The 136,741-nt window shown below is 44.5% G+C and overlaps 2 protein-coding genes across 3 annotated transcripts; one reads left to right on the top strand and one right to left on the bottom strand.

The window, feature by feature from the left end:
• Positions 1–15,379: 15,379 nt before the first annotated feature.
• Positions 15,380–17,621, bottom strand: LOC129861277 (nuclear factor 7, brain-like). The gene is made up of 2 exons (XM_055932557.1): positions 16,972–17,621; positions 15,380–16,713 (listed from the first exon to the last, which is right to left on the bottom strand). Exons 1-2 carry the CDS (start codon positions 17,221–17,223, stop codon positions 15,487–15,489), a joined length of 1,479 nt encoding a protein of 492 aa, XP_055788532.1. The 5' UTR covers positions 17,224–17,621; the 3' UTR covers positions 15,380–15,486.
• A 7,030-nt stretch (positions 17,622–24,651) lies between these two features.
• Positions 24,652–108,009, top strand: LOC129861276 (solute carrier organic anion transporter family member 4A1-like). Of its 2 annotated transcripts, XM_055932555.1 has the most exons (13): positions 24,652–25,227; positions 71,654–73,207; positions 76,101–76,191; positions 79,172–79,293; positions 79,412–79,523; positions 81,713–81,867; positions 84,810–85,059; positions 87,451–87,613; positions 92,481–92,659; positions 93,108–93,172; positions 93,490–93,638; positions 93,827–93,988; positions 105,211–108,009. In XM_055932555.1, exons 2-13 carry the CDS (start codon positions 72,289–72,291, stop codon positions 105,307–105,309), a joined length of 2,466 nt encoding a protein of 821 aa, XP_055788530.1. In that variant the 5' UTR covers positions 24,652–25,227; positions 71,654–72,288; the 3' UTR covers positions 105,310–108,009. The 2 variants fall into 2 exon arrangements, with proteins under 2 accessions (XP_055788530.1, XP_055788531.1); XM_055932556.1 differs by lacking the exon at positions 105,211–108,009 and having other exon boundaries at positions 24,656–25,227; positions 93,827–101,445.
• The last annotated feature ends 28,732 nt before the right edge of the window (positions 108,010–136,741 follow it).

Genomic DNA, 136,741 nt, shown 5'->3' with positions numbered 1-136,741 from the left:
GACAAAGGGCTGTCCTGAGTAGTCTGTATAGTGAGAGGATAGAATCTGTTATCAGTAGTAGTAGTAGTAGTCTGTATAGTGAGAGGATAGAAGCTGGTATCAGTAATAGTAGTCTGTATAGTGAGAGGATAGAAGCTGTTATCAGTAGCAGTAGTAGTAGTCTGTATAGTGAGAGGATAGAAGCTGTTATCAGTAGCAGTAGTCTGTATAGTGAGAGGATAGAAGCTGGTATCAGTAATAGTAGTAGTAGTCTGTATAGTGAGAGGATAGAAGCTGGTGTCAGTAATAGTAGTCTGTATAGTGAGAGGATAGAAGCTGGTATCAGTAATAGTAGTAGTAGTCTGTATAGTGAGAGGAGAGAAGCTGGTATCAGTAATAGTAGTAGTAGTCTGTAAAGTGAGAGGATAGAAGCTGGTATCAGTAATAGTAGTAGTAGTCTGTATAGTGAGAGGAGAGAAGCTGGTATCAGTAATAGTAGTAGTAGTCTGTATAGTGAGAGGATAGAAGCTGGTATCAGTAATAGTAGTCTGTATGGTGAGAGGATAGAAGCTGGTATCAGTAATACTAGTCTGTATAGTGAGAGGATAGAAGCTGGTATCAGTAATAGTAGTCTGTATAGTGAGAGGATAGAAGCTGGTATCAGTAATAGTAGTAGTAGTCTGTATAGTGAGAGGATAGAAGCTGGTATCAGTAATAGTAGTCTGTATAGTGAGAGGATAGAAGCTGGTATCATTAATAGTAGTCTGTATAGTGAGAGGATAGAAGCTGGTATCAGTAATAGTAGTAGTAGGTTGTATAGTGAGAGGATAGAAGCTGGTATCAGTAATAGTAGTCTGTATGGTGAGAGGATAGAAGCTGTTATCAGTAATAGTAGTCTGTATAGTGAGAGGATCGAAGCTGGTATCAGTAATAGTAGTAGTAGTCTGTATAGTGAGAGGATAGAAGCTGTTATCAGTAATACTAGTCTGTATGGTGAGAGGATAGAAGCTGGTATCAGTAATAGTAGTCTGTATAGTGAGAGGATATAAGCTGGTATCAGTAATAGTAGTAGTAGTCTGTATGGTGAGAGGATAGAAGCTGTTATCAGTAATAGTAGTCTGTATAGTGAGAGGATATAAGCTGGTATCAGTAATAGTAGTAGTAGTCTGTATAGTGAGAGGATAGAAGCTGTTATCAGTAATAGTAGTAGTAGTCTGTATGGTGAGAGGATAGAAGCTGGTATCAATAATACTAGTCTGTATAGTGAGAGGATAGAAGCTGGTATCATTAATATTAGTAGTAGTCTGTATGGTGAGAGGATAGAAGCTGGTATCAGTAATAGTAGTAGTAGTCTGTATAGTGAGAGGATAGAAGCTGGTATCAGTAATAGTAGTCTGTATAGTGAGAGGATAGAAGCTGGTATCAGTAATAGTAGTAGTAGTCTGTATAGTGAGAGGATAGAAGCTGGTATCAGTAATATTAGTAGTAGTCTGTTTGGTGAGAGGATAGAAGCTGGTATCAGTAATAGTAGTCTGTATGGTGAGAGGATAGAAGCTGGTATCAGTAATAGTAGTCTGTATAGTGAGAGGATAGAAGCTGTTATCAGTAATAGTAGTCTGTATGGTGAGAGGATAGAAGCTGGTATCAGTAGTAGTAGTCTGTATAGTGAGAGGATAGAAGCTGTTATCAGTAGTAGTAGTAGTAGTCTGTATAGTGAGAGGATAGAAGCTGTTATCAGTAATACTAGTCTGTATAGTGAGAGGATAGAAGCTGGTATCAGTAATAGTAGTAGTAGTCTGTATAGTGAGAGGATAGAAGCTGTTATCAGTAGTAGTAGTCTGTATAGTGAGAGGATAGAAGCTGTTATCAGTAATAGTAGTAGTAGTCTGTATAGTGAGAGGATAGAAGCTGGTATCAGTAATAGTAGTAGTAGTCTGTATAGTGAGAGGATAGAAGCTGTTATCAGTAGTAGTAGTCTGTGTAGTGAGAGGATAGAAGCTGTTATCAGTAATACTAGTCTGTATGGTGAGAGGATAGAAGCTGGTATCAGTAATAGTAGTCTGTATAGTGAGACGATAGAAGCTGGTATCAGTAGTAGTAGTCTGTATAGTGAGAGGATAGAAGCTGTTATCAGTAATAGTAGTAGTAGTCTGTATAGTGAGAGGATAGAAGCTGTTATCAGTAGTAGTAGTCTGTATAGTGAGAGGATAGAAGCTGTTATCAGTAGTAGTAGTCTGTATAGTGAGAGGATAGAAGCTGGTATCAGTAATAGTAGTCTGTATAGTGAGAGGATAGAAGCTGGTATCAGTAATAGTAGTCTGTATAGTGAGAGGATAGAAGCTGGTATCAGTAATAGTAGTAGTAGTCTGTATGGTGAGAGGATAGAAGCTGGTATCAGTAATAGTAGTAGTAGTCTGTATAGTGAGAGGATAGAAGCTGGTATCAGTAATAGTAATAGTAGTCTGTATAGTGAGAGGATAGAAGCTGGTATCAGTAATAGTAATAGTAGTCTGTATAGTGAGAGGATAGAAGCTGGTATCAGTAATAGTAGTAGTAGTCTGTATAGTGAGAGGATAGACGCTGGTATCAGTAGTAGTAGAAGTAGCCTGTGTAGTGAGAGGATAGAAGCTGGTATCAGTAATACTAGTCTGTATAGTGAGAGGATAGAAGCTGGTATCAGTAATAGTAGTCTGTATAGTGAGAGGATAGAAGCTGTTCTCGGTAATAGTAGTAGTAGTCTGTATAGTGAGAGGATAGAAGCTGTTATCAGTAATACTAGTCTGTATAGTGAGAGGATAGAAGCTGGTATCAGTAATAGTACTCTGTATAGTGAGATGATTGAATCTGTTATCAGTAGTAGTAGTCTGTATGGTGAGAGGATAGAAGCTGGTATCAGTAATAGTAGTCTGTATGGTGAGAGGATAGAAGCTGGTATCAGTAATAGTAGTCTGTATAGTGAGATGATAGAAGCTGTTATCAGTAGTAGTAGTCTGGATGGTGAGAGGATAGAAGCTGTTATCAGTAATAGTAGTCTGTATAGTGAGAGGATAGAAGCTGGTATCAGTAGTAGTAGTCTGTATAGTGAGAGGATAGAAGCTGTTATCAGTAGTAGTAGTAGTAGTCTGTATGGTGAGAGGATAGAAGCTGTTATCAGTAATAGTAGTCTGTATGGTGAGAGGATAGAAGCTGTTATCACTAATACTAGTCTGTATGGTGAGAGGATAAAAGCTGGTATCAGTAATAGTAGTCTGTATAGTGAGAGGATAGAAGCTGGTATCAGTAATAGTAGTAGTAGTCTGTATAGTGAGAGGATAGAAGCTGTTATCAGTAGTAGTAGTCTGTATAGTGAGAGGATAGAAGCTGGTATCAGTAATAGTAGTAGTAGTCTGTATAGTGAGAGGATAAAAGCTGGTATCAGTAATAGTAGTCTGTAAAGTGAGAGGATAGAAGCTGGTATCAGTAATAGTAGTAGTAGTCTGTATAGTGAGAGGATAGAAGCTGGTATCAGTAATAGTAGTAGTAGTCTGTATAGTGAGAGGATAGAAGCTGGTATCAGTAGTAGTAGTCTGTATAGTGAGAGGATAGAAGCTGGTATCAGTAGTAGTAGTCTGTATAGTGAGAGGATAGAAGCTGTTATCAGTAGTAGTAGTAGTAGTCTGTATAGTGAGAGGATAGAAGCTGTTATCAATAATAGTAGTAGTAGTCTGTATAGTGAGAGGATAGAAGCTGGTATCAGTAATAGTAGTAGTAGTCTGTATAGTGAGAGGATAGAAGCTGGTATCAATAATAGTAGTAGTAGTCTGTATAGTGAGAGGATAGAAGCTGGTATCAGTAATAGTAGTAGTAGTCTGTATAGTGAGAGGATAGAAGCTGGTATCAGTAATAGTAGTAGTAGTCTGTATAGTGAGAGGATAGAAGCTGGTATCAGTAATAGTAGTAGTAGTCTGTATAGTGAGAGGATAGAAGCTGGTATCAGTAGTAGTAGTCTGTATAGTGAGAGGATAGAAGCTGTTATCAGTAATAGTAATAGTAGTCTGTATAGTGAGAGGATAGAAGCTGTTATCAATAATAGTAGTAGTAGTCTGTATAGTGAGAGGATAGAAGCTGGTATCAGTAATAGTAGTAGTAGTCTGTATAGTGAGAGGATAGAAGCTGGTATCAGTAGTAGTAGTCTGTATAGTGAGAGGATAGAAGCTGTTATCAGTAGTAGTAGTCTGTATAGTGAGAGGATAGAAGCTGTTATCAATAATAGTAGTAGTAGTCTGTATAGTGAGAGGATAGAAGCTGGTATCAGTAATAGTAGTAGTAGTCTGTATAGTGAGAGGATAGAAGCTGGTATCAGTAATAGTAGTCTGTATGGTGAGAGGATAGAAGCTGGTATCAATAATAGTAGTAGTAGTCTGTATAGTGAGAGGATAGAAGCTGTTATCAGTAGTAGTAGTCTGTATAGTGAGAGGATAGAAGCTGTTATCAATAATAGTAGTAGTAGTCTGTATAGTGAGAGGATAGAAGCTGGTATCAGTAATAGTAGTAGTAGTCTGTATAGTGAGAGGATAGAAGCTGGTATCAGTAATAGTAGTCTGTATGGTGAGAGGATAGAAGCTGGTATCAATAATAGTAGTAGTAGTCTGTATAGTGAGAGGATAGAAGCTGGTATCAGTAATAGTAGTCTGTATAGTGAGAAGATAGAAGCTGGTATCAGTAGTAGTAGTCTGTATAGTGAGAGGATAGAAGCTGTTATCAGTAATAGTAGTCTGTATAGTGAGAGGATAGAAGCTGGTATCAGTAAAAGTAGTAGTAGTCTGTATAGTGAGAGGATAGAAGCTGTTATCAGTAATACTAGTCTGTATGGTGAGAGGATAGAAGCTGTTATCAGTAATAGTAGTAGTAGTCTGTATAGTGAGAGGATAGAAGCTGGTATCAGTAGTAGTAGTAGTAGTCTGTGTAGTGAGAGGATAGAAGCTGTTATCAGTAGTAGTAGTCTGTATAGTGAGAGGATAGAAGCTGTTATCAATAATAGTAGTAGTAGTCTGTATAGTGAGAGGATAGAAGCTGGTATCAGTAATAGTAGTAGTAGTCTGTATAGTGAGAGGATAGAAGCTGGTATCAGTAATAGTAGTCTGTATGGTGAGAGGATAGAAGCTGGTATCAATAATAGTAGTAGTAGTCTGTATAGTGAGAGGATAGAAGCTGTTATCAGTAGTAGTAGTCTGTATAGTGAGAGGATAGAAGCTGTTATCAATAATAGTAGTAGTAGTCTGTATAGTGAGAGGATAGAAGCTGGTATCAGTAATAGTAGTAGTAGTCTGTATAGTGAGAGGATAGAAGCTGGTATCAGTAATAGTAGTCTGTATGGTGAGAGGATAGAAGCTGGTATCAATAATAGTAGTAGTAGTCTGTATAGTGAGAGGATAGAAGCTGGTATCAGTAATAGTAGTCTGTATAGTGAGAAGATAGAAGCTGGTATCAGTAGTAGTAGTCTGTATAGTGAGAGGATAGAAGCTGTTATCAGTAATAGTAGTCTGTATAGTGAGAGGATAGAAGCTGGTATCAGTAAAAGTAGTAGTAGTCTGTATAGTGAGAGGATAGAAGCTGTTATCAGTAATACTAGTCTGTATGGTGAGAGGATAGAAGCTGTTATCAGTAATAGTAGTAGTAGTCTGTATAGTGAGAGGATAGAAGCTGGTATCAGTAGTAGTAGTAGTAGTCTGTGTAGTGAGAGGATAGAAGCTGTTATCAGTAGTAGTAGTCTGTATAGTGAGAGGATAGAAGCTGTTATCAATAATAGTAGTAGTAGTCTGTATAGTGAGAGGATAGAAGCTGGTATCAGTAATAGTAGTAGTAGTCTGTATAGTGAGAGGATAGAAGCTGGTATCAGTAATAGTAGTCTGTATGGTGAGAGGATAGAAGCTGGTATCAATAATAGTAGTAGTAGTCTGTATAGTGAGAGGATAGAAGCTGTTATCAGTAGTAGTAGTCTGTATAGTGAGAGGATAGAAGCTGTTATCAATAATAGTAGTAGTAGTCTGTATAGTGAGAGGATAGAAGCTGGTATCAGTAATAGTAGTAGTAGTCTGTATAGTGAGAGGATAGAAGCTGGTATCAGTAATAGTAGTCTGTATGGTGAGAGGATAGAAGCTGGTATCAATAATAGTAGTAGTAGTCTGTATAGTGAGAGGATAGAAGCTGGTATCAGTAATAGTAGTCTGTATAGTGAGAAGATAGAAGCTGGTATCAGTAGTAGTAGTCTGTATAGTGAGAGGATAGAAGCTGTTATCAGTAATAGTAGTCTGTATAGTGAGAGGATAGAAGCTGGTATCAGTAAAAGTAGTAGTAGTCTGTATAGTGAGAGGATAGAAGCTGTTATCAGTAATACTAGTCTGTATGGTGAGAGGATAGAAGCTGTTATCAGTAATAGTAGTAGTAGTCTGTATAGTGAGAGGATAGAAGCTGGTATCAGTAGTAGTAGTAGTAGTCTGTGTAGTGAGAGGATAGAAGCTGTTATCAGTAATAGTAGTCTGTATGGTGAGAGGATAGAAGCTGGTATCAGTAATAGTAGTCTGTATAGTGAGAGGATAGAAGCTGGTATCAGTAATAGTAGTAGTAGCCTGTGTAGTGAGAGGATAGAAGCTGTTATCAGTAATAGTAGTCTGTATGGTGAGAGGATAGAAGCTGGTATCAGTAATAGTAGTCTGTATAGTGAGAGGATAGAAGCTGGTATCATTAATAGTAGTAGTAGCCTGTGTAGTGAGAGGATAGAAGCTGTTATCAGTAATAGTAGTCTGTATGGTGAGAGGATAGAAGCTGGTATCAGTAATAGTAGTCTGTATAGTGAGAGGATAGAAGCTGGTATCAGTAATAGTAGTATGTATAGTGAGAGGATAGAAGCTGGTATCAGTAATACTAGTCTGTATAGTGAGAGGATAGAAGCTGTTATCAGTAGTAGTAGTCCATATAGTGAGAGGATAGAAGCTGGTATCAGTAATAGTAGTAGTAGTCTGTATGGTGAGAGGATAGAAGCTGTTATCAGTAATACTAGTCTGTATAGTGAGAGGATAGAAGCTGGTATCAGTAATAGTAGTAGTAGTCTGTATAGTGAGAGGATAGAAGCTGTTATCAGTAGTAGTAGTCTGTATAGTGAGAGGATAGAAGCTGTTATCAGTAGTAGTAGTCTGTATAGTGAGAGGATAGAAGCTGGTATCAGTAATAGTAGTAGTAGTCTGTATAGTGAGAGGATAGAAGCTGGTATCAGTAATACTAGTCTGTATAGTGAGAGGATAGAAGCTGGTATCAGTAATGGTAGTAGTAGTCTGTATGGTGAGAGGATAGAAGCTGGTATCAGTAATAGTAGTCTGTATAGTGAGAGGATAGAAGCTGGTATCAGTAATAATAGTAGTAGTCTGTATGGTGAGAGGATAGAAGCTGTTATCAGTAGTAGTAGTCTGTATGGTGAGAGGATAGAAGCTGGTATCAGTAATAGTAGTCTGTATGGTGAGAGGATAGAAGCTGGTATCATTAATAGTAGTAGTAGTCTGTATAGTGAGAGGATAGAAGCTGGTATCAGTAATAGTAATAGTAGTCTGTATAGTGAGAGGATAGAAGCTGGTATCAGTAATAGTAGTAGTAGTCTGTATAGTGAGAGGATAGAAGCTGGTATCAGTAATAGTAGTAGTAGTCTGTATGGTGAGAGGATAGAAGCTGGTATCAGTAATAGTAGTAGTAGTCTGTATAGTGAGAGGATAGAAGCTGGTATCAGTAATAGTAATAGTAGTCTGTATAATGAGAGGATAGAAGCTGGTATCAGTAATAGTAGTAGTAGTCTGTATAGTGAGAGGATAGAAGCTGGTATCAGTAGTAGTAGAAGTAGCCTGTGTAGTGAGAGGATGAAGCTGGTATCAGTAATAGTAGTCTGTATAGTGAGAGGATAGAAGCTGTTATCAGTAATAGTAGTAGTAGTCTGTATAGTGAGAGGATAGAAGCTGTGATCAGTAATAGTAGTAGTAGTCTGTATAGTGAGAGGATAGAAGCTGGTATCAGTAATAGTAGTCTGTATAGTGAGATGATAGAAGCTGTTATCAGTAGTAGTAGTCTGTATAGTGAGATGATAGAAGCTGGTATCAGTAATAGTAGTCTGTATGGTGAGAGGATAGAAGCTGGTATCAGTAGTAGTAGTCTGTATGGTGAGAGGATAGAAGCTGTTATCAGTAATAGTAGTCTGTATAGTGAGAGGATAGAAGCTGTTATCAGTAGTAGTAGTCTGTATAGTGAGAGGATAGAAGCTGGTATCAGTAATAGTAGTCTGTATGGTGAGAGGATAGAAGCTGTTATCAGTAGTAGTAGTCTGTATGGTGAGAGGATAGAAGCTGTTATCAGTAATAGTAGTAGTAGTCTGTATAGTGAGAGGATAGAAGCTGGTATCAGTAATAGTAGTAGTAGTCTGTATAGTGAGAGGATAGAAGCCGGTATCATTAATAGTAGTCTGTATGGTGAGAGGATAGAAGCTGTTATCAGTAGTAGTAGTCTGTATGGTGAGAGGATAGAAGCTGGTATCAGTAATAGTAGTAGTAGTCTGTATAGTGAGAGGATAGAAGCTGGTATCAGTAATAGTAATAGTAGTCTGTATAGTGAGAGGATAGAAGCTGGTATCAGTAATAGTAGTAGTAGTCTGTATAGTGAGAGGATAGAAGCTGTTATCAGTAATAGTATTCTGTATGGTGAGAGGATAAAAGCTGGTATCATTAATAGTAGTAGTAGTCTGTATGGTGAGAGGATAGAAGCTGTTATCAGTAATAGCAGTAGTAGTCTGTATAGTGAGAGGATAGAAGCTGTTATCACTAATACTAGTCTGTATAGTTAGAGGATAGAAGCTGGTATCATTAGTAGTAGTCTGTATAGTGAGAGGATAGAAGCTGTTATCAGTAATAGTAGTAGTAGTCTGTATAGTGAGAGGATAGAAGCTGTTATCAGTAATAGTAGTAGTAGTCTGTATAGTGAGAGGATAGAAGCTGTGATCAGTAATAGTAGTCTGTATAGTGAGATGATAGAAGCTGTTATCAGTAGTAGTAGTCTGTATGGTGAGAGGATAGAAGCTGGTATCAGTAATAGTAGTCTGTATGGTGAGAGGATAGAAGCTGGTATCAGTAATAGTAGTAGTAGTCTGTATAGTGAGAGGATAGAAGCTGTTATCAGTAATAGTAGTCTGTATAGTGAGAGGATAGAAGCTGGTATCAGTAATAGTAGTCTGTATAGTGAGATGATAGAAGCTGTTATCAGTAGTAGTAGTCTGTATGGTGAGAGGATAGAAGCTGGTATCAGTAATAGTAGTCTGTATGGTGAGAGGATAGAAGCTGTTATCAGTAGTAGTAGTCTGTATGGTGAGAGGATAGAAGCTGTTATCAGTAATAGTAGTAGTAGTCTGTATAGTGAGAGGATAGAAGCTGGTATCATTAATAGTAGTCTGTATAGTGAGAGGATAGAAGCTGGTATCAGTAATAGTAGTAGTAGTCTGTATAGTGAGAGGATAGAAGTCGGTATCATTAATAGTAGTCTGTATGGTGAGAGGATAGAAGCTGTTATCAGTAGTAGTAGTCTGTATGGTGAGAGGATAGAAGCTGGTATCAGTAATAGTATTCTGTATGGTGAGAGGATAAAAGCTGTTATCAGTAATAGTATTCTGTATGGTGAGAGGATAAAAGCTGGTATCATTAATAGTAGTAGTAGTCTGTATGGTGAGAGGATAGAAGCTGTTATCAGTAATAGCAGTAGTAGTCTGTATAGTGAGAGGATAGAAGCTGTTATCACTAATACTAGTCTGTATAGTGAGAGGATAGAAGCTGGTATCATTAGTAGTAGTCTGTATAGTGAGAGGATAGAAGCTGGTATCAGTAATAGTAGTAGTAGTCTGTATAGTGAGAGGATAGAAGCTGGTATCAGTAATAGTAGTAGTAGTCTGTATAGTGAGAGGATAGAAGCTGTTATCAGTAATAGTAGTAGTAGTCTGTATAGTGAGAGGATAGAAGCTGTTATCAGTAATAGCAGTAGTAGTCTGTATAGTGAGAGGATAGAAGCTGGTATCATTAGTAGTAGTCTGTATAGTGAGAGGATAGAAGCTGTTATCAGTAGTAGTAGTCTGTATAGTGAGAGGATAGAAGCTGGTATCAGTAATAGTAGTCTGTATAGTGAGAGGATAGAAGCTGTTATCAGTAATAGTAGTAGTAGTCTGTATAGTGAGAGGATAGAAGCTGTTATCAGTAATACTAGTCTGTATAGTGAGAGGATAGAAGCTGTTATCAGTAGTAGTAGTCTGTATGGTGAGAGGATAGAAGCTGGTATCAGTAATAGTAATAGTAGTCTGTATAGTGAGAGGATAGAAGCTGGTATCAGTAATAGTAGTCTGTATAGTGAGAGGATAGAAGCTGGTATCAGTAATAGTAGTCTGTATAGTGAGAGGATAGAAGCTGTTATCAGTAATAGTAGTAGTAGTCTGTATAGTGAGAGGATAGAAGCTGGTATCAGTAGTAGTAGAAGTAGCCTGTGTAGTGAGAGGATAGAAGCTGGTATCAGTAATACTAGTCTGTATAGTGAGAGGATAGAAGCTGGTATCAGTAATAGTAGTCTGTATAGTGAGAGGATAGAAGCTGTTATCAGTAATAGTAGTCTGTATAGTGAGAGGATAGAAGCTGTTATCAGTAATACTAGTCTGTATAGTGAGAGGATAGAAGCTGGTATCAGTAATAGTAGTCTGTATAGTGAGATGATAGAAGCTGTTATCAGTAATAGTAGTAGTAGTCTGTATGGTGAGAGGATAGAAGCTGGTATCATTAATAGTAGTAGTAGTCTGTATGGTGAGAGGATAGAAGCTGGTATCATTAATAGTAGTAGTAGTCTGTATGGTGAGAGGATAGAAGCTGTTATCATTAGTAGTAGTCTGTATAGTGAGAGGATAGAAGCTGTTATCAGTAATAGTAGTCTGTATAGTGAGAGGATAGAAGCTGTTATCAGTAATACTAGTCTGTATAGTGAGAGGATAGAAGCTGGTATCAGTAATAGTAGTCTGTATAGTGAGATGATAGAAGCTGTTATCAGTAATAGTAGTAGTAGTCTGTATGGTGAGAGGATAGAAGCTGGTATCATTAATAGTAGTAGTAGTCTGTATGGTGAGAGGATAGAAGCTGGTATCATTAATAGTAGTAGTAGTCTGTATGGTGAGAGGATAGAAGCTGTTATCATTAGTAGTAGTCTGTATAGTGAGAGGATAGAAGCTGTTATCAGTAATAGTAGTCTGTATAGTGAGAGGATAGAAGCTGTTATCATTAGTAGTAGTCTGTATAGTGAGAGGATAGAAGCTGTTATCAGTAATAGTAGTCTGTATAGTGAGAGGATAGAAGCTGTTATCATTAGTAGTAGTCTGTATAGTGAGAGGATAGAAGCTGGTATCAGTAATAGTAGTAGTAGTCTGTATAGTGAGAGGATAGAAGCTGGTATCAGTAATAGTAGTCTGTATAGTGAGAGGATAGAAGCTGGTATCATTAATAGTAATAGTAGTCTGTATAGTGAGAGGATAGAAGCTGGTATCATTAATAGTAGTAGTAGTCTGTATAGTGAGAGGATAGAAGCTGTTATCAGTAATAGTAGTAGTAGTCTGTATAGTGAGAGGATAGAAGCTGTTATCAGTAGTAGTAGTCTGTATAGTGAGAGGATAGAAGCTGTTATCATTAGTAGTAGTCTGTATAGTGAGAGGATAGAAGCTGTTATCAGTAATAGTAGTAGTAGTCTGTATAGTGAGAGGATATTTGATTTGATTAAGATTGCTTTTAGTCCACCAAAGGCTAGTCTTCCAAGACTCCCCAAAAAATTAAAATAAATTTTAAAAAGCTAAGTGAAAACACAAACAGAGATCCACGTTCCCAAAACGTTTACATATTACGAGTTACACCCCCTAGCTAGGATAGTGGCTGGTTTCTAACAGACAATTCATGTATGTGTCCAGTCATAAGTTATTAAAGGGGAATATCAGAACAATCTTTTGGTATTTCAGTGATGATGTGGCCGGAGACATGTTGCTTCTTGAAAGTCCAATATCTTGACAACTTGACTGCTGACATGCAACACATTTTGAGACTATGTTAACAGTGTCCAACCGGCCTACTGGAACTATCTCACAGTAAATCAAATTGGCTTAAAGGCACATAACACCAGTAATGCAAAATCAGGGTAAAATAATAGACCATTTTATTTGTCAAGTTCTCTGCACACAAGCTATATTAAATGTGTGAAGGTGAGGAAGATGATAAACGTTATGAAAAGCCTCACCCTAATCCTAAAATAGAAATTGTTCATTATAAAAACAAAAGTCAACAAGTATGAAATAATTTGATATATGTACAAAATGCATATTTACAAGATAGTAAAGCGTTAAACCCACAAAACATACACTGTTTAAATCACAGGGTTGTGGTGATGTAAAATCTCAATAACTCAAATCTGAATCCTAATCATAACATCTGCTTCCTAGTGTCAATCAGTAATTCCCTTAATGCGGTTTTGAAAAGTGAAAGGATTTACAAGTAAATGTACAGGTGGCATGTCAAATAAAATGTGAGACACTATGATGTGTGTTTAACTAAAGCATTTACAGAGCGTGTCAAAACTCCCTTTGATTCTGATCAATTTCGTGTGTCAAAATTACGTGTAGATTGTTTTACTTTGATGTGACTGGAACTATGATAAGCAGATCAATACCAGCAGACTGTCAGGGGGTCTGTGATAAGCAGATCAATACCAGCAGACTGTCAGGGGGTCTATGATAAGCAGATCAATACCAGCAGACTGTCAGGGGGTCTGTGATAAGCAGATCAATACCAGCAGACTGTCAGGGGGTCTGTGATAAGCAGATCAATACCAGCAGACTGTCAGGGGGTCTATGATAAGCAGATCAATACCAGCAGACTGTCAGGGGGTCTGTGATAAGCAGATCAATACCAGCAGACTGTCAGGGGGTCTATGATAAGCAGATCAATACCAGCAGACTGTCAGGGGGTCTGTGATAAGCAGATCAATACCAGCAGACTGTCAGGGGGTCTGTGATAAGCAGATCAATACCAGCAGACTGTCAGGGGGTCTATGATAAGCAGATCAATACCAGCAGACTGTCAGGGGGTCTGTGATAAGCAGATCAATACCAGCAGACTGTCAGTGGGAACTATGATAAGCAGGTCAATACCAGCAGACTGTCAGGGGGTCTATGATAAGCAGATCAATACCAGCAGACTGTCAGGGGGTCTGTGATAAGCAGATCAATACCAGCAGACTGTCAGGGGGTCTATGATAAGCAGGTCAATACCAGCAGACTGTCAGGGGGTCTATGATACACAGATCAATACCAGCAGACTGTCAGGGGGTCTATGATAAGCAGATCAATACCAGCAGACTGTCAGGGGGTCTGTGATAAGCAGATCAATACCAGCAGACTGTCAGGGGGTCTATGATAAGCAGATCAATACCAGCAGACTGTCAGGGGGTCTGTGATAAGCAGATCAATACCAGCAGACTGTCAGGAGGTCTGTGATAAGCAGATCAATACCAGCAGACTGTCAGTGGGTCTATGATAAGCAGATCAATACCAGCAGACTGTCAGTGGGAACTATGATAAGCAGATCAATACCAGCAGACTGTCAGGGGGTCTGTGATAAGCAGATCAATACCAGCAGACTGTCAGTGGGAACTATGATAAGCAGATCAATACCAGCAGACTGTCAGGGGGTCTGTGATAAGCAGATCAATACCAGCAGACTGTCAGGGGGTCTATGATAAGCAGATCAATACCAGCAGACTGTCAGGGGGTCTATGATAAGCAGATCAATACCAGCAGACTGTCAGGGGGTCTATGATAAGCAGATCAATACCAGCAGACTGTCAGTGGAACTATGATAAGCAAATCAATACCAGCAGACTGTCAGGGGGTCTATGAAAAGCAGATCAATACCAGCAGACTGTCAGTGGGAACTATGATACGCAGATCAATATCAGCAGACTGTCAGGGGGTCTATGATACGCAGATCAATACCAGCAGACTGTCAGGGGCTCTATGATACGCAGATCAATACCAGCAGACTGTCAGTGGGAACTATGATACGCAGATCAATATCAGCAGACTGTCAGGGGGTCTATGATAAGCAGATCAATACCAGCAGACTGTCAGGGGGTCTATGATAAGCAGGTCAATACCAGCAGACTGTCAGGGGGTCTATGATAAGCAGATCAATACCAGCAGACTGTCAGGGGCTCTATGATAAGCAGATCAATACCAGCAGACTGTCAGTGGGAACTATGATACGCAGATCAATATCAGCAGACTGTCAGGGGATCTATGATAAGCAGATCAATACCAGCAGACTGTCAGTGGGAACTATGATAAGCAGATCAATACTAGCAGACTGTCAGGGGGTCTATGATAAGCAGATCAATACCAGCAGACTGTCAGGGGCTCTATGATAAGCAGATCAATACCAGCAGACTGTCAGGGGGTCTATGATAAGCAGATCAATACCAGCAGACTGTCAGGGGGTCTATGATAAGCAGATCAATACCAGCAGACTGTCAGGGGGTCTATGATAAGCAGATCAATACCAGCAGACTGTCAGGGGGTCTATGATAAGCAGATCAATACCAGCAGACTGTCAGGGGCTCTATGATAAGCAGATCAATACCAGCAGACTGTCAGTGGGAACTATGATACGCAGATCAATACCAGCAGACTGTCAGTGGGAACTATGATAAGCAGATCAATACCAGCAGACTGTCAGTGGGAAATATGATACGCAGATCAATATCAGCAGACTGTCAGGGGATCTATGATAAGCAGATCAATACCAGCAGACTGTCAGGGGGTCTATGATAAGCAGATCAATACCAGCAGACTGTCAGGGGGTCTATGATAAGCAGATCAATACCAGCAGACTGTCAGGGGAACTATGATAAGCAGATCAATACTAGCAGACTGTCAGGGGGTCTATGATACGCAGATCAATACCAGCAGACTGTCAGTGGGTCTATGATAAGCAGATCAATACCAGCAGACTGTCAGTGGGAACTATGATACGCAGATCAATACCAGCAGACTGTCAGGGGGTCTATGATAAGCAGATCAATACCAGCATCCTGTCAGTGGGAACTATGATACGCAGATCAATACCAGCAGACTGTCAGTGGGTCTATGATAAGCAGATCAATACCAGCATCCTGTCAGTGGGAACTATGATACGCAGATCAATACCAGCAGACTGTCAGGGGGTCTATGATAAGCAGATCAATACCAGCATCCTGTCAGGGGGTCTATGATACGTAGATCAATACCAGCAGACTGTCAGGGGGTCTATGATAAGCAGATCAATACCAGCAGACTGTCAGGGGGTCTATGATAAGCAGATCAATACCAGCAGACTGTCAGGAGGTCTATGATAAGCAGATCAATACCAGCAGACTGTCAGGGGGTCTATGATAAGCAGATCAATACCAGCAGACTGTCAGGGGGTCAGAATCTACTCCATCACATTCACCAATGTTAAAATAGGCTGACACGTCTTTCCAATTACAGACGAGAGTATAGATAAGCGACATGTCATCTGCATTGTAGAAAGAGAGTTCCTTGGTAGCACAATTTAGGTATAGCCCTATCTTTCGAGGTGTATCACTAAAAGTGATTTGTTTTTCGGTATCCATACCGTGAATAGTATATTTTCGATTTCTGTACCTGAGACGCATTGTTTTTGAACCAAAAAGTTCAAACCAAAACCCCCCCTGAACATTTTTAACTCCCAGTTCCCAGAAAGCCCCAGTTCCCACTTCTATTTCCCAGCAGTGTTGTCCAGTGCTGAACCTACTGTTACTCACTGCTTTTGATTGTTGTGATTGACGTCGAGCTGAATGAGCTAAAAAAGCTGATTCCGCATTTCTGGGAGTACAAAACACACTGCGTCTGTCATTGGAGATCGTCAGTTTCTGACTCACTGTTTGTAGTGTGAGTCTCTCTGGTAGAGGGTTGATTACCTGCAGCATCTCCTTCCACACAAAGAACTGCAGGTGAGACTCATAGGGCCCCAGAGAGAAGGAGACCGGTGTCACCTTGAGGTCATCTACCCTGGACTTGTATGGACGCTCCTTGGTGGCGTCCTCAGTCGTGTCCTCCCCATGACGTTCTGGTGGTGGCATGTCCCTGTCCTTCAGTGCCTCAGATAAGCCCATGTCATTCCACCACTGAAGGAAACCCTCACTGTCTGGGATGTCTCGAGCAGATTTCATCATCACCTCCTTCTCTTTCCTCTTTGACAGTATCAACTCCATACTCTCTAAATTCCCTCTCATCTTCTTCAAGGTCTTCTCTTCTTTCTCCTGCAACACATTCTTTATCTGTTCTTCCCTCTTCTTCAGAAACTGCCGCATCTCTTCAAACTGGCTGCTGATTTGACTCCTCAGCCGACAGGACTTAGTCTTGGTTTTTGTCATCTCTTCTTCCTGTTGTTTGGCCAAGTGCTCCACGGAGCTGTTGTCACGAGTGAGGAACTGAATGGCCTCATCTAGTTCCCGCCTCCTAGCTAAGGCTGCCTCTTTGATAGGTTTAAACTTATGCCCGTCATGCTTCTCCCCGTCCCGGCATATGATGCAAACCAACTGTTGGTCTTCCTCACAGAATAGTTTCAGTTTCTCGTCATGGTCATGACACAACCAGTCAGTCCCCTTTGAAAAAATAAGCGTAATGAATTATAATGATATTATTTTCTCCATAACATCCCGAATAAAGCATACAAAACACAGGTAGTAAATGAAATGTACAAAAATGCTGACTTATAATATATTTTCCGTAAAGGTTGCTGGTTCGAATCCCCGAGCCGACTAGGTGAAAAATATGTCCATGTGCCCATGAGCAAGCAATTTTCTCCTGTAAGTTTATCTGGATAAAAGCATTTGCTAAAATGTGAAATGTAAAAAACTCACCCCTGTCCTCTCATCGCATACTGCTTCCTCTTTAGCTTTGTTGGCCAAGCTCTTCAGAATGTGGTTTGTTGAGAGGTTTCCCTCAGCTGTTGAGATTCTAGCCCGGCAATGAGGACACATGTTCTGTGTTCTCCGAAAGTTTGTAAAACATTGTCGACAAAATGAGTGACCGCAGGAGAGGCTAACTGGATCAGTGAAGAGAGAGAGACACACAGAACAGGTTAGTTCCTCTATGTACGCAGTAGACGCCATCTCTCACACCGGATCCTTACCTAAGCCTGTGTTAAAATGAGGAAACAGCTTTCAGTTTCACATCTATCCATCGTGGTTGTGAAACACTTTAACCACACCCTCTATACGTGTACATTCAGCTCAACAGACACAGAGACAGACTAATCTACAAATCACCTTGCATCATAAATAACTACTCAATATTATTTGTAGATCATTCAGTCGGTCACAATTTACCCATGGTACATCACAGCTGTGACGCACAACCAGAAATTCTCCAGGTATCTGAAAGGAGCAACGAAGTAAAGAAGTCCAACATCACACCCTACTGGTTAATCAGTGCAGAGATATGAGATAGGCTTCAGGCCTTGGTGTTAATGTCTAGGCTTCAGACCTTGGTGTTAATGTCTAGTCTTCAGACCTTGGTGTTAATGTCTAGGCTTCAGGCCTTGGTGTTAATGTCTAGGCTTCAGGCCTTGGTGTTAATGTCTAGGCTTCAGGCCTTGGTGTTAATGTCTAGGCTTCAGGCCTTGGTGTTAATGTCTAGGCTTCAGACCTTGGTGTTAATGTCTAGGCTTCAGGCCTTGGTGTTAATGTCTAGTCTTCAGACCTTGGTGTTAATGTCTAGGCTTCAGGCCTTGGTGTTAATGTCTAGTCTTCAGACCTTGGTGTTAATGTCAAGTCTTCAGACCTTGGTGTTAATGTCTAGGCTTCAGGCCTTGGTGTTAATGTCTAGTCTTCAGACCTTGGTGTTAATGTCTAGTCTTCAGACCTTGATGTTAATGTCTAGGCTTCAGGCCTTGGTGTTAATGTCTAGTCTTCAGACCTTGGTGTTAATGTCTAGGCTTCAGGCCTTGGTGTTAATGTCTAGTCTTCAGACCTTGGTGTTAATGTCTAGGCTTCAGGCCTTGGTGTTAATGTCTAGGCTTCAGACCTTGGTGTTAATGTCTAGGCTTCAGACCTTGGTGTTAATGTCTAGGCTTCAGGCCTTGGTGTTAATGTCTAGGCTTCAGGCCTTGGTGTTAATGTCTAGGCTTCAGACCTTGGTGTTAATGTCTAGGCTTCAGGCCTTGGTGTTAATGTCTAGTCTTCAGACCTTGGTGTTAATGTCTAGGCTTCAGGCCTTGGTGTTAATGTCTAGTCTTCAGACCTTGGTGTTAATGTCAAGTCTTCAGACCTTGGTGTTAATGTCTAGGCTTCAGGCCTTGGTGTTAATGTCTAGTCTTCAGACCTTGGTGTTAATGTCTAGTCTTCAGACCTTGATGTTAATGTCTAGGCTTCAGGCCTTGGTGTTAATGTCTAGTCTTCAGACCTTGGTGTTAATGTCTAGGCTTCAGGCCTTGGTGTTAATGTCTAGTCTTCAGACCTTGGTGTTAATGTCTAGGCTTCAGGCCTTGGTGTTAATGTCTAGGCTTCAGACCTTGGTGTTAATGTCTAGGCTTCAGACCTTGGTGTTAATGTCTAGGCTTCAGGCCTTGGTGTTAATGTCTAGGCTTCAGGCCTTGGTGTTAATGTCTAGGCTTCAGGCCTTGGTGTTAATGTCTAGGCTTCAGGCCTTGGAGTGTGGTGTCAGGAAAATAACCTCACACTCAACGTCAACAAAACAAAGGAGATGATTGTGGACTTCAGGAAACAGCAGAGGGAGCACCCCCCTATCCACATCGACGGGTCAGTAGTGGAGAAGGTGGAAAGTTTTAAGTTCCTCGGTGTACACATCACGGACAAACTGAATTGGTCCACCCACACAGACAGCGTTGTGAAGAAGGCGCAGCAGCGCCTCTTCAACCTCAGGAGGCTGAAGAAATTCGGCTTGTCACCAAAAGCACTCACAAACTTCTACAGATGCACAATCGAGAGCATCCTGTCGGGCTGTATCACCGCCTGGTACGGCAACTGCTCCGCCCACAACCGTAAGGCTCTCCAGAGGGTAGTGAGGTCTGCAGAACGCATCACCGGGGGCAAACTACCTGCCCTCCAGGACACCTACACCACCCGATGTCACAGGAAGGCCATAAAGATCATCAAGGACAACAACCACCCAAGCCACTGCCTGTTCACCCCGCTATCATCCAGAAGGCGAGGTCAGTGCAGGTGCATCAAAGCAGGGACCGAGAGACTGAAAAACAGCGTCTATCTCAAGGCCATCAGACTGTTAAACAGCCACCACTAACATTTAGCGGCCGCTGCCAACATACTGACTCAACTCCAGCCACTTTAAAAATGGGAATTGATGGAAATTATGTAAAAATGTACCACTAGCCACTTTAAACAATGCCACTTAATATAATGTTTACATACCCTACATTACCCATCTCATATGTATATACTGTACTCTATATCATCTACTGCATCTTGCCATCTTTATGTAATACATGTACCACTAGCCACTTTAAACTATGCCACTTTATGTTTACATACCCTACAGTACTCATCTCATATGTATATACCGTACTCTATACCATCTACTGCATCTTGCCATGCCGTTCTGTACCATCACTCATTCATATATCTTTATGTACATATTCTTTATCCCTTTACTCTTGTGTGTGTGTATAAGGTAGTAGTTGTGGAATTGTTAGGTTAGATTACTTGTTGGTTATTACTGCATTGTCGGAACTAGAAGCACAAGCATTTCGCTACACTCGCATTAACATCTGCTAACCATGTGTATGTGACTAATAAAATTTGATTTGATTTGATTTGATTTAATGTCTAGTCTTCAGACCTTGGTGTTAATGTCTAGGCTTCAGACCTTGGTGTTAATGTCTAGTCTTCAGACCTTGGTGTTAATGTCTAGTCTTCAGACCTTGGTGTTAATGTCTACGCTTCAGGCCTTGGTGTTAATGTCTAGTCTTCAGACCTTGGTGTTAATGTCTAGGCCTCAGGCCTTGGTGTTAATGTCTACGCTTCAGGCCTTGATGTTAATGTCTAGTCTTCAGACCTTGGTGTTAATGTCTAGGCTTCAGGCCTTGGCGTTAATGTCTAGGCTTCAGACTTAGGGGTTAATGTCTAGGCTTCAGGCCTTGGTGTTAATGTCTAGGCTTCAGGCCTTGGTGTTAATGTCTAGTCTTCAGACCTTGGTGTTAATGTCTAGTCTTCAGGCCTTGGTGTTAATGTCTAGGCTTCAGGCCTTGGTGTTAATGTCTAGTCTTCAGACCTTGGTGTTAATGTCTAGGCTTCAGACCTTGGTGTTAATGTCTACGCTTCAGGCCTTGGTGTTAATGTCTACGCTTCAGACCTTGGTGTTAATGTCTAGGCTTCAGGCCTTGGTGTAATTGTCTAGTCTTCAGACCTTGGTGTTTATGTCTAGGCTTCAGGCCTTGGTGTTAATGTCTAGGCTTCAGGCCTTGGTGTTAATGTCTAGTCTTCAGACCTTGGTGTTAATGTCTAGGCTTCAGGCCTTGGTGTTAATGTCTAGGCTTCAGACCTTGGTGTTAATGTCTAGGCTTCAGGCCTTGGTGTTAATGTCTAGTCTTCAGACCTTGGTGTTAATGTCTAGGCTTCAGGCCTTGGTGTTAATGTCTAGGCTTCAGCCAGAGGCTGTGTTACACAGCAAACATACAGGAGGACGAGCTAAGACTTTGTTTTGACCCCAAAATCCTTTTACCAGTGTGTTCCTTTCATGTGTAAACCTACCTAACTAACAGGACAGTGATAAGGGTGAGATAATTAACATGACAGTGATAAGGGAGAGATAATGTACATGACAGTGATAAAGGGATAGATAATTAACATGACAGTGATAAAGGGAGCGATAATTAATATGACAGTGATAAGGGAGAGATAATTAACATGACAGTGATACGGGGAGCGATAATTAACATGGCAGTGATAAAGGGAGAGATAATTAACATGACAGTGATACGGGGAGCGATAATTAACATGGCAGTGATAAAGGGAGAGATAATTAACATGACAGTGATACGGGGAGCGATAATTAACATGACAGTGACAAAGGGAGAGATCATTAACATGACAGTGATAAGGGAGAGATAATTAACATGACAGTGATAAAGGGAGCGATAATTAACATGACAGTGATAAGGGAGAGATAATTAACATGACAGTGATACGGGGAGCGATAATTAACATGACAGTGATAAAGGGAGAGATCATTAACATGACAGTGATAAGGGAGAGATAATTAACATGACAGTGATACGGGGAGCGATAATTAGCATGACAGTGATAAAGGGAGAGATAATTAACATGACAGTGATACGGGGAGAGATAATTAACATGACTGTGATAAAGGGAGAGATAATTAAAATGACTGTGATAAAGGGAGAGATAATTAACATGACAGTGATAAAGGGAGAGATCATTAACATGACAGTGATAAAGGGAGAGATAATTAACATGACAGTGATAAGGGAGAGATAATTAACATGACAGTGATAAAGGGAGCGATAATTAACATGACAGTGATAAAGGGAGAGATAATTAACATGACAGTGATACGGGGAGAGATAATTAACATGACAGTGATAAAGGGAGAGATAATTAACATGACAGTGATAAGGGAGAGATAATTAACATGACAGTGATAAGGGATATATAATTGACATGACAGTGATAAGGGAGCGATAATTAACATGACAGTGATAAAGGGAGAGATAATTAACATGACAGTGATAAAGGGAGAGATAATTAACATGACAGTGATAAAGGGAGAGATAATTAACATGACAGTGATAAAGGGAGAGATAATTAACAGACAGTGATACAGGGAGAGATAATTAACATGACAGTGTTAAAGGAGAGATAATTAACATGACAGTGATAAAGGGCGAGATAATTAACATGACAGTGATAAGGGAGAGATAATTAACATGACAGTGATAAGGGAGCGATAATAAACATGACAGTGACACGGGAGAGATAATTAACATGACAGTGATAAGGGGAGAGATCATTAACATGACAGTGATAAAGGGAGAGATAATTAACATGACAGTGATAAAGGGGGAGATCATTAACATGACAGTAATAAGGGAGAGATAATTAACATGACAGTGATAAGGGAGAGGTAATTAACATGACAGTGATAAAGGGAGAGATAATTAACATGACAGTGATAAAGGGAGAGATAATTAACATGACAGTGATACGGGGAGAGATAATTAACATGACTGTGATAAAGGGAGAGATAATTAACATGACTGTGATAAAGGGAGAGATAATTAACATGACAGTGATAAAGGGAGAGATAATTAACATGACAGTGATAAGGGAGAGATAATTAACATGACAGTGATAAAGGGAGCGATAATTAACATGACAGTGATAAAGGGAGAGATAATTAACATGCCAGTGATACGGGGAGAGATAATTAACATGACTGTGATAAAGGGAGAGATAATTAACATGACAGTGATAAGGGAGAGATAATTAACATGACTGTGATAAAGGGAGAGATAATTAACATGACAGTGATAAGGGAGAGATAATTAACATGACACTGATAAAGGGAGAGATAATTAACATGACAGTGATAAGGGAGAGATAATTAACATGATAGTGATACGGGAGAGATAATTAACATGACAGCGATAAGGGGAGAGATAATTAACATGACAGTGATAAGGGAGAGATCATTAACATGGCAGTGATAAGGGAGAGATAATTAACATGACAGTGATAAGGGAGAGATAATTAACATGGCAGTGATAAGGAAGAGATAATTAACATGACAGTGATAAGGGAGAGATAATTAACATGGCAGTGATAAGGGAGAGATAATTAACATGACAGTGATAAGGGAGAGATAATTAACATGTCAGTGATAAAGGGAGATATAATTAACATGACAGTGATAAAGGGAGAGATAATTAACATGACAGTGATAAGGGAGAGATAATTAACATGCCAGTGATAAAGGGAAAGATAATTAACATGCCAGTGATAAGGGAGAGATAATTAACATGACAGTGATACAGGGAGAGATAATTAACATGACAGTGATAAGGGAGAGATAATTAACATGGCCGTGATAAGGGAGAGATAATTAACATGACAGTGATAAAGGGAGAGATAATTAACATGACAGTGATAAGGGAGAGATAATTAACATGACAGTGATAAGGGAGAGATAATTAACATGACAGTGATAAGGGAGAGATAATTAACATGACAGTGATAAAGGGAGAGATAATTAACATGACAGTGATAAGGGAGAGATAATTAACATGCCAGTGATAAAGGGAGAGATAATTAACATGACAGTGATAAAGGGAGAGATAATTAACATGCCAGTGATAAGGGAGAGATAATTAACATGACAGTGATAAGGGAGAGATAATTAACATGGCAGTGATAAGGGAGAGATAATTAACATGACAGTGATAAGGGAGAGATCATTAACATGACAGTGATAAGGGAGAGATAATTAACATGGCAGTGATAAGGGAGAGATAATTAACATGTCAGTGATAAAGGGAGATTTAATTAACATGACAGTGATAAAGGGAGAGATAATTAACATGACAGTGATAAGGGTAGAGATAATTAACATGACAGTGATAAAGGGAGAGATAATTAACATGACAGTGATAAGGGAGAGATAATTAACATGGCAGTGATAAGGGAGAGATAATTAACATGACCGTGATAAGGGAGAGATAATTAACATGACAGTGATAAGGGAGATATAATTAACATGTCAGTGATAAAGGGAGATATAATTAACATGACAGTGATAAAGGGAGAGATAATTAACATGACAGTGATAAAGGGAGAGATAATTAACATGCCAGTAATAAGGGAGAGATAATTAACATGACAGTGATAAGGGAGAGATAATTAACATGGCGGTGATAAGGGAGAGATAATTAACATGACAGTGATAAGGGAGAGATCATTAACATGACAGTGATAAGGGAGAGATAATTAACATGGCAGTGATAAGGGAGAGATAATTAACATGTCAGTGATAAAGGGAGATTTAATTAACATGACAGTGATAAAGGGAGAGATAATTAACATGACAGTGATAAGGGTAGAGATAATTAACATGACAGTGATAAAGGGAGAGATAATTAACATGACAGTGATAAAGGGAGAGATCATTAACATGACAGTGATAAGGGAGAGATAATTAACATGACAGTGATAAAGGGAGAGATAATTAACATGACAGTGATAAGGGAGAGATAATTAACATGACAGTGATAAAGGGAGAGATCATTAACATGACAGTGATAAGGGAGAGACGCTCGTTGATGCGCGAGCAGTGTGGGTGCAATAATTGAATAACATGGATTTCTAAATTTATTTTGCGAGCGGTGTAGTCAGGGTATGAGACTGGGATGCACTTGCTCTGCCTCTGACACGCACCCTACAGCTACTAAGGAGAGCCTAACATCCGGGGGAACATCACTTCCTGCAGAAGGTGCTACTGCAGACTGCAACCCTCAGATGGCCTCAACATAACAACCCAACGTGACATGGATTTAATTACACCCAGACAGGGTTGCAGACTAGCCTACTTCTTAGCCACAACACAACAGCAGTGAAAGAAAAATGTAAACTTGTAAATATTGAAAACCATAAACATATTGGTAGGCTAAAGTAGAAGCTTCTCCAAAATCATTCTCATTCTTCTAGTCTACACGTTCTCCCATTTAACATTGCATCATGTACACTGTTGAAATGAACGACATCTCCATGTAGCCTAGACTCAAAATGCGACAAAATATTGTAAAAAATAAAAGCCGCGGTGAAGCCACAACTCACTCATATCGACACCTCTCATTCGCGAGATCCTGCATCACGCCAATTGGTCCAGACGCGATAGCGCCATAGGGGGCCGAATATCATTGGGCGACATCAGCCTCTTTGAATTTACGGATCAAGCAGCGTTTAGCGGCCACACGAAGCTGCCGCCATAGACCTAGAATAACTGCGAGGACCAACAAACAACGAAGGACGTTCCGAATCAATGTAGCAATTTGAATCATGATTTCATCCACCCGAAGGCATCAAGGTCGAAAGACAACGGTTGGGTACCTAAAAGAACATTGACATGTAAGTATCTTATCTGACACATCAGTGTTTACAGTTCCGTTTATGGATGCTCTCAGGGGGTTCTGTATCCGGATGGCCAGCATCATCAGCATGCTCGCGGTCTATGGCTGTCACTACTGTAGCCTAATGGCAATGTGGATGGCGTGGCGTTACCAAGTCGAGCACATGTTTTACGCCTACACATGAATGAAATATTCACTCTCAGCTCTACACAGCTTACATCGTTATCACGAATGATGAACTCCTTAATAAATCACTGTTGTTAATCAGTCGCATCTGGCTCAATGACGGTTGCTAAATAGACAAAAGGCTCGTTGCACTGCATCAACATCTGTCTGTAGTCTATGTAATCCCTTACAAGCCTGCTCTCTTTAATCCATCGGCTGCAATACAAAAGCATTCTGTGTATAGTTAGTTATTACAGCAGGGTTCCCCAATTACATACAACCTTGGGACGATTTCTCGTTGAAAGGATGGTCGGGGGACTGGAACATAGTTAAACAACAGAATCATTTCGAACCTTGATTACATGTGGATAGGATCACATACTTTACGTCTCTCTATGCGAGGGAATACTTGGGAACAGATTTCCTAAATTAAAATCACTATGAGTTGAATTCCTGGTGATTTTATGTCAATAGTCCTAATAAAAATTATAAAAAACGGTTTGATCGTTATTATTATTATTATTATTATTATTATTATTATTGACCGTTATACCATTAGATGCATCTGGCCAGCTGGGTGTTCAACCAGTCTTTGCTGGGAACACTGACATGTAACACTGCTACTATTTATGAGAGGATTTACGCTCATGATGTCTTGGTTATTAACGCATGGATTTGCCCATCGTGAGGGTGTGTTGAGGCGTCACACTGAGGAATACAATGGAGGAAAACGAAACGGAAATGTACATAGGACGACACTAAACAAACTGATGTCTTAATTTCTCTAGCTCGTTTTACAAACGAACGTGTAGGTTATTATTAGTCCGTTATAATAGTGCCACTGCCGCGGGGATTATTTGGTCTCACTGTCATAGTTTATAATAGCCTACATATATGCTCTTTGAGCGCGCAATATGTAGGCTATTTATATATATATATATATATATAGGGCTAGACGTTTTTGAATCATAGGCTACTGGATTTTCGATTCCGTTCGCCTCATTTGTCGACGCATTCGCGCAAAGAACCTATTTCCCGCGCGCAACATAGTTTCATGCATGTTATTGCATTAACTCCGGTTAAACACGGTGAAACAGTGACTGACACCTGCGTCTCTTGTGTGGCTTCATGTTATGTAGATCAACATCAAAGTATTACAACAATACATGCATGCAGTCGCAAAACGCTACTGTGTGTGTGGAGGCACTGTGCACCTGTCCTAAACTATTCCAAAAACACGTGATATAGGCCTAAATAGACAATGAGTCATAATACCTATAAGTACCCACAAGGAAATGGTTTTCCAATCGTTTTTTCACCATTAATTTTTCCCATAGGGGATTTCAGAAACACTTCCAATAAGGGCTGGGTTTCGTGTAGGTTTACCCTGGTGTGACGTTTTGATAACCATGTACATCTCTCTAGGACAAGGTGACTTTTATCAATATATTCCCCCGTATTTACATAGTGGGGAAATGATTGCAACCATTTCCCAGTTTGACCAATAGGTTTTATGGGTATTATGACACCTTCACAATGGGGCTCTATAGGGCGGGCCCAATGAATACATAGCCTATATACCAACCCTCTTAAAATATCAAACTCATACTTACTCGTGGTAGGTGAGTCATACACCATGCACCACTATCTAACTCAACACATATCTGTGATACAAAGTTGTATCCTATGGTCTGTATCCTAGGGTCTGTAGCCTAGGGTCTGTATCCTACCTATGGTCTGTATCCTAGGGTCTGTATCCTAGGGTCTGTATCCTAGGGTCTGTATCCTATGGTCTGTAGCCTAGGGTCTGTATCCTATGGTCTGTAGCCTATGGTCTGTAGCCTATTGTCTGTATCCTATGGTCTGTAGCCTATGGTCTGTATCCTATGGTCTGTAGCCTAGGGTCTGTATCCTAGGGTCTGTATCCTATGGTCTGTAGCCTATGGTCTGTATCCTATGGTCTGTAGCCTAGGGTCTGTATCCTATGGTCTGTAGCCTAGGGTCTGTATCCTAGGGTCTGTATCCTAGGGTCTGTATCATAGGGTCTGTATCCTATGGTCTGTATCCTAGGGTCTGTATCCTAGGGTCTGTATCCTAGGGTCTGTATCATAGGGTCTGTATCATAGGGTCTGTATCCTATGGTCTGTATCCTAGGGTCTGTATCCTAGGGTCTGTATCCTAGGGTCTGTATCATAGGGTCTGTATCCTATGGTCTGTAGCCTAGGGTCTGTAGCCTAGGGTCTGTATCCTACCTATGGTCTGTAGCCTATGGTCTGTATCCTACCTATGGTCTGTATCATAGGGTCTGTATCCTATGGTCTGTATCCTATGGTCTGTATCCTAGGGTCTGTATCCTATGGTCTGTAGCCTAGGGTCTGTATCCTATGGTCTGTAGCCTATGGTCTGTATCCTATGGTCTGTAGCCTAGGGTCTGTATCCTAGGGTCTGTAGCCTAGGGTCTGTAGCCTAGGGTCTGTATCCTATGGTCTGTATCCTATGGTCTGTAGCCTATGGTCTGTATCCTACCTATGGTCTGTATCATAGGGTCTGTATCCTATGGTCTGTATCCTACCTATGGTCTGTATCCTATGGTCTGTAGCCTAGGGTCTGTATCCTATGGTCTGTATCCTATGGTCTGTATCCTAGGGTCTGTATCCTAGGGTCTGTAGCCTAGGGTCTGTAGCCTAGGGTCTGTAGCCTAGGGTCTGTAGCCTAGGGTCTGTAGCCTAGGGTCTGTATCCTATGGTCTGTAGCCTAGGGTCTGTATCCTATGGTCTGTAGCCTATGGTTCCCATCATTTGTATATTTAAGCAATAAGCAATATACCACAACCCCCCAATAACATTGGGGGGTTGTGGTATATTGCCAATATACCATGGCTAATGGCTGTTCTTAACCACGACTCAACGCAGAGTGTCTGGACACAGCCCTTAGCCGTGGTATATTACCCTTAGCCGTGGCCATATACCACAAACCCCCAAGGTGTCTTATTGCTATTATAAACTGGTTACCAGTGTAATTAGAACAGTAAAAATACATGTTTTGCCAAACCTGTGGTATACGGTCTGATATACCGGCTGCCAGCCAATCAGCATGCAGGCCTCGAACCACCCAGTGTATAATAGCCTATATAGCATACTGAAATAAACTAAAATGTCCCTATACCTTGAACGTATACCTGGGGATATATTGTCACATATTACACTATAACTGCCAGACCTGGTTTGACACAGCTGTTTTAAGAGTGATTCCCTGCAACACTTGATCCCTTGTCCCTTATACATAGACCTAATTGACAGGGGTCTCCCATGTGAGCTCGTCCGCTGTTAAGTTCCCATTGACCGTGGTTTTAACCCCCCCCCCCCCATCCCACAGGAGACCACTACTCACTGTAAAAACCACATGAATCATTAATCGTGTTGACCGAATGACTGCATGGCTTGTAAGCATAGTGTGTTTTGTAGTAGTCAAACCAATCACATACCCCCCCCCCCCCCAGGACCTCGCGTGTCACTCATACTAGGTTTGGTTTTCTCCCCCAGCAGAACTCTGATTGGCCGAAGTGAGCGTCTGTGCCTGGCATACTGTTATGAGAATTTTGTTATCAATGTTCATAAACTTCAATTAATCTACTCAGTCTGCAACCCAGAGTTTGTAAGATTCTGGTTTAAATGAAACAGACAGATTTCTCAGCTTTACAATAGTCAACATGTTTATTCACGAGGACGTCCTAGTCCGTTGTACAAAAACCTCAATTTTATACTGGCTCTTTACGCATATACCTTCACACACAAACAGTAGGTATCCTACGCACACACATACAATTTCAAATCTTAAGCTCAGACAGTCTGTGTTTTTCCACTACACAGATACATTGTTTAATCTACAACATGTTTCATACTTTTCTGCAAGCCTAACAGTTTCTCCCCTCCACGGGTGGAGACAGAATGTCCTGTAAGGAACACAGTGGTCCAGCTCGTCTGTCGATAGCTCCTCTTATAATTTGTTTCACACTTGCACCATGCTTACATACTAAAAAGGAACAAAAGGTCCTTGTTCTAATTCTGACTAAAACTACACACATCATCAGATTATAGTTTTATGATTCTAATACATTTCATACAATTATATGGTTTCCGAGTGGAATTATTTAATCATTATCTTTAGACATATAAATGATTTTATCACATATTGACTTAATAGACATTTGCTTGAAAAACAAAAAAAAGCTGCAAATTTGACTGTTTGTCCCTCTCGAGACGCCGTGGGAAAAAATACACTTCCTCAAAATAGTCTGAATTAATCTTAGATAAATCAAGAAATCTATAATTAATTTAGACATTTTTGCAGAGGATGTCTTTGTCCCACAAGTTAACACCTAACTAAGATATTTGGTGCAGTATTTCTCAAGTGAAAAAATGTGCACGCAAACTAGTCGTCTGTCATCTAATTAAAGAAGCCCTACTGTTGACCAATCAACAACGAAGGGGCGTAGACTTCGGGCTACCGAACATCGACAAGCCTGAAGAAAAAAACAAACACTGCTGAACACCAAAACAAACAAAAATGTTGGCATAATATACTGGGAAGCATACGGTAAGCTTTGCTGTATGCCACTGTGGATGGAGAGGATATCCTCTGTGTGTCAGGATGTAATGGAGAGGGTATCCTCTGTGTGTCAGGATGTAATGGAGAGGGTATCCTCTGTGTGTCAGGATGTAATGGAGAGAGTATCCTCTGTGTGTCAGGGTGTAATGGAGAGGGTATCCTCTGTGTGTCAGGGTGTAATGGAGAGGGTATCCTCTGTGTGTCAGGGTGTAATGGAGAGAGTATCCTCTGTGTGTCAGGGTGTAATGGAGAGGGTATCCTCTGTGTGTCAGGATGTAATGGAGAGGGTATCTGTGTGTCAGGATGTAATGGAGAGGGTATCCTCTGTGTGTCAGGATGTAATGGAGAGGGTATCTGTGTGTCAGGGTGTAATGGAGAGGGTATCCTCTGTGTGTCAGGATGTAATGGAGGGAGTATCCTCTGTGTGTCAGGGTGTAATGGAGAGGGTATCCTCTGTGTGTCAGGGTGTAATGGAGAGGGTATCCTCTGTGTGTCAGGGTGTAATGGAGAGGGTATCTGTGTGTCAGGGTGTAATGGAGAGGATATCCTCTGTGTGTCATGGTGTAATGGAGAGGGTATCCTCTGTGTGTCAGGGTGTAATGGAGAGGGTATCCTCTGTGTGTCAGGGTGTAATGGAGAGGGTATCCTCTGTGTGTCAGGGTGTAATGGAGAGGGTATCCTCTGTGTGTCAGGATGTAATGGAGGGAGTATCCTCTGTGTGTCAGGGTGTAATGGAGAGGGTATCCTCTGTGTGTCAGGATGTAATGGAGAGGGTATCCTCTGTGTGTCAGGGTGTAATGGAGAGGGTATCCTCTGTGTGTCAGGGTGTAATGGAGAGGGTATCCTCTGTGTGTCAGGGTGTAATGGAGAGGGTATCCTCTGTGTGTCAGGGTGTAATGGAGAGGGTATCCTCTGTGTGTCAGGGTGTAATGGAGAGGGTATCCTCTGTGTGTCAGGGTGTAATGGAGAGGGTATCCTCTGTGTGTCAGGATGTAATGGAGAGGGCATCCTCTGTGTGTCAGGATGTAATGGAGAGGATATCCTCTGTGTGTCAGGATGTAATGGAGAGGGTATCCTCTGTGTGTCAGGATGTAATGGAGAGGGTATCCTCTGTGTGTCAGGGTGTAATGGAGAGTATCCTCTGTGTGTCAGGGTGTAATGGAGAGGGTATCCTCTGTCTGTCAGGGTGTTATGTCAGGGGGTAATGTCAGGGGGTAATGTCTGGGGGGTAATGTCTGGGGGTTATGTCTGGGGGTTATGTCAGGGGGTTATGTCAGGGGGTTATGTCTGGGGGTAATGTCTGGGGGTTATGTCTGGGGGTTATGTCAGGGGGTTATGTCAGGGGGTAATGTCAGGGGGTAATGTCAGGGGGTAATGTCAGGGGGTAATGTCAGGGGGTTATGTCAGGGGGTTATGTCAGGGGGTAATGTCAGGGGGTTATGTCAGGGGGTAATGTCAGGGGGTAATGTCAGGGGGTAATGTCAGGGGTTTATGTCAGGTGGTTATGTCAGGGGGTTATGTCAGGGGGTTATGTCAGGGGGTTATGTCAAGGTGTGGTTGCAGTAAATGAGATAGATGTTAGTCATATTACGCTATGATCCAAAGATCATCTTTTTTAGAGAAGTTGTGGGTATCAACAGTCATACAGCGTAACGTTTTATTTAATATGTGCGTGTTTGTGTGTGTGCGCATATGCTACGATTGTGTGTGTGGTGTGTGTGTGTGTGTGTGTGTGTGTGTGTGTGTGTGTGCTTTATCCCTTCTGCGCAAGGTCTCCAGAAGGCCTGGTTGGGGAATTCACAGGAAAGGATAGTGCCTCCAGTCTGCAGGTCCCTGCCATAAGCCCATGCAATAGAAACGGCAGCCATCTACTCTCTGGTTTTGGTTAGGGACGTTCAGTCTCCTCTCTCTCCCTGCCACCTGCTCCCTATTTGGGCCTGGCAAGCGGATATTGCAGAATGTTTTGAGCAGAATTTTTTCACAATAAGGAGAAGTAGCCACCAAAACAGGCCACTTATCAGTCATATGCTGTGGAGTGCAGGTCAGCTGTTTGTTCACCCACACCCGCTTTCAATTGTTAATAATCAATCAGCAACTGCCTGACTATATGTGATAAAGTGAAAACTTCAATTGTGCTGCTTTCGTGTGTCCCGTTAACAGCGTGCAGCAGATAGAACGTGTACAGACACAGGTGCCAAAGGTCCTAGTTATGCTACTAAAATGTTGCCGTCTGGCTTCATTTATTTATTTTTTTAAAGCTTGACAATTAATAACCAAAAAACAAAAGCTGCAACAAAATAGAAACATGTGGACCAATTACATTTGAGCTGAATGTCACGACTTCTACCGAAGATAGCCCCTCTCCCTCTCCCGATTCGGGCTGCGCTCGGTGTCGCCGGTTTACTAGCCGCCACCGATCCCTTTTTCCTTTTCTGTTTTTTTTGTCTGTGTTCATTTTCACACCTGGTTTCAATTGCGTTTATTTCTGTGTGTATATAGGGTACTTGTTTCCTGCCTTATTTCGTGCGGGATTAAGCTTGTGGGGGTTTTGCGCTCATTGATCGTTGATATTTCTTGTTCTTGTATTTACGCACGTGTAGTTTATTTTTCGGAACTGAGTTTGTTCCTCCATGCGTTTGGCACGAGTTTCGGTTTTGTTTTCACTGATCTGCTCTATGAACTGTGAGACCTTATATAGAGGGATCTGTGCCATTTTTGTATTGGTGGACTATATATATATTAAACACGCTTCTCAGTATCCCTGCTCTCCTGCGCCTGACTCCTACACCTCTCACCGAGACGCACCTTATCACAGAATCCCGCACCAGAAAATATGGAGTCAGCAGGAGCAGGCGCACTCCCAGGGTCCGTGGAGGAGCGAGTTCATCACCACACGGCAGTGTTACACCAGCTGGGGACCGCCATGGATCAGGTGATGGCAACGATGGAGAGATGGGAGAGAGGTGGCCTTCCCACACCTGTATCAGCCACACCCCAATCAGTACCACTACCCTGTCCTTCATTGCCTGAGCACAGTGGGATTCGACTCGTCCTCCCGAGGGAGTACGATGGGACGGCGGCAGGGTGCCAGGGGTTCTTACTCCAGATGGACCTATACCTGGAGACCGTTCGTACGGCTCCTTTGGGGCGTGAGAGCGTGAACGCCCTCGTCTCCTGCCTCTCAGGTAAAGCCCTGGAGTGGGCCAACGCGGTATGGAACGATCCTGACTCGGCGAGGGACAACTACCCAGAGTTCACCCGCCGCTTTCGGGCCGTGTTCGATCACCCACCTGAGGGTCGAGCGGCGGGTGAACGGCTGGTCCATCTGAGGCAGGAGAAGAGGAGTGCTCAGGACTTTGCTCTTGAGTTCCGGACCTTGGCCGCTGGCGCGGGATGGAACGACAGGGCCTTGATCGATCACTATAGGTGTAGTTTGCGTGAGGACGTCCGTAGGGAGCTGGCCTGTAGAGACACCACCCTCTCCTTGGACCAGTTGATCCACATGTCCATTCGGTTGGACAACTTGCTGGCGACCCGCGGACGTCCAGATCGGGCTCTGTCAGTTCCATTCCCCAGCTCCACCACTCCAACACCCATGGAGCTAGGTGGTGCTGCAGCGAGGGCGACCGGAGGAGGGGGCCTTTCCTGTGCCAACTGTGGTCGCAGAGGGCACACTGCTGACCGGTGCTGGGGGGGTCCTCCAGGGAGTCGAGACGCCAGGCCGAGCACTGCTCGGACACCTCAGGTGAGTCGGCACCAGGCTCACCCAGAGCCCCCTGTTGGTCACATGTATGTATGGATTGTTTTTCCTGAATTTTCCCCTCTTTCCCGGCATAAGGCGCTAGTAGATTCAGGCGCGGCGGGGAACTTTATTGACCGCGGTTTAGCGCACAGATTAGGGATTCCCCTTGTTCAGCTTGACAAACCCTTCCCAGTACATGCTTTAGATAGCCGACCATTAGGGTCAGGGCTAGTCAGGGAGGCCACGGCTCCACTGGGCATGGTCACGCAGGAGGGTCATGAGGAGAGAATTAGTCTCTTCCTCATTGATTCTCCTGCGTTTCCGGTGGTGCTGGGGATCCCCTGGTTGGCCCGTCACAACCCCAGGATTTCGTGGCAACAGAGGGCTCTACAGGGGTGGTCGGAGGAGTGTTCAGGCAGGTGTGTAGGAGTTTCCATCGGTGCTACAACGGTGGAGAGTCCAGACCAAGTCTCCACCGTGCGCATTCCCTCAGAATATGCCGATTTGGCTATCGCCTTCTGTAAAAAGAAGGCGACCCAATTACCACCTCATCGACGAGGGGATTGTGCGATATATCTCCTGGTAGGCGCTGCACTTCCCAGGAGTCACGTGTATCCCCTGTCCCAGGAGGAAACGGTGGCTATGGAGACATACATGTCTGAATCTCTGGGGCAGGGGTACATTCGGCCCTCCATCTCACCTGCCTCCTCAAGTTTCTTTTTTGTGAAGAAGCAGGAGGGAGGTCTGCGTCCGTGCATTGACTATAGAGGTCTAAATTCCATCACGGTGGGGTATAGTTACCCGCTACCTCTCATTGCCACAGCGATTGAGTCATTTCACGGAGCACGGTTTTTCACAAAACTGGATCTCAGGAGTGCATATAACTTGGTGCGTATCCGGAAGGGAGATGAGTGGAAGACAGCGTTTAGTACCACATCCGGCCATTATGAGTACCTCGTCATGCCGTACGGGTTGAAGAATGCTCCAGCAGTCTTCCAATCTTTTGTAGACGAGATTCTCAGGGACCTGCACGGTCAGGGTGTGGTGGTTTACATCGATGACATTCTGGTCTATTCCGCTACACGCGCCGCGCATGTGTCCCTGGTGCGCAAGGTACTTGGGCGACTGTTGGAGCATGACCTGTACGTCAAGGCTGAGAAATGCTTGTTCTTCCAACAGGCCGTCTCCTTCCTTGGGTATCGCATTTCCACATCAGGGTTGGTGATGGAGTGTGACCGCATTGCAGCCGTGCGTAATTGGCCGACTCCAACCACGGTAAAGGAGGTGCAGCGGTTCTTAGGGTTTGCCAACTACTACCGGAGGTTTATCCGGGGTTTTGGGCAGGTGGCTGCTCCCATTACGTCACTGCTGAAGGGGGGGGGCCGGCGCGTCTGGGGTGGTCGGCTGAGGCGGACAGGGCTTTTGGTCGCCTGAAGGCTCTTTTTACCTCGGCTCCCGTGCTGGCGCATCCGGACCCCTCTTTGGCATTCATAGTGGAGGTGGACGCATCCGAGGCTGGGGTTGGAGCCGTGCTCTCCCAGCGCTCGGGTACGCCACCGAAGCTCCGCCCCTGTGCTTTCTTTTCTCGGAAGCTCAGCCCGGCGGAGCGAAACTATGACGTGGGGGATCGGGAGTTGCTGGCTGTTGTCAGAGCTCTGAAGGTGTGGAGACATTGGCTTGAGGGGGCCCAACACCCTTTTCTCATCTGGACTGACCACCGTAATCTAGAGTACATTCGGGCAGCGAGGAGACTGAACCCTCGTCAGGCAAGGTGGGCCATGTTTTTCACCCGATTTAGGTTTACCATCTCCTATAGACCAGGCTCCCAGAACACTAAGGCAGACGCACTGTCCCGACTATATGATACGGAGGAGCGGGCCATCAATCCTGCGCCCATCCTCCCGGCTTCTTGTCTAGTGGCACCTGTGAGGTGGGAGGTGGACGCAGACATTGAGCGAGCATCGCGTGTTGAGCCTACTCCACCACAGTGTCCAGCGGGACGGGTGTACGTTCCGCTGGAGGTTAGAGACAGGCTAATTTGGTGGGCTCACACGTCCCCCTCCTCTGGTCACCCGGGGATTGGTAGGACGGTGCGATGTCTTAGTGGGAAGTACTGGTGGTCCACTTTAGCCAAGGACGTGAGGGTTTATGTGTCCTCCTGCTCAGTGTGCGCTCAGTGCAAGGCTCCTAGGCACCTGCCCAGAGGGAAGTTACAACCCCTTCCCGTTCCACAGCGGCCTTGGTCACACCTGTCGGTTGACTTCTTGACCGATCTGCCACCATCACAGGGCAACACCACGATCCTGGTCGTTGTGGATCGGTTTTCTAAGTCCTGTCGTCTCCTCCCTTTGCCCGGTCTCCCTACAGCCCTACAGACGGCGGAGGCCCTGTTTACTCACGTCTTCCGGCACTACGGGGTGCCTGAGGATATTGTTTCTGATCGGGGTCCCCAGTTCACGTCCAGGGTGTGGAAAGCGTTCATGGAACGTTTGGGGGTCTCGGTCAGCCTTACCTCTGTGTTTCACCCCGAGAGTAATGGGCAGGTGGAAAGAGTGAACCAGGATGTGGGTAGGTTTCTGCGGTCGTATTGCCAGGACCGGCCAGGGGAGTGGGCGAAGTACATCCCGTGGGCAGAGATGGCCCAGAATTCACTCCGCCACTCCTCTACGAACCTGTCGCCCTTCCAATGTGTGTTGGGTTATCAGCCGGTCCTGGTACCATGGCATCAGAGCCAGACCGAGGCTCCTGTGGTGGACGATTGGGTGAGACGCTCAAGGGAAACCTGGCAGGCCGCCTACGGGTACCTTAAACGGGCCGAAGGGCGGCAGAAGGCCAGTGCCGACCGCCACCGCAGCGAGGCCCCTGTGTACACACCGGGGGACCGGGTCTGGCTCTCGACCCGAAACCTGCCCCTCCACCTGCCCTGCCGGAAGCTGGGTCCGCGGTTTGTGGGGCCATTCAAAGTCCTGAGGAGAATAAACGAGGTGTGTTATAGGTTACAGCTCCCCCCTTATTACCGTATTAACCCCTCGTTTCATGTGTCTCTCCTCAGGCCGGTGGTGGCTGGTCCGCTTCAAGAAGATGAGGTGCGGGAGATCCCTCCGCCCCCCCTGGACATCGGGGGGGCGCCGGCGTATGCAGTTCGATCCATACTGGACTCGAGGCGTCGGGTGGGGGGTCTTCAGTACCTCGTGGACTGGGAGGGGTACGGTCCGGAGGAGAGATGCTGGGTGCCGGTGGAGGACGTACTGGATCCACCTATGCTAAGGGAGTTTCACCGCCTCCATCCGGATCGCCCTGCGCCTCGTCCTCCGGGTCGTCCTCGAGGCCGGCGTCGTCGCGCTGCGGGAGCCGCGCGTCAGGGGGGGGGTACTGTCACGACTTCTACCGAAGATAGCCCCTCTCCCGATTCGGGCTGCGCTCGGCGCTCGGCGTCGCCGGTTTACTAGCCGCCACCGATCCCTTTTTCCTTTTCTGTTTTTTTTGTCTGTGTTCATTTTCACACCTGGTTTCAATTGCGTTTATTTCTGTGTGTATATAGGGTACTTGTTTCCTGCCTTATTTCGTGCGGGATTAAGCTTGTGGGGGTTTTGCGCTCATTGATCGTTGATATTTCTTGTTCTTGTATTTACGCACGTGTAGTTTATTTTTCGGAACTGAGTTTGTTCCTCCATGCGTTTGGCACGAGTTTCGGTTTTATTTTCACTGATCTGCTCTATGAACTGTGAGACCTTATATAGAGGGATCTGTGCCATTTTTGAATTGGTGGACTATATATATATTAAACACGCTTCTCAGTATCCCTGCTCTCCTGCGCCTGACTCCTACACCTCTCACCGAGACGCACCTTATCACACTGAAGCCTAAGTTGGCGACTCAACTACAACAGCTACATTTTGAGTGCACCATTCAGCAATGCACCATTCAACCGTGAAAACATGGTTTAAGTTGACATGCTAATGAAAAAGGAACCATCGCTCCCAGAAGCTTGGCTGGTGTGTAAAACCCGCGAATTCAGACAAACAAAAAAGTTTCAACGTTACAACAACCTATAGCTCTGTTTGTGTTATTCGTAGTTATTAAATACTTTTTGGATTAGGGTTTGTCGCAGCATATTTCATCTGCAAGCATAGCAGCAAAGGACAAATATTATTTATCTCTTCTGTTTTAATATGTTCAAATGCTAAAATGTTAAAATGCAAATTCATTGTTTTTTTTTCGATATGGTTCGTGCGCTGATTGAGTTTGACACCACTAGGCTAGCGTATCTATTTATGTAGCTAGCTAATTATTTAGTAGGTGAGTGATCGACTTTTTCCCCTCGTTTCGTTTTTCAGTTTTGTGGCTTTTGGTGTGGGGGGGGGGGGGGGGCTGCCTTAATCGACATCCATATCATCGGTGCCCGGGGAACAGTGGGTTAACTGACTTGCTCAGGGGAACAGTGGGTTAACTGCCTTGTTCAGGGGAACAGTGGGTTAACTGCCTTGTTCAGGGGAACAGTGGGTTAACTGACTTGTTCAGGGGAACAGTGGGTTAACTGCCTTGTTCAGGGGAACAGTGGGTTAACTGCCTTGCTCAGGGGAACAGTGGGTTAACTGCCTTGCTCAGGGGAACAGTGGGTTAACTGCCTTGTTCAGGGGAACAGTGGGTTAACTGCCTTGTTCAGGGGAACAGTGGGTTAACTGCCTTGTTCAGGGGAACAGTGGGTTAACTGCCTTGCTTAGGGGAACAGTGGGTTAACTGCCTTGGTCAAGGGAACAGTGGGTTAACTGCAATGTTCAGGGGAACAGTGGGTTAACTGCCTTGTTCAGGGGAACAGTGGGTTAACTGCCTTGCTCAGGGGAACAGTGGGTTAACTGCCTTGTTCAGGGGAACAGTGGGTTAACTGCCTTGCTCAGGGGAACAGTGGGTTAACTGCCTTGCTCAGGGGAACAGTGGGTTAACTGCCTTGTTCAGGGGAACAGTGGGTTAACTGCCTTGCTCAGGGGAACAGTGGGTTAACTGCCTTGTTCAGGGGAACAGTGGGTTAAACTGCCTTGTTCAGGGGAACAGTGGGTTAACTGCCTTGTTCAGGGGAACAGTGGGTTAACTGCCTTGCTCAGGGGAACAGTGGGTTAACTGCCTTGCTGGGGAACAGTGGGTTACCTGCCTTGCTGGGGAACAGTGGGTTAACTGCCTTGTTCAGGGGAACAGTGGGTTAACTGCCTTGTTCAGGGGAACAGTGGGTTAACTGCCTTGCTCAGGGGAACAGTGGGTTAACTGCCTTGTTCAGGGGAACAGTGGGTTAACTGCCTTGCTCAGGGGAACAGTGGGTTAACTGCCTTGTTCAGGGGAACAGTGGGTTAAACTGCCTTGTTCAGGGGAACAGTGGGTTAACTGCCTTGTTCAGGGGAACAGTGGGTTAACTGCCTTGCTCAGGGGAACAGTGGGTTAACTGCCTTGCTGGGGAACAGTGGGTTACCTGCCTTGCTGGGGAACAGTGGGTTAACTGCCTTGTTCAGGGGAACAGTGGGTTAACTGCCTTGTTCAGGGGAACAGTGGGTTAACTGCCTTGCTCAGGGGAACAGTGGGTTAACTGCCTTGTTCAGGGGAACAGTGGGTTAACTGCCTTGCTCAGGGGAACAGTGGGTTAACTGCCTTGTTCGGGGGAACAGTGGGTTAACTGCCTTGCTCAGGGGAACAGTGGGTTAACTGCCTTGTTCGGGGGAACAGTGGTTGAACTGCCTTGCGCAGGGGAACAGTGGGTTAACTGCCTTGTTCAGTGGAACAGTGGGTTAACTGCCTTGCTCAGGGGAACAGTGGGTTAACTGCCTTGCTCAGGGGAACAGTGGGTTAACTGCCTTGTTCAGGGGAACAGTGGGTTAACTGCCTTGTTCAGGGGAACAGTGGGTTAACTGCCTTGTTCAGGGGAACAGTGGGTTAACTGCCTTGTTCAGGGGAACAGTGGGTTAACTGCCTTGGTCAAGGGAACAGTGGGTTAACTGCAATGTTCAGGGGAACAGTGGGTTAACTGCCTTGTTCAGGGGAACAGTGGGTTAACTGCCTTGCTCAGGGGAACAGTGGGTTAACTGCCTTGTTCAGGGGAACAGTGGGTTAACTGCCTTCCTCAGGGGAACAGTGGGTTAACTGCCTTGCTCAGGGGAACAGTGGGTTAACTGCCTTGTTCAGGGGAACAGTGGGTTAACTGCCTTGCTCAGGGGAACAGTGGGTTAACTGCCTTGTTCAGGGGAACAGTGGGTTAAACTGCCTTGTTCAGGGGAACAGTGGGTTAACTGCCTTGTTCAGGGGAACAGTGGGTTAACTGCCTTGCTCATGGGAACAGTGGGTTAACTGCCTTGCTGGGGAACAGTGGGTTACCTGCCTTGCTGGGGAACAGTGGGTTAACTGCCTTGTTCAGGGGAACAGTGGGTTAACTGCCTTGTTCAGGGGAACAGTGGGTTAACTGACTTGCTCAGGGGAACAGTGGGTTAACTGCCTTGTTCAGGGGAACAGTGGGTTAACTGCCTTGCTCAGGGGAACAGTGGGTTAACTGCCTTGCTGGGGAACAGTGGGTTACCTGCCTTGCTGGGGAACAGTGGGTTAACTGCCTTGTTCAGGGGAACAGTGGGTTAACTGCCTTGTTCAGGGGAACAGTGGGTTAACTGCCTTGCTCAGGGGAACAGTGGGTTAACTGCCTTGTTCAGGGGAACAGTGGGTTAACTGCCTTGCTCAGGGGAACAGTGGGTTAACTGCCTTGTTCGGGGGAACAGTGGGTTAACTGCCTTGCTCAGGGGAACAGTGGGTTAACTGCCTTGTTCGGGGGAACAGTGGTTGAACTGCCTTGCGCAGGGGAACAGTGGGTTAACTGCCTTGTTCAGTGGAACAGTGGGTTAACTGCCTTGCTCAGGGGAACAGTGGGTTAACTGCCTTGCTCAGGGGAACAGTGGGTTAACTGCCTTGCTCAGGGGAACAGTGGGTTAACTGCCTTGCTCAGGGGAACAGTGGGTTAACTGCCTTGCTCAGGGGAACAGTGGGTTAACTGCCTTGCTCAGGGGAACAGTGGGTTAACTGCCTTGCTCAGGGGAACAGTGGGTTAACTGCCTTGCTCAGGGGAACAGTGGGTTAACTGCCTTGTTCAGGGGAACATTGGGTAACTGCCTTGCTCAGGGGAACAGTGGGTTAACTGCCTTGTTCAGGGGAACAGTGGGTTAACTGCCTTGTTCAGGGGAACAGTGGGTTAACTGCCTTGTTCAGGGGAACAGTGGGTTAACTGCCTTGTTCAGGGGAACAGTGGGTTAACTGCCTTGCTCAGGGGAACAGTGGGTTAACTGCCTTGTTCAGGGGAACAGTGGGTTAACTGCCTTGCTCAGGGGAACAGTGGGTTAACTGCCTTGTTCAGGGGAACAGTGGGTTAAACTGCCTTGTTCAGGGGAACAGTGGGTTAACTGCCTTGCTCAGGGGAACAGTGGGTTAACTGCCTTGCTGGGGAACAGTGGGTTACCTGCCTTGCTCAGGGGAACAGTGGGTTAACTGCCTTGTTCAGGGGAACAGTGGGTTAACTGCCTTGCTCAGGGGAACAGTGGGTTAACTGCCTTGTTCAGGGGAACAGTGGGTTAAACTGCCTTGTTCAGGGGAACAGTGGGTTAACTGCCTTGCTCAGGGGAACAGTGGGTTAACTGCCTTGCTGGGGAACAGTGGGTTACCTGCCTTGCTGGGGAACAGTGGGTTAACTGCCTTGTTCAGGGGAACAGTGGGTTAACTGCCTTGTTCAGGGGAACAGTGGGTTAACTGCCTTGCTCAGGGGAACAGTGGGTTAACTGCCTTGTTCAGGGGAACAGTGGGTTAACTGCCTTGCTCAGGGGAACAGTGGGTTAACTGCCTTGTTCGGGGGAACAGTGGGTTAACTGCCTTGCTCAGGGGAACAGTGGGTTAACTGCCTTGTTCGGGGGAACAGTGGTTGAACTGCCTTGCGCAGGGGAACAGTGGGTTAACTGCCTTGTTCAGTGGAACAGTGGGTTAACTGCCTTGCTCAGGGGAACAGTGGGTTAACTGCCTTGCTCAGGGGAACAGTGGGTTAACTGCCTTGCTCAGGGGAACAGTGGGTTAACTGCCTTGCTCAGGGGAACAGTGGGTTAACTGCCTTGTTCAGGGGAACAGTGGGTTAACTGCCTTGTTCAGGGGAACAGTGGGTTAACTGCCTTGTTCAGGGGAACAGTGGATTAACTGCCTTGTTCAGGGGAACAGTGGGTTAACTGCCTTGTTCAGGGGAACAGTGGGTTAACTGCCTTGTTCAGAGGAACAGTGGGTAACTGCCTTGCTCAGGAGCAGAAGGACATATTGGTAGCTTGTGGGTTGTATATGAACACATTTGAATGTGATTTCATGTTGCTAAAACTCTGTCTGAGCCCATTTTAATATTAAGGCTATGTGAGAGGTTATGGAGCTACAGTCAGTGTCCAGACTTCAGTTTCCATTTAACCCATCTGAACAGTAGGCTACAGTTTTCTTGTCGTGCTATAGGCCTATTTGAAGTTCCTGTCTTGTTACTGTCAAATGTGTATATCGCCTCACAATCATCATACATAACAACATACCACCGCTATCATCCTCTTTAAAACCACTTCACCTGACCTTTACCAAACATGACCATTCCCTTGTCTTTTATTTTTAACTCTCCATTTCACAGCTTTCCCCTTGTTGAATTAAACTCCTTTTTTCCCTCTGTGGTTCAACCTCAACTTCCTCTGCCCGTTTCCCCAAAGCATTTGGCGACTTGGTGTGTTTGGCGTGCGTACTGTTAGGCCCTGAAGCTTCGGCTTACTGACTAATACCATAAAGCCTCAAATAATGAAAGAAAAGCTCAATGTAGCGCATAGATAGAAAGTGCACGAGAGAGATACATTGCTAGACTATTTAAAGGCATTGTTTTCTCTTGATTCAATCCACCCGCCAAGAACCCGCCCTTCATCCACACAATATTTCATTATCCTAAACCCGCCAGCCCCGCGGATATAACCACGAGGACTGTAGTTATGAGTCAACCCGAACATCATAAATGTGTGCGTGTGTGCGAGAGAGAAAGAGAGAGTTATGTGTGTAATATGTACAGCAAATCTAAACTAAAATATATGTATATGACTGGGTGAATTTTATGTCTGGGTGAATTATATGTCTGGGTGAACTTTATGACTGGGTGAATGTTATGACTGGGTGAACTATATGACTGGGTGAATTATATGTCTGGGTGAATTATATGTCTGGTTGAACTATATGACTGGGTGAATGTTATGACTGGGTGAACTATATGACTGGGTGAATTATATGTCTGGGTGAATTATATGACTGGGTGAATGTTATGACTGGGTGAACTATATGACTGGGTGAATTATATGTCTGGTTGAACTATATGACTGGTTGAACTATATGACTGGGTGAACTATATGACTGGGTGAATTATATGACTGGGTGAATGTTATGACTGGGTGAACTATATGACTGGGTGAATTATATGACTGGGTGAATGTTATGACTGGGTGAACTATATGACTGGGTGAATGTTATGACTGGGTGAATGTTATGACTGGGTGAACTATATGACTGGGTGAATGTTATGACTGGGTGAATTATATGTCTGGTTGAACTATATGACTGGGTGAACGTTATGACTGGGTGAACGTTATGACTGGGTTAACTATATGACTGAGTGAACGTTATGACTGGGTGAACGTTATGACTGGGTGAACTACATGACTGGGTGAACTCCACCTGACTGGGTGAACTATATGACTGGGTGAACTCTACCTGACTGGGTGAACTATATGACTGGGTGACCTACATGACTGGGTGAACTACATGACTGGGTGAACTATATGACTGGGTGAACTATATGACTGGGTGAACTTTACCTGACTGGGTGAACTATATGACTGGGTGAACTACATGACTGGGTGAACTATATGACTGGGTGAACTATATGACTGGGTGAACTACATGACTGGGTGAACTACATGACTGGGTGAACTATATGACTGGGTGAACTATATGACTGGGTGAACTCCACCTGACTGGGTGAACTATATGACTGGGTGAACTACATGACTGGGTGAACTATATGACTGGGTGAACTATATGACTGGGTGAACTATATGACTGGGTGAACTATATGACTGGGTGAACTCCACCTGACTGGGTGAACTATATGACTGGGTGAACTACATGACTGGGTGAACTCCACCTGACTGGGTGAACTATATGACTGGGTGAACTCTACCTGACTGGGTGAACTATACGACTGGGTGAACTACCTGACTGGGTGAACTACCTGACTGGGTGAACTACATGACTGGGTGAACTACCTGACTGGGTGAACTACATGACTGGGTGAACTACATGACTGGGTGAACTATATGACTGGGTGAACTATATGACTGGGTGAACTATATGACTGGGTGAACTATATGACTGGGTGAACTACATGACTGGGTGAACTATATGACTGGGTGAACTATATGACTGGGTGAACTCTACATGACTGGGTGAACTACATGACTGGGTGAACTACATGACTGGGTGAACTATATGACTGGGTGAACTATATGACTGGGTGAACTATATGACTGGGTGAACTACATGACTGGGTGAACTACATGACTGGGTGAACTATATGACTGGATGAACTTTACATGACTGGGTGAACTATATGACTGGGTGAACTATATGACTGGGTGAACTATATGACTGGGTGAACTATATGACTGGGTGAACTACATGACTGGGTGAACTACATGACTGGGTGAACTATATGACTGGGTGAACTACATGACTGGGTGAACTATATGACTGGGTGAACTATATGACTGGGTGAACTACATGACTGGGTGAACTCTACATGACTGGGTGAACTACATGACTGGGTGAACTATATGACTGGGTGAACTATATGACTGGGTGAACTATATGACTGGGTGAACTACCTGACTGGGTGAACTACCTGACTGGGTGAACTACATGACTGGGTGAACTATATGACTGGGTGAACTATATGACTGGGTGAACTACCTGACTGGGTGAACTACATGACTGGGTGAACTATATGACTGGGTGAACTATATGACTGGGTGAACTACCTGACTGGGTGAACTACATGACTGGGTGAACTATATGACTGGGTGAACTATATGACTGGGTGAACTACCTGACTGGGTGAACTACATGACTGGGTGAACTATATGACTGGGTGAACTATATGACTGGGTGAACTATATGACTGGGTGAACTACCTGACTGGGTGAACTACATGACTGGGTGAACTACATGACTGGGTGAACTACCTGACTGGGTGAACTATATGACTGGATGAACTTTACATGACTGGGTGAACGTGAATTTCTTTTAACTAAATATGCAGGTTTAAAAAAATATATACTTCTGTGTATTGATTTTAAGAAAGGCATTGATGTTTATGGTTAGGTACATTCGTGCAACAATTGTGCTTTTTTCGCAAATGCGCTTTTGTTAAATCATCCCTCTATGGCGAAGTTGGCCGTCTTTGTTAGGGAGAAATAGTCTTCACACAGTTTGCAACGAGCCAGGCGGCCCAAACTGCTGCATATACCCTGACTCTGTTGCACAGAACGCAAGAGAAGTGACACAATTTCCCTAGTTAAAAGAAATTCATGTTAGCAGGCAATATTAACTAAATATGCAGGTTTAAAAATATATACTTATGTATTGATTTTAATTAAGGCGTTGATGTTTATGGTTAGGATCATTGGTGCAACGACAGTGCTTTTTTTGCGAATGCGCTTGTTAAATCACCCGTTTGGCGAAGTAGGCTGTGATTCGATGATAAATTAACAGGCACCACATCGATTCTATGCAACGCAGGGCAAGCTAGATAAACTAGTAATATCATCAACCATATGTAGTTAACTAGTGATTATGTTAAGATTGATTGTTTTTTATAAGATACGTTTAATGCTAGCTAGCACCTTACCTTGGCTCCTTGCTGCACTCGCATAACAGGTAGTCAGCCTGCCACGCAGTCTCCTCGTGGAGTGCAATGTAATCGGCCATGATCGGTGTCCAAAAATGACCATTGTTATGAAAACTGGAAATCGGCCCTAATTAATCGGCCATTCCGATTAATCGGTTGACCTCTACACTGCACAATTCATTCAGAAGAATTTTCTGAAGAAAGGCCTGTCCCACATAACTTGACCAAGTGGGTGTATGTGAGGCCAGGTGGTTTAACTTGGCAATGGCCTTCGTTTGAGAACTCACAATGTCCCACTGTTTTCTACTTGACTTTGTTCAATGCCATTTTCACTGGACTATTCCTGTCCTTTCACATAACTACAGCAGGAAAATCAGTCTGGTTGTTGAGTGGCCCCATACAAGTGGCCCCATACAAGCACAACTAAAATGTTTTTTTCATTATGTTACATTCATTTTACAGTACTTAGCTGAGGTGAGACTTGTTAGCACTTTAAGATGTGTATTTGTTTGATAGGAACAACAAGATGAACACATTAGGACATGTCACAACAAGATGAGACATATTAGGACACGTCACAACAAGATGAACACATTAGGACATGTGACAACAAGATGAACACATTAGGACATGTGACAACAAGATGAACACATTAGGACACGTAACACCACGATGAACACATTAGGACACGTAACAACAAGATGAACACATTAGGACACGTAACAACAAGATGAACACATTAGGACACGTAACAACAAGATGAACACATTAGGACACGTAACAACAAGATGAACACATTAGGACACGTAACAACAAGATGAACACATTAGGACATGTGACAACAAGATGAACACATTAGGACACGTGACAACAAGATGAACACATTAGGACACGTAACAACAAGATGAACACATTAGGACACGTAACAACAAGATGAACACATTAGGACACGTAACAACAAGATGAACACATTAGGACACGTCACAACAAGATGAGACATATTAGGGCATGTGCCACATTAGGACACGTCACAACAAGATGAACACATTAGGGCATGTGCCACATTAGGACACGTCACAACAAGATGAACACATTAGGACATGTGGAAACAAGATGAACACATTAGGACACGTGACGCATTAGGACATGTGACAACAAGATGAACACATTAGGACACGTGGCAACAAGATGAACACATTAGGACACGTCACAACAAGATGAACACATTAGGACACGTCACAATAAGATGAACACATTAGGACACGTAACAACAAGATGAACACATTAGGACACGTGGCAACAAGATGAACACATTAGGACACGTGACGCATTAGGACATGTGACAACAAGATGAACACATTAGGACATGTGACAACAAGATGAACACATTAGGACACGTGACACATTAGGACATGTGACAACAAGATGAACACATTAGGACACGTGACACATTAGGACATGTGACAACAAGATGAAAACATTAGGACACGTCTACTTCTGATATGTAGTTGTTGGAAAGGCCCTCGAGTGACAGGTTGATTGTCTCCGCCCCCCTCCGTGATCTCTGAGATGGTTGACCTACATCCTGCTGTCTCTGACGGTACTTCACTGAGCGCTTCCTTTTCTCTTACTTTCTTTTCATGCTGTCTGTGGTTGAGGCACGCTCGTCGAGGTCAGCAGGCAAGGCCTCTTAATTAGCATCATCGTCATGGTGACCTCTCCTACCTCCTCACAAAGCTCATATAAGGGCAAGTCTGGCTTGGAGACGTCTGATAGGCTGACTCTCTAGGTCTTCTTCCACTCGGTTTCACCTGCAATCCGACAGACCAACAGGAGGCAGCGAGCTCTGGCAAGCCTGTCTGTCTGGAGAAGTAGGGCAGGAGAGTTTCATTTGTGTGTGTTTGTGTGTATGTGTATGTATGTGTGTGTGTGTGTGTGTGTGTGCGTGTGCGTGTGCGTGTGCGTGTGTGTGTGTGCGTGCATCATATTAATAGCCTTTGTCTTCGTAGGGACATAGGAAATGTCCTTGTTTTACTGTCCTTGTGGGCACTTTTTGGAATTTTAGGTCCCTACAATGATAGAAGAACCAACTAATACACACACGCACATACGCACGCACACGCACACACACACATGCGCGCGCACACACGCACACACATGCGCGCGCGCACACACACACACACACACACACACACACACACACACACAGGAGAGGAGTCGCACGTGTACATGATGAACTATAACAGTCTCTATATCTGAGGAAGGATTAATTGGTGTGTCCCCATTTCTGACTCTCAGCCCCCAAAGACAAATAGCACAGGGGTGCAGACAGGGGAGGTGAGGGTTACAAGAGCGTGCATGCAGGGTGATGTTTTCCCTGTGAGCAGCAGTGAAGCAGAAAGCCAGTATTGGGTCAGTTCCTGCCTTGCCGAGTTCCATTAGCTCCCATAGAGTGAGATGACCCCTGTGGGGTATACTGTTACTGCGCTGAGCTGCAAGGCTGCGAGGCTGGGAGGCTGGGATGGGGCGTATCCCTCTGACACCTGTCTGTACAGGACGACATCCTACACTGGCTGGCATATATGGGTGTCAATAGGATCCATTGAAATCCGTCTATTAAGGATAGTATAAATGACTTTCACCACACTGGGACTATATGTACCTGGAGCCTCCTGCCTGACACAGCCCAGCCACACCTGTCTGACTCATCTGCACTTCTGAGGAAGTACCAGGAAGTTCAAAGGTCAACTTTTTTCAAAAGGATAGAAAGGTGTCATTGAAAAAATACTGAACGTTTCAACCCTAAGGCTTCTGAAACTACTGCTGCTGCTGTTTGGGGATCACTTTGGTAGCGCTACGTTGAGGATTTCCCCACTAAGGGAATGTCTTTTATCTCTGTGAATGTGGATGTACCCAACGACTCACCTGAAACCTAATCTCGTCTGCTGTGTGGAGAACATAGAAAAACACAAGAGGAAAGGAAAAGGAAAGTAATCTAGAGGAGAAGGAAAGTATAACTGAAGGTCACTTACTCTGACTTGGTGTGTCGTTTTTTTAAATAGCTCTTACTCACATACAACATCTCTGAATACAGTGTCACTTGACTGAATCAACTGTGGTAGATATACCCGAGCACCAATACGTAGGGCATCTGGTTTTATGGCACACAGTTGTATTGCATGTATCTTTCATAAGGAAGCAGTAAAGTGTTATAACATCAATTGACTGGAAGTAGGATTCCAACGGTCTCCCTGGACTCAGTGTCACTACTGCTACTGTCACTGTTTAAGCCACACGGCTTTCACGTGTTTACAATGTAACGTTTATAACAAGAGGACATTTGTGTAAATTGTAGCTAAGGAGATGCACTACAAAATTTGGAAATGTGGGGCTGGGAACTATTTCCTTCCTCGTGAAAAACTCAATCTGAATTTTTCTGGCCATGTTGATATTTCATTAAATCCAACCTGTAATCAGGGGTAGACGTAACATAGTATTGCTAAATCCGGGACACTCCAATTAGTATCAGATGTTACGTTTTGTATGGTATGTATTAATCTGTGGATGTCCATCATCCATTTCATGTTGATATGTTATGAATTACAATTTGTTGTGGCTAATGTTAGCTAGGTTGCTAATGGTAACATTATCTAGCTTAGGGGTTAAGGTTAAAGGGTTAAGGTTGGGGTTAAGGGAAGGGTGAGCTTACATGCTAAGTAGTTGCAAAATAGCTAAAATGCTAAAGTTGTCCGTGATGAGATTCGAGCATGAAATCTTTGGGTTGCCAGACATTCCCGTTATGCCTCCACCCATCCATCCACCCTGACCCAACCACTCTACTTTAGATTTTGTCTTAAGTAACCTTCTGTCTTATGTAACCATACCAAACATAACATATCATACTAATTTGGGTGATCCGGATTTCCGTTTACTATGTTACGTCCGGTCTATGAGACCAGGCTGTTAAATCATGCATAGCCTGCAGAAACATTATGGAGCAGAGTACTGTAGATGTCTGTTGAACTGTTATAGGTATCTGGCTAGTGATAACAGAAAACTGCTGCCCTAACCAGCATAATTAAGGAATGAGTCCGGTATGCCCCATGTGTTTTAGATTGGCCCTGCCTTATATCCCAGGCACCCAGACGCTCTAAGACACACAGAGGACTGATGAATAGGCACAGGTACAGCACAGTGGGTGTGAGAGAGACAGTCAGTTAAACATGGGGTACTGAGACATGCAGTGTGACGTATTGTTTAAACAGAGAGAGTGTAGCTGTATGAGATGTGTCACGGCCCGGGTGTTGGAGTGGGACAGACAGACAGACACTGTGTCTCCAGGGCCTGGGGTTCTGCCACTGTGTCTCCAGGGCCTGGGGTTCTGCCACTGTGTCTCCAGGGCCTGGGGTTCTGCCACTGTGTCTCCAGGGCCTGGGGTTCTGCCACTGTGTCTCCAGGGCCTTGGGTTCTGACACTGTGTCTCCAGGGCCTGGGGTTCTGCCACTGTGTCTCCAGGGCCTGGGGTTCTGCCACTGTGTATCCGGGGCCTGGGGTTCTGTCACTGTGTCTCCAGGGCCTGGGGTTCTGCCACTGTGTCTCCAGGGCCTGGGGTTCTGCCACTGTGTATCCAGGGCCTTGGGTTCTGCCACTGTGTCTCCAGGGCCTGGGGTTCTGCCACTGTGTCTCCAGGGCCTGGGGTTCTGCCACTGTGTCTCCAGGGCCTGGGGTTCTGCCACTGTGTCTCCAGGGCCTGGGGTTCTGCCACTGTGTCTCCAGGGCCTGGGGTTCTGCCACTGTGTCTCCAGGGCCTGGGGTTCTGCCACTGTGTCTCCAGGGCCTGGGGTTCTGCCACTGTGTCTCCGGGGCCTGGGGTTCTGCCACTGTGTCTCCGGGGCCTGGGGTTCTGCCACTGTGTCTCCAGGGCCTGGGGTTCTGCCACTGTGTCTCCAGGGCCTGGGGTTCTGTCACTGTGTCTCCAGGGCCTGGGGTTCTGCCACTGTGTCTCCAGGGCCTGGGGTTCTGCCACTGTGTCTCCAGGGCCTGGGGTTCTGCCTCAGCCGCAGCCAACATCTCTGGCAGCCTGCTGTCCATATGTCTAACTGCCTTTCTGGTAGTTGTATACCTGCTGTGCCATGTCTGTCTGTCTGTCTGTCTGTCTGTCTGTCTGTCTGTCTGTCTGTCTGTCTGTCAATTTATCTACTCTACTGTACGTAACTTATTTTGTTGTGACTTATTTTGTAGTGTTTATCCATCTGTCCCTCCAGTGTGTGTGACTGTGTGGTGTGTGACTGTGTGGTGTGTGACTGTGTGGTGTGTGACTGTGTGGTGTGTGACTGTGTGACTGTATGGTGTGTGACTGTGTGGTGTGTGACTGTGCGGTGGCGTGACTGTGTTGTGTGTGACTGTGTTGTGTGACTGTGTAACTGTGTGGTGTGTGACTGTGTGGTGTGTGACTGTGTGACTGTATGGTGTGTGACTGTGTGGTGTGTGACTGTGTGACTGTGTGACTGTGTGGTGTGTGACTGTGTTGTGTGTGGTGTGTGACTGTGTAACTGTGTGACTGTAACTGTGGTGTGTGACTGTGTGACTGTGACTATGTGACTGTGTGGTGTGTGACTGTGTGACTGTGTGGTGTGTGACTGTGTGGTGTGTGACTGTGTGGTGTGTGACTGTGTTCTGTGTGACTGTGTTGTGTGTGGTGTGTGACTGTGTGACTGTGTGGTGTGTGACTGTGGTGTGTGTGGTGTGTGAATGTGTAACTGTGTGGTGTGTGACTGTGTGACTGTATGGTGTGTGACTGTGTGTTGTGTGACTGTGTTGTGTGTGACTGTGTTGTGTGTGGTGTGTGACTGTGTAACTGTGTGACTGTAACTGTGGTGTGTGACTGTGTGACTATGTGACTGTGTGGTGTGTGACAGTGTGGTGTGTGACTGTGTGGTGTGTGACTGTGGTGTGTGACTGTGTGGTGTGTGACTGTGTGGTGTGTAACTGTGTGGTGTGTAACTGTGTAACTGTGTAACTGTGTGGTGTGTGGTGTGCAACTCTGTGACTGTGTGGTGTGTGACTGTGTGACTGTGTGACTATGTGACTGTGTGGTGTGTGACTATGTGACTGTGTGGTGTGTAACTGTGTGGTGTTTGACTGTGTGGTGTGTGACTGTGTGGTGTGTAACTGTGTAACTGTGTAACTGTGTGGTGTGTGGTGTGCATCTCTGTGACTGTGTGGTGTGTGACTGTGTGGTGTGTGACGGTGTGACTGTGTGGTGTGTGACTGTGTGACGGTATGGTGTGTGACTGTGTGGTGTGTGACTGTGTGGTGTGTGACTGTGTAACTGTGTGGTGTGTGACTGTGTAACTGTGTGGTGTGCAACTGTGTGACTGTGTGGTGTGTGACTGTGTGGTGTGTGACTGTGTAACTGTGTGGTGTGTGACTGTGTAACTGTGTGGTGTGTGACTGTGTAACTGTGTGGTGTGCAACTGTGTGACTGTGTGGTGTGTGACTGTGTGGTGTGTGACTGTGTGACTGTGTGGTGTGTGACTGTGTAACTGTGTGGTGTGCAACTGTGTGACAGTGTGGTGTGTGACTGTGTGGTGTGTGACTGTGTGGTGTGTGACTGTGTGACGGTGCGGTGTGTGACTGTGTGACTGTGTGGTGTGTGTGAGTGTGTGACTGTGTGACGGTGCGGTGTGTGACTGTGTGACTGTGTGACGGTGCGGTGTGTGACTGTGTGACTGTGTGGTGTGTGCGTCAGATTACTCTGATGTGTACTGGTCAACTTCTGATTCGTTATCATGCTCTAGTCAGGATGCTGCTCTTCTATTAGTTACATACTGGTACTGCTCCTCTATTAGTTACATACTGGTACTGCTCCTCTATGAGATACATACTGGTACTGCTCCTCTATGAGTTACATACTGGTACTGCTCCTCTATGAGTTACATACTGGTACTGCTCTATGAGTTACATACTGGTACTGCTCCTCTATGAGATACATACTGGTACTGCTCCTCTATTAGTTACATACTGGTACTGCTCCTCTATGAGTTACATACTGGTACTGCTCCTCTATTAGTTACATACTGGTACTGCTCGATGAGATACATACTGGTACTGCTCGATGAGATACATACTGGTACTGCTCCTCTATTAGATACATACTGGTACTGCTCCTCTATGAGATACATACTGGTACTGCTCCTCTATTAGATACATACTGGTACTGCTCCTCTATGAGTTACATACTGGTACTGCTCCTCTATGAGATACATACTGGTACTGCTCCTCTATGAGTTACATACTGGTACTGCTCCTCTATGAGATACATACTGGTACTGCTCCTCTATGAGATACATACTGGTACTGCTCCTCTATGAGTTACATACTGGTACTGCTCCTCTATGAGTTACATACTGGTACTGCTCCTCTATGAGTTACATACTGGTACTGCTCCTCTATGAGATACATACTGGTACTGCTCCTCTATGAGATACATACTGGTACTGCTCCTCTATGAGATACATACTGGTACTGCTCCTCTATGAGTTACATACTGGTACTGCTCCTCTATGAGTTACATACTGGTACTGCTCCTCTATGAGTTACATACTGGTACTGCTCCTCTATGAGTTACATACTGGTACTGCTCCTCTATGAGATACATACTGGTACTGCTCCTCTATGAGTTACATACTGGTACTGCTCCTCTATGAGTTACATACTGGTACTGCTCCTCTATGAGTTACATACTGGTGCTGCTCCTCTATGAGTTACATACTGGTACTGCTCCTCTATGAGATACATACTGGTACTGCTCCTCTATGAGTTACATACTGGTACTGCTCCTCTATGAGTTACATACTGGTACTGCTCCTCTATGAGATACATACTGGTACTGCTCCTCTATGAGTTACATACTGGTGCTGCTCCTCTATGAGTTACATACTGGTACTGCTCCTCTATTAGTTACATACTGGTACTGCTCCTCTATGAGTTACATACTGGTACTGCTCCTCTATGAGATACATACTGGTACTGCTCCTCTATGAGATACATACTGGTACTGCTCCTCTATGAGATACATACTGGTACTGCTCCTCTATGAGATACATACTGGTACTGCTCCTCTATGAGTTACATACTGGTACTGCTCCTCTATGAGATACATACTGGTACTGCTCCTCTATTAGATACATACTGGTACTGCTCCTCTATGAGATACATACTGGTACTGCTCCTCTATGAGATACATACTGGTACTGCTCCTCTATGAGTTACATACTGGTACTGCTCCTCTATGAGTTACATACTGGTACTGCTCCTCTATGAGATACATACTGGTACTGCTCCTCTATGAGTTACATACTGGTACTGCTCCTCTATGAGTTACATACAGGTACTGCTCCTCTATGAGATACATACTGGTACTGCTCCTCTATGAGATACATACTGGTACTGCTCCTCTATGAGTTACATACTGGTACTGCTCCTCTATGAGATACATACTGGTACTGCTCCTCTATGAGTTACATACTGGTACTGCTCCTCTATGAGATACATACTGGTACTGCTCCTCTATGAGTTACATACTGGTACTGCTCCTCTATGAGATACATACTGGTACTGCTCCTCTATGAGTTACATACTGGTACTGCTCCTCTATTAGATACATACTGGTACTGCTCCTCTATGAGATACATACTGGTACTGCTCGATGAGATACATACTGGTACTGCTCGATGAGTTACATACTGGTACTGCTCCTCTATGAGATACATACTGGTACTGCTCCTCTATGAGTTACATACTGGTACTGATCCTCTATTAGTTACATACTGGTACTGCTCCTCTATGAGTTACATACTGGTACTGCTCCTCTATGAGTTACATACTGGTACTGCTCCTCTATGAGTTACATACTGGTACTGCTCCTCTATTAGATACATACTGGTACTGCTCCTCTATGAGTTACATACTGGTACTGCTCCTCTATTAGATACATACTGGTACTGCTCCTCTATGAGTTACATACTGGTACTGCTCCTCTATGAGTTACATACTGGTACTGCTCCTCTATGAGATACATACTGGTACTGCTCCTCTATGAGATACATACTGGTACTGCTCCTCTATGAGATACATACTGGTACTGCTCCTCTATGAGTTACATACTGGTACTGCTCCTCTATGAGTTACATACTGGTACTGCTCCTCTATGAGTTACATACTGGTACTGCTCCTCTATGAGATACATACTGGTACTGCTCCTCTATGAGATACATACTGGTACTGCTCCTCTATGAGATACATACTGGTACTGCTCCTCTATGAGATACATACTGGTACTGCTCCTCTACTAGATACATACTGGTACTGCTCTATGAGTTACATACTGGTACTGCTCCTCTATGAGTTACATACTGGTACTGCTCCTCTATGAGATACATACTGGTACTGCTCCTCTATGAGTTACATACTGGTACTGCTCCTCTACTAGATACATACTGGTACTGCTCTATGAGTTACATACTGGTACTGCTCCTCTATGAGATACATACTGGTACTGCTCCTCTATGAGTTACATACAGGTACTGCTCCTCTATGAGATACATACTGGTACTGCTCCTCTATGAGTTACATACTGGTACTGCTCCTCTATGAGATACATACTGGTACTGCTCCTCTATGAGATACATACTGGTACTGCTCCTCTATGAGTTACATACTGGTACTGCTCCTCTATTAGATACATACTGGTACTGCTCCTCTATGAGTTACATACTGGTACTGCTCCTCTATGAGATACATACTGGTACTGCTCCTCTATGAGTTACATACTGGTACTGATCCTCTATGAGTTACAAACTGCTCCTCTATGAGTTACAAACTGCTCCTCTATGAGTTACAAACTATTGTTTACAGATGTCACGTTCTGACCTTAGTTCCTTTGTTATGTCTTTATTTTAGTGTGGTCAGGGCATGAGTTGGGGTGTGGCATTCTATGTTGTTTTTCTATGTTTTGTTCTAGTCGTTATATTTCTATGTGTTTGGCCTAGTATGGTTCTCAATCAGAGGCAGGTGTCGATCGTTGTCTCTGATTGAGAATCATACTTAGGTAGCTTGTTTTCCCACTATGGGTTTTGGGTAGTTATTTTCTGTTTTGTGTTTTTGTTTGCACCTTACAGAACTATTCGTTTGTCGGTTTGATGTTTTTGTTCAGTATTCATTCTTTATTAAATTATTATGAATACGTACCACGCTGCACTTTGGTCCTCTTCTCCTTCCACCAACGACAACCATTACAACAGACAGATTATTTCACTTATAATTTACTGTCTCACAATTCCAGTGGGTCAGAAGTTTACATACACTAAATTGACTGAGCCTTTAAACAACATGGAAAATTCCAGAAAATGAAGTCATGGCTTTAGAAGCTTCTGATAGGCTAATTGACATCATTTGAGTCAATTGGAGGTGTACCTGTAGATGATTTCAAGGCCTACCTTCAAACTCAGTGCCTCTTTGCTTGACATCATGGGAACATCAAAAGAAATCAGCCAAGACCTGGTTCACAAAATAAATGGCATCATGTGGAAGGAAATTATGTGGATATATTGAAGCAACATCTCAAGACATCAGTCAGGAAGTTAGAGCTTGGTCACAAATGGGTCTTCCAAATGGAGAATGACCCCAAGCATACTTCCAAAGTTGTGGCAAAATGGCTTAAGGACAACAAAGTCAAGGTATTGGAGTGGCCATCACAAAGCCCTGACCTCAAGCTTATGGAAAATGTGTGGGCAGAACTGAAAAAGTGTGTGTGAGCAAGGAGACTTACAAACCTGACTCAGTTACACCAGCTCTGTCAGGAGGAATGGGCCAAAATCCACCCAACTTATTGTGGGAAGCTTGTGGAAGGCTACCCAAAACGTTTGACACAAGTTAAAGAATTTAAAGGCAATGCTACCAAATACTAATTGAGTGTATGTAAACTTCTGACCCACTGGGAGTGTGATGAAAGAAATAAAAGCTGAAATAAATCATTCTCTCTACTATTATTCTGACATTTCACATTCTTAAAATAAAGTGGGGATCCTAACTGACCTAAAACAGGGATTTCTTACTAGAATTATATGTCAGGAAATGTGAAAAACTGAGTTTAAATGTATTTAGCTAAGGTGTATGTAAACTTCCGACTTCAACTATATGTAAACACAGTGAGGATTGTTAGTCAGAATTTACTGTTTGTGATGAGGTTAGTCAGAATTGACTCTAAGTGCTCAATCTGGGTGGCAGTATATACAATGGATGTCATCCTCGTAAACCATCCTTGTACTCATTTTTCTTGTGCGTACAGTAAGGATGTAACTGTATATAGATAAACAGTAAGAAGAAGAATGCTTCCTCTGGGGCCACACAGAGATGAAGGAATCCTGGGGTTTGAATAGTGTACTTTGTAGACATCACACAATGGGGAGATCATTATCAAGGCCTGATCTCGTGGAAATAGTAGGTTTGCTGTTCGCTGCCTTAACCTCCCAGGAAGCATTGAGTCAACAGTCTTAGTGGGCTGTACCCTGGTTAGGTTTGTAGTGATTGGTTGATTTCCATTTTTTTCCTCCTATGACGTTACCATTGGACCATACTCTTCACCCAGAATCAAACATTGCACATGCTCGGGCCAGTCTTTCACAATACACTATTTTATTTATCATACAGTACTTTCCCAAATTATTGATTTTCAAATATGTTTAGTCTTGATATTTTCCCCTCAAAGTCTGTCCAGGGTCAGCGTCAAGTTCCTGTACCATATTACCAAACTTAAACCTAAAAATTACGATATCACAGACAGTGCAGGAAAGTAGTTTTTAGCCATGTGGCGGTGTAGCTAACTAATGGTCTAGTTAACTAATGGTCTAGTTAACTAATGGTCTAGTTAACTAATGGTCTAGTTAACTAATGGTGTAGTTAACTACTGGTGTAGCTAACGAATGGTGTAGTTAATGAATGGTGTAGCTAACTACTGGTGTAGCTAACTACTGGTCTAGTTAACGACTGGTGTAGCTAACTACTGGTGTAGGTAACTACTGGTGTAGATAACTACTGGTTTACTGGTGTAGGTAACTACTGGTATAGATAACTTCTGGTGTAGATAACTATTGGTGTACTGGTGTAGGTAACTACTGGTGTAGATAAATACTGGAATAGGTGACTACTGGTGTAGGTAACTACTGGTGTAGATAACTACTGGTGTAGGTAACTGCTGGTGTAGGTAACTGCTGGTGTAGGTAACTACTGGTGTAGATAACTGCTGGTGTAGTTAACTGCTGGTGTACTGGTGTAGGTTAATACTGGTGTAGCTAAATACTGGAATAGGTGACTACTGGTGTAGGTAACTACTGGTGTAGATAACTACTGGTGTAGGTAACTGCTGGTGTAGGTAACTACTGGTGTAGATAACTACTGGTTTACTGGTGTAGGTAACTACTGGTATAGATAACTTCTGGTGTAGATAACTACTGGTGTACTGGTGTAGGTAACTACTGGTGTAGATAAATACTGGAATAGGTGACTACTGGTGTAGGTAACTACTGGTGTAGATAACTACTGTTGTAGATAACTGCTGGTGTAGGTAACTGCTGGTGTAGGTAACTGCTGGTGTAGATAACTGCTGGTGTAGTTAACTGCTGGTGTACTGGTGTAGGTTAATACTGGTGTAGATAACTACTGTTGTAGATAACTACTGGTGTAGGTAACTGCTGGTGTAGGTAACTGCTGGTGTAGGTAACTACTGGTGTAGATAACTGCTGGTGTAGTTAACTGCTGGTGTACTGGTGTAGGTTAATACTGGTGTAGCTAACTACTGGTGTAGCTAACTACTGGTGTAGGTAACTACTGATGTAAGTAACTACTGGTGTAGGTAACTGCTGGTGTAGGTAACTGCTGGTGTAGATAACTACTGGTGTACTGGTGTAGGTAACTGCTGGTGTAGATAACTACTGTTGTAGCTAACTACTGATGTAGGTAACTACTGGTGTAGGTAACTACTGGTGTAGGTAACTACTGGTGTAGGTAACTGCTGGTGTACTGGTGTAGGTAAATACTGGTGTAGCTAACTACTGGTGTAGCTAACTACTGATGTAGGTAACTGTTGGTGTAGGTAACTACTGGTGTAGGTAACTGCTGGTGTAGGTAACTACTGGTGTAGATAACTACTGGTGTAGGTAACTGCTGGTGTAGGTAACTACTGGTGTAGGTAACTGCTGGTGTAGATAACTACTGGTGTAGGTAACTGCTGGTGTAGGTAACTACTGGTGTAGGTAACTGCTGGTTCTTTCTCTCTCACAGTCAGGAAACATCTTGTAAGTACTGTATGTTTCTCTTCAGAATATACATTTGGCCTAGAGAACTAGCAGGGGGCAGTTTGCTCCCTGGACTTTCTACAGACCTACTTATCCACCCCTCCAACCACATCCTGGACTTTCTACAGACCTACTTATCCACCCCTCCAACCACATCCTGGACTTTCTACAGACCTACTTATCCTCCCCTCCAACCACATCCTTAACTGTCTACAGACCTACTTATCCACCCCTCCAACCACATCCTGGACTGTCTACAGACCTACTTATCCACCCCTCCAACCACATCCATAACTGTCTACAGACCTACTTATCCACCCCTCCAACCACATCCTTAACTGTCTACAGACCTACTTATCCACCTCTCCAACCACATCCTTAACTGTCTACAGACCTACTTATCCTCCCCTCCAACCACATCCTGGCCTTTCTACAGACCTACTTATCCACCTCTCCAACCACATCCTTAACTGTCTACAGACCTACTTATCCTCCCCTCCAACCACATCCTGGACTTTCTACAGACCTACTTATCCACCCCTCCAACCACATCCTTAACTGTCTAACCTTTTCATCCTAAACAAATATACCGGTACACAAGCATACCTCAACATCCTAAACAACACTACACCCCAGAAAAACATTCCCTGCTCGCCCCCATCCATTCACACCAGCACTCACTTCCAGGATCCTCATCTAACTATCTCTCTCCAGTCCAGTTAGAATATCAATGGTCTGAGGGAAATGAGGATTTAATAGTATTTTTCTGGTCTGGCTCCCCTCCGTATTCCCTTATATCTGCAATCATCATAGCAAGTTGCTGAAGGTGGACATCTTTTTCTGTTTTCTTAACAAGACAAAGGAGCTGATTGTGGACTACAGGAAAAATCGGGCCCCCATTAACGGTATTATCTATGTGGACTCTGGGCAGAGGCTCCAGTATATAATAATTTGTTTTGAGGATCCTGAAAGCATCAGCTTTGATTTAACCTGTAAAGTGACACTCAGGGAACACCTGTATGTTTCAGCTGGTTAGGGAGAGGAAGTCGAGGCACTTATTGGACTGGTTTATGTTACATAACCTCTGATAGTGTGTGTTTTAGAGAAGGAGAGAAACCATCCTTTGGCATCCCTCGTAGTCCAGTATTGTTTCCCTCCAGTTATCACGGTTCAGGGTTGTTGTTTGAGTCTGGCTGGACATGGTTCCGGAGATCGCTAAACAGGCCGATCCGTGACTTGCAGATCTTATCTCAGTGGGGTCAGGGATGGTCAGATCTTATCTCAGTGGGGTCAGGGATGGTCAGATCTTGTCTTAGTGGGGTCAGGGATGGTCAGATCTTATCTCAGTGGGGTCAGGGATGGTCAGATCTTGTCTTAGTGGGGTCAGGGATGGTCAGATCTTGTCTTAGTGGGGTCAGGGATGGTCAGATCTTGTCTTAGTGGGGTCAGGGATGGTCAGATCTTGTCTTAGTGGGGTCAGGGATGGTCAGATCTTGTCTTAGTGGGGTCAGGGATGGTTAGATCTTGTCTTAGTGGGGTCAGGGATGGTCAGATCTTGTCTCAGTGGGGTCAGGGATGGTCAGATCTTGTCTTAGTGGGGTCAGGGATGGTCAGATCTTATCTCAGTGGGGTCAGGGATGGTCAGATCTTGTCTTAGTGGGGTCAGGGATGGTCAGATCTTGTCTCAGTGGGGTCAGGGATGGTCAGATCTTGTCTTAGTGGGGTCAGGGATGGTCAGATCTTGTCTTAGTGGGGTCAGGGATGGTCAGATCTTGTCTTAGTGGGGTCAGGGATGGTCAGATCTTGTCTTAGTGGGGTCAGGGATGGTCAGATCTTGTCTTAGTGGGGTCAGGGATGGTCAGATCTTGTCTTAGTGGGGTCAGGGATGGTCAGATCTTGTCTTAGTGGGGTCAGGGATGGTCAGATCTTGTCTCAGTGGGGTCAGGGATGGTCAGATCTTGTCTTAGTGGGGTCAGGGATGGTCAGATCTTGTCTCAGTGGGGTCAGGGATGGTCAGATCTTGTCTTAGTGGGGTCAGGGATGGTCAGATCTTGTCTTAGTGGGGTCAGGGATGGTCAGATCTTGTCTTAGTGGGGTCAGGGATGGTCAGATCTTGTCTTAGTGGGGTCAGGGATGGTCAGATCTTGTCTTAGTGGGGTCAGGGATGGTCAGATCTTGTCTTAGTGGGGTCAGGGATGGTCAGATCTTGTCTTAGTGGGGTCAGGGATGGTCAGATCTTGTCTTAGTGGGGTCAGGGATGGTCAGATCTTGTCTTAGTGGGGTCAGGGATGGTCAGATCTTGTCTTAGTGGGGTCAGGGATGGTCAGATCTTGTCTTAGTGGGGTCAGGGATGGTCAGATCTTGTCTTAGTGGGGTCAGGGATGGTCAGATCTTGTCTTAGTGGGGTCAGGGATGGTCAGATCTTGTCTTAGTGGGGTCAGGGATGGTCAGATCTTGTCTTAGTGGGGTCAGGGATGGTCAGATCTTGTCTTAGTGGGGTCAGGGATGGTCAGATCTTGTCTTAGTGGGGTCAGGGATGGTCAGATCTTGTCTTAGTGGGGTCAGGGATGGTCAGATCTTGTCTTAGTGGGGTCAGGGATGCTCAGATCTTGTCTGAGTGGGGTCAGGGATGGTCAGATCTTGTCTCAGTGGGGTCAGGGATGGTCAGATCTTGTCTTAGTGGGGTCAGGGATGGTCAGATCTTGTCTCAGTGGGGTCAGGGATGGTCAGATCTTGTCTTAGTGGGGTCAGGGATGGTCAGATCTTGTCTTAGTGGGGTCAGGGATGGTCAGATCTTGTCTTAGTGGGGTCAGGGATGGTCAGATCTTGTCTTAGTGGGGTCAGGGATGGTCAGATCTTGTCTTAGTGGGGTCAGGGATGGTCAGATCTTGTCTTAGTGGGGTCAGGGATGGTCAGATCTTGTCTTAGTGGGGTCAGGGATGGTTAGATCTTGTCTTAGTGGGGTCAGGGATGGTCAGATCTTGTCTTAGTGGGGTCAGGGATGGTCAGATCTTGTCTTAGTGGGGTCAGGGATGGTCAGATCTTGTCTTAGTGGGGTCAGGGATGGTCAGATCTTGTCTTAGTGGGGTCAGGGATGGTCAGATCTTGTCTTAGTGGGGTCAGGGATGGTCAGATCTTGTCTTAGTGGGGTCAGGGATGGTCAGATCTTGTCTCAGTGGGGTCAGGAATGGTCAGATCTTGTCTTAGTGGGGTCAGGGATGGTCAGATCTTATCTCAGTGGGGTCAGGGATGGTCAGATCTTGTCTTAGTGGGGTCAGGGATGGTCAGATCTTGTCTTAGTGGGGTCAGGGATGGTCAGATCTTGTCTTAGTGGGGTCAGGGATGGTCAGATCTTGTCTTAGTGTGGTCAGGGATGGTCAGATCTTGTCTCAGTGGGGTCAGGGATGGTCAGATCTTGTCTTAGTGGGGTCAGGGATGGTCAGATCTTGTCTTAGTGGGGTCAGGGATGGTCAGATCTTGTCTTAGTGGGGTCAGGGATGGTCAGATCTTGTCTCAGTGGGGTCAGGGATGGTTAGATCTTGTCTTAGTGGGGTCAGGGATGGTCAGATCTTGTCTCAGTGGGGTCAGGGATGGTCAGATCTTGTCTTAGTGGGGTCAGGGATGGTCAGATCTTGTCTCAGTGGGGTCAGGGATGGTCAGATCTTGTCTTAGTGGGGTCAGGGATGGTTAGATCTTGTCTTAGTGGGGTCAGGGATGGTCAGATCTTATCTCAGTGGGGTCAGGGATGGTTAGATCTTGTCTTAGTGGGGTCAGGGATGGTCAGATCTTGTCTCAGTGGGGTCAGGGATGGTCAGATCTTGTCTCAGTGTGGTCAGGGATGGTTATTCCTGTGACCAGGACTTGTTGTTACTGACACCGGTGTCTGGTCTTTGTAGTTTGGACTTTTCCCGGCTGTTACTTCTCTTCTTTCAGCCACAAAGATTTGAGTTCCGTTGAGGATTTTCAGACCTCCATGAAGATCTGTTAAGGGCATGGACTTCCCAGTTATGTGGATTCACATGACATTACTTGAGGTGTGCTTTGAGGTTGTACCGGAAATGCTTTTTCTGTCTTCCTGGGGCACGGTATCCATCCCTGAGCTGTAAGTAGAAGAGCTGTTTTCCTCACGAGGTGACCTGCCCATCTGAGTTCATGTCTCATTACGATGGCTTCTATACCGGAGGAGTTGATGTCTCATTACGATGGCTTCTATATCGGAGGAGTTGATGGCTTCTATACCGGAGGAGTTGATGTCTCATTACGAAGGCTTCTATACCGGAGGAGTTCATGTCTCATTACGAAGGCTTCTATACCGGAGGAGTTCATGTCTCATTACGATGGCTTCTATACCGGAGGAGTTGATGTCTCATTACGATGGCTTCTATACCGGAGGAGTTGATGGCTTCTATACCGGAGGAGTTGATGTCTCATTACGAGGGCTTCTATACCGGAGGAGTTGATGGCTTCTATACCGGAGGAGTTGATGGCTTCTATACCGGAGGAGTTGATGGCTTCTATACCGGAGGAGTTGATGGCTTCTATACCGGAGGAGTTGATGTTTCATTACGAAGGCTTCTATACCGGAGGAGTTGATGGCTTCTATACCGGAGGAGTTGATGTCTCATTACGAGGGCTTCTATACCGGAGGAGTTGATGGCTTCTATACCGGAGGAGTTCATGTCTCATTACGAGGGCTTCTATACCGGAGGAGTTGATGGCTTCTATACCGGAGGAGTTCATGTCTCATTACGAGGGCTTCTATACCGGAGGAGTTGATGGCTTCTATACCGGAGGAATTGATGTTTCATTACGAAGGCTTCTATACCGGAGGAGTTCATGGCTTCTATACCGGAGGAGTTGATGTCTCATTACGATGGCTTCTATACCGGAGGAGTTCATGTCTCATTACGATGGCTTCTATACCGGAGGAGTTGATGTCTCAATACGATGGCTTCTATACCGGAGGAGTTGATGGCTTCTATACCGGAGGAGTTGATGTCTCATTACGAAGGCTTCTATAACGGAGGTGTTGATGTTTCATTACGAAGGCTTCTATACCGGAGGAGTTGATGTTTCATTACGATGGCTTCTATACCGGAGGAGTTGGATCTCTCCAGGGCACCAATGTTGGTTTCTCTGTCTTCCCAGTTGATGCTAAGTATTTTCCTGAGGCAGCGTTGGTGGAACCTATCAAGGGGTTTAATGTGTTTTGGATATGAAGTCCAGGTTTCCACACCGTATAGCAGAGTAGGGATGATCATGGAGGTGTACATGTCCAATTTGGTCCTGGTGGTAATGTCGTGATCCTGGACGATCCTGTTTCTGAGTTTACATTTACATTTAAGTCATTTAGCAGACGCTCTTATCCAGAGCGACTTACAAATTGGAAAGTTCATACATATTCATCCTGGTCCCCCCGTGGGGAATGAACCCACAACCCTGGCGTTGCAAGCGCCATGCTCTACCAACTGAGCCACACGGAACCTATACCAAAGGCAGCACTAGCTAGTGTAGAAATATTGCAGCAAAGGTGGCTGCTGTACCTACTGTAGGTGTGGGAAACTGGGATCGGTGTTTAGCTATTGCGTTGTTGGCAGTGATCTTGGTGGGTGGCAGGTGTGCTCCCGGAGCTTGCTGGTTCAGTATAATTGTTTTTCTGGTGTTGAGTGTTGGACCCATCCTGATGTATGTATGTATTTTTTAATCCCATTTTCTCCCCAATTTTCGTGGTATCCAGTCGCTAGTAATTACTACCTTGTCTCATCGCTACAACTCCCGTACGGGCTCGGGAGAGACGAAGGTCGAAAGCCATGCGTCCTCCGAAGCACAACCCAACCAGCCGTACTGCTTCTTAACACAGCGCGCCTCCAACCCGGAAGCCAGCCGCACCAATGTGTCGGAGGAAACACCGTGTACCTGGCCCCCTTTGGCTGGCGCGCACTGCGCCCGGCCCGCCACAGGAGTCGCTGGAGCGCGATGAGACAAGGATATCCCTACCGGCTAAACCCTCCCTACCCCGGACGACGCTATGCCAATTGTGCGTCGCCCCACGGACCTCCCGGTCGCGGCCGGCTGCGACAGAGCCTGGGCGCGAACCCAGAGACTCTGGTGGCGCAGTTAGCACTGTGATGCAGTGCCCTAGACCACTGCGCCACCCGGGAGGCCCTTCTTTAAATATGTTACCGATGGCCTGGAGGTCAGCTTCTGAGCAGGCTCTCACAGAAGTGGTTGTGGTTCTTGACTTGGGTTTAAAAACGGAGAATATGAAATATGTTCCCAGCTGTCCTGTAGGTGATGTTTATGCCTATGGACAGTCTGATCTCTGTCAGGTGACCCATTCCAGCCAGGAAGACGGAGAAGAGGGTTGTTGCGATGACGCAGCCTTGCTTTACTTCGGTCCTTATCTCGATTGACTCTGTGGTTTCACTACCAGAGAGAATGACACACCGTCATGCAGGAAGTGGAGGATGTTAACACATTGTGTAGGGCAGCCACATCAGGAGGATTCTCCACAGGGCCTCATGGTTAACAGAGGTCAAAGGTCATGTATAGCGGTAGTCTATCATGTCTGAAGACACACACACACACACACACACACACACACACACACACACACACACACACACACACACACACACACACACACACACACACACACACTAAACACAAACACACACATACACACACACTACACACACACACACTACACACACACACACTAAACACGCACACACACACACACACACACACACACACACACACACACACACACACACACACACACACACACACACACACACACACACACACTAAACACACACACACACTAAACACACACACACTAAACACACACACACACACACTATCCCTAAGCAGGTTTCAACGGTGTGAATGTGATAAATCACTTCAGAAGAGCTGTAGTTCTATTCAGTTCTCTATTCACATACACCATTCACATTACACAGTAACTGTTCTGCTCTAGTGAATATCTATTAAATTAATGAGGTTGTATTTCAAACAGTTACCATTGTTTGCAATTCACCTTTTGACCTCTGATCCCTGAGATGTGTGAGCCGAAAATAGTATATTACTGTATAATACAGTGGTTATTATATGATATGATATTATGTTATATTATACTGTATTATTCATCGGTCATTGATATATGATTTTATATTATACTGTATAATACATGGGTTATCATATGATGTTATATTATACAGCGGGTATGATGCTATGTTATATTATACTGTATAATACAGAGGGGGGGGGGGGTCTGGGTCCGGTAAGGTGGTCAATGGGAGGTGGTGGTAAGCTCTAGCTAGTTACCCAGGTGGATTAGCTACTGTAGTGGTGGGCCGTTCCTCTTGGGCCGTCATCAGCAGGATCCAACCGTCAGGGTTGGGCGTTGTGCCATCTCGGCGTGAGCCTTTAAGAGGCTTGGAGAGACATGCTTACAACCTGGGATACCTCCATCTTTATCTCTCTCCCTGACTCTGTTTCTATCATCAGCCTGGCTCTCTCTCTCTCTCTTCTTTGGGATATATTTGTGATTACCATGAGGAGGAGGTAGGATGCTAATCGTGCTTAATATTGACTTACTGTTTGCTGTCATGCTTCGTGATTGGTGTTGAAGGGTAATTGAGAAAACATTGGAGAAAAAAAACAGTTTGGTGAATCTAAGGATTTTTTTTCCTCAATCTGATTATTTTGTTAACTAAATGAAGTAAATGATGTTGTAATGAGGAGAGGAGTATTAGGCTAGTAGGTTATGTGAAAGAAGAGGGGGGGGATTCTGCGTAGCTCCCAAAGCTAAGCAAGAAAAGAGGAAAAAGAAAACAGATAACAGCACTGTGCTCACTTTAATTATATGTTTAAAACGGTTGTTAGCTTTTCTTTCGTAATACTTGCTCAACCTAACATTAAGAAAAGGAACCAATAAAATGATATGGGTTAAGCGACCATTGAACAAGACATCACAGGTTTATTGCTCTGAAGAATGTTGGCAGGCCAAACTGTGTCTGCAGGTGTCCTGGAAGTTCTTTAAAAGCAGTTACATTAAATTCAATATAAAGTTTTCAAAAATCAAAACAGAAAATGGTCTCTACAAACCAAACGACAAAGAGTAGGTTTGATAAGGTAAGAATGGTGTCCTTCATAAACATTTCAAAGTGTTATCCGACTAGATGCTTTCAGTTCTTTTTGATTGCTGTTTTCGTGTTGGGTTTGATGAGATGGAGTCTGAACTGTAGAATTTGATTAGCTGGTGAACTCTTCAAGGGAGAATGAAAGCAAAGGAAATGTTGGCTACTGTGTAGCTATACTTTGCCAGCGATTGACACAAAGTCTGAAAGCAAGTATTTCAGCGATTGACATAAAGTCAGAAAGCAAAAATTTCAGGGATTGACATAAAGTCAGAAAGCAAGTATTTCAGGGATTGACATAAAGTCTGAAAGCAAGTATTTCAGGGAGTGACATAAAGTCAGAAAGCAAAAATTTCAGGGATTGACATAAAGTCAGAAAGCAAGTATTTCAGGGATTGACATAAAGTCTGAAAGCAAGTATTTCAGGGAGTGACATAAAGTCAGAAAGCAAGTATTTCAGGGATTGACATAAAGTCTGAAAGCAAAAATTTCAGGGATTGACATAAAGTCAGAAAGCAAGTATTTCAGGGATTGACATAAAGTCTGAAAGCAAGTATTTCAGGGATTGACATAAAGTCAGAAAGCAAGTATTTCAGGGATTGACACAAAGTCAGAAAGCAAGTATTTCAGGGAGTGACATAAAGTCAGAAAGCAAGTATTTCAGGGATTGACATAAAGTCTGAAAGCAAAAATTTCAGGGATTGACATAAGGTCTGAAAGGTACTTGCCCATTGGGCAAATCAGGAGTATTAGTTGGTTGCCCGAAGATTATGATCACTTGACCAAAAAATGTAAATGAGCTATTTACACGCAGAATGCCTTACCGTGTATTGTCTGCCTTTCACCTACACATAGGGGAGCAAGCAGAAACACCAGTACTGTTTTTATTTTGGTTATCAGCAAAACAATTCTCAGAGCAGATTCAACTTGTACAGTGCATTCAGAAGGTGTTCAGACCCCTTTTTCCACATGTCGTTACATTATAGCCTTATTTTAAAATAGATTAAATACATTTTTCCCCCTCATCAATTTACACACAATAGCCCATAATGACAAAGTGAAAACAGGCTTTTAGAAATGTTTGCAAAAAATAAACAAACAAACAAAGATATAACTTATTTACATAAGTATTCAGACCCTTTTCTATGAGACTCGAAATGGAACTCAGGTGCGTCCTGTTTCCATTGATCATTCTTGAGATGTTTCTACAACTTGATTGGAGTTCACCTGCGGTAAAGTAAATTGATTGGACATGATTTGGAAAGGCACACACCTGTCTATATAAGGTCCAAGGTTGACAGTGCATGTCAGAGCAAAAATCAAGCCATGAGGTCAAAGGAATTGTCCGTAGGGCTCCGAGACAAGATTGTGTCGAGGCACAGATCTGGGGAAGGGTACCAAAAAATATCTGCAGCATTGAAGGTCCCCAAGTGCACTGGGACGGCAGGTAGACTAGTGGTTAGAGCGTTGGACCAGTAACCAAAAGGTTCCTAGATCGAATCCCGGAGCTGACAAGGTAAAAACCTGTTGTTCTGTCCCTGAACAAGGCAGTTAACACACTGTTTCGAGGCCGTCATTGTAAAAAAGAACGTGTTCTTAAAACCTGGTATGGCTGGGTGTTCGGCTAGCGGAACATTTGGACAACATCCAGTGAAATTGCAGAGTGCGTAATTCAAAAATTAATATTTAACTTTAATACAATCACAAGTGCAATACACCAAATTAAAGCTTAACTTCTTGTTAATCCAGCCACCATGTCAGATTTCAAAAAGGCTTTACGGCAAACCATGCTATTACCATCCCATCAAACAAACACATGACAATCATAATTCAACCCGCCAGGCGCGACACAAAAGTCAGAAATAGCGATATAAGATATGCTTTACCTTTGAGGATCTGCTTCTGTTGGCACTCCAAAATGTCCCAGAAACATCACAAATGGTCCTTTTGTTTGATAAATTCCGTCGTTATATCTCCAAAATGTCCATTTATTTGGCGCGTTTGATTCAGAAAAACATCGGTTCCAACTCGCCCAACATGACTACCATTTATCTAATAAATTACCTGTAACTTGGTCCAAACATTTCAAACAACTTTCCTAATCCATCTTTAGGTATTTTAAAACTTAAATAATCGATAAAATTTAAGACGGAATACACTGTGTTCAATTGCAGTGTCACGCCCTGACCTTAGAGAGCTATTTTTATGTTTCTATTTGGTTTGGTCAGGGTGTAATTTGGGTGGGCATTCTATGTTCTTTATTTCTATGATTTGTATGATTTGTGTTTCTATGTTTTGGCCGGGTATGGTTCTCAATCAGGGACAGCTGTCTATCGTTGTCTCTGATTGGGAACCATACTTAGGCAGCCTGTTTTGCCACCTTAGGTTGTGGGATGTTGTTTTGTTGGTTAGCTCTGTGTAGCCTTCAAGACGTGACGTTCGTTGTTGTTTTGTTGTTTTGTTTGGTGTTCGGTTTTAATATAGAAACATGAACACGTACCACGCTGCACCTTGGTTTCATCCTTTCCACGAGTGTTACGTGCATCTAAAATGAAAGTGTAGCGAGCTTCAGGTCGCGCGCCCAAACAAAGGAGTACACTAGGCTGGACACTCGTTCTGAATAGCCGTAATTCTTAATTTCTCTAAAGAAAAACATCGACCAATTTCTAAAGACTGTTGACATCTAGTGGAAGCAATAGGAACTGCAACCAACTGCCACAGAAATCTAGGTTCCCATAGAAAGTAAATGTAAACACAGTGAACAAAATAAAACAAAAATCCTTGATGGTTTGTCTTCGGGGTTTCGCCTGCCAAATAGGTTCTGTTATACTCACAGACATTATTTTAACAGTTTTAGAAACTTTAGAGTGTTTTCTTTCCAAATCTATGGGGTGGGGTGATGTGGGGTGAAGAGAGGTGAGGTGGTGTGGGGTGAAGAGAGGTGAGGTGGTGTGGGGTGAAGAGAGGTGAGGTGGTGTGGGGTGGTGTGGTGTGGGGTAAAGAGAGGTGGGGTGAAGAGAGCTGAGGTGGTGTGGGGTGAAGAGAGGTGAGGTGGTGTGGGGTAAAGAGAGGTGGGGTGAAGAGAGCTGAGGTGGTGTGGGGTGAAGCGAGGTGGGGTGGTGTGGGGTGAAGAGAAGTGAGGTGAAGAGGTGGTGTGGGGTGAAGAGAGGTGTGGGGTGAAGAGAGGTGGGCTGGTGTGGGGTGAAGAGAGGTGAGGCGGTGTGGGGTGAAGAGAGGAGAGGTGGGTGGTGTGAAGAGAGGTGGGGTGAAGAGAGTTGGGGTGGTGTGGGGTGAAGATAGGTGGGGTGAGGTGGGGTGAAGAGAGGTGGGGTGGTGTGGGGTGAAGGGGGGTGAGATGAAGAGAAGTGGTGTGGGGTGAAGAGAGGTGAGGTGGTGTGGGGGGAAGAGAGGTGGTATGGGGTGGTGTGGGGCGAAGCTAGGTGGGGTGGTGTGGGGTGACGAGAGGTGGGGTGAAGAGGGGTGAGGTGGTGTGGGGTGACGAGAGGTGGGGTGGGGTGGGGTGAAGAGAGTGGGGGTGAGGTGGTGTGGGGTGGTGTGGGGTAAAGAGAGGTGGGGCGGTGTGGGGTTAAGAGAGGTGAGGCGGTGTGGGGTGAAGAGAGGAGAGGTGGTGTGGGGTGAAGAGAGGTGGGGTGAAGAGAGTGGGGGTGAGGTGGTGTGGGGTGGTGTGGGGTAAAGAGAGGTGGGGCGGTGTGGGGTTAAGAGAGGTGAGGCGGTGTGGGGTGAAGAGAGGTGGGGTGGTGTGGAGTGAAGAGAGGTGAGGTGGGGTGAGAGATCCAGGGGTCAGCTGATCACCATATGAATGACCTTTGGTTCCCCTGTTAGCCTGTGTTCTCTACCTTCTGTTCCACAGCACCATGTGTCATCAACGGGTTCATTTGCATACATTTATCAGAGATATTATTCAAAGTATTTCAACTGTCATTCATGGAGGACAATGTTCTTGAGAGCCAGTAAAGTATATAGGGAACATTCACTGAGTAGATATAGTATGTCTTCATGTGACATGGTGAGATGACTGCTGTGTTTTATCTGGGGGGGGTCTGTTTTTCTGGGGGGAACCTGTGGGTCTGGACAATGTAGTTGTGTTAGTGTTTTGGCCTGTCCTTGGACCAGCTCCCCCATGCAGAGCTAATCCCTTTAGTGTTATTTATTCTGGTCCTCTGGACCGCTCCATCGCCCTGGCACCATCATAGGAGGGTAATAGGCAGTACAGTACCACGAGACCGGGCTAAACCGGACCAGACCAGAGACACGTGCTCTCTGTCTGTCAGCAGGCACCTAGACAGAAAGGAATTGGCTCAGATTAAAGTTCATGTGTTTTATTAGAATCATCATTTTTTAAATCTCCACATTTTTATATTTTCAGAAGAACATCTTGTGATAATGTCTGACAGTCCTCTTCTCTCCTTTTTTAGGAGGACATTTCCCAGAGGCCCCAGTAAAGCATATCCTGTCCATTTCCCTGTGCAGTGGTCCCCTCTGACAGAGGATTGTTTTCAACTTGCAGACACTTTCACTGCTCAATGGCATAAACGAACCCTGGGTGAGATAGAGTACAGACACTAGCCCACAGGAGAAACCCTGGGTGAGATAGAGTACAGACACTAGCCCACAGGAGAAACACTGGGTGAGATAGAGTACAGACACTAGCCCACAGGAGAAACCCTGGGTGAGATAGAGTACAGACACTAGCCCACAGGAGAAACCCTGGGTGAGATAGAGTACAGCCACTAGCCCACAGGAGAAACCCTGGGTGAGATAGAGTACAGCCACTAGCCCACAGGAGAAACCCTGGGTGAGATAGAGTACAGACACTAGCCCACAGGAGAAACCCTGGGTGAGATAGAGTACAGCCACTAGCCCACAGGAGAAACCCTGGGTGAGATAGAGTACAGCCACTAGCCCACAGGAGAAACCCTGGGTGAGATAGAGTACAGGCACTAGCCCACAGGAGAAAACATCCCTTTATTACAGCACACTCCCTCTCCCTCAAAATCCTCCCCTGTCTCCCAGGCCTTTTATCCCTCTCAGAGAGCCCCTCCCTGGGGTCATGCCTATCCTACTCAATGCCGACGCCTCCTTCAGCTCCAAGCAGGAGCTGCTGGACCTCCAGGACAGCCCCATGGGCCCCTCCCTAGAGACACCCAGCCCCGTGGACTCTCAGGAGGACAGCCCAGTGGGTTTAGGCCCCGGGAGCGCCGCTGGAAATGGCCCCGCTAGCCACATCATCCTCACCAGGGCTGCTACCCCACTGCCTGGACAGCTTTACACGGGCCAAGCACCCGCGGAGACCCCACTGCCTGGACAGCTTTACACGGGCCTAGCACCCGCGGAGACCCCACTGCCTGGACAGCTTTACACGGGCCTAGCACCCGCGGAGACCCCACTGGGCCTCACATTCATCCCCGCAGACTCAGAAGGGCTGTGTGGCTGGGGGGCCCTGACGCCCCGAGTCATCCAGACCTTCAACACCCCTCGCTGGGTACTGTTCTTCCTGTGTGTGGCCTCCTTCCTCCAGGGCATGATCATCAACGGCTTCATCAACACCGTGGTGACCTCCATAGAGAGGCGCTTTGACCTGCGTAGCTACCAGACCGGGCTCATCGCCAGCTCCTACGACATCGCTGCCTGTGTGTGCCTGGCCTTCGTCAGTTACTTTGGTGGGACGGGGCACAAGCCTCGCTGGCTGGGCTGGGGGGTGCTGGTCATGGCGCTAGGATCTCTTGTGTTCACCCTGCCTCACTTCACCACTCCCCCGTACCAGGTAAGCATGACTGAGCGGACAGGGGTGTGCACGGGGAACCGTACCAGCCCGTGCCATGAGAGGGAGGGCGGGGGCCTGTCCAGCTACCGCTTTGTCTTCATGCTGGGCCAGTTCCTGCACGGGGTGGGAGCCACGCCCCTCTACACTCTGGGCGTCACCTACCTGGACGAGAACGTCAAGTCCAGCTACGCTCCGGTGTACATCGGTGAGTCCCGAAGCACAACACTGTGACCATCGTTCTGATCTCTTTAAGAGATGTTTTGTATTTCCTACACTGTTCATATTAATTCATGTGGTGCATGTCTTTATCATCCACTAGACACAAGTTTCCATTGTTTTTAATAATGGTACAATGTTTCATTTAAACGTAAAACAAAAATACAACTGTACCGTGTCAAAGGACCTGTAAACTGCAGATCACAGCTTACTTGATTTTCATATGGTGAAGACTATCGTCTTACTACTCTTCTTCTTTCTGTGCTGGCGGTGTTTGTGACGGCTGACTGATACCGTGTCCTGGCGGTGTTTGTGGTGGCTGACTGATACCGTGTCCTGGCGGTGTTTGTGGTGGCTGACTGATACCGTGTCCTGGCGGTGTTTGTGTCGGCTGACTGATACCGTGTCCTGGCGGTGTTTGTGGTGGCTGACTGATACCGTGTCCTGGCGGTGTTTGTGGTGGCTGACTGATACCGTGTCCTGGCGGTGTTTGTGATGGCTGACTGATACCGTGTCCTGGCGGTGTTTGTGGTGGCTGACTGATACCGTGTCATGGCGGTGTTTGTGGTGGCTGACTGATACCGTGTCCTGGCGGTGTTTGTGGTGGCTGACTGATACCGTGTCCTGGCGGTGTTTATGACGGCTGACTGATACCGTGTCCTGGCGGTGTTTGTGGTGGCTGACTGATACCGTGTCCTGGCGGTGTTTGTGGTGGCTGACTGATACCGTGTCATGGCGGTGTTGTGTCGGCTGACTGATACCGTGTCCTGGTGGTGTTTGTGTCGGCTGACTGATACCGTGTCCTGGCGGTGTTTGTGGTGGTTGACTGATACCGTGTCCTGGTGGTGTTTGTGGTGGTTGACTGATACCGTGTCCTGGCGGTGTTTGTGTCGGCTGACTGATACCATGCCCTGGTGGTGTTTGTGGTGGCTGACTGATACCGTGTCCTGGCGGTGTTTGTGTCGGCTGACTGATACCGTGTCCTGGCGGTGTTTGTGTCGGCTGACTGATACCGTGTCATGGCGGTGTTGTGTCGGCTGACTGATACCGTGTGTGAATTATATCTGTGTGGTCTCTTCTGCATTAGGTGTGTGTGGGTGGTCAGAGATCACAGACTGACACAGCAGCCACCAGAATGCTGTGAGACTGTCAGACAAGGGTGGAATGACAGGAAACAGGATGTGCAGATGAGAGCAGAGTCTTATTCATTGGCTGACTCATGAGATGTCATATAGCCGAGAATGACTCACTAAAGACACCCACTCGTTAGATGTGAAATCATGCCTGTAGAGAGGATTGTATATCTAATGGATCGGAATGGCAATTTTGTAACTCTATAACGGTGACAGACTGTTTACACCCCTATTGATTGGTTGTTGAATACAGTTGTTCAAATTGGATGTGGGAAACATTATGTCATTAACTGAACTCCAGCAGACATGTCCCAGAAACCCCTGCTTACATCTGTTCTCTATTGACCTGACATCAAACAGGAACAATGTCATGTCCAGAATCAGGCCTGTAATTTTGACCATCCCTTAGACCTCTGGTCTTTCCATTCAGCAGTTTCCCCACAGACATCAATAATATGCCTTTGAATTGTGCCTCTCCCCTGCTATTTTCCTTTCAGAGGCAACAGAGGCAATAGAAGACAATCACCATTTCAATGACCTCAGTGAGAACTCAGTGAAAGAACTCAGTCTGTCTCTCTTATTGATCAAAATAAACAACACATATATAACCAAACTATCAAAGTAGGAACAATGAGGTCTTTTAACCCGGTTGAGGCAGGAACAATGAGGTATTTTAACCCGGTTGAGGCAGGAACAATGAAGTCTTTTAACCCGGTTGAGGCAGGAACAATGAGGTCTTTTAACCCGGTTGAGGCAGGAACAATGAAGTCTTTTAACCCGGTTGAGGCAGGAACAATGAGGTCTTTTAACCCGGTTGAGGCAGGAACAATTGTATTGTATGTATTAAGGATCTCCATTACCTGTTTCCAAGGCAGCAGCTACTCTTCCTGGGGTCCAGCAACATTCAGGCAATTATAGACAGTTTAAAATGTTTCCTAACACTTTTCACAACACATTAAGTGTGTTCCCTCAGGCCACTTCTCTACACACACGTACACATGGATTTTGTTTTGTAGATATTAGCTGTTTTTTTTATCTGATTCTACTACTCGCATGAGTTACTTAATGTGGAATAGATTTCCGTGTATTTGTGACTATGTAGTACTGTGCACCTCCCATAGTCTGTTGTTGACTTGGGGATTGTGAAGAGACCTCTGGTGACATGTCTTGTGGGGTATGCATGGGTGTCTGAGCTGTGTGCTATTAGTTTAAACAGACACCTAGGTGCATTCAGCATGTCAACACTTCCTACAAAAACAAGTAGTGATGAAGTCAATATCTCCTCCACTTTGAGCCATGAGAGATTTACATGCATATCATTAATTTAGCTCTCTGTGTACATTTAAGGGACAGACGTGCTGCCCTGTTCTGAGCCAATTGTAATTTTCTGAGGTCCCTCTTTGTGGCACCAGACCACATGACTCAACAGTAGTCCAGGTGCGACAAAACTAGAGCCTGTAGGACCTGCCTTGTTGATAGTGCTGTTAAAAATGTAGAGTAGCACTTTAGTATGGACAGACTTCTCCCCATCTTAGCTACTGGTGTATCAATATGTTTTGACCATGACAGTTTACAATCCAGGGTTACTCCAAGCAGTTTAGTCACCACATTATTTATTACAAGATTTAGTTGAGGTTAAGGGTTTAGTGAATGATTTGTTCCAATTACAATGCTTTTAGTAACAATGAGGGGAAGTAGGAAGTCCCTAACTGATGCTCTTTTCTGGTCTCTGTCTGTCTGGCTCCTCAGGGATCTTCTATACAGCAGCAATCATGGGTCCAGCAGCAGGGTACCTTCTAGGAGGATACTTTCTCAACATCTACACAGAGATCCACATGATGTGAGTACCTCTGTTTATCTGCCTCCGCCTACCATACCTCTTGACTTAGCTCAGAGGAACAGCTTCTTAATCCGTCTGTATTTTCCGTATCTGATTCAGCTGGACCCATAGACTGTATAAAAATGATTTCACCTTAAAACTTATTTGGGATAGGGGGCAGCATTTTCACTTTTGGATGAATAGCGTGCCCAGAGTAAACTGCCTCTTACTCAGTCCCAGATGCTAATATATGCATATTATTATTAGTATTGGATAGAAAACACTCTGAAGTTTCTAAAATTGTTTGAATGATGTCTGTGAGTATAACAGAACTCATATGGCAGGCAAAAACCTGAGAAAAAATCCAAACAGGAAGTGGGAAATCTGAGGTTTGTAGTTTTTGAACTCACCCCTATCGAATACACAGTGGGATATCAAATCAAGTTTATTTTATATAGCCCTTCGTACATCAGCTAATATCTCGAAGTGCTGTACAGAAACCCAGCCTAAAACCCCAAAAAGCAAGCAATGCAGGTGTAGAAGCACGGTGGCTAGGAAAAACTCCCTAGAAAGGCCAAAACCTAGGAAGAAACCTAGAGAGGAACCAGGCTATGAGGGGTGGCCAGTCCTCTTCTGACTGTGCCGGGTGGAGATTATAACAGAACATGGCCAAGATGTTCAAATGTTCATAAATGACCAGCATGGTCAAATAATAATCAGGAGTAAATGTCAGTTGGCTTTTCATAGCCGATCATTAAGAGTATCTCTACCGCTCCTGCGGTCTCTAGAGAGTTGAAAACAGCAGGTCTGGGACAGGTAGCACGTCCGGTGGACAGATCAGGGTTCCATAGCCGCAGGCAGAACAGTTGAAACTGGAACAGACAGCAAGGAGTCATCATGCCTGGTAGTCCTGACACATGGTCCTAGGGCTCAGGTCCTCACCACAGCACAAACCAAGGGGGGGCGCCAACCCAGACAGGAACATCACGTCAGTAACTCAACCCACTCAAGTGACGCACCCCTCCTAGGGACGGCATGAAAGAGCACCAGTAAGCCAGTGACTCAGCCCCTGTAATAGGGTTAGAGGCAGAGAATCCCAGTGGAGAGAGGGGAACCGGCCAGGCAGAGACAGCAAGGGCGGTTCGTTGCTCCAGAGCCTTTCCGTTCACCTTCACACTCCTGGGCCAGACTACTCTCAATCATATGACCTACTGAAGAGATAAGTCTTCAGTAAAGACTTAAAGGTTGAGACCGAGTCTGCGTCTCTCACATGGGTAGGCAGACCATTCCATAAAAATGGAGATCTATAGGAGAAAACCCTGCCTCCAGCTGTTTGCTTAGAAATTCTAAGGACAATTAGGAGGCCTGCGTCTTGTGACCATAGCGTACGATATGGTTTATTTTGCACTTCCTAAGGCTTCCACTAGATGTCAACCATCTTTAGAACGTGGTTTCAGGCTTTTCCCGGATGAGAGCTGTTTGACTAAGGGGTCTGGCAGCAGCCTCGTTCTCAGTCACGCGCATTTCACATGAGAGGTAGCTCTCGTTCCATTGCTTTTCTACAGACAATGGAATTCTCCGGTTGGAACATTATTGAACATTTATGATAAAAACATCCTAAAGATTGATTATATATTTAGTTTGACAAGTTTCTACGACCTGTAATATAACTTTTTGAACTTTTCGTCCAACTGGACCTGAACGCGCTTTTGGATTTGTTTACCAAACGCCCTAACAAAAGAAGCTCTTTGGACATAATTGATGGACTTTATGGAACAAATCAAACATTTATTGTGGAACTGGGATTCCTGGGAGTGCATTCTGATGAAGATCATCAAAGGTAAGTGAATATTTATAATGCTATTTCAGACTAATGTTGACGGCGCAACATGGCGGATATTTTTTGGGGTTGTTATGGGCTCTGAGCGCCGTACTCAGATTACGCTTTTTCCATCAATTTTTTTTAAAATTTGACTCAACGGTTGCATTAAGGAGAACTTTATCTATAATTCCATGTGTTTTCATCAACATTTATAATGAGTATTTCTGTGAATTTATGTGGCTCTCTGCACAATCGTAACGCGCCAAAATAAAATTAGATTTTTTTGATATAAATATGCACTTTATCGAACAAAACATAGATGAATTGTGTAACATGAAGTCCTATGAGTGTCATCTGATGAAGATCATCAAAGGTTAGTGATAAATTTTATCTCTATTTGTGCTTTTTGTGACTCATCTCTTTGGCGGGAAAAAGGCCTGTGTTTTTCTGTGGCTTGGTGGTGACCTAACATAATCGTTTGCGGAGCTTTCGCTGTAAAGCATTTTTGAAATCAGACACTGTTGCTGGATTAACGAGAATTGTATATTTAAAATGGTGCCTAATACTTGTATGTTTGAAGAATTTGATTTATGAGATTTCTGTTGATTTGTATTTGGTTCCCTGCAATTTCATTGGCTGTTGGCGAGGCCAGTCCTAGACAGGTTAAAAAGGGAAATGCCTTCCTACAGATATACAATAGTACCCTCTAGTGATATACAGATATACAATAGACTCCAGCCAGCCTAGTCATAGACTGTTATATTCGGCGCATGTGACAAATAACATTTGATTTGATTTGAGTGGCCATTCTACAAATATACAATACTACCTTCTAGTGGCCATTCTACAGATATACAATACTACCCTCTAGTGGCCATTCTACAGATATACAATACTACCCTCTAGTGGCCATTCTACAGATATACAATACTACCCTCTAGTGGCCATTCTACAGATATACAATACTACCCTCTAGTGGCCATTCTACAGATATACAATACTACCCTCCAGTGGTCATTCTTCAGATATTCAATACTACCCTCTAGTGATCCTTTGCAGTGTAACATTTACTCATAATTCTCAATAAATAAACCAAAGCTCTCGACTTCATTATTGTCCATCTCTCAACTTTTTGTCCTCTTCGTCATATCTTCTTCTGTGCCCCTTCCCTGTGTGTAGGACGGAGCTGACTCCAGAGAACCCTCTGTGGGTGGGGGCCTGGTGGATTGGCTTCCTGGCAGGAGGCGCAGCAGCGCTGGTCGTTGCCCTGCCCATCCTGGGTTACCCACGCCAACTACCAGGTTACTGACCAACTTAATGTCACTTCACCAACACCACAGAACCCAACAAATCCCAATCAGATCAGTCTTTGACATCAACATATATATCGGTATTTTTCCCCCCCCTTTCTCTCTCCAGGCTCTCAGAAGTATGTGTCCATGCGTGTGTCTGAGGCCCACCAACTGAAAGATGGCAGTCAGGCCAGTGCATCAGACCCTCAGTTTGGGAAGTCAGTGAAAGACATGCCTAGGTACAGTAGGTGACCCTACCCTCTACGATACAGAAGGAACCAGGCCTTCCACTCTCCTTGTCTATTTATTAACTCACACCATAAGACTGACAGATGGATTCAATCTGATCAGCTAACTCACGTTTGTACATCGCTCTGGATTCGTACAAGTGACCTTATTTTAGCGCCCCCCCCCCAAAAAAAACGTAATACTTCCAGACCAACTGTAATATCAATACCATTGTAAAGCACAATTTCTCCCCTTTTCCAACAAAATCAATGACGAGACCTTCATGCTGCCCGTCTCTGCATGATTGAAGAAGGCATTGAGCTCCGTCAGGTCTTTTTAAAAATGGCGGGTGGGGAAGCGAAACCAATTGAGTGATAGTGAGAAGGAGAGATATGTCGTGTTGGGAAACTGCTTTTTTCACCCGATCTGTCCAACTTATCACCTCTAAAATATAAATAAAATACTATAAAGAGTTTATATAATGTGTCATTACATACCTATTTGAAGGTTTGTGTCAAATATGAATCGAGTTTTTAGTGCGGCGCTAAAGTGATCTTCAGAAGGTAACGGCGGCTTTTGAGAGTCATGATCGCTTGCAATGATGACGCAAAAAATGACTAGGTATCCCCCTCTTACCCTGTCCCCGTTCCTTTCTTGTTTTTAAATGGTGAGAGAATCGCTACACCTGGTAGAGATGGTACCTGGTAGGCTGTAAGACGCAGAATGAGTTGCTTAATGGGTGATGTCCGTTACGTCATGACATGTCACAATTTAACGTACAGCATCGGAGGGGTCAGTTTTTTCAACTTTTCTCCAATACTATTGGACCATTACCATGTCAATCAACGCTTGAATAGAAACATAGCTCACGCCCCAGATTTTGATGTCAACACAGTCGCTACAGTCCCATTAGTTTTCATTGCAGCCTTGTTTGAATGTCGCTGTTGAGCAAATTTTTACGGAATGGAGTTAGTCACCGTTATTCACCTTTTAAAGGCAATGTTTCTGCATTCACAGTAAATGAGGCATATGTCGGCTCAATGTCAATCGCGCTATAGCGCGGCTCTTCTGCAGAGCCAGATTGAATCTAGGTCTTGTATAAACGTAGTGTTGTTATCCCTCAACGAGTAGCCACTGGGTTTACTATGGGTCCATTTAGCCGGATCAGAAAGCAGACTGATTCTCCATGGCAACAGGGGATTACTGAGAGGGAACAGGACAAAGACTGCATTGTGTTATATAACATGATAGTAAAGTATCTCGGAGTAGGAGGGCTGATCTAGAATCTGTCTGAATAAGCTTACACTATTAGAAAAAATGTGTTACAAAAGGGTCCTGTGGCTGTCCCCATAGCGGAACCCTTTTTTGTTCCAGGTACAACCCTTTTTGTTTCCAGGTATAACTCTGTTGGGTTCCATGTAGACCCCTCTGGAGAGGGTTTTACATGGAACCCAAAAGTGTTCTACCTGGAACCAAAAGGGTTTCTTCAAAGGGTTCTCCTGTGGGGACAGCTGAATAACCCTTTTTGGTTCTAGATAGCACCTTTTTTTCTAAGTGTATTCATATACAGTATATTTTAAAGGTGAAAGTGATCGCTGATCAGCACTCTGAGATGTGGATACGGCCCAGGTCTCTGTGTTAGAGCTTTACTTTAATTAACAACTGAAGATCTATCTAAGGAAATAACCCCACTCACTCTCTCTCTCTGTATCTCTCTCTTTCACTCTCTCTGTATCTCTCTTTCACTCTCCCTTCTCTCTCTCTCTCTTTCACTCTCCCTTCTCTCTTTCTCTTTCGCTCTCCCTTCTCTCTCTCTCTCTCTCTCTCTCTCTCTCTCTCTCTCTCTCTCTCTCTCTCTTTCACCCTCCTCTCTCTCTCTCTCTCTCACTCTCCCTTCTCTCACTTTCACTCTCCCTTCTTTCTCTCTCTCTCTTTCACTCTCCCTTCTCTCTCTCTCTTTCACTCTCCCTTCTCCCTCTCTCTTTCACTCTCTATCTCTCTTTCACCCTCCCTTCTCTCTCTCTCTCTCTCTCACTATCTCTCTCTCTCTTTCACTCTCCCTTCTTTCTATCTGTCTTTCACATTCTCTCTCTCTTTCACTCTCCCCTCTCTTTCACTCTCCCTTCACTCTTTCTCCCTCACTCTCACTCTCTCCCTCACTCCCTCTTTCTCTTTCTCTCCCTTCTCTCTCTCTCTCCAGGTCAGTGTTGCTCCTGCTGAAGAACCCTCCCTTCCTCTTTCTGTGTCTGGCGGGGGCCACAGAGGCCACCCTCATCGCTGGCATGTCCACCTTCGGCCCCAAGTTTCTCGAGTCTCAGTTCAGCCTGAGTGCGTCTGAGGCAGCCACCTGGTTTGGTGAGAGAGCGTCAGAACCCTAACTACACCCCACATAAACATTACAGGCTGTAATAGCCTGTCGTTTCCTTGGCATCTTTGTATTCATTATTGTGATAGGCACATGTTTAACTTGTACTCCTTACCGCTGGTACTCCGTACCGGACCTTACCGACTTACTTTCACCCCCTGCATGCACCGGCAAAGTAAATAGTTGCTGTATGCTGTACCTGTTGACATCAGCCTATCACAATAATTCATACAAGGATGCCAAGGACACGGCAGGCTACTACACTAGTATTTATCATTAGCGCATGTCTGTCGATTACCTCTTTATTTATTGACTTAAACTGTGGTGTGGTTCAGTGATAAAAGTGACATTTTGTGAAGGCAGAGGGGCACCGACAGCTGTGGACGCATCAATTCAGGTTACAAGTGTAGGCCTTTTCATTAGCCTCGTTGGTGTTTTGTTACAGGTGACTCTTTCCATCCATCACATGGCGGGTGTACAGTGCTCTGTCTGGATGCAGGAAGGACTTCAGAGTCCATGTCCAGGCGTGGGTCGTCAGTCTTATTGAAGTGATTGTTTGACAACCAGATGAAAACAACCTGAATGGTTGTGTTTATGACACATTAAAAGGTCATATATTATAAAAGTTAAATGATAGATCTTTACTGTTAGGCCCACAGATATCATATTTGTAATTCTATCCATAAATAAAGAACTATTGGTCACCTACCTGCATGTGACATATCTGAAACCCCACCTCTTATGAGGTGTTTTCACGTGTGACATTCTCTGATTCGGTTTCCTGGAGCGTTTGTCAGAATTCTACTCAATCATTTTTCGCTGGAAATAACCACTTCAACCACTACATGACGTTAGCAGGCTTGTTTACAATGGGACTCGCGCTGCCACGTCACCATACGTGGTGCTCTGTCACAATACGTTGTGCTCTGCCACATCACGATACGTGGTGCTCTGGATCTTGGGCCCGCTACTCGCACAGGTCCAGGATTTGTTTCAGCCTGGATTCGTTTGCGTTTCACACATGCTTTAGAGAGCGGAGCAGGGTACCGAACGCTCCAGGATCTGTATCATACAGGGGATATGTGAAGAACCCTTAGTCACAGTCCTACCATTTAACTAGTCATACCTCCATCCTTATCCCTTAGTCACAGTCCTACTATTTAACTAGTCATACCTCCATCCTTATCCCTTAGTCACAGTCCTACCATTTAGTTAGTCATACCTCCATCCTTATCCCTTAGTCACAGTCCTACCATTTAACTAGTTATACCTCCATCCTTATCCCTTAGTCACAGTCCTACCATTTAACTAGTCATACCTCCATCCTTATCCCTTAGTCACAGTCCTACTATTTAACTAGTCATACCTCCATCCTTATCCCTTAGTCACAGTCCTACCATTTAACTAGTCATACCTCCATCCTTATCCCTTAGTCACAGTCCTACCATTTAACTAGTCATACCTCCATCCTTATCCCTTAGTCACAGTCCTACCATTTAACTAGTTATACCTCCATCCTTATCCCTTAGTCACAGTCCTACCATTTAGTTAGTCATACCTCCATCCTTATCCCTTAGTCACAGTCCTACCATTTAACTAGTCATACCTCCATCCTTATCCCTTAGTCACAGTCCTACCATTTAACTAGTCATACCTCCATCCTTATCCCTTAGTCACAGTCCTACCATTTAACTTGTCATACCTCCATCCTTATCCCTTAGTCACAGTCCTACCATTTAGTTAGTCATACCTCCATCCTTATCCCTTAGTCACAGTCCTACCATTTAACTAGTCATACCTCCATCCTTATCCCTTAGTCACAGTCCTACCATTTAACTAGTCATACCTCCATCCTTATCCCTTAGTCACAGTCCTACCATTTAACTAGTTATACCTCCATCCGTATCCCTTAGTCACAGTCCTACCATTTAGTTAGTCATACCTCCATCCTTATCCCTTAGTCACAGTCCTACCATTTAACTAGTCATACCTCCATCCTTATCCCTTAGTCACAGTCCTACCATTTAGTTAGTCATACCTCCATCCTTATCCCTCCTCATCCCTCACATACACATGGTACTAACCTTCCCTCTCCTCCCACCAGGCTACATGGTACTAACCTTCCCTCTCCTCCCACCAGGCTACATGGTACTAACCTTCCCTCTCCTCCCACCAGGCTACATGGTACTAACCTTCCCTCTCCTCCCACCAGGCTACATGGTACTAACCTTCCCTCTCCTCCCACCAGGCTACATGGTACTAACCTTCCCTCTCCTCCCACCAGGCTACATGGTACTAACCTTCCCTCTCCTCCCACCAGGCTACATGGTACTAACCTTCCCTCTCCTTCCACCAGGCTACATGGTACTAATCTTCCCTCTCCTCCCACCAGGCTACATGGTACTAACCTTCCCTCTCCTCCCACCAGGCTACATGGTACTAACCTTCCCTCTCCTCCCACCAGGCTACATGGTACTAACCTTCCCTCTCCTCCCACCAGGCTACATGGTACTAACCTTCCCTCTCCTCCCACCAGGCTACATGGTACTAACCTTCCCTCTCCTCCCACCAGGCTACATGGTACTAACCTTCCCTCTCCTCCCACCAGGCTACATGGTACTAACCTTCCCTCTCCTTCCACCAGGCTACATGGTACTAATCTTCCCTCTCCTCCCACCAGGCTACATGGTACTAACCTTCCCTCTCCTCCCACCAGGCTACATGGTACTAACCTTCCCTCTCCTCCCACCAGGCTACATGGTACTAACCTTCCCTCTCCTCCCACCAGGCTACATGGTACTAACCTTCCCTCTCCTCCCACCAGGCTACATGGTACTAACCTTCCCTCTCCTCCCACCAGGCTACATGGTACTAACCTTCCCTCTCCTCCCACCAGGCTACATGGTACTAACCTTCCCTTTCCTCCCACCAGGCTACATGGTGGTACCAGCGGGTGGGGGGGGCACTTTCCTGGGCGGTTACATCGTGAAGAAGCTGAACCTCCGTTGCCGTGGCATCGTTAGGTTTTGCATGGTGTGTGCCGTCGTCAGTCTTCTTGCCATCTTCATCTTCCTCATCCACTGTCCCAACATCCCCATGGCCGGGGTGACTTCCCCCTACCGCAGCAACCTGCCACCGGGCCATCAGTACAATGAACAGTACTATGAGCCAGTCCACAACAGGTAAGCCCAGACAAGGCCCGGTGGAATATTTCACATTATTTAAACAGTACCTATTAAACAGTATAATCATTATTTTGAGTACAAAGAAGTGGAATGTTAGCTAAACAGACTGGTAGGGTTGAGACAGTTATGGACTTGTGCATGAGGGGTAATTGGCCATCCAAATGGCCACGGTCTCCGTAATAACCTTTGGGACGACAGATAGCCTAGTGGTTAGACCGTTGGGCTAGTAACCAAAAGATTGCAGGATTGAATCCCTGGGCTGACAAGGTGAACATGTGTCTTTCTGCCCGTGAATAAGGCAGTTAACCCACTGTTCCCTCATTGTAAATAATAATGTGTTCTTAACGGACTTGCCTAGTTAAATAAGGTTATTTTTTTTTTAATTGCAGTTTGGACACACCTACTCATTCAAGGGTTTTTCTTTATTTGTACTATTTTCTACATTGTAGAATAATAGTGAATACATCAAAACTATAAAATAACACATAAGGAATCATGTAGTAACCAAAAAAGTGTTAAACAAATCAAAATATATTTGAGATTTGAGATTCTTCAAAGTAGCCACACCTTGCCTTGATGATAGCTTTGGCATGCTCTATTTTTGTACGCACATTTTCTCCTTTCCTCTGTTCCTGACTGCATGTGTGCCATATAAATAGAATGAATAGATCGGGCGTCCCCATTCAAGTTAATGATGTGGCTAGAAAGTGTACAGCTGTGACTTTTCGTAGCAGTTTAGGAGAGCATTTTAGCTAACCCTAACCCTTTTCCTAACCTTAACCTAAGTCTTCTCACCTGCCATGTTAATTATCCTAACCTACTGCTGTCACGCCTGCTCCCGCTCTCCCTCTCTGGCGCTCGAGGGTGACAGGCTGCCCTTCATTACACACACCTGTTACCATCATTACGCGCAGCAGCGCTCATTGGACTCACCTGGACTCCTTCCCTTTGTTGATTGCCCCGTCTATAACTGTCTGCTCCCCCGTTTGCTCTCTGTGTCTGCATTGATGTCGTTATTTTTCCCCTGTCCAGACACTTGTCCTGTCCTGTTCCATGTCCGTTGCTCATTAAATGATCTACCTGCTTCTCGTCCACTAGCGTTGAGCCTCACAGCTGCCTAAATTCTCTTAACCTGTTACATAAAAGAATCTTCCGGTCATAGCTGTACTCACTGTAGTCAGAATCTCAATTTGGGCATCAGGCATGTCTGTATAGTCTCTCCCTGTGTGTACCAATAGGAGCAAAGCTAGAAGTAAAAGGGAAGTTGAAGATGGGAAGGTTAAGACGACTTAATAAATCCATGCGGAAGGGTTAGAAAATGAACACATTCATGGGAATCCAGCACTGTTGCTGGATTCTACAGACTTAGCAGTGAAAACATGACCAGCGGTCGAGAAATCGACAAATAAAGTGGCTGTAAATTATTTTTTAAACGTCTAAATGAATAAAATGACAGTAAAGCAGTTATGTGTTCACAGAGTAGTTAGCTGAAATTCACTATGATTGTGTTTATTTTTCACTTTGGTGAACTTTCTGTGCTGCTACCAATCACTCCCAGTCATTCCAAATGCAGAAGCTGGTCCCTTGTTGAATAGTGGCGCAAGGAGTCATGGGATATTAGAATCCTGTTGTCTTAACCTGTATATTTTGAACCTAGAGTAAAATCAGGAAGTGTACCCATCAATATGTGCTGTGATTTGTTGATTTAACTCCACTGATATTACAAAATAGATGAGCCACATCAGTTAACATCATTTGAATGAACATTCTACATTACCATGGAAATGATTGCATCACAATACCAGGCAGCCATTGAGAGTGTACCCATGAGTTTACCAGTCAAGTTGCCCGGTCAGAGGTTCCTATCCTACTCTATTCATCGTTTGCTACAACACTTTGCTTGTTTCGGGCAAGGGGCAACAAAGTTTCATCACATTGTTAAAAGTCCATGTTATCACAGATTATTATTTTTTGACGTTTATGACAGTTATTTTATTTTCCTGACATTCTTCATCCATCCACACGGATTGTTGCCGCCCCTTTTGCTGACCAGTTATAACTATACTACTGTATACAGAGAGAGATAATGATCACGGACGTCAAAGAAAACAACCCTTCAATATTCATTCTCTCTCTCTCTCTCTCTCTCTCTCTCTCTCTCTCTCTCTCTCTCTCTCTCTCTCTCTCTCTCTCTCTCTCTCTCTCTCTCTCTCTCTCTCTCTCTCTCTCTCTCTCTCTCTCTCTCCTCTCTCTCTCTCTCTCTCTCTCTCTCTCTCTCTCTCTCTCTCTCTCTCTCTCTCTCTCTCTCTCTCTCTCTCTCTCTCTCTCTCTCTCTCTCTCTCTCTCTCTCTCTCTCTCTCTCTCTCTCTCTCTCTCTCTCTCTCTCAGCTCTTGGTTGGGGGACAACCTGATGGTGGGCTGTAATGCAGACTGTCACTGTTTACGAGAGCTCTATAACCCAGTCTGTGGAGCCGACGGTGTGATGTATTACTCCCCTTGCCATGCAGGCTGCAGCACAATCAACCACACAGAGGTCTCCACAGGTAGACAGGTAACCAACCAACTGTTCAGCAAAGATCTCACTTAAATTAGTTCAATGAGTTAATGAAGATAAACGGTAGTCTGTCAGTAAACATGTTCACTCTGTCTGACTGTCCCCTCTGTCTGACTGCCCCTTCTGTCTGTCTGCCCCTTCTGTCTGACGGCCCCTTCTGTCTGACGGCCCCTTCTGTCTGACTGCCCCTTCTGTCTGACTGCCCCTTCTGTCTGACTGCCCCTTCTGTCTGACTGCCCCTTCTGTCTGACTGCCCCTTCTGTCTGACTGCCCCTTCTGTCTGACTGTCTCTTCTGTCTGACTGCCCCTTCTGTCTGACTGTCCCTTCTGTCTGACTGCCCCTTCTGTCTGACTGCCCCTTCTGTCTGACTGCCCCTTCTGTCTGACTGCCCCTTCTGTCTGACTTCCCCTTCTGTCTGACTGCCCCTTCTGTCTGACTGTCTCTTCTGTCTGACTGTCTCTTCTGTCTGACTGCCCCTTCTGTCTGACTGTCCCTTCTGTCTGACTGCCCCTTCTGCCTGACTGCCCCTTCTGTCTGACTGCCCCTTCTGTCTGACTGTTCCTTCTGTCTGACTGCCCCTTCTGTCTGACTGCCCCTTCTGTCTGACTGCCCCTTCTGTCTGACTGTCCCTTCTGTCTGACTGCCCCTTCTGTCTGACTGTTCCTTCTGTCTGACTGCCCCTTCTGTCTGACTGCCCCTTCTGTCTGACTGCCCCTTCTGTCTGACTGTCCCTTCTGTCTGACTGCCCCTTCTGTCTGACTGCCCCTTCTGTCTGACTGTTCCTTCTGTCTGACTGTCCCTTCTGTCTGACTGTCCCTTCTGTCTGACTGTTCCTTCTGTCTGACTGTTCCTTCTGTCTGACTGCCCCTTCTGTCTGACTGTCTCTTCTGTCTGACTGCCCCTTCTGTCTGACTGTTCCTTCTGTCTGACTGTCCCTTCTGTCAAATCAAATCAAATTGTATTGGTCACATACACATGGTTAGCAGATGTTATTGTGAGTGTAGCGAAATGCTTGTGCTTCTAGTTCTGACAGTGCAGTAATATCTAACAAGGGATCTAACAATTCCACTACAACTACCTAATACACACAGATCTAAGTAAGGAATGGAATAAGAATATATACTGTACATATAAATATAAGGATGAGTAATGACAGAGCAAGGCAAGATGCAATAGATAAAATACAGTATATACATATGAGATGCAAGATATGTAAACATAATGTAATGCAAGATATCTAAACATTATTAAAGTTACATTATTAAAGTGACTAGTGATCCATTTATTAAAGTGGCCAGTGATTTCACGTCAGTATGTTGGCAGCAGCCTCTCTGTGTTAGTGATGGCTGTTTAACAGTCTGATGGCCTTGAGATAGAAGCTGTTTTTCAGTCTCTCAGTCCCAGCTTTGATGCGCTGCTGCGCCTTCTTCACCACGCTGTCTGTGTGGGTGGACCATTTCAGTTTATCCATGATGTGCACGTTGAGGAACTTAAAACTTTCCACCTTCTCCACTGCGGTCCCTTTGATGTGGATAGGAGGCTGCTCCCTCTGCTGTTTCCTGAAGTCCACGATCATCTCCTTTGTTTTGTTGACGTTGAGTGAGAGGTTGTTTTCCTGACACCACACGCCGAGTGCCCTCACCTCCTCCCTGTCTCATCGTCGCCTACTAGTGTCGTCTGCAAACTTGATGATTGAGTTGGAGGCGTGCGTGACCATGCAGTCATGGGTGAACAGGGAGTACAGGAGGGGGCTGAACACGCACCCTTGTGGGGCCCCAGTGTTGAGGATCAGCGAAGTGGAGATGTTGTTTCCTACCTTCACCACCTGGGGGCGGCCCGTCAGGAAGTCCAGGACCCAGTTGCACATGGCGGGGTTGAGCCCCAAGGCCTCTAGCTTGATGATGAGCTTGGAGGGTACTATGGTGTTGAATGCTGAGTTAGAGTTAGTGAACAGCATTCTTACATACAGTTGAAGTCGGAAGTTAACTTGGAGTCATTTAAAACTTGTTTTTCAACCACTCCACAAATGTTTTGTTAACAAATTATAGTTTTTGCAAGTCGGTTAGGACATCTACTTTGTGCATGGAACAAGTAATGTTTCCAACAATTGTTTACCGACAGATTATTTCACTTCTAATTCACTGTATCACAATTCCAGTGGGTCAGAAGTTTATGTACACTAAGTTGACTGTGCCTTTAAACAGCTTAGAAAATTCCAGAAAATTATGGCTTTAGAAGCGTCTGATAGGATAATTGACATTGGAGGTTTGGAGGTGTACCTGTGGATGTATTTCAAAGCCTACCTTGAACACACAAGCCAGCTGGTCTGTGCATGCTCTGAGGACGTGGCTAGGGATGCCGTCTGGGCCGGCATCCTTGCGAGGGTTAACACGTTTAAACGTCTTACTCATGCCGCCAACAGAGAAGGAGAGCCCACAGCCCTTGGTGGTGGGCCGTGGCGGTGGCACTGTATTATCCTCAAAGCGAACAAATAAGGTGTTTAGTTTGTCTGGAAGCAAGACGTCGGTGTCCGTGACGTGGCTGGTTTTCTTTTTGTAATCCGTGATTGACTGTAGACCCTGCCACATACGTCTCATGTCTCTCCCCTACAGGCCCTTCTGTCTGACTGTCCCTTCTGTCTGACTGTCCCTTCTGTCTGACTGTCCCTTCTGTCTGACTGTCTCTTCTGTCTGACTGTCCCTTCTGTCTGACTGTCCCTTCTGTCTGACTGTCCCTTCTGTCTTGACTGTCCCTTCTGTCTTGACTGTCCCTTCTGTCTGACTGTCCCTTCTGTCTGACTGTCCCTTCTGTCTGACTGTCTCTTCTGTCTGACTGTCCCTTCTGTCTGACTGTCTCTTCTGTCTGACTGTTCCTTCTCTCTCCCCTACAGGCCCTTCTGTCTGACTGTCCCTTCTGTCTGACTGTCTCTTCTGTCTGACTGTCCCTTCTGTCTGACTGTCTCTTCTGTCTGACTGTCCCTTCTGTCTGACTGTCTCTTCTGTCTGACTGTCTCTTCTCTCTCCCCTGCTGTCTCTTCTGTCTGACTGTCTCTTCTGTCTGACTGTCTCTTCTGTCTGACTGTTCCTTCTCTCTCCCCTACAGGCCCTTCTGTCTGACTGTCCCTTCTGTCTGACTGTTCCTTCTCTCTCCCCTGCTGTCTCTTCTGTCTGACTGTCCCTTCTGTCTGACTGTCTCCTCTGTCTGGTGCCCCTGGTCAGGTGTACTCTGGTTAGAGCTGTGTATGTTGACCCTGTCTGGTGCCCCTGGTCAGGTGTACTCTGGTTAGAGCTGTGTATGTTGACCCTGTCTGGTGCCCCTGGTCAGGTGTACTCTGGTTAGAGCTGTGTATGTTGACTCTGTCTGGTGCCCCTGGTCAGGTGTACTCTGGTTAGAGCTGTGTATGGTGACTCTGTCTGGTGCCCCTGGTCAGGTGTACTCTGGTTAGAGCTGTGTATGTTGACTCTGTCTCCTCTGTCTGGTGCCCCCGGTCAGGTGTACTCTGGTTAGAGCTGTGTATGTTGACTCTGTCTGGTGCCCCTGGTCAGGTGTACTCTGGTTAGAGCTGTGTATGTTGACCCTGTCTTGTGCCCCTGGTCAGGTGTACTCTGGTTAGAGCTGTGTATGTTGACTCTGTCTCCTCTGTCTTGTGCCCCTGGTCAGGTGTACTCTGGTTAGAGCTGTGTATGTCTCCTCTGTCTGGTGCCCCTGGTCAGGTGTACTCTGGTTAGAGCTGTGTATGTTGACCCTGTCTTGTGCCCCTGGTCAGGTGTACTCTGGTTAGAGCTGTGTATGTTGACTCTGTCTCCTCTGTCTTGTGCCCCTGGTCAGGTGTACTCTGGTTAGAGCTGTGTATGTTGACCCTGTCTGGTGCCCCTGGTCAGGTGTACTCTGGTTAGAGCTGTGTATGTCTCCTCTGTCTGGTGCCCCTGGTCAGGTGTACTCTGGTTAGAGCTGTGTATGTTGACTCTGTCTGGTGCCCCTGGTCAGGTGTACTCTGGTTAGAGCTGTGTATGTTGACTCTGTCTCCTCTGTCTTGTGCCCCTGGTCAGGTGTACTCTGGTTAGAGCTGTGTATGTTGACTCTGTCTCCTCTGTCTTGTGCCCCTGGTCAGGTGTACTCTGGTTAGAGCTGTGTATGTTGACTCTGTCTCCTCTGTCTTGTGCCCCTGGTCAGGTGTACTCTGGTTAGAGCTGTGTATGTTGACTCTGTCTGGTGCCCCCGGTCAGGTGTACTCTGGCTAGAGCTGTGTATGTCTCCTCTGTCTGGTGCCCCTGGTCAGGTGTACTCTGGTTAGAGCTGTGTATGTTGACCCTGTCTGGTGCCCCTGGTCAGGTGTACTCTGGTTAGAGCTGTGTATGGTGACTCTGTCTCCTCTGTCTTGTGCCCCTGGTCAGGTGTACTCTGGTTAGAGCTGTGTATGTTGACCCTGTCTGGTGCCCCTGGTCAGGTGTACTCTGGTTAGAGCTGTGTATGGTGACTCTGTCTCCTCTGTCTGGTGCCCCTGGTCAGGTGTACTCTGGTTAGAGCTGTGTATGTTGACTCTGTCTCCTCTGTCTTGTGCCCCTGGTCAGGTGTACTCTGGTTAGAGCTGTGTATGTTGACTCTGTCTCCTCTGTCTTGTGCCCCTGGTCAGGTGTACTCTGGTTAGAGCTGTGTATGTTGACTCTGTCTCCTCTGTCTTGTGCCCCTGGTCAGGTGTACTCTGGTTAGAGCTGTGTATGTTGACTCTGTCTGGTGCCCCTGGTCAGGTGTACTCTGGTTAGAGCTGTGTATGTTGACTCTGTCTGGTGCCCCTGGTCAGGTGTACTCTGGTTAGAGCTGTGTATGTTGACTCTGTCTCCTCTGTCTTGTGCCCCTGGTCAGGTGTACTCGGGCTGCAGCTGTGTGGTGGGGGGGAACGTCACGTCGGGGCAGGAGGGTCTGGCTCTGGATGGGAAGTGCACCAGCTCCTGTAGTCACATGCCAGCCTTCCTCACCTTCCTCTTCATCGTCATCTTCTTCACCTTCCTGTGTAGTATCCCCGCCCTCACTGCTACCCTCAGGTGGGTACAGACCCTAACTCTATCCCTCACTGCTACCCTCAGGTGGGTACAGACTCTAACCCTCACTGCTTCCTTCAGGTGGGTACAGACTCTAACCCTCACTGCTACCCTCAGGTGAGTACAGACTCTATCCCTCACTGCTACCCTCAGGTGGGTACAGACTCTAACCCTCACTGCTACCCTCAGGTGGGTACGGAGCAGACAGACAAAAGAGAGTGTGTGAACTGTGGTATATTTCTGTTATAACCATGACTGATAGTAATATTTCTGTTATAACCATGTCTGATAGTAACCTCTAATGTGTGAACAGTGGTATATTTCTGTTATAACCATGTCTGATAGTAACCTCTAATGTGTGAACAGTGGTATATTTCTGTTATAACCATGTCTGATAGTATCCTCAGTGTGTGAACTGTGAATCTGAAGTGCTCTCTGTCGACCCCTACAGGTGTGTCCCAGACAGCCAGAGGTCCTTTGGACTGGGAATCCAGTGGATCGTGGTGAGAAGTCTAGGTATTTCATTTCTCTTGTTGAATTTGCTTTGATTTGATAAATGTGTCCTTGTAGCCTGAGAATCCCGACAACAAGCTCCCGAGTGGCGCAACGGGTCTAAGGCACTGCATCTCAGTGTTAAAGGCGTCACTACAGACCCTGGTTTGAATCCAGGCTGTATCACAACCGGCTGTGATTGGGAGTCCCGTGGGCCGGCGCACAATTTGGCCCAGCGTTGGCCGGTATAGGCCGTCGTTGTAAATAAGAATTTGTTCTTAACTGACTTGCCTAGTTAAACAAAGTTTAAATTGATAAATAATGTGATGTTGTTGCTAAAGGTGGGATCCCAGGCCCGATAGCGTTTGGCTCTGTGATCGACATCTCATGCCTGCTGTGGCAGGACCAGTGTGGAGAGCAGGGCTCCTGCTACCTCTACCAGAACTCTGCCATGAGCCGCTATACACTGATCGCTGGCATCATCTACAAGGTAACTCCAGGCCCACATGTCTGTTATTTCATTCTGTTATAGGATTGTGTTCAAGGACTTTCTTTATTCTCGTGACCATATCAAATGTTTGTTTAACTGAGAGAGAATTCTATTCTCCCACCTCTAACCATAGTGCATGTCTTATTCTCTATTCTCTCTCTCTCTTCATCCGTCCCTCCCTCCGTCAGGTTCTTGGCACGATGTTCTTCCTGCTGGCCAGTGTTCTGTACAAGCCCCCTCCAGAGTCGCCCCAGAGCAGCTGTGAGAGCACCGACCACGGGGCAGGGAACAGCGGGGGAGAGACGGGGGACCTCTCCATCAAGGACCTTCCGCCAAAAATAATCTCAAATGTACACGCCAGGTTATGATGACTTCAGACCCCACCCACATCTCACCGTGTGTGTGTGTCATGCCACTGAGTCCTCAATGACTGCCAACCCGTGCCCGTCTCATGGCCACTCCCATCACACAGACACATCCCCCCCCAGTGCAAAGGCATTTCTGCTCCACCTACTCAGCCCAACTTCATCCCATGGGCTTGCCCTCCATCACCTCCCTGCCAGCCCACTGAACTTGGGGTTTGTGTGATGTGAAGAAAGACTTAGACCAGGGTCACAGATAGGGTCAGAGGTTATTCTGAGAAGTAGGAAAGTCTCCTGATGGCTTTGGGGATTTAAACCACTGAAAAGACACACTTTAACCTCTCTGGAATATGTGGGACGGTAGCGTCCCACCTGGCCAACATCCAGTGAAAATGCAGAGAGCCAAATTCAAAGAAATTACTATAGAAATTTAACTTTCATGAAATCACACATTCAATATACCAAATTAAAGCTACACTTGTTGTGAATCCAGCCAACATGTCAGATTTCAAAAAGGCTTTACGGCGAAAGCAAACGATGCTATTATCTGAGGACAGCACCCCAGCAAACAATCACAGGCCATCATATTTCAACCCTCCCGGCGCGACACAAAACGCAGAAATAAAGATATAATTCATGCCTTACCTTTGACAAGCTTCTTCTGTTGGCACTCCAATATGTCCCATAAACATCACAAATGGTCATTTTGTTCGATTAATTCCGTCGATATATATCCAAAATGTCCATTTATTTGGCGCGTTTGATCCAGAAAAACACCGGTTCCAACTTGCACAACGTGACTACAAAATATCTCAAAAGTTACCTGTAAGCTTTGTCCAAACATTTCAAACTACTTTTGTAATACAACTTTAGGTATTTTTTAATGTAAATAATCGCTAAAATTGAAGACGGGATGATCTGTGTTCAATAGCGGAGGAAAACAATGTGTAGCATGCTTTCTGGTCACGCACCTCAAACAAACAGTACACTTCACTGGAACATCATTCTGAACATGGCTACTTCTTCATTTCTCAAAGGAAAAACCTCAACCAATTTCTAAAGACTGTTGACATCCAGTGGAAGTGATAGGAACTGCAGGAAGGTCCCTTAGAAATCTGGATTCCCATTGAAAAGAGAGTGACCTCAAACAAACAAAAAATCTGAGTGGTTTGTCCTCGGGGTTTTGCCTGCCAAATAAGTTCTGTTATAGTCACAGACATGATTCAAACCATTTTAGAAACTTCAGAGTGTTTTCTATCCAATACTAATAACTGATTGTTGTGGCTTCCTTTCCTCTTTACCATAGCCACTGCCCAAGCCTGAGGCGGGGTTGTTTCGTACGCATACAGTCCACACTCAAGGTTTCCAAATGGCCAAACATTCAATGACATCCAGGAATATGGTGCAACAAAAATGTTTATTCTTCTTATATCTAACAAGGAAATGATTCTCCAATCAACTTAAAGCATAGATTACTTGATATGGAAAATACATAATATGATCTGTATGTCTGTATGTATGTATGGTCAAAAAACTACACCGCTCCCGCGTCTAGAAAGGACTCCATCCCCCGAAGGCCCAACTTCCTGCCTTTATACTAACACACTTAACACAGTACAATGAATGGGCAAGAGAGGGGGCTAACAGTTACACTAACAACAAATTAATATATCTCAATCAGGTAAATATAAATCATAAAGGTACGTACCTAATATTTCATCATATACATTCATATTTAATATATTTACACAAATGTACATGGAGTTCGGTAAGTTCAGTCTTTTATGCAAATATGTCCAAATCGGCTCTAGCAATATGCATATATTAGCATCGGGGACTGAGTAGGAGGCAGTTTACTCTGGGCACGCTTTTCATCCAAACGTGAAAATGCTGCCCCCTATCCACAAGATGTTTTAAGGGATCTAGTAAATCTGGATCACGGAAACGTTACAGATTGCACGACAGAAATGAAAAGGTAATTTCCGATTGAGACGACATATGCAGAGTTTACGTTGAATGCAGTCTCCACTAACACAGGAACATTGCCTTTACATTTCAATCACGCTGTAACAATAAACTTCCACGATACGGATTGAAAATAAGCCTTAAATGAGTATGGTATGGGACATGGGACAGAATCTATAGTATGGGACAGTATCTATAGCAGTATCTATAGTATGGGACAGTATCTATAGTATGGGACAGTATCTATAGTATGGGACAGTATCTATAGTATGGGACAGTATCTATAGTATGGGACAGTATCTATAGTATGGGACAGTATCTATAGTATGGGACAGTATCTATAGTATGGGACAGTATCTATAGTATGGGACAGTATCTATAGTATGGGACAGTATCTATAGTATGGGACATGGGACAGTATCTATAGTATGTAGTAGTGAGAAAAAGAACACTCATGTACTTCAACAAATGGAAGAGCACACAGCTGTTAATGACAGCCGCTATAAAACGACAATGAAAGGCCTGTAGCGGAATGCCATTTAACAGAACACTGAGCTTCAAGAGAGGCTGTGAGGATGATGGTGCGATTTCATCCTGTCCACGTGCACTTCAACTAGTCCAGGGGTGAGCAACTCCAGTCCTCCAGGTCCTGATTGGTGTCACACTTTTTCTCCATCCCTATCAAACACAGCTGATTAATCAAACTGCGTTCTAAACTGAAGATCATGATTAGGTGATTATAGGAGTCAGGTGTGTTAGCTGGGACTGGGGCAAAACTGTGACACCAATCAGGCCCTCGAGGACTGGAGTTGTCCACTCCTGGACTAGTCAGAACCATGGTGTGATATCGAGACACATAACTGCACTTTAAGACCTAATCAGCACTGATGAACTTAGACAATGGTATTATACAAGCGTTATTCTGGCAGTGTATGCTGGTTGTAATTAACAGCTAGGGACAATGCACAAAATAAATGAGTTGCAGTATAAAGAAAAGACAATAGGGCTCTTCTCCAAACCTCCAAGTGTGCCAAGTATCATTGCCCCAATCCGTTTTCTGTTTTGGGATCTTATTTTTCCAGATAATTTATGATAGAAATTAACAGCTCTGTTTTTTTCATGTATTCATTTAATTTGATTCTTTTCACATGATTTGGTATTGTCCCAGACATCTTTGTATATGCAGTAGAGCAGGGCTGCCCAACCCTCTTCCTGGAGATCTACCGTCCTGTGGGTTTTCAGTCCCACCGTCTTCCTGGAGATCTATCGTCCTGTGGGTTTTCAGTCCAACCCTCTTCCTGGAGATCTATCGTTGTGTGGGTTTTCAGTCTAAGCCTCTTCCCGGAGATTTATCGTCCTGTGGGTTTTCAGTCCAACCCTCTTCCTGGAGATCTATCGTCCTGTGGGTTTTCAGTCCCACCGTCTTCCTGGAGATCTATCGTCCTGTGGGTTTTCAGTCCAACGCTCTTCCTGGAGATCTAACTTCCTGTGGGTTTTCAGTCCAACCCTCTTCCTGGAGATCTATCGTCCTGTGGGTTTTCAGTCTAACCCTCTTCCCGGAGATCTATCGTCCTGTGGGTTTTCAGTCCAACCCTCTTCCTGGAGATCTATCGTCCTGTGGGTTTTCAGTCCAACCGTCTTCCTGGAGATCTATCGTCCTGTGGGTTTTCAGTCCAACCCTCTTCCTGGAGATCTACCGTCCTGTGGGTTTTCAGTCCAACCCTAATTTAGCATATATGATTCAGCTAGTTAAGGTCTTGTTGAGCAGCTAATTAGTAGAATCATGTGTGTTAAATTAGGGTTGGACTGAAAACCCACAGGACGGTAGATCTCCAGGGAGAGGTTTAGACTGAAAACCCACAGGACGGTAGATCTCCAGGAAGAGGGTTGGACTGATAACCTACAGGACAGTAGATCTCCAGGAAGAGGGTTGGACTGAAAACCCACAGGACGGTAGATCTCCAGGAACAGGGTTGGACTGAAAACCCACAGGACAGTAGATCTCCAGGAAGAGGGTTGGACTGAAAACCCACAGGACGGTAGATCTCCAGGAACAGGGTTGGACTGAAAACCCACAGGACGGTAGATCTCCAGGGAGAGGGTTAGACTGAAAACCCACAGGACGATAGATCTCCAGGAAGACGGTTGGATTTAGTTTAGTTTATTAATTCGACCATTCAAAAAAACAAGCACACATAAAACTTGAAAAAGTCATACATGCACATGAATAAAATCATGGAGGATAACACACAATAAAGTCAGGGACTTATTTCCATTGTGGTCCTCTTGAGACAAGATCCAACACAGTTAAACACAGTATGGCAGTGAAATAATAAAACAAAAACAGAGAAGAAGAACATCTATCTCATCATTCCAGTTACATCATAGGGGTTATTCATATGGGCACAGAAGACATCAAACATATTTTAACTTTATTTTTAATTCTGCCCAGAGAGGACGTTGTTTTTATAGGCAGAGGCAACTCATTCCATTCTGAGGCTCCAGTATGCAAGAAAGTACCTTTCCCAGCATTACTCCTGAACCTGTATAAGCAACACCTGACCTGGTGCTGTGATTGTGTGCATCCCTAACACGAGGAAAGTAATCACTTAGATATCTGGGCGCAGGACCATAAATACTCCTGTAAACCAAACCTAGTCTAATCTGGGACACCCTAGCCTCAACAGGCAGCCAGTTTAGTTCCTGAAAGCAGCTCCTGCCTATGTGAGTACGTGGACTCACCTTCAATACTACCCTGATCAGCTTATTCTGGGCTATCTGGAGCTTCTCCTTCATCAGTTTAGATAAGCCCCCAAACCAGGAAGTACTAGCGTAGTCAAAATGGCATTGAATGGGGGCAGTAGCTAGCACTTTCATGGAGTCCTTATCAAGCAGCTTGGACTTTTAGCCAAAGACGTAGTCCTGTCATTAACCTTTCCTAGCACCTTATTGGCCATGCTCACACCTCCCAAGCTTCCGTCAAGGATACATCCCAAGTAGCTAACAGAGGTTTTAGTAGTCAGCGCCTCGCCCCCTAACTCCACACTGATTTCAGAGGACCTACTCAATTTAGGTCTGGATCCCAAAATAATTGCTTCAGTTTTCCCTAAGTGCAGAGATAGCTTATTGTCTCCAAGCCATTTGCTAATGTTAGTAAGCTCTGTGCTAAGTATGCTCTCCAACATAGTTTTACTTTTGTGAGACACCAGAAGTGTAGAGTCATCCGCATGAAGAAAAAGACGGCAAGAACAAGCATCTTTCATATCGTTAATATACAATAAAACAGCAGAGGCCCAAGCACGCTCCCCTGCGGAACGCCACAACTCATTGGTTTTGCCTGAGACAGTGAACCATTAACCTCTACCACTTGGTTGGACTGAAAACCTACTGGACAGTAGATCTCCAGGAAGAGGGTTGTACTGAAAACCTACAGGACAGTAGATCTCCAGGAAGAGGGTTGGACTGAACCTACAGGACAGTAGATCTCCAGGAAGAGGGTTGGGCTAAAAACCTACAGGACAGCAGATCTCCAGGAAGAGGGTTGGACTGAACCTACAGGACAGTAGATCTCCAGGAAGAGGGTTGGGCTGATAACCCACAGGACAGTAGATCTCCAGGAAGAGGGTTGGACTGATAACCTACAGGACAGTAGATCTCCAGGAAGAGGGTTGGACTGAACCTACAGGACAGTAGATCTCCAGGAAGAGGGTTGGGACTGTAAACCTACAGGACAGTAGATCTCCAGGAAGAGGGTTGGGACTGTAAACCTACAGGACAGTAGGTCTCCAGGAAGAGAGTTGGACTGAACCTACAGGACAGTAGATCTCCAGGAAGAGGGTTGGACTGAAAACCTACAGGACAGTAGATCTCCAGGAAGAGGGTTGGGACTGTAAACCTACAGGACAGTAGATCTCCAGGAAGAGGGTTGGACTGAAAACCCACAGGACAGTAGATCTCCAGGAAGAGGGTTGGACTGATAACCTACAGGACAGTAGATCTCCAGGAAGAGGGTTGGACTGAAAACCCACAGGACGGTAGATCTCCAGGAAAAGGGTTGGACTGAAAACCTACAGGACAGTAGATCTGCAGGAAGAGGGTTGGGCTGATAACCTACAGGACAGTAGATCTCCAGGAAGAGGGTTGGACTGAACCTACAGGACAGTAGATCTCCAGGAAGAGCGTTGGACTGATAACCTACAGGACAGTAGATCTCCAGGAAGAGGGTTGGACTGAACACCTACAGGACAGTAGATCACCAGGAAGAGGGTTGGACTGATAACCTACAGGACAGTAGATCTCCAGGAAGAGGGTTGGACTGAACTTACAGGACAGTAGATCTCCAGGAAGAGGGTTGGACTGAACCTACAGGACAGTAGATCTCCGGGAAGAGGGTTGGGCTGAACCTACAGGACAGTAGATCTCCAGGAAGAGGGTTGGGCTGAAAACCTACAGGACGGTAGGTCTCCAGGAAGAGCGTTGGACTGAAAACCTACAGGACAGTAGATCTCCAGGAAGAGGGTTGGGCTGAAAACCTACAGGACAGTAGATCTCCAGGAAGAGCGTTGGACTGAAAACCGACAGGACAGTAGATCTCCAGGAAGAGGGTTGGACTGAAAACCTACAGGACAGTAGATCTCCAGGAAGAGCGTTGGACTGAAAACCCACAGGACAGTAGATCTCCAGGAAGAGGGTTGGACTGATAACCTACAGGACAGTAGATCTCCAGGAAGAGGGTTGGACTGAACCTACAGGACAGTAGATCTCCAGGAAGAGGGTTGGACTGATAACCTACAGGACAGTAGATCTCAGGAAGAGGGTTGGACTGATAACCTACAGGACAGTAGATCTCCAGGAAGAGGGTTGGACTGATAACCCACAGGACAGTAGATCTCCAGGAAGAGGGTTGGGCTGATAACCTACAGGACAGTAGATCTCCAAGAAGAGGGTTGGACTGAACCTACAGGACAGTAGATCTCCAGGAAGAGGGTTGGACTGAACCTACAGGACAGTAGATCTCCAGGAAGAGGGTTGGGCAGCCCTGAAGTAGAGGATGTAGCTGATGATTCAGAATTTGTTTTCTCTGACCAAACAATCCCCCTCAAATTACCCTGTTCTAGAACACTTTACAATATAGTTTTTGTCTTTATTGTTTACGTTACAGTGACATGACACTTTAGAACTTGTTGGCAATTTACATTCCTCATGTTTTTAATGTTTTAAATGTATTCATTTTTGATGGCCCCAAATGCCTTCAAATCCTCTCTCCTTCGTTCTCCCAGCTGATCCCACCATGGACTTTACCAACACGTGATAGTGTGTATAACCTTTAACCTTCCTAGTCTTACTGTTGTGTCTCTTCACTCACTAGCACTTCTGTCAATCTAGTCTTATGGGTTTTGTTTTGGTACTTTTGTAAAGGAAATGTAAACGTATATAACTTATAAGGAAATGTTTTTTTTAAACAACAGGTGAACAACATATCATTTGTTTTGTTTATTTTTTTAAATTAGCATTTCAAATCATTGCATGTCTGCCCACTTCAAAATCACCTGCATGTACCACATGTACACACATAACCAAGCAGATGACATGTCTTCTCTGACTCCCTGTATCTCTCTCTTCCTCACACACACACACACACACACACACACACACACACACACACACACACACACACACACACACTCCTCCTCTTACTCTCCCAGCAGAAACAACAACTATACTATAACTATCTCCATTACCTTCTGACACTTCAAAGACACTCAGAGTCTCAAATAAAGCTCAAATGAAGCTTTTTCAATTCCAGCGGATTGAATTCATGTGACTGAAACAAGGATTTTTCCCTCGCTCAAATCACAGAAACACTGACACAACGACCAGTGGACCAAACACATTGATACATTTGATAGCCACCGGGCTCTTCATGAAGCGGTACAAAAGAACTAAGCAAGGTCACGCAAGACGAGACGGAAGTAAAAGACAAACTATGTGGGAGATAGGATTGTGGGACAAAGGATCCGTTTCCATGGATACTGTTGAGTCATGACTCTCTGTTTGCAGACATTACATTTATGACTCTTGGCAAATGCACACAGGGACACATTAATGAACATTAAATACACCTAGATGATCAAATACACGCAGGGATACATAATGAACATTAAATACACCTAGATGATCAAATACACACAGGGACACATAATGAACATTAAATACACACAGGGACACATTAATGAACATTAAATACACCTAGATGATCAAATACACACAGGGACACATAATAAACATTAAATACACCTAGATGATCAAATACACACAGGGACACATTAGTGAACATTAAATACACACAGGGACACATAATGAACATTATATACACACAGGGACACATTAGTGAACATTAAATACACCTAGATGATCAAATACACACAGGGACACATAATGAACATTAAATACACCTAGATGATCAAATACACACAGGGACAAATTCATGAACGTTAAATACACCTAGATGATCAAATACACACAGGGACAAATTCATGAACGTTAAATACACACAGGGACACATTAATGAACATTAAATACACCTAGATGATCAAATACACACAGGGACACATTAGTGAACATTAAATACACCTAGATGATCAAATACACACAGGGACACATTAGTGAACATTAAATACACACAGGGACACATTAGTGAACATTAAATACACCTAGATGATCAAATACACACAGGGACACATAATGAACATTAAATACACACAGGGACACACTAATGAACATAAATACACACAGATGATCAAATACACGCAGGGACACATTCATGAACATTAAATACACCTAGATGATCAAATACACAAAGGTTCTGAGAGTCAAACACAGTATTTCAAACATTACCATACTTATTGGAACAATAGATATTTCACACGTACTGTATGGAAACCCATCATCCTGTACAGACACCAGAGGAAAGGACCTTGCAAATGAAAGACACGCATTCGTATATACAGTGGGGCAAAAAAGTATTTAGTCAGCCACTATGTGCAAGTTCTCCCACTTAAAAAGATGAGAGGCCTGTAATTTTCATCATAGGTACACTTCAACTATGACAGACAAAATGAGAAAAAAAATTCCAGAAAATCCCATTGTAGGATTTTTAATGAATTTATTTGCAAATTATGGTGGAAAATAAGTATTTGGTCACCTACAAACAAGCAAGATTTCTGGCTCTCACAGACCTGTAACTTCTTCTTTAAGAGACTCCTCTGTCCTCCACTCGTTACCTGTATTAATGGCACCTGTTTGAACTTGTTATCCGTATAAAAGACACCTGTCCACAACCTCAAACAGTCACACTCCAAACCCCACTATGGCCAAGACCAAAGAGCTGTCAAAGGACACAAGAAACAAAATTGTAGACCTGCACCAGGCTGGGAAGACTGAATCTGCAATAGGTAAGCAGCTTGGTTTGAAGAAATCAACTGTGGGAGCAATTATTAGGAAATGGAAGACCTACAAGACCACTGATAATCTCCCTCGATCTGGGGCTCCACGCAAGATCTCACCCCGTGGGGTCAAAATGATCACAAGAGCGGTGAGCAAAAATCCCAGAACCACACGGGGGGACCTAGTGAATGACCTGCAGAGAGCTGGGACCAAAGTAACAAAGCCTACCATCAGTAACACACTACGCCGCCAGGGACTCAAATCCTGCAGTGCCAGACGTGTTCCCCTGCTTAAGCCAGTACATGTCCAGGCCCGTCTGAAGTTTGCTAGAGAGCATTTGGATGATCCAGAAGAAGATTGGGAGAATGTCATATGGTCAGATGAAACCAAAATAGAACTTTTTGGTAAAAACTCAACTCGTCGTGTTTGGAGGACAAAGAATGCTGAGTTGCATCCAAAGAACACCATACCTACTGTGAAGCATGGGGGTGGAAACATCATGCTTTGGGGCTGTTTTTCTGCAAAGGGACCAGGACGACTGATCCGTGTAAAGGAAAGAATGAATGGGGCCATGTATCGTAAGATTTTGAGTGAAAACCTTTTTCCATCAGCAAGGGCATTGAAGATGAAACGTGGCTGGGTCTTTCAGCATGACAATGATCCCAAACACACTGCCCGGGCAATGAAGGAGTGGCTTCGTGAGAAGCATTTCAAGGTCCTGGAGTGGCCTAACCAGTCTCCAGATCTCAACGCCATAGAAAATCTTTGGAGGGAGTTGAAAGTCTGTGTTGCCCAGCAACAGCCCCAAAACATCACTGCTCTAGAGGAGATCTGCATGGAGGAAGGGCCAAAATACCAGCAACAGTGTGTGAAAACCTTGTGAAGACTTACAGAAAACGTTTGACCTCTGTCATTGCCAACAAAGGGTATATAACAAAGTATTGAGATACTTTTGTTATTGACCAAATACTTATTTTCCACCATAATTTGCAAATAAATTAATTTAAAATCCTACAATGTGATTTTCTGGATTTTTTTTTCTCATTTTGTCTGTCATAGTTGAAGTGTACCTATGATGAAAATTACAGGCCTCTCTCATCTTTTTAAGTGGGAGAACTTGCACAATTGGTGGCTGACTAAATACTTTTTTGCCCCACTGTATATATATAGACAGAGTTGAGATTGCATACATAAATATCATTGAACAGACCGAAACAACAGTGGATGGTGTGACCATAATGATACATTAAGAAAATCACTTTACCCGTACATTCAAACTATACATTTGATACTTGTATTCCTCTCTCTTCATCCCTCTCTTCATCCCTCTTTTCATCCCTCTCTTTTTCCTTCTCTTCATCCCTCTCTTCATCCCTCTCTTCATCCCTCTCTTCATCCTTCTCTTCATCCCTCTCTTCATCCCTCTCTTCATCCCTCTCTTCATCCTTCTTTTCATCCCTTTCTTCATCTCTCTTCATCCCTCTCTTTTCATCCCTCTTTTCATCCCTCTCTTCATCCCTCTCTTCATCCATCTTTTTTCCCTCTCTTCATCCCTCTTTTCATCCCTCTCTTCATCTCTCTCTTCATCCCTCTCTTTTTCCCTCTCTTTATCCCTCTTTTTTTCCCCTCTCTTCATCCCTCTCTTCATCCCTCTCTTTCTTGGACTCAGGAATTAACAACGTGTCATCTAAGTTGTCACACAGAGTCTGGTGGTCAGTTAGAATGATCTTCTTTTTTTTAATAGTCCCAGGTCTAGGAGGTGGAAGGAGCGTTCAAAATGTCGCCCTCTTCTCCTGCAGGCTGTGAGGCCCACTGTCCAACCGGTCCTACGTCAGCCTGGGAGGCCCACTGTCCAACCGGTCCTACGTCAGCCTGGGAGGCCCACTGTCCAACGTTAGTCTGACAATGTTATTACCGTGGAGCGGTCTCCTAATGGCGAAGGACGGTCGCTGGGCTGAAGTGTGCTGCGGCGCCAGTGAGAGGCATTGGCCAATGCCTCTCATTGGTTTCACCTATGACCCCCCCCCCCCCTCCTCCTCAGTCAGGAGACTTTGATCTGAACACCGTGGACTATATGCTGCTCTGCTGCTATGGAGAGGGACCACAACACAGTGCCTTCAAGAGCTGAGGTGGAGTCAAGACTGATAGGTTTACTGTGTGTGTGTGTGTGTTTGTGTGTGTGTGTGTGTGTGTGTGTGTGTGTGTGTGTGTGTGTGTGTGTGTGTGTGTGTGTGTGTGTGTGTGTGTGTGTGTGTGTGTGTGTGTGTGTGTGTGTGTGTGTGTGTGTGTATATTGTAAGTGTGGATGTGTTTAGAGGAACTGAATGCATGAGGAGGCTAGGTACAGTATGTGACTGTGTTTTTAACGTGCCTCCGTTCTATTACGCTCTACTGTTGCTGTTGAATGAAGAAGAAACATATAAGCTAAACAGCAGAGTGACATGGATTGAGTTTTCACTGCAAGATTACCGTGTACATTTCTGTAAATACGTACCATCACCTTCTTTGTGATTTACCAATGCCTTTACCTTATCCAATTTTGTTGGACGTTCATTTCAATCGGCTTCCTGCTTACTGTATGTGTCCTCGTGTACTGTGATATGTGTTATGAATTACTTTCAAGCCACACGTGTATTACAGTTTTTCCCAATTGTTGTTAAGACAAGTTCTCTGAAACTACATCTCAGGTACTCAAAATTCTAAACACCAAACAGCCATTTCCCCCCCAAAAAACACAGACATCTTGCAAAATGAAACACAGCAATCAAGATCATGTACTCCCTGCTCAAAGTGAAACTCTGAATACAAATGAGACACACATCAAATGAATCTAACTTAGTGACAAACTGAGATCACACTAATGTGACATATTCAAAACACTACTATCTATCAGGATAAGGTAAGACCCAGACCGTGTCGAAGTAACAATGTTTATTACAGCAACAGAGGCAAAGGTACAGGACGGCAGGCAGAGTGATCAGACAGGGTCAGGCAGAGTGATCAGACAGGGTCAGGCAGAGTGATCAGACAGGGTCAGGCAGAGTGATCAGACAGGGTCAGGCAGAGTGATCAGGCAGGGTCAGGCAGAGTGATCAGACAGGGTCAGGCAGAGTGATCAGACAGGGTCAGGCAGAGTGATCAGACAGGGTCAGGCAGAGTGATCAGGCAGGGTCAGGCAGAGTGATCAGGCAGGGTCAGGCAGAGTGATCAGACAGGGTCAGGCAGAGTGATCAGACAGGGTCAGGCAGAGTGATCAGACAGGGTCAGGCAGAGTGATCAGACAGGGTCAGGCAGAGTGATCAGGCAGGGTCAGGCAGAGTGATCAGACAGGGTCAGGCAGAGTGATCAGACAGGGTCAGGCAGAGTGATCAGACAGGGTCAGGCAGAGTGATCAGACAGGGTCAGGCAGAGTGATCAGACAGGGTCAGGCAGAGTGATCAGACAGGGTCAGGCAGAGTGATCAGACAGGGTCAGGCAGAGTGATCAGACAGGGTCGGGCAGAGTGATCAGACAGGGTCGGGCAGAGTGATCAGACAGGGTCGGGCAGAGTGATCAGGCAGGGTCGGGCAGAGTGATCAGACAGGGTCGGGCAGAGTGATCAGACAGGGTCGGGCAGAGTGATCAGACAGGGTCGGGCAGAGTGATCAGGCAGGGTCGGGCAGAGTGATCAGGCAGGGTCGGGCAGAGTGATCAGGCAGGGTCAGGCAGAGTGATCAGACAGGGTCAGGCAGAGTGATCAGGCAGGGTCAGGCATAGTGGTCAGGCAGGGTCAGGCAGAGTGATCAGGCAGGGTCAGGCATAGTGGTCAGGCAGGGTCAGGCAGAGTGATCAGGTCGGGTTCAGGGTCAGGACAGTAAGTTTGACAAACAAGACGAACTGGCAACAGACAAACAGAAAACACAGTTATAAGTACACAGAGGATAATGGGGAAGATGGGCGACACCTGGAGGGGGGTGGAGACGAGCACAAAGACAGGTGAAACAGATCGGGGGGGTGACACTATCAGAGCCTATTTCAGTTTAAAGACTAATATTTTGTTGTTATATTGTAAATTGTTTGTGTGTGACTCAATACATGTCAAACATTATACTGTAAGCACACAGTAAAAATGCAAAAATACAGTAAATATATTTTGCTTATGCAAAGGAAGAAAAATAAGCCTATACTGTACTATATATTAGATCAACTGTAAGGAATACAGTAAAATCTAAATCATAAGTCAAGAGACAAATACTCCATTGCAAAAACAAAATCATGTCTGTTGTTTTGGTCCAGCAACAGTTTTCCATCAACATCACAGGCGATATTCTCCTTGGCCGGACAGCGGGGGAAATATCTTCTGGCAGGACTCATCCACCTCTGACAGGACTGGAATGTCACCACAGGCCTCCATGGCCTTGAGAAGGGCCGTACGTTCATGGGGTTTGTGAACATACACCTTCCACCACAATGCTGAAAGAAACTCATCAATGAGGTTGAGAAATGGGGAATATGGTGGGAGATAGAGAATTGTAAACCTGGGATGGTCATGGAAGCAGTTGCGGACCTGAGCAGCCCGATGGAAACTCACGTTGTCCCAAATTAGTACATACATTTGCTGCTCAGGATCACCTGGTCCTCTGCTCAGGATCACCTGGCCCTCTCTGCTCAGGATCACCTGGTCCTCTCTGCTCTGGATCACCTGGCCCTCTCTGCTCAGGATCACCTGGTCCTCTCTGCTCTGGATCACCTGGCCCTCTCTGCTCAGGATCACCTGGCCCTCCCTGCTCAGGATCACCTGGTCCTTTCTGCTCAGGATCACCTGGCCCTCTCTGCTCAGGATCACCTGGCCCTCTCTGCTCAGGATCACCTGGCCCTCTCTGCTCTGGATCACCTGGTCCTCTCTGCTCAGGATCACCTGGTCCTTTCTGCTCTGGATCACCTGGCCCTCTCTGCTCAGGATCACCTGGCCCTCTCTGCTCAGGATCACCTGGTCCTTTCTGCTCTGGATCACCTGGCCCTCTCTGCTCAGGATCACCTGGCCCTCTCTGCTCAGGATCACCTGGCCCTCTCTGCTCTGGATCACCTGGTCCTCTCTGCTCAGGATCACCTGGTCCTTTCTGCTCTGGATCACCTGGCCCTCTCTGCTCAGGATCACCTGGCCCTCTCTGCTCAGGATCACCTGGCCCTCTCTGCTCAGGATCACCTGGCCCTCCCTGCTCTGACTGAAAAAGATTGTCATGTAAGGTGTTGAGGAAATGAAGGAGATGGGCAGTGTTGTATGGTCCAAGGGTGGCATGGCGATGGAGAGACCCATTGTGGCTCATAGCTGGGCATGTAGTGACATTTCCCCCGCGCTGGCCAGGTACCTCAATGATGGCGCGTTGACCAATGATGTTCCTTCCTCGCCTCCTCGACTTCACTAAATGGAATCCAGCCTCATCTATGAATGAGTTCCTGGGGGATGGGACTTGCATCCAACTCCATGATTCTCTGAAATGACAGAAAATACTATAATTGCTGTATAGTAAAGTTCACTGGCAACATCAATGAGTCTCTAATGTTTTAAGAGTGTAATACTATTACATTACTTACTTGCACATATTCGTACTGTTTATCCTTCACTCTTTGGGAATTCCTTTCAAATATGACTCTGTAGATTTGCTTCATCCAGAGATGGTGTTTGTTATTAAAGATGGGGGCTATGGTTGATAAGCTCAGTCTGATGTTATGGAAGATGGCAGGGTTTCATCCACCTCTACCTCCACCGCCACCTCTACATCCACCGTGCGTGCGTGCGTGCGTGCGTGCGTGCGTGTGTGTGTTCCATCCAGAGAGGGTGTTTCTTAAGGATGGGGGGCTATGGTTGATAAGCTCACTCTGATGTTATGGAAGATGGCAGGGTCACAGCCTGCTGTTTGTCTGTAAATAGACGTGTTTTACCACCATGTACGTCGTGGTCGTCTTTCAGTTCTATAACAACTAAATAGCATACAGTACAGTAAACAGTACAGTAATACAGTATACAAGATAAACATGTTACAGAGTAGTGTATCTCCCAGTTTCCTCCATACAGTACAGTAAATACTACAGTAATACAGTATACATGATAAACATGTTACAGAGTAGTATATCTCCCAGTTTCCTCCATACAGTAATACATAAACCATTTACTTTGTTTCCACTTCCAGTATGTATTGGAATCTACAGTCTTTACTGTGCTTTATGCTGTACTACTGTCAAATAGTAAAAGTACTAGAGAGGTGTCCAATGTCTGCAGTACAAACCTCTTCTCATTGTGGAGCGTCTGGATGATGGACGCTACGGTGAGGGGGCTCAGATTGGGCTGCACTCTCTGCCCAGCCTCTCTCAAGGTCAAACCATGGTTGACCACATGGTCTGCCCAGCCTCTCTCACGATCAAACCATGGTTGACCACAAGGTCTGCCCAGCCTCTCTCACGATCAAACCATGGTTGACCACAAGGTCTGCCCAGCCTCTCTCAAGATCAAACCATGGTTGACCACATGGCCTGCCCAGCCTCTCTCAAGATCAATCCATGGTTGACCACAAGGTCTGCCCAGCCTCTCTCAAGGTCAAACCATGGTTGACCACAAGGTCTGCCCAGCCTCTCTCAAGGTCAAACCATGGTTGACCACAAGGTCTGCCCAGCCTCTCTCAAGATCAAACCATGGTTGACCACAAGGTCTGCCCAGCCTCTCTCAAGGTCAAACCATGGTTGACCACAAGGTCTGCCCAGCCTCTCTCAAGATCAAACCATGGTTGACCACAAGGTCTGCCCAGCCTCTCTCAAGGTCAATCCATGGTTGACCACGTGGTCTGCCCAGCCTCTCTCAAGGTCAAACCATGGTTGACCACGTGGTCTGCCCAGCCTCTTTCAAGATCAAACCATGGTTGACCACAAGGTCTGCCCAGCCTCTCTCAAGGTCAAACCATGGTTGGCCACAAGGTCTGCCCAGCCTCTCTCAAGATCAAACCATGGTTGACCACAAGGTCTGCCCAGCCTCTCTCAAGGTCAAACCATGGTTGACCACAAGGTCTGCCCAGCCTCTCTCAAGATCAAACCATGGTTGACCACAAGGTCTGCCCAGCCTCTCTCAAGATCAAACCATGGTTGACCACAAGGTCTGCCCAGCCTCTCTCAAGGTCAATCCATGGTTGACCACAAGGTCTGCCCAGCCTCTCTCAAGATAAAACCATGGTTGACCACAAGGTCTGCCCAGCCTCTCTCAAGATCAAACCATGGTTCCCACAAGGTCTGCCCAGCCTCTCTCAAGATCAAACCATGGTTGACCACAAAGTCTGCCCAGCCTCTCTCAAGATCAAACTATGGTTGACCACAAGGTCTGCCCAGCCTCTCTCAAGATCAAACCATGGTTGACCACAAGGTCTGCCCAGCCTCTCTCAAGGTCAAACCATGGTTGACCACAAGGTCTGCCCCTCTCAAGATCAAACCATGGTTGACCACATGGCCTGCCCAGCCTCTCTCAAGATCAAACCATGGTTGACCACAAGGTCCACCACAGTCGCCGAGACTCCTTTCCTTGTTCTTGGTCTTCCTTATTTCCTCACCTCCTTCTCTCTCTGCCAAGTTTGCTTCCATTGTTCTCCAAACACAGGAGTAATCACCCGTAGCCTTTTTATCCATACCAAAGGTTTGATTGCAAAGTGAACATTTACGCAATTAGTGTTTGAACATGTGAAGAGTGAAAGTGATCAATTGGTAATTGATCTTAGCTTGTTGAACAGTGTTGCTTTTCATTTGAAGACAAGAGATTTTAGTTGTGAAGGTTATGCCAAAACGTAGTGAATTGTGTGTTGTGTTTTGCCAAATGTTTGTTATAGAATTTCAATCTGAGTGTAAAGCAAAACATGTGCCAGTAGTATTGCATATTTGGTGTCTGGTTCTGCTAACTGGGGTACAGGTTTGGTGTCTGGTTCTGCTAAATGGGGTACAGGTTTGGGCCTCATGGGCCAGTTTTAGTGTGTTAACAATTGGGAAGAACTTTAAGTATAATTTTGCAGACCCTGTGACAATGTGAAAGAAAACAATTCAAACTCAGGCTCAATAGTTGTGAGTTGTTTCCCATAATGACATTAAAGTAAAACTCCACACAAAAAACATATTTTGGTATTTATTTAATTAGTCCATTGTTGATATAATCCCAAAATGTTTTGCATGTCATCAATCAAGTTTTAACGATATGTAACTTACAAAATACAGCCGGTATGATGCAAAATGAATTCTATATTGCAAAACGCTGCATCATATAATTCAATATGAATCACAACGGCTGTGTTTCCCAAAAACGTTTTGGGTGTAATTTGGGTGTAATTGTCCTTTAAGTGCTTCCCTTTAAGTGGGAATGTAATTATCATTCAGCTGTACTTACTGACAGTAGCCAGACACACAGATGTGCTGTATAACAACATATTCATTAGGTCAACAGTTGACCCCAAAGCAAAGGCAACAATTTCCCAAATGATAGATAAGTGTGGCACCATTGTGAGACCAGTCACTGATGGAGACCATCACCAGGATTAGAAATGGGAGTATAAAAGGGTTTCCAAAGGCAAACATACATCTACCCTTCACCTTTACAGACAGAATTCATCTACCCTTCCCCTTTATAGACAGTAGTCATCTACCCTTTACAGACAGTAGTCATCTACCCTTCCCCTTTACAGACAGTAGTCATCTACCCTTCCCCTTTACAGACAGTATTCATCTACCCTTCCCCTTTATAGACAGTAGTCATCTACCCTTCCCCTTTATAGACAGTATTCATCTACCCTTCCCCTTTATAGACAGTAGTCATCTACCCTTTACAGACAGTATTCATCTACCCTTCCCCTTTATAGACAGTAGTCATCTACCCTTCCCCTTTATAGACAGTAGTCATCTACCCTTTATAGACAGTAGTCATCTACCCTTCCCCTTTACAGACAGAATTCATCTACCCTTCCCCTTTATAGACAGTAGTCATCTACCCTTTACAGACAGTAGTCATCTACCCTTCCCCTTTACAGACAGTAGTCATCTACCCTTCCCCTTTACAGACAGTATTCATCTACCCTTCCCCTTTATAGACAGTAGTCATCTACCCTTCCCCTTTATAGACAGTATTCATCTACCCTTCCCCTTTATAGACAGTAGTCATCTACCCTTTACAGACAGTATTCATCTACCCTTCCCCTTTATAGACAGTAGTCATCTACCCTTCCCCTTTATAGACAGTATTCATCTACCCTTCCCCTTTACAGACAGTAGTCATCTACCCTTCCCCTTTATAGACAGTATTCATCTACCCTTCCCCTTTATAGACAGTAGTCATCTACCCTTCCCCTTTATAGACAGTATTCATCTACCCTTCCCCTTTATAGACAGTAGTCATCTACCCTTCCCCTTTATAGACAGTATTCATCTACCCTTCCCCTTTACAGACAGTAGTCATCTACCCTTTATAGACAGTATTCATCTACCCTTCCCCTTTACAGACAGTATTCATCTACCCTTCCCCTTTATAGACAGTAGTCATCTACCCTTTATAGACAGTATTCATCTACCCTTCCCCTTTACAGACAGTATTCATCTACCCTTCCCCTTTATAGACAGTATTCATCTACCCTTCCCCTTTATAGACAGTATTCATCTACCCTTCCCCTTTATAGACAGTATTCATCTACCCTTCCCCTTTATAGACAGTATTCATCTACCCTTCCCCTTTATAGACAGTATTCATCTACCCTTCCCCTTTATAGACAGTAGTCATCTACCCTTCCCCTTTATAGACAGTATTCATCTACCCTTCCCCTTTATAGACAGTATTCATCTACCCTTCCCCTTTATAGACAGTATTCATCTACCCTTCCCCTTTATAGACAGTATTCATCTACCCTTCCCCTTTATAGACAGTATTCATCTACCCTTCCCCTTTATAGACAGTATTCATCTACCCTTCCCCTTTATAGACAGTAGTCATCTACCCTTCCCCTTTATAGACAGTAGTAATCTACCCTTTATAGACAGTATTCATCTACCCTTCCCCTTTATAGACAGTATTCATCTACCCTTCCCCTTTATAGACAGTAGTCATCTACCCTTCCCCTTTACAGACAGTATTCATCTACCCTTCCCCTTTATAGACAGTATTCATCTACCCTTCCCCTTTATAGACAGTAGTCATCTACCCTTCCCCTTTACAGACAGTAGTCACCTACCCTTCCCCTTTATAGACAGTATTCATCTACCCTTCCCCTTTATAGACAGTAGTCATCTACCCTTCCCCTTTATAGACAGTAGTCATCTACCCTTCCCCTTTATAGACAGTAGTCATCTACCCTTCCCCTTTATAGACAGTAGTCATCTACCCTTTATAGACAGTATTCATCTACCCTTCCCCTTTATAGACAGTATTCAGCTACCCATACCCTTTATAGACAGTAGTCATCTACCCTTCCCCTTTACAGACAGTATTCATCTACCCTTCACCTTTACAGACAGTAGTCATCTACCCTTTATAGACAGTAGTCATCTACCCTTCCCCTTTACAGACAGTATTCATCTACCCTTCCCCTTTACAGACAGTATTCATCTACCCTTCACCTTTACAGACAGTAGTCATCTACCCTTTATAGACAGTATTCATCTACCCTTCCCCTTTATAGACCGTAGTCATCTACCCTTCCCCTTTACAGACAGTATTCATCTACCCTTCCCCTTTATAGACAGTAGTCATCTACCCTTCCCCTTTACAGACAGTATTCATCTACCCTCCCCTTTACAGACAGTATTCATTGACCCTTCCCCTTTACAGACAGTATTCATTGACCCTTCCCCTTTACAGACAGTATTCATCTACCCTTCCCCTTTACAGACAGTATTCATTGACCCTTCCCCTTTACAGACAGTAGTCATCTACCCTTCCCCTTTATAGACAGTAGTCATCTACCCTTCCCCTTTACAGACAGTAGTCATCTACCCTTCCCCTTTATAGACAGTATTCATCTACCCTTCCCCTTTACAGACAGTAGTCATCTACCCTTCCCTTTTATAGACAGTCGTCATCTACCCTTCCCCTTTACAGACAGTATTCATCTACCCTTCCCCTTTACAGACAGTATTCATTGACCCTTCCCCTTTACAGACAGTATTCATCTACCCTTCCCCTTTATAGACAGTAATCATCTACCCTTTCCCTTTACAGACAGTATTCATCTACCCTTCCCCTTTACAGACAGTAGTCATCTACCCTTCCCCTTTATAGACAGTATTCATCTACCCTTCCCCTTTATAGACAGTAGTCATCTACCCTTCCCCTTTACAGACAGTATTCATCTACCCTTCCCCTTTATAGACAGTATTCATCTACCCTTCCCCTTTATAGACAGTAGTCATCTACCCTTCCCCTTTACAGACAGTAGTCATCTAAAAGCCCCTTTATAGACAGTAGTCATCTACCCTTCCCTTTTATAGACAGTATTCATCTACCCTTCCCCTTTATAGACAGTATTCATCTACCCTTCCCCTTTATAGACAGTATTCATTTACCCTTCCCCTTTATAGACAGTAGTCATCTACCCTTCCCCTTTATAGACAGTAGTCATCTACCCTTCCATTTTATAGACAGTATTCATCTACCCTTCCCCTTTAAAGACAGTAGTCATCTACCCTTCCCCTTTATAGACAGTAGTCATCTACCCTTCCCCTTTATAGACAGTAGTCATCTACCCTTCCCCTTTATAGACAGTATTCATCTACCCTTCCCCTTTATAGACAGTAGTCATCAACCCTTTATAGACAGTATTCATCTACCCTTCCCCTTTATAGACAGTATTCATCTACCCTTCCCCTTTACAGACAGTATTCATCTACCCTTTCCCTTTACAGACAGTATTCATCTACCCTTCCCCTTTATAGACAGTAGTCATCTACCCTTCCCCTTTACAGACAGTAGTCATCTAAAAGCCCCTTTATAGACAGTAGTCATCTACCCTTCCCTTTTATAGACAGTATTCATCTACCCTTCCCCTTTATAGACAGTATTCATCTACCCTTCCCCTTTATAGACAGTATTCATCTACCCTTCCCCTTTATAGACAGTAGTCATCTACCCTTCCCCTTTATAGACAGTAGTCATCTACCCTTCCATTTTATAGACAGTATTCATCTACCCTTCCCCTTTATAGACAGTAGTCATCTACCCTTCCCCTTTATAGACAGTAGTCATCTACCCTTCCCCTTTATAGACAGTAGTCATCTACCCTTCCCCTTTATAGACAGTATTCATCTACCCTTCCCCTTTATAGACAGTAGTCATCTACCCTTTATAGACAGTATTCATCTACCCTTCCCCTTTATAGACAGTATTCATCTACCCTTCCCCTTTACAGACAGTATTCATTGACCCTTCCCCTTTACAGACAGTATTCATTGACCCTTCCCCTTTATAGACAGTAGTCATCTACCCTCCCCCCCCCTTTACAGACAGTATTCATCTACCCTTCCCCTTTACAGACAGTATTCATTGACCCTTCCCCTTTACAGACAGTATTCATCTACCCTTCCCCTTTACAGACAGTATTCATCTACCCTTCCCCTTTATAGACAGTAGTCATCTACCCTTCCCCTTTACAGACAGTATTCATCTACCCTTTATAGACAGTAGTCATCTACCCTTTATAGACAGTATTCATCTACCCTTCCCCTTTATAGACAGTAGTCATCTACCCTTCCCCTTTAGAGACAGTATTCATCTACCCTTCCCCTTTATAGACAGTATTCATCTACCCTTCCCCTTTATAGACAGTATTCATCTACCCTTCCCCTTTATAGACAGTAGTCATCTATCCTTCCCCTTTACAGACAGTAGTCATCTACCATTCCACTTTATAGACAGTAGTCATCTACCCTTCCCCTTTATAGACAGTAGTCATCTATCCTTCCCCTTTACAGACAGTAGTCATCTACCCTTCCCCTTTATAGACAGTATTCATCTACCCTTCCCCTTTATAGACAGTAGTCATCTACCCTTCCCCTTTATAGACAGTAGTCATCTACCCTTCCCCTTTACAGACAGTAGTCATCTACCCTTCCCCTTTATAGACAGTAGTCATCTACCCTTCCCCTTTATAGACAGTAGTCATCTACCCTTCCCCTTTATAGACAGTAGTCATCTACCCTTCCCCTTTACAGACAGTAGTCATCTACCCTTCCCCTTTATAGACAGTATTCATCTACCCTTCCCCTTTACAGACAGTATTCATCTACTCATACCCTTTATAGACAGTATTCATCTACCCTTCCCCTTTACAGACAGTATTCATCTACTCATACCCTTTATAGACAGTATTCATCTACCCTTCCCCTTTATAGACAGTATTCCTCTACCCTTCCCCTTTATAGACAGTATTCATCTACCCTTCCCCTTTATAGACAGTAGTCATCTACCCTTCCCCTTTACAGACAGTAGTCATCTACCCTTCCCCTTTACAGACAGTTTTCATCTACCCTTCCCCTTTATAGACAGTAGTCATCTACCCTTCCCCTTTACAGACAGTAGTCATCTACCCTTCCCCTTTACAGACAGTAGTCATCTACCCTTCCCCTTTACAGACAGTATTCATCTACCCTTTACAGACAGTATTCATCTACCCTTCCCCTTTACAGACAGTATTCATTGACCCTTCCCCTTTACAGACAGTATTCATCTACCCTTCCCCTTTACAGACAGTATTCATCTACCCTTCCCCTTTATAGACAGTAGTCATCTACCCTTCCCCTTTACAGACAGTATTCATCTACCCTTTATAGACAGTAGTCATCTACCCTTTATAGACAGTATTCATCTACCCTTCCCCTTTATAGACAGTAGTCATCTACCCTTCCCCTTTACAGACAGTATTCATCTACCCTTCCCCTTTATAGACAGTATTCATCTACCCTTCCCCTTTATAGACAGTATTCATCTACCCTTCCCCTTTATAGACAGTAGTCATCTATCCTTCCCCTTTACAGACAGTAGTCATCTACCATTCCACTTTATAGACAGTAGTCATCTACCCTTCCCCTTTATAGACAGTAGTCATCTATCCTTCCCCTTTACAGACAGTAGTCATCTACCCTTCCCCTTTATAGACAGTATTCATCTACCCTTCCCCTTTATAGACAGTAGTCATCTACCCTTCCCCTTTATAGACAGTAGTCATCTACCCTTCCCCTTTACAGACAGTAGTCATCTACCCTTCCCCTTTATAGACAGTATTCATCTACCCTTCCCCTTTATAGACAGTAGTCATCTACCCTTCCCCTTTACAGACAGTAGTCATCTACCCTTCCCCTTTATAGACAGTAGTCATCTACCCTTCCCCTTTATAGACAGTAGTCATCTACCCTTCCCCTTTATAGACAGTAGTCATCTACCCTTCCCCTTTACAGACAGTAGTCATCTACCCTTCCCCTTTATAGACAGTATTCATCTACCCTTCCCCTTTACAGACAGTATTCATCTACTCATACCCTTTATAGACAGTATTCATCTACCCTTCCCCTTTACAGACAGTATTCATCTACTCATACCCTTTATAGACAGTATTCATCTACCCTTCCCCTTTATAGACAGTATTCCTCTACCCTTCCCCTTTATAGACAGTATTCATCTACCCTTCCCCTTTATAGACAGTAGTCATCTACCCTTCCCCTTTACAGACAGTAGTCATCTACCCTTCCCCTTTACAGACAGTTTTCATCTACCCTTCCCCTTTATAGACAGTAGTCATCTACCCTTCCCCTTTACAGACAGTAGTCATCTACCCTTCCCCTTTACAGACAGTAGTCATCTACCCTTCCCCTTTACAGACAGTATTCATCTACCCTTTACAGACAGTATTCATCTACCCTTCCCCTTTACAGACAGTATTCATCTACCCTTCCCCTTTATAGACAGTATTCATCTACCCTTCCCCTTTACAGACAGTATTCATCTACCCTTCCCTTTTATAGACAGTAGTCATCTATCCTTCCCCTTTACAGACAGTAGTCATCTACCCTTCCCCTTTATAGACAGTAGTCATCTACCCTTCCCCTTTACAGACAGTATTCATCTACCCTTTACAGACAGTAGTCATCTACCCTTCCCCTTTATAGACAGTAGTCATCTACCCTTTACAGACAGTAGTCATCTACCCTTCCCCTTTACAGACAGTAGTCATCTACCCTTCCCCTTTACAGACAGTATTCATCTACCCTTCCCCTTTATAGACAGTAGTCATCTACCCTTCCCCTTTATAGACAGTATTCATCTACCCTTCCCCTTTATAGACAGTAGTCATCTACCCTTTACAGACAGTATTCATCTACCCTTCCCCTTTATAGACAGTAGTCATCTACCCTTCCCCTTTATAGACAGTATTCATCTACCCTTCCCCTTTACAGACAGTAGTCATCTACCCTTCCCCTTTATAGACAGTATTCATCTACCCTTCCCCTTTATAGACAGTAGTCATCTACCCTTCCCCTTTATAGACAGTATTCATCTACCCTTCCCCTTTATAGACAGTAGTCATCTACCCTTCCCCTTTATAGACAGTATTCATCTACCCTTCCCCTTTACAGACAGTAGTCATCTACCCTTTATAGACAGTATTCATCTACCCTTCCCCTTTACAGACAGTATTCATCTACCCTTCCCCTTTATAGACAGTAGTCATCTACCCTTTATAGACAGTATTCATCTACCCTTCCCCTTTACAGACAGTATTCATCTACCCTTCCCCTTTATAGACAGTATTCATCTACCCTTCCCCTTTATAGACAGTATTCATCTACCCTTCCCCTTTATAGACAGTATTCATCTACCCTTCCCCTTTATAGACAGTATTCATCTACCCTTCCCCTTTATAGACAGTATTCATCTACCCTTCCCCTTTATAGACAGTAGTCATCTACCCTTCCCCTTTATAGACAGTATTCATCTACCCTTCCCCTTTATAGACAGTATTCATCTACCCTTCCCCTTTATAGACAGTATTCATCTACCCTTCCCCTTTATAGACAGTATTCATCTACCCTTCCCCTTTATAGACAGTATTCATCTACCCTTCCCCTTTATAGACAGTATTCATCTACCCTTCCCCTTTATAGACAGTAGTCATCTACCCTTCCCCTTTATAGACAGTAGTCATCTACCCTTTATAGACAGTATTCATCTACCCTTCCCCTTTATAGACAGTATTCATCTACCCTTCCCCTTTATAGACAGTAGTCATCTACCCTTCCCCTTTACAGACAGTATTCATCTACCCTTCCCCTTTATAGACAGTATTCATCTACCCTTCCCCTTTATAGACAGTAGTCATCTACCCTTCCCCTTTACAGACAGTAGTCACCTACCCTTCCCCTTTATAGACAGTATTCATCTACCCTTCCCCTTTATAGACAGTAGTCATCTACCCTTCCCCTTTATAGACAGTAGTCATCTACCCTTCCCCTTTATAGACAGTAGTCATCTACCCTTCCCCTTTATAGACAGTAGTCATCTACCCTTTATAGACAGTATTCATCTACCCTTCCCCTTTATAGACAGTATTCAGCTACCCATACCCTTTATAGACAGTAGTCATCTACCCTTCCCCTTTACAGACAGTATTCATCTACCCTTCACCTTTACAGACAGTAGTCATCTACCCTTTATAGACAGTAGTCATCTACCCTTCCCCTTTACAGACAGTATTCATCTACCCTTCCCCTTTACAGACAGTATTCATCTACCCTTCACCTTTACAGACAGTAGTCATCTACCCTTTATAGACAGTATTCATCTACCCTTCCCCTTTATAGACCGTAGTCATCTACCCTTCCCCTTTACAGACAGTATTCATCTACCCTTCCCCTTTATAGACAGTAGTCATCTACCCTTCCCCTTTACAGACAGTATTCATCTACCCTCCCCTTTACAGACAGTATTCATTGACCCTTCCCCTTTACAGACAGTATTCATTGACCCTTCCCCTTTACAGACAGTATTCATCTACCCTTCCCCTTTACAGACAGTATTCATTGACCCTTCCCCTTTACAGACAGTAGTCATCTACCCTTCCCCTTTATAGACAGTAGTCATCTACCCTTCCCCTTTACAGACAGTAGTCATCTACCCTTCCCCTTTATAGACAGTATTCATCTACCCTTCCCCTTTACAGACAGTAGTCATCTACCCTTCCCTATTATAGACAGTCGTCATCTACCCTTCCCCTTTACAGACAGTATTCATCTACCCTTCCCCTTTACAGACAGTATTCATTGACCCTTCCCCTTTACAGACAGTATTCATCTACCCTTCCCCTTTATAGACAGTAATCATCTACCCTTTCCCTTTACAGACAGTATTCATCTACCCTTCCCCTTTACAGACAGTAGTCATCTACCCTTCCCCTTTATAGACAGTATTCATCTACCCTTCCCCTTTATAGACAGTAGTCATCTACCCTTCCCCTTTACAGACAGTATTCATCTACCCTTCCCCTTTATAGACAGTATTCATCTACCCTTCCCCTTTATAGACAGTAGTCATCTACCCTTCCCCTTTACAGACAGTAGTCATCTAAAAGCCCCTTTATAGACAGTAGTCATCTACCCTTCCCTTTTATAGACAGTATTCATCTACCCTTCCCCTTTATAGACAGTATTCATCTACCCTTCCCCTTTATAGACAGTATTCATTTACCCTTCCCCTTTATAGACAGTAGTCATCTACCCTTCCCCTTTATAGACAGTAGTCATCTACCCTTCCATTTTATAGACAGTATTCATCTACCCTTCCCCTTTAAAGACAGTAGTCATCTACCCTTCCCCTTTATAGACAGTAGTCATCTACCCTTCCCCTTTATAGACAGTAGTCATCTACCCTTCCCCTTTATAGACAGTATTCATCTACCCTTCCCCTTTATAGACAGTAGTCATCAACCCTTTATAGACAGTATTCATCTACCCTTCCCCTTTATAGACAGTATTCATCTACCCTTCCCCTTTACAGACAGTATTCATCTACCCTTTCCCTTTACAGACAGTATTCATCTACCCTTCCCCTTTATAGACAGTAGTCATCTACCCTTCCCCTTTACAGACAGTAGTCATCTAAAAGCCCCTTTATAGACAGTAGTCATCTACCCTTCCCTTTTATAGACAGTATTCATCTACCCTTCCCCTTTATAGACAGTATTCATCTACCCTTCCCCTTTATAGACAGTATTCATCTACCCTTCCCCTTTATAGACAGTAGTCATCTACCCTTCCCCTTTATAGACAGTAGTCATCTACCCTTCCATTTTATAGACAGTATTCATCTACCCTTCCCCTTTATAGACAGTAGTCATCTACCCTTCCCCTTTATAGACAGTAGTCATCTACCCTTCCCCTTTATAGACAGTAGTCATCTACCCTTCCCCTTTATAGACAGTATTCATCTACCCTTCCCCTTTATAGACAGTAGTCATCTACCCTTTATAGACAGTATTCATCTACCCTTCCCCTTTATAGACAGTATTCATCTACCCTTCCCCTTTACAGACAGTATTCATTGACCCTTCCCCTTTACAGACAGTATTCATTGACCCTTCCCCTTTATAGACAGTAGTCATCTACCCTCCCCCCCCCTTTACAGACAGTATTCATCTACCCTTCCCCTTTACAGACAGTATTCATTGACCCTTCCCCTTTACAGACAGTATTCATCTACCCTTCCCCTTTACAGACAGTATTCATCTACCCTTCCCCTTTATAGACAGTAGTCATCTACCCTTCCCCTTTACAGACAGTATTCATCTACCCTTTATAGACAGTAGTCATCTACCCTTTATAGACAGTATTCATCTACCCTTCCCCTTTATAGACAGTAGTCATCTACCCTTCCCCTTTACAGACAGTATTCATCTACCCTTCCCCTTTATAGACAGTATTCATCTACCCTTCCCCTTTATAGACAGTATTCATCTACCCTTCCCCTTTATAGACAGTAGTCATCTATCCTTCCCCTTTACAGACAGTAGTCATCTACCATTCCACTTTATAGACAGTAGTCATCTACCCTTCCCCTTTATAGACAGTAGTCATCTATCCTTCCCCTTTACAGACAGTAGTCATCTACCCTTCCCCTTTATAGACAGTATTCATCTACCCTTCCCCTTTATAGACAGTAGTCATCTACCCTTCCCCTTTATAGACAGTAGTCATCTACCCTTCCCCTTTACAGACAGTAGTCATCTACCCTTCCCCTTTATAGACAGTATTCATCTACCCTTCCCCTTTATAGACAGTAGTCATCTACCCTTCCCCTTTACAGACAGTAGTCATCTACCCTTCCCCTTTATAGACAGTAGTCATCTACCCTTCCCCTTTATAGACAGTAGTCATCTACCCTTCCCCTTTATAGACAGTAGTCATCTACCCTTCCCCTTTACAGACAGTAGTCATCTACCCTTCCCCTTTATAGACAGTATTCATCTACCCTTCCCCTTTACAGACAGTATTCATCTACTCATACCCTTTATAGACAGTATTCATCTACCCTTCCCCTTTACAGACAGTATTCATCTACTCATACCCTTTATAGACAGTATTCATCTACCCTTCCCCTTTATAGACAGTATTCCTCTACCCTTCCCCTTTATAGACAGTATTCATCTACCCTTCCCCTTTATAGACAGTAGTCATCTACCCTTCCCCTTTACAGACAGTAGTCATCTACCCTTCCCCTTTACAGACAGTTTTCATCTACCCTTCCCCTTTATAGACAGTAGTCATCTACCCTTCCCCTTTACAGACAGTAGTCATCTACCCTTCCCCTTTACAGACAGTAGTCATCTACCCTTCCCCTTTACAGACAGTATTCATCTACCCTTTACAGACAGTATTCATCTACCCTTCCCCTTTACAGACAGTATTCATTGACCCTTCCCCTTTACAGACAGTATTCATCTACCCTTCCCCTTTACAGACAGTATTCATCTACCCTTCCCCTTTATAGACAGTAGTCATCTACCCTTCCCCTTTACAGACAGTATTCATCTACCCTTTATAGACAGTAGTCATCTACCCTTTATAGACAGTATTCATCTACCCTTCCCCTTTATAGACAGTAGTCATCTACCCTTCCCCTTTACAGACAGTATTCATCTACCCTTCCCCTTTATAGACAGTATTCATCTACCCTTCCCCTTTATAGACAGTATTCATCTACCCTTCCCCTTTATAGACAGTAGTCATCTATCCTTCCCCTTTACAGACAGTAGTCATCTACCATTCCACTTTATAGACAGTAGTCATCTACCCTTCCCCTTTATAGACAGTAGTCATCTATCCTTCCCCTTTACAGACAGTAGTCATCTACCCTTCCCCTTTATAGACAGTATTCATCTACCCTTCCCCTTTATAGACAGTAGTCATCTACCCTTCCCCTTTATAGACAGTAGTCATCTACCCTTCCCCTTTACAGACAGTAGTCATCTACCCTTCCCCTTTATAGACAGTATTCATCTACCCTTCCCCTTTATAGACAGTAGTCATCTACCCTTCCCCTTTACAGACAGTAGTCATCTACCCTTCCCCTTTATAGACAGTAGTCATCTACCCTTCCCCTTTATAGACAGTAGTCATCTACCCTTCCCCTTTATAGACAGTAGTCATCTACCCTTCCCCTTTACAGACAGTAGTCATCTACCCTTCCCCTTTATAGACAGTATTCATCTACCCTTCCCCTTTACAGACAGTATTCATCTACTCATACCCTTTATAGACAGTATTCATCTACCCTTCCCCTTTACAGACAGTATTCATCTACTCATACCCTTTATAGACAGTATTCATCTACCCTTCCCCTTTATAGACAGTATTCCTCTACCCTTCCCCTTTATAGACAGTATTCATCTACCCTTCCCCTTTATAGACAGTAGTCATCTACCCTTCCCCTTTACAGACAGTAGTCATCTACCCTTCCCCTTTACAGACAGTTTTCATCTACCCTTCCCCTTTATAGACAGTAGTCATCTACCCTTCCCCTTTACAGACAGTAGTCATCTACCCTTCCCCTTTACAGACAGTAGTCATCTACCCTTCCCCTTTACAGACAGTATTCATCTACCCTTTACAGACAGTATTCATCTACCCTTCCCCTTTACAGACAGTATTCATCTACCCTTCCCCTTTATAGACAGTATTCATCTACCCTTCCCCTTTACAGACAGTATTCATCTACCCTTCCCTTTTATAGACAGTAGTCATCTATCCTTCCCCTTTACAGACAGTAGTCATCTACCCTTCCCCTTTATAGACAGTAGTCATCTACCCTTCCCCTTTACAGACAGTATTCATCTACCCTTTACAGACAGTATTCATCTACCCTTCCCCTTTACAGACAGTATTCATCTACCCTTCCCCTTTACAGACAGTAGTCATCTACCCTTCCCCTTTATAGACAGTATTCATCTACCCATACCCTTTATAGACAGTATTCATCTACCCTTCCCCTTTACAGACAGTATTCATCTACCCATACCCTTTATAGACAGTAGTCATCTATCCTTCCCCTTTATAGACAGTAGTCATCTACCCTTCCCCTTTATAGACAGTAGTCATCTACCCTTCCCCTTTATAGACAGTAGTCATCTACCCTTTATAGACAGTATTCATCTACCCTTCCCCTTTATAGACAGTAGTCACCTACCCTTCCCCTTTATAGACAGTTTTCATCTACCCTTCCCCTTTATAGACAGTAGTCATCTACCCTTCCCCTTTATAGACAGTAGTCATCTACCCTTTATAGACAGTATTCATCTACCCTTCCCCTTTATAGACAGTAGTCATCTACCCTTCCCCTTTATAGACAGTATTCATCTACCCTTCCCCTTTATAGACAGTAGTCATCTACCCTTCCCCTTTATAGACAGTAGTCATCTACCCTTTATAGACAGTAGTCATCTACCCTTCCCCTTTATAGACAGTAGTCATCTACCCTTTATAGACAGTATTCATCTACCCTTCCCCTTTACAGACAGTAGTCATCTACCCTTTATAGACAGTATTCATCTACCCTTCCCCTTTACAGACAGTATTCATCTACCCTTCCCCTTTATAGACAGTAGTCATCTACCCTTTATAGACAGTATTCATCTACCCTTCTCCTTTAGAGACAGTATTCATCTACCCTTCCCCTTTATAGACAGTATTCATCTACCCTTCCCCTTTATAGACAGTAGTCATCTACCCTTCCCCTTTACAGACAGTAGTCACCTACCCTTCCCCTTTATAGACAGTATTCATCTACCCTTCCCCTTTATAGACAGTATTCATCTACCCTTCCCCTTTATAGACAGTAGTCATCTACCCTTTATAGACAGTATTCATCTACCCTTCCCCTTTATAGACAGTAGTCACCTACCCTTCCCCTTTATAGACAGTTTTCATCTACCCTTCCCCTTTATAGACAGTAGTCATCTACCCTTCCCCTTTATAGACAGTAGTCATCTACCCTTTATAGACAGTATTCATCTACCCTTTATAGACAGTAGTCATCTACCCTTTATAGACAGTATTCATCTACCCTTCCCCTTTATAGACAGTAGTCATCTACCCTTCCCCTTTACAGACAGTATTCATCTACCCTTCCCCTTTATAGACAGTAGTCATCTATCCTTCCCCTTTACAGACAGTAGTCATCTACCATTCCACTTTATAGACAGTAGTCATCTACCCTTCCCCTTTATAGACAGTAGTCATCTATCCTTCCCCTTTACAGACAGTAGTCATCTACCCTTCCCCTTTATAGACAGTATTCATCTACCCTTCCCCTTTATAGACAGTAGTCATCTACCCTTCCCCTTTATAGACAGTAGTCATCTACCCTTCCCCTTTACAGACAGTAGTCATCTACCCTTCCCCTTTATAGACAGTATTCATCTACCCTTCCCCTTTATAGACAGTAGTCATCTACCCTTCCCCTTTACAGACAGTAGTCATCTACCCTTCCCCTTTATAGACAGTAGTCATCTACCCTTCCCCTTTATAGACAGTAGTCATCTTCCCTTCCCCTTTATAGACAGTAGTCATCTACCCTTCCCCTTTACAGACAGTAGTCATCTACCCTTCCCCTTTATAGACAGTATTCATCTACCCTTCCCCTTTACAGACAGTATTCATCTACTCATACCCTTTATAGACAGTATTCATCTACCCTTCCCCTTTACAGACAGTATTCATCTACTCATACCCTTTATAGACAGTTTTCATCTACCCTTCCCCTTTATAGACAGTATTCCTCTACCCTTCCCCTTTATAGACAGTATTCATCTACCCTTCCCCTTTATAGACAGTAGTCATCTACCCTTCCCCTTTACAGACAGTAGTCATCTACCCTTCCCCTTTACAGACAGTTTTCATCTACCCTTCCCCTTTATAGACAGTAGTCATCTACCCTTCCCCTTTACAGACAGTAGTCATCTTCCCTTCCCCTTTACAGACAGTAGTCATCTACCCTTCCCCTTTACAGACAGTATTCATCTACCCTTTACAGACAGTATTCATCTACCCTTCCCCTTTACAGACAGTATTCATCTACCCTTCCCCTTTATAGACAGTATTCATCTACCCTTCCCCTTTACAGACAGTATTCATCTACCCTTCCCTTTTATAGACAGTAGTCATCTATCCTTCCCCTTTACAGACAGTAGTCATCTACCCTTCCCCTTTATAGACAGTAGTCATCTACCCTTCCCCTTTACAGACAGTATTCATCTACCCTTTACAGACAGTATTCATCTACCCTTCCCCTTTACAGACAGTATTCATCTACCCTTCCCCTTTACAGACAGTAGTCATCTACCCTTCCCCTTTATAGACAGTATTCATCTACCCATACCCTTTATAGACAGTATTCATCTACCCTTCCCCTTTACAGACAGTATTCATCTACCCATACCCTTTATAGACAGTAGTCATCTATCCTTCCCCTTTATAGACAGTAGTCATCTACCCTTCCCCTTTATAGACAGTATTCATCTACCCTTCCCCTTTATAGACAGTAGTCATCTACCCTTTATAGACAGTATTCATCTACCCTTCCCCTTTATAGACAGTAGTCACCTACCCTTCCCCTTTATAGACAGTTTTCATCTACCCTTCCCCTTTATAGACAGTAGTCATCTACCCTTCCCCTTTATAGACAGTAGTCATCTACCCTTTATAGACAGTATTCATCTACCCTTCCCCTTTATAGACAGTAGTCATCTACCCTTCCCCTTTATAGACAGTATTCATCTACCCTTCCCCTTTATAGACAGTAGTCATCTACCCTTCCCCTTTATAGACAGTAGTCATCTACCCTTTATAGACAGTAGTCATCTACCCTTCCCCTTTATAGACAGTAGTCATCTACCCTTTATAGACAGTATTCATCTACCCTTCCCCTTTACACACAGTAGTCATCTACCCTTTATAGACAGTATTCATCTACCCTTCCCCTTTACAGACAGTATTCATCTACCCTTCCCCTTTATAGACAGTAGTCATCTACCCTTTATAGACAGTATTCATCTACCCTTCTCCTTTACAGACAGTATTCATCTACCCTTCCCCTTTATAGACAGTATTCATCTACCCTTCCCCTTTATAGACAGTAGTCATCTACCCTTCCCCTTTATAGACAGTAGTCATCTACCCTTCCCCTTTATAGACAGTAGTCATCTACCCTTCCCCTTTATAGACAGTAGTCATCTACCCTTCCCCTTTATAGACAGTAGTCATCTACCCTTCCCCTTTATAGACAGTAGTCATCTACCCTTCCCCTTTATAGACAGTATTCATCTACCCTTCCCCTTTATAGACAGTAGTCATCTACCCTTCCCCTTTACAGACAGTATTCATCTACCCTTCCCCTTTATAGACAGTAGTCATCTACCCTTCCCCTTTACAGACAGTATTCATCTACCCTCCCCTTTACAGACAGTATTCATTGACCCTTCCCCTTTACAGATAGTATTCATTGACCCTTCCCCTTTACAGACAGTATTCATCTACCCTTCCCCTTTACAGACAGTATTCATTGACCCTTCCCCTTTACAGACAGTAGTCATCTACCCTTCCCCTTTATAGACAGTAGTCATCTACCCTTCCCCTTTACAGACAGTAGACATCTACCCTTCCCCTTTATAGACAGTATTCATCTACCCTTCCCCTTTACAGACAGTAGTCATCTACCCTTCCCTTTTATAGACAGTCGTCATCTACCCTTCCCCTTTACAGACAGTATTCATCTACCCTTCCCCTTTACAGACAGTATTCATTGACCCTTCCCCTTTACAGACAGTATTCATCTACCCTTCCCCTTTATAGACAGTAATCATCTACCCTTTCCCTTTACAGACAGTATTCATCTACCCTTCCCCTTTACAGACAGTAGTCATCTACCCTTCCCCTTTATAGACAGTATTCATCTACCCTTCCCCTTTATAGACAGTAGTCATCTACCCTTCCCCTTTACAGACAGTATTCATCTACCCTTCCCCTTTATAGACAGTATTCATCTACCCTTCCCCTTTATAGACAGTAGTCATCTACCCTTCCCCTTTACAGACAGTAGTCATCTAAAAGCCCCTTTATAGACAGTAGTCATCTACCCTTCCCTTTTATAGACAGTATTCATCTACCCTTCCCCTTTATAGACAGTATTCATCTACCCTTCCCCTTTATAGACAGTATTCATCTACCCTTCCCCTTTATAGACAGTAGTCATCTACCCTTCCCCTTTATAGACAGTAGTCATCTACCCTTCCATTTTATAGACAGTATTCATCTACCCTTCCCCTTTAAAGACAGTAGTCATCTACCCTTCCCCTTTATAGACAGTAGTCATCTACCCTTCCCCTTTATAGACAGTAGTCATCTACCCTTCCCCTTTATAGACAGTATTCATCTACCCTTCCCCTTTATAGACAGTAGTCATCAACCCTTTATAGACAGTATTCATCTACCCTTCCCCTTTATAGACAGTATTCATCTACCCTTCCCCTTTACAGACAGTATTCATCTACCCTTTCCCTTTACAGACAGTATTCATCTACCCTTCCCCTTTATAGACAGTAGTCATCTACCCTTCCCCTTTACAGACAGTAGTCATCTAAAAGCCCCTTTATAGACAGTAGTCATCTACCCTTCCCTTTTATAGACAGTATTCATCTACCCTTCCCCTTTATAGACAGTATTCATCTACCCTTCCCCTTTATAGACAGTATTCATCTACCCTTCCCCTTTATAGACAGTAGTCATCTACCCTTCCCCTTTATAGACAGTAGTCATCTACCCTTCCATTTTATAGACAGTATTCATCTACCCTTCCCCTTTATAGACAGTAGTCATCTACCCTTCCCCTTTATAGACAGTAGTCATCTACCCTTCCCCTTTATAGACAGTAGTCATCTACCCTTCCCCTTTATAGACAGTATTCATCTACCCTTCCCCTTTATAGACAGTAGTCATCTACCCTTTATAGACAGTATTCATCTACCCTTCCCCTTTATAGACAGTATTCATCTACCCTTCCCCTTTACAGACAGTATTCATTGACCCTTCCCCTTTACAGACAGTATTCATTGACCCTTCCCCTTTATAGACAGTAGTCATCTACCCTTCCCCCCCCCTTTACAGACAGTATTCATCTACCCTTCCCCTTTACAGACAGTATTCATTGACCCTTCCCCTTTACAGACAGTATTCATCTACCCTTCCCCTTTACAGACAGTATTCATCTACCCTTCCCCTTTATAGACAGTAGTCATCTACCCTTCCCCTTTATAGACAGTATTCATCTACCCTTTATAGACAGTAGTCATCTACCCTTTATAGACAGTATTCATCTACCCTTCCCCTTTATAGACAGTAGTCATCTACCCTTCCCCTTTACAGACAGTATTCATCTACCCTTCCCCTTTATAGACAGTATTCATCTACCCTTCCCCTTTATAGACAGTATTCATCTACCCTTCCCCTTTATAGACAGTAGTCATCTATCCTTCCCCTTTACAGACAGTAGTCATCTACCATTCCACTTTATAGACAGTAGTCATCTACCCTTCCCCTTTATAGACAGTAGTCATCTATCCTTCCCCTTTACAGACAGTAGTCATCTACCCTTCCCCTTTATAGACAGTATTCATCTACCCTTCCCCTTTAAAGACAGTAGTCATCTACCCTTCCCCTTTATAGACAGTAGTCATCTACCCTTCCCCTTTACAGACAGTAGTCATCTACCCTTCCCCTTTATAGACAGTATTCATCTACCCTTCCCCTTTATAGACAGTAGTCATCTACCCTTCCCCTTTACAGACAGTAGTCATCTACCCTTCCCCTTTATAGACAGTAGTCATCTACCCTTCCCCTTTATAGACAGTAGTCATCTACCCTTCCCCTTTATAGACAGTAGTCATCTACCCTTCCCCTTTACAGACAGTAGTCATCTACCCTTCCCCTTTATAGACAGTATTCATCTACCCTTCCCCTTTACAGACAGTATTCATCTTCTCATACCCTTTATAGACAGTATTCATCTACCCTTCCCCTTTACAGACATTATTCATCTACTCATACCCTTTATAGACAGTATTCATCTACCCTTCCCCTTTATAGACAGTATTCCTCTACCCTTCCCCTTTATAGACAGTATTCATCTACCCTTCCCCTTTATAGACAGTAGTCATCTACCCTTCCCCTTTACAGACAGTAGTCATCTACCCTTCCCCTTTACAGACAGTTTTCATCTACCCTTCCCCTTTATAGACAGTAGTCATCTACCCTTCCCCTTTACAGACAGTAGTCATCTACCCTTCCCCTTTACAGACAGTAGTCATCTACCCTTCCCCTTTACAGACAGTATTCATCTACCCTTTACAGACAGTATTCATCTACCCTTCCCCTTTACAGACAGTATTCATCTACCCTTCCCCTTTATAGACAGTATTCATCTACCCTTCCCCTTTACAGACAGTATTCATCTACCCTTCCCTTTTATAGACAGTAGTCATCTATCCTTCCCCTTTACAGACAGTAGTCATCTACCCTTCCCCTTTATAGACAGTAGTCATCTACCCTTCCCCTTTACAGACAGTATTCATCTACCCTTTACAGACAGTATTCATCTACCCTTCCCCTTTACAGACAGTATTCATCTACCCTTCCCCTTTACAGACAGTAGTCATCTACCCTTCCCCTTTATAGACAGTATTCATCTACCCATACCCTTTATAGACAGTATTCATCTACCCTTCCCCTTTACAGACAGTATTCATCTACCCATACCCTTTATAGACAGTTGTCATCTATCCTTCCCCTTTATAGACAGTAGTCATCTACCCTTCCCCTTTATAGACAGTATTCATCTACCCTTCCCCTTTATAGACAGTAGTCATCTACCCTTTATAGACAGTATTCATCTACCCTTCCCCTTTATAGACAGTAGTCACCTACCCTTCCCCTTTATAGACAGTTTTCATCTACCCTTCCCCTTTATAGACAGTAGTCATCTACCCTTTATAGACAGTATTCATCTACCCTTCCCCTTTATAGACAGTAGCCATCTACCCTTCCCCTTTATAGACAGTATTCATCTACCCTTCCCCTTTATAGACAGTAGTCATCTACCCTTCCCCTTTATAGACAGTAGTCATCTACCCTTTATAGACAGTATTCATCTACCCTTCTCCTTTACAGACAGTATTCATCTACCCTTCCCCTTTATAGACAGTAGTCATCTACCCTTTATAGACAGTATTCATCTACCCTTCCCCTTTACAGACAGTAGTCATCTACCCTTTATAGACAGTATTCATCTACCCTTCCCCTTTACAGACAGTATTCATCTACCCTTCCCCTTTATAGACAGTAGTCATCTACCCTTTATAGACAGTATTCATCTACCCTTCTCCTTTACAGACAGTATTCATCTACCCTTCCCCTTTATAGACAGTATTCATCTACCCTTCCCCTTTATAGACAGTAGTCATCTACCCTTCCCCTTTACAGACAGTAGTCACCTACCCTTCCCCTTTATAGACAGTATTCATCTACCCTTCCCCTTTATAGACAGTATTCATCTACCCTTCCCCTTTATAGACAGTAGTCATCTACCCTTTATAGACAGTATTCATCTACCCTTCCCCTTTATAGACAGTAGTCACCTACCCTTCCCCTTTATAGACAGTTTTCATCTACCCTTCCCCTTTATAGACAGTAGTCATCTACCCTTCCCCTTTATAGACAGTAGTCATCTACCCTTTATAGACAGTATTCATCTACCCTTTATAGACAGTAGTCATCTACCCTTTATAGACAGTATTCATCTACCCTTCCCCTTTATAGACAGTAGTCATCTACCCTTCCCCTTTACAGACAGTATTCATCTACCCTTCCCCTTTATAGACAGTATTCATCTACCCTTCCCCTTTATAGACAGTATTCATCTACCATTCCACTTTATAGACAGTAGTCATCTACCCTTCCCCTTTATAGACAGTAGTCATCTACCCTTCCCCTTTACAGACAGTAGTCACCTACCCTTCCCCTTTATAGACAGTATTCATCTACCCTTCCCCTTTATAGACAGTAGTCATCTACCCTTCCCCTTTATAGACAGTAGTCATCTACCCTTCCCCTTTATAGACAGTAGTCATCTACCCTTCCCCTTTATAGACAGTATTCATCTACCCTTCCCCTTTATAGACAGTAGTCATCTACCCTTTATAGACAGTATTCATCTACCCTTCCCCTTTATAGACAGTATTCATCTACCCTTCCCCTTTACAGACAGTATTCATTGACCCTTCCCCTTTACAGACAGTATTCATTGACCCTTCCCCTTTATAGACAGTAGTCATCTACCCTCCCCCCCCCCTTTACAGACAGTATTCATCTACCCTTCCCCTTTACAGACAGTATTCATTGACCCTTCCCCTTTACAGACAGTATTCATCTACCCTTCCCCTTTACAGACAGTATTCATCTACCCTTCCCCTTTATAGACAGTAGTCATCTACCCTTCCCCTTTACAGACAGTATTCATCTACCCTTTATAGACAGTAGTCATCTACCCTTTATAGACAGTATTCATCTACCCTTCCCCTTTATAGACAGTAGTCATCTACCCTTCCCCTTTACAGACAGTATTCATCTACCCTTCCCCTTTATAGACAGTATTCATCTACCCTTCCCCTTTATAGACAGTATTCATCTACCCTTCCCCTTTATAGACAGTAGTCATCTATCCTTCCCCTTTACAGACAGTAGTCATCTACCATTCCACTTTATAGACAGTAGTCATCTACCCTTCCCCTTTATAGACAGTAGTCATCTATCCTTCCCCTTTACAGACAGTAGTCATCTACCCTTCCCCTTTATAGACAGTATTCATCTACCCTTCCCCTTTAAAGACAGTAGTCATCTACCCTTCCCCTTTATAGACAGTAGTCATCTACCCTTCCCCTTTACAGACAGTAGTCATCTACCCTTCCCCTTTATAGACAGTATTCATCTACCCTTCCCCTTTATAGACAGTAGTCATCTACCCTTCCCCTTTACAGACAGTAGTCATCTACCCTTCCCCTTTATAGACAGTAGTCATCTACCCTTCCCCTTTATAGACAGTAGTCATCTACCCTTCCCCTTTATAGACAGTAGTCATCTACCCTTCCCCTTTACAGACAGTAGTCATCTACCCTTCCCCTTTATAGACAGTATTCATCTACCCTTCCCCTTTACAGACAGTATTCATCTACTCATACCCTTTATAGACAGTATTCATCTACCCTTCCCCTTTACAGACATTATTCATCTACTCATACCCTTTATAGACAGTATTCATCTACCCTTCCCCTTTATAGACAGTATTCCTCTACCCTTCCCCTTTATAGACAGTATTCATCTACCCTTCCCCTTTATAGACAGTAGTCATCTACCCTTCCCCTTTACAGACAGTAGTCATCTACCCTTCCCCTTTACAGACAGTTTTCATCTACCCTTCCCCTTTATAGACAGTAGTCATCTACCCTTCCCCTTTACAGACAGTAGTCATCTACCCTTCCCCTTTACAGACAGTAGTCATCTACCCTTCCCCTTTACAGACAGTATTCATCTACCCTTTACAGACAGTATTCATCTACCCTTCCCCTTTACAGACAGTATTCATCTACCCTTCCCCTTTATAGACAGTATTCATCTACCCTTCCCCTTTACAGACAGTATTCATCTACCCTTCCCTTTTATAGACAGTAGTCATCTATCCTTCCCCTTTACAGACAGTAGTCATCTACCCTTCCCCTTTATAGACAGTAGTCATCTACCCTTCCCCTTTACAGACAGTATTCATCTACCCTTTACAGACAGTATTCATCTACCCTTCCCCTTTACAGACAGTATTCATCTACCCTTCCCCTTTACAGACAGTAGTCATCTACCCTTCCCCTTTATAGACAGTATTCATCTACCCATACCCTTTATAGACAGTATTCATCTACCCTTCCCCTTTACAGACAGTATTCATCTACCCATACCCTTTATAGACAGTAGTCATCTATCCTTCCCCTTTGTAGACAGTAGTCATCTACCCTTCCCCTTTATAGACAGTATTCATCTACCCTTCCCCTTTATAGACAGTAGTCATCTACCCTTTATAGACAGTATTCATCTACCCTTCCCCTTTATAGACAGTAGTCACCTACCCTTCCCCTTTATAGACAGTTTTCATCTACCCTTCCCCTTTATAGACAGTAGTCATCTACCCTTTATAGACAGTATTCATCTACCCTTCCCCTTTATAGACAGTAGCCATCTACCCTTCCCCTTTATAGACAGTATTCATCTACCCTTCCCCTTTATAGACAGTAGTCATCTACCCTTCCCCTTTATAGACAGTAGTCATCTACCCTTTATAGACAGTATTCATCTACCCTTCTCCTTTACAGACAGTATTCATCTACCCTTCCCCTTTATAGACAGTAGTCATCTACCCTTTATAGACAGTATTCATCTACCCTTCCCCTTTACAGACAGTAGTCATCTACCCTTTATAGACAGTATTCATCTACCCTTCCCCTTTACAGACAGTATTCATCTACCCTTCCCCTTTATAGACAGTAATCATCTACCCTTTATAGACAGTATTCATCTACCCTTCTCCTTTACAGACAGTATTCATCTACCCTTCCCCTTTATAGACAGTATTCATCTACCCTTCCCCTTTATAGACAGTAGTCATCTACCCTTCCCCTTTACAGACAGTAGTCACCTACCCTTCCCCTTTATAGACAGTATTCATCTACCCTTCCCCTTTATAGACAGTATTCATCTACCCTTCCCCTTTATAGACAGTAGTCATCTACCCTTTATAGACAGTATTCATCTACCCTTCCCCTTTATAGACAGTAGTCACCTACCCTTCCCCTTTATAGACAGTTTTCATCTACCCTTCCCCTTTATAGACAGTAGTCATCTACCCTTCCCCTTTATAGACAGTAGTCATCTACCCTTTATAGACAGTATTCATCTACCCTTTATAGACAGTAGTCATCTACCCTTTATAGACAGTATTCATCTACCCTTCCCCTTTATAGACAGTAGTCATCTACCCTTCCCCTTTACAGACAGTATTCATCTACCCTTCCCCTTTATAGACAGTATTCATCTACCCTTCCCCTTTATAGACAGTATTCATCTACCCTTCCCCTTTATAGACAGTAGTCATCTATCCTTCCCCTTTACAGACAGTAGTCATCTACCATTCCACTTTATAGACAGTAGTCATCTACCCTTCCCCTTTATAGACAGTAGTCATCTATCCTTCCCCTTTACAGACAGTAGTCATCTACCCTTCCCCTTTATAGACAGTATTCATCTACCCTTCCCCTTTATAGACAGTAGTCATCTACCCTTCCCCTTTATAGACAGTAGTCATCTACCCTTCCCCTTTACAGACAGTAGTCATCTACCCTTCTCCTTTATAGACAGTATTCATCTACCCTTCCCCTTTATAGACAGTAGTCATCTACCCTTCCCCTTTACAGACAGTAGTCATCTACCCTTCCCCTTTATAGACAGTAGTCATCTACCCTTCCCCTTTATAGACAGTAGTCATCTTCCCTTCCCCTTTATAGACAGTAGTCATCTACCCTTCCCCTTTACAGACAGTAGTCATCTACCCTTCCCCTTTATAGACAGTATTCATCTACCCTTCCCCTTTACAGACAGTATTCATCTACTCATACCCTTTATAGACAGTATTCATCTACCCTTCCCCTTTACAGACAGT

The sequence above is a fragment of the Salvelinus fontinalis genome, chromosome 8, assembly GCF_029448725.1.
Source record: "Salvelinus fontinalis isolate EN_2023a chromosome 8, ASM2944872v1, whole genome shotgun sequence".
Taxonomy (NCBI): domain Eukaryota; kingdom Metazoa; phylum Chordata; class Actinopteri; order Salmoniformes; family Salmonidae; genus Salvelinus; species Salvelinus fontinalis.
This window is presented reverse-complemented; position numbering and strand designations above follow the sequence as displayed.

Bases quoted from the DNA above. Each gene is read 5' to 3' on its own strand.
- LOC129861277 (XM_055932557.1), bottom strand. From the start codon at position 17,223: ATGGCGTCTACTGCGTACATAGAGGAACTAACCTGTTCTGTGTGTCTC. The intron at 16,714-16,971 runs GTGAGTTTTTTA...ATTTTTTCAAAG, and splicing joins TATGCGATGAGAGGACAGGG to GGGACTGACTGGTTGTGTCA.
- LOC129861276 (XM_055932555.1), top strand. From the start codon at position 72,289: ATGCCTATCCTACTCAATGCCGACGCCTCCTTCAGCTCCAAGCAGGAG. The intron at 73,208-76,100 runs GTGAGTCCCGAA...CTGGCTCCTCAG, and splicing joins CTACGCTCCGGTGTACATCG to GGATCTTCTATACAGCAGCA. The intron at 79,294-79,411 runs GTTACTGACCAA...TTCTCTCTCCAG, and splicing joins TTACCCACGCCAACTACCAG to GCTCTCAGAAGTATGTGTCC.